Source organism: Podarcis vaucheri, assembly GCF_965113315.1.
Source record: "Podarcis vaucheri genome assembly, chromosome: 17".
In the NCBI taxonomy this organism is placed as follows: Eukaryota; Metazoa; Chordata; class Lepidosauria; order Squamata; family Lacertidae; genus Podarcis; species Podarcis vaucheri.
This window is the reverse complement of record NC_138755.1, coordinates 6,202,673-6,341,958: the sequence shown is the minus strand read 5'-3', so window position 1 is coordinate 6,341,958 and position 139,286 is coordinate 6,202,673. Positions and strand designations below refer to the sequence as shown.

Below are 139,286 nucleotides of genomic sequence, written 5' to 3'. Positions count from 1 at the left end.
AAAAGGACTTATGCCTTCTGATTAATTGTTCTTCACCTCTACTGCCGTCTGCCATCAGTGTCAATATGGAAGGAGTTGGTGAAAGGGTGTAGAGAGCTGTACAGACCTCCTCCAATGTAGCTTCATTGTTTTAAACTAAGCTACAGCTCCTTCTAGTGGACATTTCATTTAAAGAATGAGCTCATGCCTTTTAAAAAATATAGATAGGACTTGCAGTTCTGCATCCCACCCCCCAAATGAAGTACAGATGCCTCTGTGACACTACGTTATCTGAAGTCCCTTTTAATTAGCCCTGCTTTGATTCTCTCTTATTGACTTTGATGGTTCTCAGGTTGTTAAAATTCAACTAACTCCAACCAATCAAGAAAGGAAGCTGCTTAAGACCTCACTGCTGATGGCAAGCCTCCTTTGTGGCCCCTGCCAATTTCTGCTCTTGGTCTGCAGAGATTTAAAAGCCCATGTTAGTGCAAAGGCTGCTCTGGCTAGAAAAGATGTGATGGCCTGGGACACTTCACCTCATTCCCACCTTCCAGTATATCCTTCTTCTAAGCCAAAAATTTTCTAGTCTGGAGAAGGAATTTAACGTAGTATTATGGCAATCATTCAGTTTGTCGGACAGAATGACCCTTCTCTTCTACCTTCCTGCATGCTGTTCTGGGGATTCTCCTGACCCCTCAGAGCAAATTTAAGGGGGGGTGGAGGAGGGAATGGGAAGCCCTGTTGTGCAGGCAGATGTCCTTACGCAGGTTTCCACAGAACTAGTTAGTTGAAACCCACCCTGGGGATTTAAGCCACAGCTAGCTGTGAATTAAGGCAAGCAAATGAACACATGGAGGAATGGGGGGGGGCAGAACAGGGCACACTGTGGCACCCCCAACATTAAGAGAGAGGGGGGAGGGGGGAGTCTCAAAATAATTTGCCACTGAATCTAGGAATTGCACATCTAAAATGGAAACTGAACCCTAACACTGGAGTTAAAATGTTTCCAATGGCCTTTAGGGACATGGTTGAGCCCATTCTGCTCATCTGAAGCAGAGTGAGCCCACAACCATGTACCTTTTGGCCAGAAAAGTGGTGCTACTGACTGAACAGTATTCAGCACAGTCTACTTTTTGTACCATCTACGGTATCTCCCACCCAGTCTGCTCCAAGGCAGAAAGGTAGCAGCACAGCCTATTCAGGTATCAACTCTCAATAATCAAACAGTTTTAAGGCAGGGTCACAAGTGATTTGGTTTCCAGTTTAACCTAGAAACAGAAAGAATGGAGATTCAAGAATCAAAACACTTTTTCTCTATCAAGAGGCAAACACTACTACCATTTGCTACTATTTGACTTCAGATTAATGCATTAAGATTAGAAGCAGCTTGAGTTCTCTCTGTCTAACGATACAGAATCTGTTGCTACATGTTCCAGCGCAATCCTGCCCTGCAAGCTAAAGACGCATAGAGAAACAATTGTTAAGAATTTGGCAACCTGCGTTTAAATAAGAAAGCCAGTTAGAGAGACTGGAAACAAAACCCACCTGACCAGGCAATGGCTGTTTTTACAGCAAGCAAATCTTGGTCATCAGCTGAGGAGAACGCTAGTTAAGAGAAAGTGTGCGAGCCAGACACAAGGTATTACTTACCCAAGAGCAAGATCTATAAGGGCACTGTGGCATCAAGACTCCATTCAACTCTCCCAATCCACTCTTTTACTAGACTCTTGACTCCCCGTGAGTATTTAATTCACAAAAGACCACTGAGATGGCCCAATTTAAAAAAGGACAACCTGTTCGGATTAAAAATCGGCCAGTAAGGGCAATGGGGTGTTACAAGTCCACTTTTAAACACACCAAGCGTATTTTTTCAAGGCTGCGAGTTCAGTTCTTAAAAAGCGCTTTCAAGCTAAAACAAAAAGGCAATACTAGAGGAATGAACAAAATTATAGAGAAAATAAAGTGCTTTTAAAAAACCCAAATGGGCAAAAACATTTGAATAACTCAGCATAAAAGGCAAGTTTTTGCAGAGAGGCATATGTGCAGGGAAATTAAGGTCACATCAAGATTCAGCATTTAAAAATGCCTTTGGCAAACCTGCCCAGAACGGAAGAGACCAGGTTACAGAAGGGTCAGAAATCAATCTTGATTGCTTAGTGACCAACATTCTAAGGAGGACATTAGTAAGTGGGTAGATAAGAGAGGGAAATGCGTGTCAAGTATTGACTAGGAGGAGGGAAAGGGGCCAACAGAGTGTAAAACCTGGCTGCTCCAGGGTAGATCTTCCTAGGAAGATAATTAGCACTTTGAAGTGTAGGAGGCACAGGAGATAGATGGAACATCTCTGCCAAGATATTTGCACAAAGAGATAGATAAAAACAGAGTACATTTGACACAGAAGGTGTATTGAGTGGGACAATCCAACTTAGCCGCTCCAGGCCACCTCCCATGAAGATTACTGTAGAGCTGAGACCAAGCCGGATTACTCATTGTTCACCCTTCCACATCAGTGCTTGCACCATAATGGCAGCAGGGAACCAGTCCCCACATGTCAAGAGAAGAAAAGGGATGGGGTGTGGGGTCACAACGCGGCAGGAGATTCAGCCGCTGCCTCATCACCCTCTTCAGAGTCCCAGACTTCTGACTGCAGGTAGTTGGCAAAGAGGGCCTTGGCACGATGAAGGATCTTGTTCAGGTTGTGACGACGGACCAAGCGGTCAAAATGCATGGCCAGCTCATTGTAGTCCATGTTGTTCTTGATGATATGGTCTCGGTGCTCCAGGAGGATGGCGAGGCACAGGAAGAGCACAAAGGGGTTGCCTCTGCCAAACTCCTGCGGGGGTGGCAGGCTGACTGCAGCAACAGGAGAAGGAGCAGCAGTTCCCCGGGAGGGAGAGGAAGGGGTGTGAACCACGGAGTCCCCCTTCTCCTCATCCGACTGGCTTTCCTCATTGCCGTTGGTTGAGGAGGAGGCTGAGTCTCGAGAGGGTGGAGTCAAGGCCCGAAGGGATGGAGCAGAAAAGGACTTGGCCACGTTAGTTGTCTGGATCAATGGATCCTGCTCATTGCTATAGTCCTCGTCCTCTTCTACTGAGCGCTGAAATCTGGGCGATGGGTCATCCTCTGAGCTGTCCTCATTATGAGTGCTGTAATACTTGAACTCCCCAAAGCTAGACTGTTTCACTAGGGTCTTCTCATCAGAAACTGCCCCTTGGCAGGGTTGGTCCCCAGCTGCTTCAAAACTGCAAGCTGGGCGCAACATGTGTCTCCTTCGAACAGGCTGGCTGCTGTCTCCGGGCCTGGCCGGCGGGCCCACCAACTCCACTTCCTTCTCAGGAGGGTCAGGAGGAAATGAGCTCCAGGTGACCTCCAGCATGCGCAAGGCATCCTCAAAGGCAAACTCACGCTTGAGTTCCAGCAGCAGCCAGCGATAGCAGAAGAAGAGGTCATCGGCGCCCCGGGAGAGGAGGTAGGAGTAGAACTCTGGGTCTGAATGGCGGAGGAGAAGCTTGAGGTGGGAGAACTTCACCGACATGACTTCACCATCCACCTGGAAATTGCCCTCCAGGCGTTTCATGATGCCACAGAAGCAGATGAAGGCGTGAGCTTCGTTGTCCATGACAGCCAGAATGGGGGAGGCGATGTCACTCATGCCCTGGCAATAGGAGATTTGTGGGTGGGTGACGGCATAGGTGGTCAAGAGGTCGTGCAGGGCTGTCAGGTGGGGGTTGTCATCTGAGCCCGCGTAGTAGGGATGGGTGCGATCTGTTCGCAGAACGTCCTTCAGCACGTTGCTGCGAATGAAGTCCAGGTCCTCGGGGCTGGCGCGAGCTTCCCACTCCCCCTTCAGCTGCTCGTACTCCCGAGTCTTCCGCTTCATGTAATCCATGCGCTCCTGACCCGTCAAACCATCAGGGTAGACATTTAGCAAGTATCGCCAAACCACCTGTGGGAAACAGGGAGGGCAACTCAACACCGGAACAGCTTTTCCCATCAATGGCAACAAGTTGAACGATCAGTTACAGGAATACACCCGCCCTCAAAGCAGCGGACACGCACCCATGCCAAGGTCAAGACTAATGACCTCGGAGTGGGAGCAAAGGGAAAGAAGCCTTGCTCTGGCCCCCTTAACTACATGCCTGTCTCTAGAGGCAGAAAACTGACCTCCAGAATCCCCATCCCCACCTTGCGTAGAGAGGGCTCAACTCCACCATGGAAAATTCGGAGACGCAGCTCTGCAGGTCTTGTCAACTGTCCTTCATGGTTCAGGTACGTGTGGAACTCGGAGTCGCTCAGCGGGGGCTTGAAAGGTTTGACGTCCTCGCCATAGGACCAGCTGAGTGCTTGTTGGACCTTAGACAGTGTCCTGCCCACCTGCCAGTTGACAAAAGTAAAGCTGAGGTCAGAAGGTAACCTGTACACAACCATGCTCAAAAGAAAGAACTTGTAAGTTCTACAACATGAGCTCAGTAACTTAAAACACAAAGGTAAGAGAACGGGCAACCTGCCTCAGACATTGTATATATGTATGTAGTTACATCTTGGCTTTAGGGTCACCTCTGTAGCTTAGGAGAGGGAGTTAATCTTCTGAGCCAAAAAAGCTGGTATGGAGACAAACTGGATCTTTTGTGGTTCCAGCTAGGCTGGAAGATAATGGAAGTTAGAACTGCTTTCTCTCCTCTGCCTCTTTCCATCCAAGGAGTTAAGAAGTACCTCCTGGATATTTGTTTGTGGAACATCACATCGTGAAGTCTAAGTCAAAAGAATCATCCTCTTACGGCTTACCTGGGAGATGATGGACTGAGTGAAGGGCAGGGCGGCTGCTGCCAGAGACCGCTTCTCCACCAGCAGCAGGTCGGTACTGATCACATCCTTGGGGCTGATGATGTCCCAGTCTTCTAGCAGGGGGCCTAAGAGAATATGGCAATGACATGAGCCAACTCCCCAAGCCCAGTATCTGCCATTCCCTCACTACCACCCAGCATAATTTCACAGGATCAAATCTCACTGCATGTTGAGAAGTGCTACAGAAAGGACACAAACAAAATAATCATGCTGTGCATACCTCACTTTAAAAAGAAAAAAGAGCATAAAGCAAAGTAGAGTTCCATGATCTGTATAAATGATGAAAACAAAGTATTAACATTTACACATTCTTGCTTATTTTACATAATTCTGCTTCTGCCGTGAAGGGTCAATTCTTCTGCTGGATAATAATAAAGCATAATCACATGCTTGAAAACAATAATATGTATCAAAAAGCCCTAGAAATTTGCTTTGAAAAGAAGGATGGGTTACAGGAGACTGGATTCTACAGTCAGTACCAAATTCTGCACTCGCGTGTTGCAAACACAGAATCCACAAAGTCTGAAAAAAGGTTTGGGCTGCTTTGCATGCCACCCATAAACGGGGGTGATCAAACTGCACTCTATAAAAAGGCAACAGGGAGCTCTAAAGTAAACTGAGCAATATACAGTAGCCAGAGTTGGAAAGGTATGGGGGGGCATAGTCAATCCCCCCTCTTCAGCCTAAGATTTTTTCCCTCTTAGAGTCTCCAGTAAATTTGATGCTTCATTTTGTACCTAAATCAACATCAAGTGATTCAAATCATTCCTTTCTTTACAGCAGCAATCAGGTAACATTTCTACAAGAGTAAACAACACTAGCAGAGAAGACAAAAGAACTGAATTCCTTGGACATGTCCATAGCATAAGGAGCCAAGTGAGGACTTGAGATGGGACCAAGGGGTGCAAGGACTGGAACCAGGACTCCCAGCTCTCTTGTTCAGTGTGTGTGTGTGTGTGTGTGTGTGTGTGTGTGTGTGTTACTTACTATCCTCTGAGGGCTTGATGTCTATCTTGAGCTGCAAGTAAGGCTTGGAGGCTCCAGCAAAGGCCATGCCCAGATCCCAATCTGACATCAATGGCAAATATGATTCTTGGCCTTGCTTATCTCGGCCCAGATAGCTGATGGCAAAATTCTTCTTCCTAAGGTGAGTAAAGACAGACATGTTCATATTCTTTCCCCTCATTTAAAACAGGACACCTCTTTTGTTTAATGGAACCTACATGGCTGTTCTTATGATGTTGTTTAAAAAACAACAATACACAGTCACAGTTGCTGAATATGTTTAATTCACTGCTGGTAGACATGGTACATACATGCAGTGGAGCAAATATATGTGCCTTCATCATTCACAACTGTACAAGAAGCATGCATGCTGCGTCCCACACCAAAACAAGATCTATTACATGTGAAGTGGCTCTCAGGACAAAGTTTCCTACTGTCTGTGTAGCAGACAGGCTGTCCAGCTTTATATACATGTGATGAAATCAGGTCTGGCTTACTCAGGACGTAACAGCTAAATCCCATCCAGACTTAGCACCTTGTTGTGCTAACATCTGGGGGTTTTCTGCAAGGGAACCTCTCTCACTCTCTGCATGAGGTAATTGTTTAGTTCTCACAGGCAAAGAGGATGGTAGCAAAATGATTTGTTGGATATTACCATGTGCTTTTTAAATTATGATTTTACTGTAAATTTCAGTCACTACTGAAAACAGAAACTGTTAATAATAATGAAGGTAAAGATTGTTCATGTTTATTTGAAATGACAGAAGACTGGTGATCCAAAGTTTAACCGCTCTCCCTCTCCTTACTTATGAGGAGATCCCTTGGTATGAGAGGCTCTCCTTTGAACATGGGATCAAATCCGTAGCTTTCAGAAGATTTGATGTCAGAACCGGGAAAGGAATGCAAGACTTCCTGTTCTCAGGTCACTTTTACTCATGTCCCTTCAAACCTCATTCCCCTCCTAGATACGGAAACAGAAGCTCCATCTCTCAGCTCCACCTTCACTGACCCCATTTTCATTTAGTGGGAAAGCAGCAAGGGAGCTAAAAGTCGGGACTACCCAGTTCCATATTTTCTATCCTCTTCCCAGACTCACCCATTTAGGTCAAATGCCCTGATGAGGATGTGCTGCAATACATCCAGTGAGGTGATCTGTGGATCCACGGCGAAGGTACGGAACTCAGGTTGCAAGAAGCCTTCACATTTCTGAAAGGATTACAAAAAGTAAGCAGGAGCAAAGAACCAACCCTATAACTTGGAGGAAGCAGAGATCCAGTGAATGAGAGGTTGGGGAAAACAAGTTCAGAATGCCACCCGACTATAATCTCTTAATTTCCCTATTGACAAAAATAAAAAGTTTGTCTCCAAATCTCCACACCACCAGCAACACACTCTGCTTTTCTACCACAATGATACTAAGTTCTAAGGGGTCGTTCTACCCACAGTGAAAACAGCCCTTTAAATGCTATCTATATATACCAAACACATAAGCCTGATACTTTACAGACCAAAGAACAGATCCTTCCCCTAGGATAACCCTAACGAGAGAGGAACAACGAATGGTTCTAGTGTTAGTGTATTAATACACAAAGGGGATAGCTCACTGACCATGAACTGATGCAATTCCATTTACATCAATGGAGTTACACCAAGCTAAGTGCTTGGCGATCTCTCTCACAAAAGGAGGCCTTCTGAAGTATATTGGTCGGTGCAACTTGCTTCTTATCAACCTAGACTTTATCAAGGGGCAAATTCAGCTCTTTTACATCAGATTTACTACTGGAAAGATTACTAGTGGGAAAGGTAGATCTCATACGCAGGTGTGTTTCTCAATATTTTGTAACCAGGGATACTGGGAGCCAAACATGTGAGCTGAAACTTACAAAATATTTGAGCTATCACTCAGCTATTGCAGTATCTACATAGCTACAAGGCTGGCAATAATCCTTCAACATCGCACAAAAGAAAAAGGATCCAAAATGGCTTTTGGCTACTTCCATATACAATGTCATCTCTTCACACTAACAGAAACAATGGAGTGAGCAGATCTTAACACAGTCTGGAGTATGGTCCAGATTTTATCATTTACAGAAGGTTTACAGCCACAGAGACATAGTCCTACCTATGTCTGATGGGTGGTGTACAAATAATAAATTTATTATTATTATTATTATTATTATTATTAGCAAAGCAGTGGCTTCCAATTAAAAAACTAACTGCACAACCCTAAGTATATTACTTTGATAATCCCACTGAATCAATCAACATACTTCCAAGGTGAGTAAACAAGCTTTACCAGGAAACAAGCCAGTGAACTCAGTTGAACCTATCCCCAAGCATGCTTACAGCAGTCTGCCAAAATAACACTTTTGACTAGTATAAAACCAAATACAGCGATACTTCAGTTCCCAAATGAAATCTGTTCCAAAAGCCCATTCGTCTTAAGAGAGGCGCGGCTCCCCATTGGTTGCAAGAGTTTCTTGCACTCAGAAGCCGCGTCACACGTTCGGGTTCTGAAAAACGTTCAAAAACGGAAACATTTATTTCCGGGTTTTTGACGTTTGAGAACCAAAACATATGATGACGGAGGCGTTCGGGAACCGAGGTTCCACTGCACTAATTACATTACTAACAGAAAAATTTGAGAGGAGAAATATTTGCCCAAAATGTAATCTAAATATCTATATACTGTCAAAGTAACAGGTGCTAGAAACCCGACAAGAGAAGCAGGTGCAGCTACTGCAAACCAGACAATCCGAGTACAAAACATGTGTTTTATAGATCAGTGTGTTATAGATTATCTGTATCTGAAGAAGAGTGCATCACACTAAAGCTCATACCTAAAACTGCTCAGTGGTCTCTAAGGTGCTACATTATAATTTTTAAACCCTTTTGGAAGGATTCTTTTAAAGACTTTCTTAGATCATATAACTTTTTTGAAGACATGATTCTTTTAAGGGAGTTTTTAGGTTTTTAAGAAGAGTCTTAACTATCTTCTAAAAGAACTGTTTTAATTTATTTCAACTACGGCAGACCATCACGGCTGCCTACTTGAATACAGATTAGTACAACCATTAGGGACAAAGTCATAGAATTGTAGAGTCGGGAGAAACCCAAGAGTTATCAAGTTGTCCTTATTTTGGAAAGCGTGTAACTGAAGGCATTCTTCTTGTGAAGAAGAAATCATCTCCAAACCTGTAAGCAGTTGTGTATAGTGAATCAACAATTGTGAACTCATTCTCTTTCTTCTTCTACGAAATGAAATACAGTTCCTTTACAACATTATTTTACACTCATAGATTGTCTGCAGCTACTATTAAATTTAGTAAAGTTTCTTAGAGTAATAAAGCACTAAGAAGTGCAAATTCCCATTGCCCGCTGAGAGCAAGTTAATCTCTCTCTCCACATCTAAGTTCCTAAACTGTCACTAATAACTGTGTAAAAGAGTCAACACACTACTTGTTATTTGTATCCACCAAGGAGGCCACTCACAATTTGACAGCAATGAGCAGTACATCAAATTGAAAGAAAGCGACCCTTTGAGAATTAGAAGTATGGCTACTATAAACAACTGTTTGGTGTGATGTCTGCATTGAAACAACGACTTGTGCAAGACAGTAAGTTCAAAGGCTGAGCAGGAATTTGCCCCTGCTCCGCTCTAGCCCAGGAGTGGGAAACGTGTGGCCCTTTAGCAATGCCATGGTCCAGCATGGGCAGTGGCCATGGGTGATGGGGGTCGTAGTTCAGCAGCACACCTGAAAGACCGCTTTCTTCCCTTAGAGATCCTCCTAGGCATTAAGATCAGCAGAGGGAAGTCTTTGGGTAGTTCCACTGCATAGTTGTCAACCTTTCCTTTTTTGCAGGAAATTCCCTTATTCCAGCGCTGTTTCCCACTGCTATCCCGGATTGTTAGATATCCCGTAGACTGTCCCCGGGACAGGTGAGGCTGCTGATCCCTTACAGTGGTACCTCGGGTTACATACGCTTCAGGTTACAGACTCCTCTAACTCATAAATAATACCTTGGGTTAAGAACTTTGCTTAGGATGAGAACAGAAATCGTGTTCCGGCGGCGCGGCGGCAGCAGGAAGCCCCATTAGCTAAAGTGGTGCTTCAGGTTAAGAACAGTTTCAGGTTAAGAACGGACCTCCGGAACGAATTAAGTACTTAACCCGAGGTACTACTGTATTTTCAAATCTGAAAGTTGACAGCTATGTTCCACTGCCCTCAGAGGTTCAGCAGGTAGGTGGCCCAGGAGTTTTTTCTCTGCGGCAGCCCCGAAGTGGTGCAATTCCCTCCCCGCAGAGGTGCACCTGGCACCTTCATTTTGGAGCTTTTGTGAAGTGCTGAAGGCACACACATATGTTTAGGAACCTCATTATGCTCTGTCTTAGACTCTGCTTTTGCCATTCCATCTTTAATTCTCCGCAGCCCACCCTAGGACCAGGGGGCTGAAAGGGCGAGCGAGGAACCTAACTGTAAACCAAAACCCAGCCGTCGGAGGGCCGGAGGTTTCCCACGCTGCTCTAACCGCTCCGTGGCACTGCCTGCCGTATCCCTCCTGAAACAAAGGGCGGCTCCTCTCGGGTCTCCGTCCCACGACCCGCCTCAATACGAAACACGGTTCCCTCCGCCGCCCCGTGACGTCAGCCGCCCTCCCCCCCGCCCCCGAGTCCCCTCAGGCCGCTCACCTTGACCCGCACGCGAACCACCTCGTGCTCCTCCTCCTCTGGCGCCCCCGCCCCGCCCCCTCCCGGCGCCCCCGCCGCCGCCATCCCGGCGGCCCCTCCACCTTCTGGCGTGTGAGGGCGGGGGGAGGAGGCGCCTCGCGCCGGGGCCGTTGCAGCCCCCTCCCCCTCCACGTCACGCGCCCGGCGGGGGGGGAGGAGGGGGAAGAGCGCCCCGCGCCGTCAGCCGCCTCGCTCCGCCGGGACTCCCGCGTCAGGCAGGCGGGGGGCAGGCGGACGGAGAGGCGCCGCTTCCATCACGTGACCTTTCCCCCCCCCGCGCGCCGGCTACTTCCGCCCCGTCCGGCGCTGACGTCACCGCCCCGGCCTTAAAGGCGCAGAGCGCGAAGCTTGCTCAGGTGTTTTATTTAAGCGCGTGTCCGCGAGGAAGCAGGAGGAGGCGGCTGAACTCCTTCGCCTCTGCGGGTTTTTCTGCGCGGGTTTCCCGCTCTTTCTGTGCTTTAATCGCCTGAGGAACTGAAATGCGCAAGGTGGCGAGGGAAGGGTTAAGAGGAAGCGGCTCCCGCGAACAAAACAAAAGGGGGAGGAAGTGAGAGGACCAGCCAATCAGGAAAGGGGCCGTGAAGAGCAACATCCGGGTCAAACGGAAACTAGTGCACGGCCATAGCCTTGTGTAAAGGGCAACAACATCCGGGTCACCCCGGAGTCCACGTTCCATTGGATTCACCGGCTGCATCCGGGTCGAACAGGGACGCGCGTCCGATACAAAAAAAAGGAAAGAGGCGCCTACGTAGGGCCCTCACTCCGACTCCTGTGTTGCGGAAGCATCTTGCGCCACGGGGCTGGCCAAACACGTAGGGGGGGGCGTGCCGTTTGTTCATTGAAGCCAATGGGAAAGGGGGCCGTACCGGTGACGTCACAATAGCGCGCTTGGGATAACGGGCGGGCCTTTATTGTATCAGGATTGGTCTGTGATCATAGAATCTTAAAGAGTTGGAAGGGACCCAGAGGGTCATTTAGTCCAACCCCCTCCAAGGACTCTCAGCTAAAGCATCCATGACAGGTGGCCATCCACTCTCTGCTTAAAAACTTCCAAGGAAGGAGAGTCTACAACCTTCGGAGGATGTAACAACTCAATTGTTGATATATTTATTTAGGAAAATATGTATATACAGTGGTGCCTCGCAAGACGAAATTAATTCGTTCCGCAAGTCTCTTCGTCTTGCGGTTTTTTCGTCTTGCGATGCACGGTTTCCCATAGGAATGCATTGAAAATCAATTAATGCATTCCTAGGGAAACCGCCTTCAGACCAGGTCCGGGGACAGTCTGTCCCCGGACCTCTTCTGAAGGCTGGGGGGGGGGGACAAGGGCTTTTCTTCCCACCCCCAGCATTTTAAAAAACCCCGGGACAGCGGAGGACTTCTCCGCTGTCCGGGGCGATTTAAAAGCCCCTGGGAAGGCAGGCAGGGGGGACAAAGACTTTTCCCCCCCCCCCGCCCGCCTTCAGAAGGTGTTCCCGCCCCCCGCCCGGCTTCGGAGCAGCGTTCCGAAGCCGGTTGGCGGGGGCAGGTGTTCCCACCCCCCTGCCCGGCTTCGGAGCACCGGGAGAAGCGATCTCCCCGCAGCCCCTTGCTTCAAAAGAGGTCCGGGGGCAGCGGGAAGCGCTTCCCGCTGTCCCCGGACCTGGGGCTGCGGGGAGAAGATCGCTTCTCCCCGCCGCCCCTTGCTTCAAAAGAGAAGACCCGCTGTCCCCGGGGCAAGCTTCGTTTTGCGAAGCAAGCCCATAGGGAAATTTGTCTTGCGAGGCAACTCAAAAACGAAAAAACCTTTCGTTTTGCGAGTTTTTCGTCTCGCGAGGCGTTCGTCTTGCGGGGTACCACTGTACTACCGTATCCTAAAGATACATCGCATCGATTTACAACGACGTAAAAACAAGCAACGAATGAATAAAAAATTAGGATATATTAAAAGCAAGCCAGTAGGGTTGTGTGGGTTGTAATCTTAATTGCCTACAGAGGCCTGGCAGAACAAAGGTTTTTAGCAGGCGTTTAAATGGTGGCACAGAAAAATGTTTTTTACCCCACCTTTGGCGAGGGACGCAAGGCAGCTTACAACTAAAATAAGAGCATTAATAGAATTAAATCTCTCTCTATTCTAATCTGTTATGCAAGATAACATCATGACAAACAAGAGACCATGATTGCATCTGCTTTCCACTGGGAGACTTTCAGCAGCTGGGACACAGAGATGGCTCTTATCATGAACTACTGGGGCAGCTGCAGGTCACGTGCCAACACTCCTGAGCCTCGCAAAGGGAGTAGGCAGACAAATGATAAATGTTCTTGGCAAGCATAGCTACTATGTCACATGAAAACAAGTGATACTTCACTCTGTCTTTTTAATACCCCTACCAGGGTTCACCGGGACGCGGGTGGTGCTGTGGTCTCTAAACCACAGAGCCTAGGGCTTTCCGATTGGAAGGTCGGCAGTTCGAATCCCCATAACGGGGTGAGCTCCCGTTGCTCGGTCCTACTCCTGCCAACCTAGCAGTTCGAAAGCATGTCAAAGTGCAAGTAATTAAAAAGGTACCTCTCCGATAGGAAGGTATACGGTGTTTCTGTGCGCTGCTCTGGTTCGCCAGAAGCAGCTTAGTCATGTTGGCTATCTGTGGACAAACACCGGCTCCCTTGGCCTATGGAGCGAGATGAACGTGCAACCCCAGAGTCGTCTGCTACTGGACCTAACGGTCAGGGGTACCTTTACCAGGGTTCACCAAGGTTCACCTACTGCACAGGTGTGCACGTACTATTTACATCAGCCTATCTCCACCTCACGCCTTCCACAATGCCAATCTTCTTTCATCACTGGCCATGCTGGTTTTTAAAGCAGGGTGTGTTAGCATACTGACTACAGCAGGTTTGCTTTTTGAAAACTCAAAGTTTATTTTGCAAAAGATCTGGATGTACTTATTGTAGAAACGCTCCAACTCAAACCAGATTCATTAGCATTAATACTCTGGATAGGGAGTTAAGAGGGGAAGGAGGAACAGCATGTAAACACATGCACATACAGTGGTGCCTCGCAAGACGAAAAGAATCCGTTCTGTGATTCTCTTCGTCTAGCGGTTTTTATCTCTTTCGAAGCAAGCCCATTGACGGATTAGAGGATTAGCGCTATTAGCGGCTTTTAGTGGCTTATCAGATCAGCTGATAAGCGGCTTAGCGGCTTAGAAAAAGGGGGGAAAGGGGGGAAAAACCCGCAGGAACTCGCAAGACATCTTCGTCTTGCGAAGCAAGCCCATAGGAGATTTGTTTTGCGAAGCACCTCCAAAACGGAAAACTCTTTCGTCTAGCGAGTTTTCCGTCTTGCGAGGCATTCATCTTGCGGGGCACCACTGTACTAACTACTTATCAAAGGCATCCCAAAAGAGAAACAGAAAGAGTGTTGCCCCAGAGACTGTTATAAAATATAGATGGAACAAAGGCGGTAAAATGCAGCTCTAAGATATGCAGGTAACTGCCTCTCTGCCAAAACTATTTCACAAAGTTACTGTGAGGATAATATCAATTTATTACATTCCAATCGATAAGTCCCACGATTGGAATGTAATAATGGGGGGATACAATCTATTTCAGAGAAACAGACCAGACAAGAAAGGAGGAGGAGTGGCGTTATATGTCAGGGATGTGTATACCTGTGAAGAGATCCAAGATTTAGATCCTCAAAGCCAAAGTGAGAGCATTTGGGTCAAAATTAAGGGAGAGAAGAATAACAGAGACCTCATTGTGGGAGTTTACTATAGATCCCCAAGCCAAACGGAGGACATAGATGATGCCTTCCTGGAACAGATGGCCAAGCATGCAAAAGGAAGGGAGATAGTAGTAATGGGGGACTTCAATTACCCGGACATTTGTTGGACGTCAAACTCAGCCAAGAGCATAAGGTCAAACAGATTCCTCACTGGCCTTGCAGACAACTTCATTGTCCAGAAAGTGGGAGAAGCAACAAGAGGAACAGCCATTTTAGATCTGGTCCTAACCAATGTTGATGACCTGGTTAGTGGGGTAGAAGTGGAAGGATCATTAGGCGCGAGTGATCATGCTCTTCTGAAGTTTACTATACAGCGGAAAGGAGCAGCCAAGCATACTAGGACTCAATTTCTTGACTTTAAGAAAGCCGACTTCATAAAACTTAGGGAAGTGCTGGGTGAGATCCCATGGACAACAATACTAAAAGGAAAGGGAGTTCATGATGGCTGGGAGTTTGTTAAGAGGGAGATACTAAAAGCACAACGTCAGGCAATACCAATGAGACGGAAACATGGAAGGTGCCTAAAGAAGCCAGGGTGGCTATCTAAAGAACTTTTAACTGAATTAAGATTAAAAAAGGATGTGTACAAAAAATGGAAAAGGGGGGAAACCACCAAAGAGGAATTCAAACAAATAGCCAGCACGTGTAGACACAAAGTCAGAAAAGCTAAAGCACAGAATGAACTCAGGCTTGCTAGAGAGGTTAAAAGCAACAAAAAAGGCTTTTATGGGTATGTTCGTAGCAAAAGGAAGAACAAAGAAACAATGGGGTCACTCAGAGGAGAAGATGGTGAAATGCAAACAGGGGACACAGAAAGGGCTGAACTACTCAATGCCTTCTTTGCCTCAGTCTTCTCCGATAAAGAAAAAATGCCCGACCTGAAGAATTTGGAGCAAATGATTCAGCAAAGGAAACACAGCCCAGAATAACTAAGGAGATAGTACAAGAATATTTGGCTAGTTTAGATGTATTCAAGTCTCCAGGGCCAGATGAACTGCATCCAAGAGTATTAAAAGAACTGTCAGATGTGATCTCAGAACCACTGGCAGTCATCTTTGAGAATTCCTGGAGAACAGGCGAAGTCCCGGCAGACTGGAGGAGGGCAAATGTTGTCCCTATTTTCAAAAAGGGGAAAAGAGAGGACCCAAATAATTACCGCCCAGTCAGTCTGACATCAATAGCAGGGAAGATTCTGGAGCAGATCATTAAGCAAACAGTCTGTGAGCACCTAGAAAGGAATGCTGTGATCACCAATAGTCAGCATGGATTTCTGAAAAATAAGTCATGTCAGACTAACCTGATCTCGTTTTTTGACAGAATTACAAGCCTGGTAGATGAAGGGAACGCAGTGGATGTAGCCTACCTTGATTTCAGCAAGGCATTTGACAAGGTGCCCCATGATATTCTTGTAAAGAAGCTGGTAAAATGCGGTCTTGACTATGCTACCACTCAGTGGATTTGTAACTGGCTGACTGACCGAACCCAAAGGGTGCTCATCAATGGTTCCTCTTCATCCTGGAGAAGAGTGACTAGTGGGGTGCCACAGGGTTCTGTCTTGGGCCCGGTCTTATTCAACATCTTTATCAACGACTTGGATGATGGACTCAAGGGCATCCTGATCAAATTTGCAGATGACACCAAACTGGGAGGGGTGGCTAACACCCCAGAGGACAGGATCACACTTCAAAACGACCTTGACAGATTAGAGAACTGGGCAAAAATAAACAAGATGAATTTTAACAGGGAGAAATGTAAAGTATTGCACTTGGGCAAAAAAAATGAGAGGCACAAATACAAGATGGGTGACACCTGGCTTGAGAGCAGTACATGTGAAAAGGATCTAGGAGTCTTGGTTGACCACAAACTTGACATGAGCCAACAGTGTGACGCGGCAGCTAAAAAAGCCAATGAAATTCTGGGCTGCATCAATAGGAGTATAGCATCTAGATCAAGGGAAGTAATAGTGCCACTGTATTCTGCTCTGGTCAGACCACACCTGGAGTACTGTGTCCAGTTCTGGGCACCACAATTCAAGAAGGACACTGACAAACTGGAACGTGTCCAGAGGAGACCTGCACTCATAACTCTTCCTCTACCTTTAAAGTAAGTGGAGAAAAGTTACAAGTTAACCCTCAGATAGATCAAAGCAAGAATTTAAGTAACAGAACTAAAAAAAGCGCTTCATTACATTTTTCAGTTGGTTTCACCACCTAACCATTTAAGGCAGTGATGGCAAACCTTTTAGAGACCACGTGCCCAAACTGCAACCCAAAACCCACTTATTTATTGTTAAGTGCCAACACGACAATTTAACATGTAAATCTCATTTTTTCTATTTTCACATTTCCTCTTTATGACTGCTGTTGGAATAAATAATCCTTCATAAAAGTTATTGCATTACATTCTTCATTAAATTATCTTTCCACTGATATATAATCTTATGGTATAACTCAGTGTTTTTTCCGAAAAAAATGTTTAGGGGTACTTTCGTTTTGACTCAAGAAAATCACCGGGTGTGTGTGTGTGCGGAATAAATACAGTTCAAATTGGGAAAAAGAAATACAGTTCAAATTGGGGAACCTGAACACCTAAACCCGGAAATGAGTGTTCCGGTTTTGGAACTTTTTTCGGAAGCTGAAGAGGGCCTGGCTGCGTTCAGGTGGTGCAGGGAGTCTCAGAAGCAGCTCTGGGCTGCTTGCACCTTCCCCAACCCCAGCAACTATTCAGCCTGGCTGCCTTCACGGGGTTGGAGGGATCTGATTTGGAGGGGGGGGCTCCTTTAAACTTCTTCCTTGATGGGAGTGCAGCCGCGAACTCCTCAAGAGAAATTGTGACGGAGCCTGCACGTCCCCAGCTGAGCAGCCCTGATCCTGTTCCCGTGCAAGCAGCAACGCTGCCTAGCGGAGCAGCCCGATTCCACTCCTACTTGCCTGACCCTAACACTTACTCTAATCCTTACCCTAACCCTAACCCTAACCCAGCCCTCCTCTCCACCACACACTTCCTCTACTCCCGGCACAGAAGCTATTGCCCTGCTGGGGCGACAGCATGTGTGCCCTCAGAGAGGGCTCTGAGTGTCCTCTCTGGCATGTGTGCCATAGGTCCACCACCACTGGCCTAGACTGTAAGTCCAAGCACATTCTGGAAATGTCAGAAAACACAACTTCATTTTTTATATATGTGTTTGCATTTCCCACAAGAAATGCAGGCCTGTATATGTGCATTTCTCAGGAAATAAAATAAAAAGGAGGTACAGCAGCTAACATCTTGCACACAGGCCATGTTTCACATTCATTGCAACACAACGGCTACTGAAGAAAAAGTGTCCACAGTGCACCGTTCTCATAGCCTGGAGGGCTGAAATTCTTCTTCAAGGAGCTCCTCTACTGTCACATTCTCATAAGCCGGAGGAGGTGTGAGGGGTTCCAGGCGTTCCGCCCGCTCTTCAACACCTTTGACTTCATGGGTACCCGACACAAATCTGCAGTTTGGGCAGTATGAGCAACCTGAGGCGGAACCTGGACTGTAGATCTGCCTCTGAGGCAGCCGTGTGCCTGGTGCCACCGAAACACTGAACGCCTCAACCACAGTCTCTCCGTGGGCAGGAGGCTCAGTGACCACGCTGCACAGAGGGGACTCCGCTGGGGTTGTTCCTGGTCTGGATGTGATGGTCCAGGTGGTGGGTCCCAATAAGTAGCCGGTAGTCACCACCTCCTCATATGCTGGTACCTCATAGGCCTCCTTGTCTATGCTGGTAAAAGAGAGGGGAAGTAGTTAAAAACATTAATCCTCATAACAGGTCCATACTTCCACAAAGGAGGATTATCTGTGCTATCAAGAAACAAGGCAGGATGTCAGGGAACTGCCATCAGAGGCAAGAGGAGAGGTAAGATGCTCCAATGATGCAGGGGAGGGAACTAGCAAGGAGAGAGAGAGAGCTTCCGCTGGGGAAGGAAATCCAGGGGACACCAGGGAGAAAGGGGAGGCTGAGAGTACTGCGGAGGGGAGGCTCCGAGACTCTTCCAGTGAGATCAGCGGAGAGAGCACAGGACCTCCGCTTGGCACGCCTACGCTGCGCAGAAAGCTTCCGCGCAGAGAATCTAGGAGGAGACTTGGAGTCAAGGAATTTTTATGTTGGAAGAAGTTTAGGAAACGCCCACTGACGGATTCTGCCAGTGACTGAGACAGTTGCGTTGTAAGTGCTGTCAAACCAGGGAAAGGTTTAGCTATACAACCAGCTTGGAGCAGTTTGCAGTTTACGCACAAGCAACCCCAATTCCCATTACACATGATAACTACCATATTCAAGCAATGGGATCATCAGGTGCATTCTGCTATCTGGTCCCCACAATCGCAGGCCTCATCTGCACCATGCATTTAATACACTATGATACCAGATGTGTGTGGTGTAAATAATAAAATTTATATGACTATTAAACAGTGAGGGCTTGCCCCAAAAGATTTCTGGGAACTGTTGAGGCATCTGATCAAGGCCTGTATTTTAAAATGAGCTTAAATATATATTTGCAAATGTTTGTATGTTTCATGCCAGGCAGAAACCAGCTGGCTAAGTACTATGGCAGTTGTTTATCTTCCTGCTCTCCTGAACAAGGGCCCCCCTGATTTATAGCAGTAGCAAGAGACAAGTTTCTAAAAGTTGTAAAAGGGAATTACAGGCTGGGAGCAAAGGTTATACTGACCCTACATATCTTTTGAAGCTGTTTTTACTGAGTTCCTTTTTTACTTTGCAAAGGCCTTTTCTTCTAAAAAGCTATCTATGTTATGTATGAGATTTGTTGGCTTAATGTAATTATGCAAAGGATTTAGAAAGTAAGAAATGTTAGATTCTTATGTTAGATTCTTATTTAATTTATGGTGTGTGAGAATGTGAACCCAAGATCTCTGTTTAGATGGAATTTAATACCATGAGCCATTTGTTTTAGCCATTTGTTTTGGAAAGCAGGGGCAACAGGGGCAAAAGGTGATCTGGTAATTAAGGTGCCTTGTCAAGGCAAATGTAAGATATATGGCTACTTGTCTGCCATTTATGGATAGAAGGAAATATAGCTCTTTGTCTCCCATAAAAGGTAATAGGAAATGGGTGTATCTTTTATGATTGGTTCTAGCAAACAGCCAATAGGAATTTCAACCAGGCTGATTGGACAGAGGCAGCCAAAGGAGGAGCAAGGGGGCTGGGCTGAGGAAATATAAGTGCTGGCCATCAGGGCTGGGGGGGGCAGAGCTTTTGGTAACCATATACCACTGTGCCTATCATTTATTTGTCTGACAAATAAATTATTATTTTAATTTCTCTATTGCTGCGTTGAATATTTCATTCCAGCTAAGCGTTAACCACAAGCAGGGTGCTACTGTAACTTGCCAAAAGAGCTCGTAGGGGACTCCTACTCCTTTCACCAGAGCTACAGTTTCCAAAGTTCGCTGTGGAGAAGGAGTGACCATTAAACCTACTGTAGAATCTGAGAGACTTTAAGGGTGCTTCCAGATAGAATCCCACCCCAAAATATTGGAAAATTCAAGCTGCACAATTGTAGTCGATTGGTAGGTCTTGCGCAACAACCTTCTTCTCCAAAAGATTGGATTTTCAGCGATAAGTGAAGGGATGGTATAATGCAGTGCTTTTTTTCTTTAAAAATGTTTAGGGGTACTCTCATTTTGATTCAAGAAAATCACCATTTTATAGTTCAAATCAGGAAAAATAAATACAGTAAATTAACAAATTTACTGAGGACGAGATGGTTGGACAGTGTTCTCGAAGCCACAAACATGAGTCTGACCAAACTGCGGGAGGCAGTGGAAGACAGGAGTGCCTGGCGTGCTCTGGTCCATGGGGACACGAAGAGTCGGACACAACTAAACGACTAAACAACAAACAACAAATTAACAAAAGTACATTGATTCACAAAAGGTTAAGAGGTATGAATACCCCTGCGTCCCCCCAGAAAAAAAGCACCGGGATAATGCATTGGAAAATGTGGTACAAATGCCATCTAACCTCTCTGCAAATATTGTCAGTATCTTTTAACTCAGTTGATGGGGACTCCTTTGCTCTTCCCCCTGGCTTTCTTGAAGTTGGTTCAGATGCAATGCCAACCCATGGTTTACATTGCTTTTAACAACCAGCCACAAGCAGTTTTGTTAATGTGATCCTGCAGTTCTCCACTGGGAATATTTCACATAATGCATGATTTGATTCACTAACCCAGGAGGAGGTGGTAACTAAGTCAACGGAGAACGGATAAATTACAAGCTATTTGCCACTGCAGTGGTACCTCGGGTTAAGTACTTAATTCGTTCTGGAGGTCTGTTCTTAACCTGAAACTGTTCTTAACCTGAAGCACCACTTTAGCTAATGGGGCCTCCTGCAGCCGCCACGCCACCGGAGCACGATTTCTGTTCTCATTCTGAAGCAAAGTTCTTAACCTGAGGTAATATTTCTGGGTTAGCGGAGGCTGTAACCTGAAGCGTATGTAACCCGAGGTACCACTGTATAGTTAAATAGAATCTCCAGCCATTGTAGCTAAACAGCTAAGAGGTAACATGGTGTATACATATAAATAATTCTTATTATTATTGAATAGGATGTCCCTCTTTTCATCAGAGAAATCTTGGATGGTATATTCTTATGATAGTGTACACAATAAGAAGTGATCCTCTTTCAAACTGCTTCCAGCTCACCAAAAAAAAAAAAAGGCTTGTTATTTCTCTCTGATATTATGTCAGTGGTTATTTACACTTTTCGGAAATTCTTCAAAAACCACAAGATTGGAAGTGGGCAGATGTTGGAGCAATACTACTCAAACGATTGACCAGGACTGCTGTGAACATTTTTGGATATTGATTCAGAAGATTAAGAAGGCTAAAGGAATTAATATTATTATTATTTTTAAATCTGTGTATGGGGATTAATCTAATACATGCTGCCACTTTCAATGACAACTGGGTAGAAATTATTGGAGGAACAAGAACATCTTATTATAGGGAAAGGGAAGAGCATAGATCCCCCCCAAAACTGGCTATGGCAGGATCAGGAGAACCTCCAGAAAAGCACACTGTGGATGAGAGTTTCCTGGCTCCCACTCAATGAAGAATTCGAACTCAGGCTGCAGTGTCTACCAAAATCTTTAATGCTCAGATCAGTGTGATACATGGGCAAAATGCCGTTCAAAGGCACAGCAGGTGCTACACATAGCCAAGCAAGCAAAGACATCGATCCAGGAATGACACATACCCTGGCTTAGGAGCTAACTCTTCTTAAGGCCCCCCAAAAAAATATTTGAGGGGGCCAGGCACCCCCCCAAGTAGATTGGCATTGTCATTTAAATGCGGTGTGCTGTGTCATGTGACTATGTGGGGCAGGGCTTACTGCCCCCCCCATATTTTATTCAAGTTGGCCCCCCAGCAACCCTATTATTAGGAAGTGGGGCCAGCACTAATTTCTCCCCCATGCGCAATGATCCCATGATGAAAACAAACACATTTGTATCCACTGTATTACTGCGCCGAGGGACTTTTTTCTGTGTCCTTATGACTGACAGGTGGTGGAAGGAGCGAGCCAGAGTCTAGTGAGTGAGACTGTCCCTGGCTATAATACTGGTTTTAGCCCTCTCACTGGTCAGAGCTGAAGTTGTTATTTACAACTTTAAAAAGAGATACAACAAATGTTCACTTGTGATCTCCCTAGTTGGCAAGTTTAAATATTGCTTATAGATAGATAGATAGATAGATAGATAGATAGATAGATAGACAGATAGATAGAAATCTTAATTCAGTAACTCCCTAAAATTGTTAGGAGACGCAATACACTTTAAATTAAAGGGAAACTGAAAGTAAATAGAAGACCAACAACGAATTAATCCTAATAAAGCAGGGAGAGTAAATTGTGGACAGATGATGGACTTTGAGAAAGCCCCCAAAAGAAAGCTTAGCCAAGCAAAATTTAAACTGAAAACTCATAGAAATACCAAAATGAAGATTTTAAAGAGAATCAAGAAAAGCAGATACACCTGATGACTAGAAAAGACAAATGAAAGAATGTGAGGGGCGAAATCAAGTTTATTTCCCTTTCGACCAACTAGTCTTTGGATGTACAAAGGAGCAGAGGAAAGGGTGGGTGGATATGAAGTCTGCTTCAAGAAGAGTGAAGAATAATTGCAGAAAATAGAAGGCTTTTCTTTTAAAAGGCAACTGGAGAAGCCATTTCATAAAAAGAAGGCTGGTGTTTCTGTTGCCGAAGTTGTTATTATTATTATCATCATTATTTATTTATTTTATATAGCGCCCTATACCTGAAGGTCTGAGGGCAGTTCACATAAAATATCCAATACACAAAAACAACAACCCAATAACGGGTTCCCAGAGCATAGACAACAGGAGTCAGGCTATCCCTGGTCCAGATAGGGGCATAGCTGGGCCACCAGCCGAAGCTGATGGAAGGCTCTCCAGGTCACTTGTCTCTCGACAGAGGTACAGGGCGACCAAGGCAGTTTCAGTGCCAAAAGCAGGCCTAAACCCTGATGGAAGTGGACCCAGAAAATCAGCAGCTTCTTCCAAGAGCACCTGGATCTGGTCTGCAACCACTCGCTCCAGAACCTCGCTCCAGAAGTAAGAAAAACCAAGACTGGGAAGATTTTAACACAGGTAAGACTTAGAAGTGAGATGGGTAGGGGGATCCGGGGGCGAAAGAAAGCTGTGCATGTGAGAAAGAGCAAAGCAGAGGGGCAGAAGACAACATAGCTCCTTTTAATTTCATTTTAGCTCAGGTTGCCTTGTTGACAATAATGCATTGCATTGCATTTGTGATAGCTTCTTGGGGGCTATAGAAAAGTTCCTTCGCTAATGGGCAGAACTTCATTTATTCATAATGTGTCTTCCAAGGAGTAGAATAACAAACCCTCTTGAACACCTGGCTTAAAAGTGGTGGCATTTGGCATATAAAGCTAAGAAGAGGCATTATTATGATTTTGATTATGATTGTGATTGTGATTATTATTGTATTTTAATAATACCCCACCCTTCCTGATTGGAATCAAGGCAACAGAAAAACATTCAGGGAGCCACTTCAGAGTGGTGAATTTAAAAAAATAATGAAAGCGAAGTAGCTATTGATCAAGGAAAGGTATGGAAGCCATTAGGACCAAGAATTGTTTCTGGGAGGGGGAAAAGGGGGGAAATAACTGAGAAAGCCACAAGGAGAAGCATAGCTGTCAGCTTACAAGGAATCCTATTCGGAATAAGGGAATTTCCCTTTAAAAAAGGGAAACATTGACAGCTATGAGGTGAAGCAGTGAAAAGCAAGCAACCAAGGGTGAGAGTATTATACCTAATTGTAGTTACTGGGCAACTGCAAAAGAGGGTCACCAAAATATTGTTCAGTTTTTGTTCCTTCAGATGTGTATAAATCCATACTACTGTTCCTAATGTAGAATTTAGAACACCCATTTTAAGATCTTATGCATCAAACTGCTTCCTTTGTCTGTAACAGTTGCCTGGCTGTTTTAAGTGTGAAAAAGCAAATAAGGCATTTTGAGGGTGAATCTACTGGTGGGAATGGTAGAGACGGCCTGGTAGAGGCGTTGGAGTGAGTAGAGGTTTTGACCATTTGGTCGGCCATTTCTAAGCAAAGAAAGTCCAGCAAACGTTTAAGAACATCCATATCTAGCATCTAGATCAAGGGAAGTAATAGTGCCACTGTATTCTGCTCTGGTCAGACCTCACCTGGAGTACTGTGTCCAGTTCTGGGCACCACAGTTCAAGAAGGACACTGACAAACTGGAACGTGTCCAGAGGAGGGCAACCTAAATGGTCAAAGGCCTGGAAACGATGCCTTATGAGGAACGGCTAAGGGAGCTGGGCAGGTTTAGCCTGGAGAAGAGGAGGTTAAGGGGTGATATGATAGCCATGTTCAAATATATAAAAGGATGTCACATAGAGGAGGGAGAAAGGTTGTTTTCTGCTGCTCCAGAGAAGCGGACACGGAGCAATGGATCCAAACTACAAGAAAGAAGATTCCACCTAAACATTAGGAAGAACTTCCTGACAGTAAGAGCTGTTCGACAGTGGAATTTGCTGCCAAGGAGTGTGGTGGAGTCTCCTACTTTGGAGGTCTTTAAGCAGAGGCTTGACAACCATATGTCAGGAGTGCTCTGATGATGTTTCCTGCTTGGCAGGGGGTTGGACTCGATGGCCCTTGTGGTCTCTTCCAACTCTATGATTCTATGATTCTATATTACTAAACGAAAGGTTGAGCCTTGACCATTTTTTCCTGTACATAAAGGGCAGAAGATTTTGTCTGCTAATGGTAAGGCTGAAATGACTGAGAAAATATTGGAAATCTTATGAATCCTGACTCTCTGGCCATTTTGACTCATAGATAAGGGGGTGGCTGATTGTTCCACTAATGACCAGAGTGTGGCCACACAAAATCATAATAACAACCCACATTTGTGAAACATTTTCTAAGAGAGGTCTGTACCCCTCAATCCTGTAGATAAAGGAGGCATGTAGCTCCCCATTTTCTTTGCCTGGGGTACCGGTATTTCTCTTGAATGCAGGAAAGATGATCCATATATGCTGAGACTTGATTCAAAATTTAATTTCACCCAAATTCTATGACAGGCTTTTTGGTGAAAACCTGCTGGGTTTCCGACAAATACTAAAATTTGGGTCCTCACCAGTACTTCTGTTCCTAAGGTAATTTATTTAAAAACCTGGTGTAGGAAACTGCTTCCTTTGCCTGTAACCTCTCACTTGTTTACCTTCAACTACAATCCAACTTCTAGTAAAAAAACTTTTGAATTATCAGAGGTGGTGAGAGGCACTAATAACTAACAATTAATCTCTAAATGCTCTATCTAATTGTATCTAATTGCATCTAATTGTAGCAGCAGTACGGTTGTGTGTCTTCTGGCTAAAAGTCAAGTAGGTATCTTGTGCTTGGCTGAGGGGAAAATCTCTGTTGTGTTCTGCCTGCAACTCTTTGTACAAAGATTCTTTCAGGTCGCAGTGAGGGGGACCATTCAAGCACCCTGAGCCTGTTGGAGAAAAGGTAGGCTCTAAATGGAATCATACATCAAATATGCAAACTAAATATTCCAAAGAGCTTGTATTGAGCAATGTTGATTATTCAATCAGTTTTTCAGAAGAGCTGCGAACTCGAAAGCCGAATGCGGTTGCTCTCCGTGCTTCTACCTGGAGGGACTTCTCTTGTCGGGACACCACTGCAGGGGAGGCCCTTTCCTGTGCCATCACCACACAATAAGGTACATCTTTGGTGGGACAGCCAGCCTTGTTTTGTTCCAGCTCTTATTTTTACAGACCTCACAGAGCTACCTGTGCCAGAAGCAGATCTGCTCCATTGACAAAAGGCAGTGTCAGAGCTCTTGATGCATCAAGTGAACATCTGCAGTGCAGGATTGAGAGACACCTGCGTCTTGACTGCGCTGCTTTAGGTAACCGGCTGTTTTTGCTCCTGTGTCTGGAGGGGAGGGCTGCTGAAGACCCTAGTCTCTTCCAGGTGCATCTCAGTCACACAAGAAATAGAATTTTGCAAGCCTTCAGGGAACTTAACGGCAAGTGAACTTCACACTCCACAATTCAGTGATCTTTTTCAGTACAATCCTTTTGGGCTGGCTTCTCCATTTCCCCCCGCTTGATCTCTTCACAGTTCTGTTCAAGAGCCCACCACACTCAGGTGAAGCCAGCTCTTCCTGCAGAAGTCAGGTCAGTAAGAAGAGCTGTGTTCCAAAAACATTTCTCTGGAATTGGTGGGAAAGGGCCGGGGACAAAGTAAGGAGTCCAGATTGCTTTTCACAGACCAGCAGAAGGAACTTCCAGGCCCATGAATTCACACTTCAGAGGGACAGACAAAAAGGTGAGCATAAAGGCAGAGTTTGAAGACTGGAACCAGTCTCTCTGTTCTGCCCTGCAAATTAATGGCAGTCAACGTGGCACTCTGTGACGTAAACACATCTAGGTGAATATCGCTTGCTAATGGCAAGGGATAGAACCTTGATTGTGTTCTGTCTGCAACTTCATAATTCTTAAGGGTTTTCTTTTTTCCTGAGAGAACATTCTGTATTCAGAGTGTTCTCTCAGGTTTTGCTTTTCACCTTGTTGCATTGGCCAAAAAAAAGCAAAAGACGCTGGTGGTTGGCGCTCCTGGTTTCCAGGACGGGGTTCAAGCCCCTGCGGTGTCCCTGCTTACTTCCAATGCAACCTCTCTCTCTCTCTCTCTCTCTCTCTCTCTCTCTCTCTCTCTCTCTCCCTTAAGAACTAAATGAAGCAAGTTGCATTTCTAGAGCTGCTGCGAAATCAAGGTAGTGGGTTGCTAGGGTTTCACCAGCAAAGTATTATGGGCACTTTGTAGCTTTGTGAGGGGTAAGCTACAGTGCCCAGGATTCTTTGTGAGCAGTGAAATGGGGATAAGTTGCCCTTTAATGCTTTTTGACCACTAACGACTGCAAATATGACAGAATGGTGACGGAGTGGGGTGAAAGGAAAGAGGTAGGAAGGCCTTTAATGAAATCCACGTGCCCTGGGCCCCCTCCTGTTCTAGTTATATCTTCCCCTGCTTCCCTGATGCAAAACCCCTCTAAAAATAGAAGGAAAAGAGATCAGCACAAAAATGGCCCCCTCTGCCCTCCACCCTGCAATTTGAACATTGGTCTTGAGTTTCTCCATCCACAGTCATGGATAAGCAGGGATTCTAATCTGTGTCAGAGCTCCTCAGTCGAAAACCAGGGACTAGAAGGTCTCCCAGAAATATTAAACACAGAATACAAAGGTGACCTTGAATAGAGAGAGTGTCTCTTGTTGGAAAGGTAGGCAGTGTGCTCGTGTTTGTGTGTGTAATTTTCTTGTACATTTTATGCTCCTTATCGCTACCCCCAACATCTGTGAGCTGAGGATCCCTTTCCCATCATCATCATTGGCCCAGATTGCGCTGGGCTCCCTGGCCCCTGACCCTGAGCCCCGCAAAGAAGGAATCAGCAAGGAACTGGATGTGACGGAGGACATCTTGCATGTGTGAGTATTGGCCAGGCGCCCCCTACTCCAAGAGGCAAGATGTGGCAGCAGTTGGGGCAGATGGTGGGCCCTGAGTCCTGGGTGCAGCCTGCAGGAAGGTCTCCTGCACAAGCTGCAGGAGGATGAGAGACAAGGTGGCACTGTACTGGATGGCATGTTGGACTTGAACCAGGGTTTAAACAACAACAACAATTTTATTATTTGTACCTCCTCAACCTCTAGACGTCTTCTGTTCCCCGAAACATCTCTGCCTTTTCCTCCCTGGTGCCCCATATGCCTGGTACCCCCTCTCAGTGCATCCTCCTCGCTTATTTCCTTCAAGCCTTCCCGCTCACCTTCCCATGAAGCCCTTGGAGCAGGGACACCACAGCAGCCAGGCCTCTAACTAAACCAGAGCAGTTGTCAGTCAAATCATCGCCTCCTTCGCTGCCCCCACGTCCCTCTCCTTCCTCTGTTGTGCCAAATTTTAGCTGTAAGCCTGTCAGGGCAGAGATCTATTTTCTGTAAAGTGCTATACAAGCTGATGATACTATATAGAGGAGAATAATAATTCCTCCCTTCCTCTCTGTTGAGTCCTTTGCATTCAGGTGCTTCCATGATAAGAATAAATTGGAATAGAATGAGGATATTGGACTGTTAAGTGTAGTGCAAGTGTTGACTACAAGTTTCGGTCTACACAAAGTATATATATATATATATATATACTTTGTGTAGACCGAAATATATATATATATATATATATATATATATATATATATATATATATATATATTTGCTTAATTACTTGAGGGATATCTTGGGTGCCACTATAGTTTGGCTACTGGATGGAGTCTGTAATATGTCTGTGGAGAGGGTCTGGGTTTGGGTCTGGTGTGGTTGATAGGTGACGGCGTTCTGTGTGCCTCTGGTTCTGGTGTCGGTTTTTGTGGGGAGGGCTAATTTCCAGATGTCTGGCAGGCGGGACGTGTCGTCACGCTTGTTCATGTTGTGAGGGTGTTTCTCTATCTCGATGGCTTCCATGATTATTCTCTTGTGGTGATGTTCCATGTTAAAGAGCAATTTGGAATCTGCAAAATTAATTTCGTGTCCTGTTTCTTTCATGTGTTGGAAAAGAGAGGAAGTTTTTTCTTCTTTTTTGACGGCATTCTTGTGTTCTGCGATACGTGCATTTATTCGTCTGTTTGTTTGTCCAATGTACGTGGCTGGGCAGACTTTGCAGGGTATTTTATAGACCCCTTGGTTTTCCAGCTGGATTTTGTCTTTTGGGTTTCTGAGGATATTGGCTATTTTTTGGTTGGTGCAGAAGGCTGTTTTGATATTGTGTTTATGGAGGATTTTGCTGATTTTGTCTGTAGTGCCCTTGATATAAGGAAGGAGGGCCATGCCATTGTTTTCTTCTGTGTCTTGGTTTTTGGGGGGTGTTTCTTTTTGGATTAGCTTCGTAACCCTGTTTTTCTGGTATCCATTGGCGATTAACACATTTGAGAGATTCTGTAACTCAGTTGTCAAGTGGTCTTTGTCAGCCAGGCGTTTGGTTCTGGAGATGAGAGTCTTGGCTACGGAGTTTATTTGTGCAGGGTGGTGGTGTGATTGTGCATGTAAGTAGCGGTTGGTGTGTGTTTTTTTTCGGTAGATAGTGTGTCCTAGGGAGCCATCAGGTTTTTTGTAGATTAGGACATCAAGAAAGGGCAGTTGGTTGTTGTCTTCTATTTCCATAGTGAATTGTATTTTGGGGTGTAGGCTGTTGAGATGTGTGAGGAAGCTATCTAGTTTTTCTTTCCCGTGTGGCCAAATTACAAAGGTGTCGTCAACATATCTGAGCCAAAGTTTGGGTTTGTGTTCTGACTTGTCTAAAGCATTGGTTTCAAAGTGTTCCATGTACAAATTTGCGATGACCGGTGAGAGGGGTGATCCCATAGGTGCTCCTTCTATCTGTTTGTATCTTTGTCCATTGTGGATGAAGTACGTGTTGGTTAGGCAGTGGTTGGTCAGGTCCAGGATGTATTTGGGGGGGGTTGTATTTGTTTTGAATGGCTGTCAAGGCTTCATTAATGGGCACTTGAGTGAAGAGAGATACAACATCGAAGCTCACAAGTAGGTCATCGGGATGTAGGTATTGCTTCTTTATTGTTTCTATGAACTGGAAGGAGTTAGTAACGTGTGAAGCGATGGATTCTGCATAGGGCTGAAGTTGCTTAGCGAGAAATTTAGCGAGATTTTGTAGAGGTGAGCCTATGGAGCTGACTATTGGTCTGAGTGGTGTTCCTTCTTTGTGTATCTTGGGGAGACCGTAGAGTTTGGGGCATCTGGATGATTTTTCTCTGGGGATGATTCTTAGCTGGATTTCTTCACTGATAGGAGAGGCTTTTATTTTGGATTTGGTGGTTTTTTCCAGATAGGTGGTGGGATCTGTTTTATAGGTTGGTAGGTAGGGTCTTGGAGTAGATTTGATAGTTTTGCTTGGTAGTCCGATGTGTTCATCACAACAGTGGCGTTGCCTTTGTCTGCTGGGAGAATGATTATGTTGTTGTCTTTCCTCAGGTTGGTGAGTGCTTTCTGTTCTTCTTTGTGTAAATTGCTTCTGGGTGGTTTGCTGGAGCAGAGGATGTTGGTGACTTCAAGTCTGATTTTATTGGCTTCATCTGGGTCGATTTTGGTCAGGCTAGCTTCGACTCCGCATATGATGTTTTCCGTGGGGATGCGTCTCGGGGCGACTGCAAAGTTGAAACCTTTGGAGAGTACTTTGGTTTCAGTTGGGGTGAGGATCCTGTCTGATATGTTATGTACTGTTTGTTTCATGGGTTGTTGTGGAGGGTGGCTGGGCTTCTGGCGTTTCTCTAGTTTGTAGAGTTTGTTGGTGTGTCTGTCTGTCTTATGTGAGGTCTCAGTTTCAGCTCTCCAGACGGCTAGTTGTTTGCATTTGTCCCAGAGTGCAGGGTGGATTTTGTTACATAGTTTGAGGTGAAGGGTGAGCAGATCTTTGTTGGTTTGGTTTAGTAGGTATCTTTTCTTATGTATTTCGTTTCTGATTAGGGATAGTTCAGTTCGTTTCAGGATCCTTTCGGTAGCTGGGGTTTTAGAGTGGAATTTAAGTTGGAAGCATGTTGGAGTTAAGTTGTTGTCTCGGCAGTTGCGTAGGAACAGGAGATCACATAAGATGGTGGCTCTTCGGATTTCTAGTTTCTCGTAGGTTCTTGTCAGCTGGAAGGTTTCCTCCCCGTAGAGGTGAGATATTTGCTTTCGTAGATTTTCACGGGTACAGGAATGCAGGTTTTGGTGTCTTCGGGTGTCTTCCCGTGTAAGAGTCGGGGTGTCTGTGCGACGTTTCGACGAGGTCTCACTCGTCATCTTCAGGGTGGTGCTTTCGGCTTCTTGTTACTGGAACAGAAACAAGAAACAGAAACCTGCATATATATATATATATATAAACCTGCATATATATATATATATATATATATATATATATATATATATATATTGCAGTCGATGGAGAGCAGATGAAGAAGCCCGGATTCTGCGTGTGTCCATCAGCTCCTTCCTGGAGCATCTCTCCTTGGTGGTGGAAACGATGGACCTGTTTGGGCCTCCTGTGGCTTGATAGATGGGTGCAACAGGAAGCTTCCCCATTGTCTTGGCTGGACTCTGGACTTGCCCATGGGCTACTGATGTCAGAAGAGGCCCTGAACATGCCATCCTTAGAGCCAAGATGTTGCTTTGTGTTTTGGAGCCAGCGGGGAACTCTTGGCTTTTGGATACTCTTGGACACTGATAGATTTTGGGTGCTGAGAAAGCAGGCAAGCCTGGGACTGCCTTGATATAAGACAAAGTACATAGAATCTGGTGCTCTAATAAATTATCCAGTGTACTTTACTTTATAGTCTGCATGTGTTAACTGATTAAATATATTTGAGCTGGCTCTCCATATTGATTAATCAATTACAGTATACAGTGCATGGCCAAGGGTTAGGGCTAGTGGGAGTTGTAGTCCTTGCAGCATCGGGAGAGACCCAGGTTCCCCATCCCCATTGCTGCAGCTCTCTGTCTCTCTTGCCACCAGGGAGAAAGCAGCTGGTAGATGGCAGTGAGGAAGAGGAGGGGGCCAAGCGACAGAGGAGCCAAAACGGATGGCATGGCCTTGAAGTCCTATTCATATAGGAAAATTTGCCTTTTTTATTTCTTTCTGGCAGGGCTCCTACTTTTTTATTTATTTTATTTATTTAATTTAAATTCATCATTAATACACATATACAAGCATACAAACATACATTTCATACAATCCTTAAAAATGTTCAAACATACTTACACTCAATCCCACAAATAGTTCCTTTCCCCATCACCATCCACCAACCCTTCACCCCACCTTTGTGTTTGGCTTCCAATCTACTCAATTACAATTTCTTTCCACTTCTATTACTTTCTTTCACACACCTTTACCCTAATTTCATACTTCTTTTTCTATTACACATTGTTTTCCATCTTATTTGATATTTCAGTATTTGAAACGGAACTTGTTTATTCTAATAAGAGTTCTGATTTTTCGATATGATTTTGCAAGTATCTTTTAAACACCTTCCAGTCCCTATCTATCTTTTCTTTTGAAATCCTTCCAATTTCTTCCATTGTTTTGGATATATTGTAATACTCCAATAATTTGGCAAGCCACTCTGTTTTTGTCGGTATTATACCACTTTTCCAGTTTTTCGCAATCAATAGCCTTGCTGCTACTGTTGCGTATAAATATAAGGTCTTATCTTCTACCTTTAGGCTTCCTGGTACTATTCCCAATAGAAAACCTTCTGGTGTTTTCCTAAATGAGTATCTAAACATTTTCATTGTATATTATTTCCCAAAATTGTTTGATGTTTAAACAATTCCACCACATATGTATCATAGTACCTTTTCCCGTGTTGCATCGCCAGCAGATATCGCTACAGGGCTCCTACTTTTAAACAGCAAGCAAAACTTCCCCACCTCTGTTGCCACCTTGGCATTCTAGTGAAAGCTTCACCTGTTGAATTTCTGTTTGCCATTTGTCGTTAGTTATACTTGCAGCTCCCTCTTGAAGGCACGCATGCTGAAACCTGGATTTGTGCTTGTGTAAAAAGACCCAAGAGCGCTTCTCGCCAGCCATTGCTGTTCCTGAACTAGGATAGTCTTGCCCCTGTTATCCATGCTCTGGTAACCTCCAGAGTGGGATTACTGCCTTGCACTGTAAGTGGGGCAATGCTTGAAGAAATTACTAGTGCAGAAACAAGTATTTAGTTTTGTAGTTTGCTTTCAGGGCTGGTAGAGACCAAGTGCCCAAACTGCAACCCAAAACCCACTTATTTATTGTAAAGTGCCAACACGGCAATTTAACCTGTGTATCTCATTTTCTCTGTGTTTCATGTTTCTTCTTTATGACTGCTGTTGTAATAAATAATCCTTCATAAAGGTTATTGCATTGATATATAATTTTATGGTATAACTCAGTGCTTTTTTCCTAAAAAAAATGTTTATGGGTACTCTCATTGTGACACAAGAAAATCACCACCGGGGGAAAAATAAACACAGTTCAAATTGGGGAAAATAAATACAGTGGTACCTTAGTTTTTGAACAGCTTTGTTCTCAAACTACTTGGAACTGAACTCTTCAAACCTGGAAATGAGTGCTCCAGTTTTGGAACTTTTTTCGGAAGCTGAGGAGGACCTTCCCCAACCCCAGCAGCTATTCAGCCTGGCTGCCTTCACGGGGTTGGAGGGGATCTGATGTGGAGATGGGGGTTCCTTTAAATGTCTTCCTTGAGGGGAGTGCAGCCGCGAACCCCTCAACATAAAGTGTGAAGGAGCCTGCACCTCCCCAGCTGAGCAGCCCCGATCCAGCTCCTGTTCCCGTACAAGCAGGAACGCTGCCTAGCAGTGCAGCCCGATCCAACTCCTACTTGCTTGCAAGCAGGAGTGGAAGCAGGGATCTCTCAGAAGTGGAGCCCTGGGCCCAGCTTTCCCTCACTTAGTGCCGGGGCTGCAGGGCTGCATTCAAAGTAAAAATTGAAACTTTCCAGAAAACCACAAAGCCAACAAACTTGCAAGCTGTGAAAAAGCAGCAACACAACTAATTAAAAAAAGCAAACCAACCACAAATCAATCAAAAATCACAAGAAAACATAAAAGAACACTAACACTGACCCTGACCCCTAATTCTAATCCTTTAAGGTAAAGGTAAAGTAAAGGTGCCCCTGACTGTTAGGTCCAGTCACGGACGACTCTGGGGTTGAATACTCATCTCGCTCTATAGGCTGAGGGAGCCAGCGTTTGTCTGCAGACAAATTCCGAGTCATGTGGCCAGCATGACTAAGCCACTTCTGGCGAACCAGAGCAGCGCATGGAAACGCCGTTTACCTTCTCTCCAGAGCAGTACCTATTTATCTACTTGCACTTGACGTGTTTTTGAACTGCTAGGTGGGCAGGAACTGAGACCGAGCAACGGGAGCTCACCGCCGTTGTGGGGATTTGAACTGCTGACCTTCTGATCGGCAAGCCCTAAGCTCTGTAGTTTAGACCACAGCGCCACCCGCATCCCAATTCTAATCCTTACCCTTACCGTAACCCAGCCCTCCTCTCCTCCTCACTCCTTCCCTGCCCCCAGCATGGAAGCTATGGTACCAGGGCTGCAGGCTTTGGGTGCTTGTGCGCCTAGTATGGAAGCTGGGGCGACGGTGTGCATGGCCACAGAGAAGGATGTGAGTGCCCTCTCTGGCACGCGTGCCATAGGTTCGCCACCACTGATTTAAGGCAACTGTTAAACATAAGTAGAAGCACATCGCATAGAATTTTGCATGAAGATTTCCACCAAGCAGAGCTTCTTCTTGGCCTCCTTACATACTTCCCCACCTGCCATGCACACAGTTTCAACAGACAAGGAAACAGGTGGATCATCATTTATTTAAAAAACAATTGTATCTCATTTTACAAAACCAGTGAGTTCAGCAGCATATGCGAGGTACTAAAGGTGTTCCTTTGAAAATGTACTGAAATGCTTAGGAGCATAGTTTACAGAAAAGAAACTTGTTTCAAAAGCAGGAGAAAGGTCCCCTCTTAAGAAGAGATCTAGATGTGGAATCAGCGTAATATTATTAATGGTGGATTTTGTGCTACCTTCACAACTAGATACACAAGCATCCCAAACAGAAATTAAAACAACTGGATGCTTCTACTCTGCAGCCTCATTTAGCTTGAGATATAACCCTAACCCCAGGGTCTAGCAGTCACACAGAGCCCTATATGAAGTCTTCATAGCACTGCTCTGCTTAGTCTAATACAGAATTGCATGATGGAGGCTATCCATAATGGGACCTGCAACCCATTTGCTCAGAAGTAAAACCTACCAAATTCAATAGGGCTTCCCCTCAACACACTCTCCCTGCCTTGCCCCAGCTCTCAGTTCCAGGGGTCTTTGATAGAAGTCTCTTCTGGAAGGAGCTGCAGGACAGAGCATATTCTAGCAGCTGTAAAATAGATACAGAAGGCCATTCCACTTAATCCCGAGGAGGGGTAATTGGTGGATACTTGGAGAATGTCCCTAGTTGATGGGGGCAGTGGACGAAATAAACCTAGACAAGAAAGTAGCCAACCAATCCCTGAATTATTCCAGTGCTTCTCCAATGGCATATGTGTTCATGATGATCCACTATGCAAGAGGTCAGTGCTTCTTGAATTTGCCAGCATCCGTTATCTTCTGGCAAGCGCTGAGGTGCTTCCAAGCATCCAGGATGAGGATGGAAGGAATGATGATCCACAAAGCGTTCATGAAGACAAAATAAAACCAGAAGTATATCGGGTGCCCTATCTCACTGTGACTGAAGCCCTCGAGATACTCAGTAGAAAAGTACAGAACGTCTCCATAGAGTTGGCCTGCAGTGAATGGTAGAGACAAGACAACCAATTAGAGCAGGGGGTAAGGAACCCTTTTCAGCCCAAGGGGCCACATCCCTTCATGGGCAACCATCTGGGGGCCACTTACCAGCGATGGGTGTGGCTAGAGTGGAGGAACAACTTCAACTCCTAATTTTATCCCATAGGCTACATTCAAGTCATGAACACTTCAGAGGTTTTCACACACATCTCTCCAGCCAGGTAAGTGAAAAGCATGACCACAGTTCCAGAGACACAAAAGCACACAAGGAAGCGAGTTGAGCAGGGCCAGTGAAGGGTCTGGCACAGGAGTGGGCAGGGCCTGGGAGAGAACCCTGAGGGCCAGACGCAAGAGATCTGGACAGCCACATTTGGCCGCTGGGCCCAGGGTTCCCCACGTCTGGATTAGAACCAGACAAAAAGAGATACACAGCCCGAATTTCCTAGTTCCATGAGTTTCCTAGTTTTCCAGTGGTTGCAATTGTGTGTGTGAGAGATACCGTATTTTTCGTCCCATAGGAAACACCTAGTTTTTTGGGGGGAAATAAAGGAATTCCCCCCCCTTTATTTCCCCCCCCAAAAGCAGGTCGGGGAAACCGAACAAGGTCGAGGAACAGCGGGATGGCGGCGCTGCGCCTCCCTGCTGTCCCCCAAGCTTGTGGGGCTGGCCGATGTCTGGCCCACGCGAGGGGCGCTCTGCTTCAGGGCGCCCCGCCCGCCGGGCGGCAGGCTGCTATCCGCAGCGTGGGGAGCCCTGCGGAGAACTCCTGCAGGGCTCCCCACGCAGCGGATGTGTTCCCGAAGTGCCGGGTGCTCTGCTTTCAGGGCACCTGGTGCTCCGGGAAGCAGGCTGCTATCCGCAGCCTAGACATCCCTGTGGGACCTCCCGCAGGGCTGCCTAGGCTGCGGATGTCTTCCTGAAGCCTGGAGAGCGAGAGGGGTCAGTGCGCACTGACCCCTCTCGCTCTCCAAGCTTCAGCGAAAGCCTGCATTCGCCCCATGGGATGCACCCAGATTTCCCCTTTATTTTTGGAGGGGGAAAAGTGCGTCCTATAGGGCGAAAAATACGGTAAATGGGATTTTTTAAAATTGTTTGGGGTGGGGAGAGGGAGAAGACAAGGGTGAGGGGTTATGGATGCCAGGAACACAAGGAGCATGCAGCAACCTTTTCAGGCATTCTTCCAGTGCAGAACATGTGGTGAAAAGGAACAGGGGACTGGGATGCAGTTGAGCTCGGCCGTCATTATATTTAGAGATCTGTCCTTGTGCGTGCCTCATATACCTACCCAGCGACACAATCAGTTGCAGCACAAACCGATGGGGCTGGTCTGAGAGAAATGCTAACACAGTCCAGATGGAGAGGGGCCCCCAGGCGAAGGCTGTGATGGTCTCCACACAAACTGTGAAATTGTCTGATCTGTAGGGACAAAAGTGAAATAGAAATCACTTGGGGGTCAAGAAGTATCCAAACTGTTTTTTGCACTGCATTTCTCTATGGTCTCACTCTTCACATTTCCACCTCCCCAGCTCCAATATCAGATGCATTGAAGCATTATTAAGAAACAGACTTGAGTCCACAAATGCTTATGCTGGGGGGGGGGAGCTTTTTCGGCCCAAGGGTTGCACTACCCTGTAGAAAGCTTTCTGGGGGCAACATTCCACTGGTGGGCAGGGCCAGAAAGAAAAGCAAGCAGAGCTTTTCTGGATGTGACTTTGTACAGCAGGCTGCATTGCAACTGCACAGAAGTCAGAGATTCCCCTTCATCTAGGCACGCAAGAGTCCAGGGACACATTCCACCCAGGCAGAACAACTCAAGGGGTGTGTTCTGGGGAGCAGAGGGGTTGCCTGGGGAAGAGTCCTGAGAACCAGGCAGAGGCGCCTCGAGGGCTGCATTTGATACCCCAGCCCCAAGTTTCTCCAAGCCTAGCTCAGGCTACAACAAATGTCTTCTTCTTTAAGGCACAAGGAGGCAAATTTTCTTGTTTTTTGCTGCAACGGATTAACATGGCTACCCCAGAAGCTTTTAGCACACGCCCAACAGTTGCTAACTAACAACTAGCCTTCACCCTGCAGGCGGTAAGCAAAATGTTAACCATCTAATGCCAACAACAGTGGCTTCTCAGGTAAAGTATTATTCGCCCCAAATGCAAGCTCTGCTGAGGAAACGCAAGAGAAATGACTCAGGGTAATCCCATGCAAGGCTGTCCCACTTTACCTCCTTATGGGCCGCCATGTTATAAGATGTAGCTTAAAATATGCATATATAGCCTTTTAAAGCTGTTAGTGCTCCCCCACACCAATCTTTCTGTTTCTAATGATTCAGTGCTGGATCTTTGCATGACTGAATCCTTTTCCTCCATTACGATATAGACAAACAGCTATCCCACCACCTCAAAGCAGACACTCACATGACGTATCTGCTGTCACCTTTGGCGTATTCCTTCCCTATAGCATAGTGAGGAGAGAAAATAAGGCACAACATTGGTTATAATATATAAATTTTGAAGCACAAAATTTCACATGAATTGAAAAGCTTGTGTATTTCACTAACTAGCAATTAGGTAAAGAGAACTGTTCAGACTTTCGAATTCAGCACCAATTTCCAAGTGGAAACAAAGCCAATTTAAGCATATTACATCTCTGCAAAAAATAATAATAATGCTACTTTGTTCTATTTGCTGTTTTGGGGAGAAAGGGTGGGATAGATACTGAATAAATAAAATGAAATGTTAATGATACAGTGGTGCCCCGCAAGACGAATGCCTCGCAAGACGGAAAACTCGGTAGACGAAAGAGTTTTCCGTTTTGGAGGTGCTTCGCAAAACGAATTTCCTATGGGCTTGCTTCGCAAGACGACAATGTCTTGCGAGTTCCTGCTGGTTTTTATTCCCTTCCCCCCTTTTTCTAAGCCGCTAAGCCGCTTATCAGCTGATCCGATCAGCAGATAAGCCGCTAAAAGCCGTTAAAAGCCGCTAATAGCGCTAATCCGCTAATCCGTCAATGGGCTTGCTTCGCAAGACGAAAAAACCGCTAGACGAAGAGAATCACAGAACGGATTCTTTTCGTCTTGCGAGGCACAACTGTAGAGTCTATATAATGCTCCCCTTATTTAACTGCTACGACATACTTTCCCCAGAACTGGGAGAAGAACTCTGGTGTTTTGCATACATGCCCTTCCTCCCCCCACCATCAAGTCAGTCTTACAGAGCTGTGAAAGAAAAGACTGGTCCCCTGCGATTTCCTTGTGGTACAGGCTGAACCAGCCTTCAATGACACCATGAATAAAGCCACAGACAGCAAACCAGCAGATAGCCAAGGAGCGCCATGTTCCAAACGGTGCAGCTGTCCTGTTCTGCCATCTTGCTATGAGCCAAGTTACTATCAGCAGGAGCCCAGAGACAGAGAAGAGGAAAGTCAATATCTGCCACATGGGGCGGTCATTGGGGACGTAGTGCTGGAGCTCCAAGTTTCGAGGCCAGTAAGGGTGGGGAACAGCAAGGTGCTTCGCTTCTAACCCCATGGCGCTTGAGGAGAACTAAACCAAGTTGCTGAAACCGGCGAATGCTCTTTCGCTCTGCAATAAAGAAACAGAGTTGGTAATGTTAATTCACTAGAAAGCACATGTGAAATGAATATGGATTCTGGGCTAATGAGTTACCATTGTCACAACTATGGGAAATGTTTGAACTATTACTTAGAAGTACACAGAACAATGTAATTTGAGGTCATGGGGTGTCCAGAAAACTAGAACTGTAGCCCATATCAAAAGGGGTGGAAAGACTACATATACAAATAAATCAATGTGTTATCTAGCCAACAGATTTACATATAGGTCCCCATTGTTTAGTAATCCATAATATATTTCCTTTAAGAATCTTTTGTTTCCAAACCTCCATTAGATAAGGTGACTCCAGAAGTAGTAGATAGAGGAAGCAGGAAACCACCTCCAGATGAAGATTTCTCTATGCTGTCTTCCTAACACGCAGCAGCCTGGTCATCACAATATTTTTACACCTTCCACATAAAACTATGTAGAGCATGGATGGGGAACCTCTGGTCAAACTGGGCCCACCAGAGGCCCCAACTGGGCCCATGAGACTGTTTTCCCCAAACTACACTGCACCTGCTGTGCAGCAGGTACTTCTTTCTTCTTTGGCGATCACTTGTAGTCAAGTTAGATTGTCTTCCATGAATATGGTCTTAACAGTGTGTCCATAAGTGACTGTGGAGGTCAACTCTGGATCCGTGCATCCTTCCACAGTGGGTACATAGGTTTCTGGGCGAAAGTTGATCACAGTGAAGATCTTCCAAAACATACCTTTCTCTTAGCTTATTTCTCCTTTTCTCCCTGAGTTTGAGCTTTTTCAAAGTCCATGACACCTTTGGTCATGTTGTTCAGATGCCTGATTATCATCTTCCAAAGCAACTACTCTATTCCAAACTTAAAAATGGAAAGCGTAATGCTGGTGGTCAACAAATGAAGTTCAAAAACTTTCTCAAGGCAAATCTAAAAAAATTTAGTATAAACACCGACAACTGGGAATCTGGTCTGCGAGCGCTCCAGTTGGAGAACAGCCTTTACCAAAGGTGTCATGGGCTTTGAAGATGCTCGAACTCAGGTGTGCAAGGGAGAAATGTGCTAAGAGGAAGGCACGCTTGGCAAACCCTCATTGTGATCAACACCCTCCCAGAAACCTGTGTCCCCCACTGTGGAAGGACACGTGGATCCAGAACTGGCCTCCACAGTCACTTACAGTCTCACTGTTAAAACCGTGTTTATGGAAGACAATCTTACTCCGCTAAGAGTGATCGCCAAAAAATGAATACAGTTCTCCCGATTCGCATTCATCAGAGACGAACTCGCATTGCCCCTGGGCATGCACAGAGTGCTTTCCCCACCACCACCCACAGCCCGAGGTTAGGAAGAGAGATGAGAATGCATTGCACCGCTGCACGCCTTCCCCACCAACAGCAATATAGGCACTTCCGAGCCATTACTTACCAGCGCTGCCCTCCGTCCACGAAGGCGCCTGCAGAATAAATGAACCTGCAGCTCAGCAGCTGTTTCCCTCGCCGATATCGCCCTATTACCTCCACAGCCAATAGGGTTTCCCTTCGGTGTTGATTGGCGAGCACTTCACCCAATCATCCTGCAGCGAGTCGGAGGCGGGCGACCACCTAGGCTTCCAACGGGAGCGTAAATATCGACGTCACGGGCAGCTCAGAGTAATGATTGGTTGCGGAGCGGCTGAGGCGATGTGAGTTCATGTTGTAGATCTGTCGGTTGTTCCTTTCGTAGACCTAGTTTGCCTACCTGAGACCCGGGGATTTTGCCTGGCCCTCGGCTCTTGCGCCACTTTCGCCGCTTCGCTTCCAAGGTGGCTGGGAATGCTGAATAGGAGAGTGCTGAAAAGTAGACCCCTGCCCTCTGCCCCCTTAATTTGCCCAGAGGCACTCTGGCAAATTAAAAGTGCAGGTGGATAGCAGATTTTCAGCCACTCTGGGCAACTTCCAGCACTTCAACTTTTATAAATTTTTATTAGATTTTCCTTTTCTTTTTTTTATATAAGATATTTATTAAAGTTTCACAAATTATACAAACAAACACAACAATACAAACAAACACAAACCAAAAAAAACCAAAGTATAATTTCAAACCCTTATTTTCATATAACTTACTTCTCCGACCTCCTCATACCTCCCCTTTCTGCATTCCAATTTCATACTTTAATTCAGCAAATCCTCACCCTTAATTTTCTCTAATTTTAACTTTTCTTTTCTTTTAACTTACAGATTTTCCACAATGATAACAAAAACCACAAAGCAGAATGATACACAAAAACAGAAAAAAGGGAACAATAAACAGATGGTATAATAGCAACAAACTTAATTCTTCACAAATCCAACCTTTTAAACATCTTGGTTGACTTCCTCAAGTCCCTCCCTTCTGAGTTTCCTTGTAGTTAAAAGTAACAGCTTTCCAATATCATTATTAAACTAAAACAATTTCCAATCATCTTATTCACTTTTCTTACCATTCTAAATCCCATTTATTTAATTGTAACTTAGTTTAATCCTAGGCCTATTTGTTTCTTTCAAGTAATTTCTAATTTTTTATATTGCTCCCAGCACTTCATAGTATTGTTGTGAGGAGGATAAAATGGGCACAGGAGGACATATAAATGCTGCCCTGAACTCCTTGAGCAGGGGCAGGCAACCTAAAGCCCGGGGGCCGGATCCAGCCCAATCACCTTCTCAATCCGGCCCGCGGACAGTCCAGGAATCAGCGTGTTTTTACATGAGTAGAATGTGTCCTTTGATTTAAAATGCATCTCTGGGTTATTTGTGGGGCATAGGAACTTTTTCATAATTATTTTCCCCCAAAATATATTCTGGCCCACCACAAGGTCTGAGGGACGGTGGACCGTCCCACGGCTGAAAAAGGTTGCTGACCCCTGTCCTTGAGGAATAGGCTGGATGAAAATGGCAGTGTGCACACATTTAAGTTTAAGGGTGCTTGGAATTGTAGTTTTTTTAAGAGGTAAACTACAGTTCCCAAGGGGACGCGGGTGGCGCTGTGGGTTAAACCACAGAGCCTAGGGCTTCCCCATCAGAAGGTCAGCGGTTCGAATCCCCTCGATGGGATGAGCTCCCATTGCTCAGTCCCTTCTTCTACCCACCTAGCAGTTCAAAAACACATCAAGTGCAAGTAGATAAATAGGTACCACTCCGGCGGGAAGGTAAACGGCGTTTCCGAATGCTGCTCTGGTTCGCCAGAAGCGGCTTAGTCATGCTGGCCACATGACCTGGAAGCCGTACGCCTGCTCCCTCGGCCAATAAAGCAAGATGAGCACCACAACCCCAGAGTCGGCCACGACTGGACCTAATGGTCAGGGGTCCCTTTACCTTTACAGTTCCCAAGATTCTTGGTGTGTGTATGTGCTTAAAATGTGTTTTAAATATATGATATGCAGGTATATGGGAAGTATACAAGCATTTTCCTGTTACTGGTATTGACTACACAGAGAAGTCCGTGTTACATCCTGTGTACATGCTACTGGCTTAAAATACAGCAAGGTCATTCTTTTTCTCAATTCAGATTGAAGCTGTTTGGTGGGGGAGCACATCAAAATACATTATTTAATAAGAAACAACAGGATAGAGATGGACTGTATCTAAAATTGGCAGATGTTTTCTGGGAAGTCTAATTTCTTGATGCTATAATGTATATCATGTGCTTGGAGATTTCTTGGAATATACAGTTTAGAAATAAAATAAAATCAATAAATCAATAAACTGTGCTTGGTTTATCTGCACTGCACACAGCATATTTTCCTGCTTTCCAGTTGTGGCACAGATTATGCTGTTCTGATGTGGTGGGATTCACCTAATGAACTCTTGTCAGCAAAAGCCCTGCCGTAAGTGTTTTGTCTACAGTAGAGATTGCCACGTCACACCTGCAAGGAGCTTGATTGACAAAAGATTACGAGAGGATTCTATAAAACTCACTCCCCTAGGAAACACAGAGTTGAAGATAAATTGCAAAAGGAACACTGATGCTTTATAAAATTAATAGTTGTACTAATTAGCCCAAATAGCTTCAGGTTTCTCTTGTCCTTTTATTGTTCTTGTTGGAGGAGTTAAATTTCCATACATTGTGTGCTTAATATCCAGGTCCTGTGAAATATTTTCCATGTCGTAAGTACTTGGAAACGGTTGAGGCAGTTGGCTGCGTTTAGAGGAGACCAAGGAGATATGATAGCCATCTTCCCATATTAAAAGGGCTGTTGCATGGAAGAGGGAGCAAGCTTGTTTTATCCTACTCCGGAGGCTAGGACTGGAACCAATGGATTCAAGTTACAAGAATAGAGATTCCGACTAAATATCAGGAATAACTTTCTGGCAGTCAAAGCAGTTTGTCAATGTAAAGGTCCCCCTCAAAAGGTGATGGACTGGAAATTTTTAGGCAGAGGTTGGATGGCCATCTGGCATGGACGCTTTAGTTGAGATTCCTGCCTTGCAGGGGGTTGGGCTAGATGACCCCGTGGGGTCCCTTCCAACTCTACAATTCTATGATTCCATCATTCTACTCCAAATGTTACCATCTAGTTCCCCCCAGGCTCCTCCTATTCACTCCTGTCCATATCTGCACCGCAAACTTCCATAAATTCTGTGCTGGTTGTAACTGCCAAGGCTTCCCTAAAATATTCACGGGTGTGTAGCTTGGTGAGAATGCTGCCGGGCAGTTTTGCCCCCTGTCCCACCGAGTGCGTGTGGACGCAGATGCGCGTTCGCACCGTGGATTCCTCCCCAATCGCTTGAAGGATTCGCAGGAGCGCAAACACGAGTCGAACCCGGGAACACGAAGCTATTTTATTGTATTTTTTATTTTAGTTTCCCTGCACCTCTTCCGCATTGGCTGCCCACCTGCACCCTCCCCCATCCCTTCCCTCGGATTGGCCACTCCGGAGATCCAACTGTTCCTTTCCGGCATTCCCATTGGCCTCCCGACTCGATCCGCCTCCAATTTTAAAAGGGATTATTGCTCCTCTTTCCCAGCGCCGACCTCCCCTTCCTTTCCCGGTTTCCAGCTGGGGGGGTGGGGGTGGGGGTAAGGGAGAAAACCCGACGCGCATCGTCCCCGGAGAGCTGGAAAAGGAGGGTGGTGGAAGGAGGTGCCTCGGTGAGTTCTGCCTCTTGAAGAAGCGCAGCTGGAGCTGCAGGGAACATCTGGCCGGAAAGGAGAGAGCGGGCGCACGCTGGGGGAGGGGGGCCAGGGCCTCTTCCCGGGTCTCCCGCATTGCAGCTAGGGAAAGGGCATCTGAATCCGCCTAGGATTTGCCCCCTCCCAGATGTGAATCCCTCGAGGGCCCGTCGAGATCCACGGAGTCAGGGCATCTTTTAAGGGGATTCCCCCCCCCCCTTCCTAGATAGAATCTGTCTCCCCCAGGGAAACGGGCCGGTGTGTCCTGGGGAGAGCGGGGAAGGGGAAAGGGCTTCCCCCAGAGTTGCATGCCGGAAGGGGGAAAGGACAGCGGTTTCCGCGCAGGAGGATCCCGATCTGATTTTCTCTCGAATCCCGACGACCAGTTTTCCTTTGTCTATGGGCCATGCGTTTCCCCAGGCAGCGTTTCCTTCCTGCACCTAGGAAATCCCCGGCCTGCAAAACCGCTCCCTGGATCTTCCAGCCGGCGGGCTACCGAATAGGCCGCAGCCGCCCTTTATGTACCCCTGATCCCTCCATATGCAACTTTTCAGCCGTTCAACTCATTTATTCATCCATCCATCACATATTTCTCATCGGCCATCTCTTCTGCACCATAGATTACTATTCCTCTGGCTATTCCCTTCCTTCTTTTTTCCCTTTCTTGTCCATCATCCGTGTTCCTTGGTCCATATTTTGGTGGAGCTGGAGATGCTGTTCAGTAAAGAGCTTCCTAGGACGCAGTTGGCACCATGGTCTAAACCACAGGGCCTAGGGCTTACCGATCGGAAGGTTGGCAGTTTGAATCCTGGCAACAGGGTGAGCTCCTGTTGCTCGGTCCCTGCTCCTGCCAACCTAGCAGTTCAAAAGCACATCAAAGTGCAAGTAGATAAATAGGTACCGCTCTGGCGGGAAGGTAAACGGCGTTTCCGTGCGCTGTTCTGGTTCTCCATAAGCGGCTTAGTCATGCTGGCCACATGAACCGGAAGCTGTACGCTGGCTCCCTCGGCCAATAAAGCGAGATGAGCACCACAACCCCAGAGTCGGTCACGACTGGACCTAATGGTCAGGGGTCCCTTTACCTTAAAGAGCTTCCTGCCTACCTTTCCCTGCCCTTAAAGGAAGCTTTTTGGAGCTTTGGGAATAACATATGCTGGCAGTCTTACTCTTACTCTGCCCTGTGACCCGTGAAGAATTGCTTCCAGGTGATCAAGCAGAGGAAGCTTAATCTTAAATCACAAGCAACCTTAGTAGCTTTTGTATTTGCCCTTTTCAAGCAAGTAACAGGTTTTAGTGAAACTTACCACCATTGCAAGCATGTTAAGGGCTGCTACCAAGAGAATGCCTAAACAGGGAGCTTCCCCTGCTCCTTTAATGCTAATGCACAACAGAGGACTTGCAAAAAATGTAGTACAGTGTGGCTTTGTTGGTGGGTTGTTCACCATTGCTACATGTGCAATGTGCCCATCACTGCTGTGCCTGTTGCTCACCATGATGAGATGATTCCAGGATCTAGGCAGATTCAGCACGCCTACCTGAGCTTTTGTGGAAGTAAGCATGTGCTGAAACTAATCCTTAGCTTGCTCTGTGTTCAGGGGATGTGGTGGAGGCTTAAAGTAAAATGCAGATGTGCATGTTCTGTAACTCTGTACAACCTGAGTACCAAAATCAGCGCATGGTGGCATGGATCTCAGCAGCCTGGAAAATCGCACCTGGCCATGTGCTAGAGCTTGCACACTAGCTATGGGGAGGGGATTTCTCAGCTACCTGTCTTGACATCCCTTTGTCTCCTGCTTCTTCCAGGCTGCGGCCATGGCCACATTCACCCGGGAAGAGTTCTACCAGCAGCTCCTGAGCGGCTGCGTGTTGCCTACTGCTCAGCAAGGCTTTGAGCAGGTCTGGACACTCCTGCTCTTGTGCCTCGTGTGCCGTCTCCTCTGGAGATTGGGTAAGTGCAGACAATCTTAGGCACACAGTCCTCCAGGGCATTCCTCAGACCCATAAGGAACTCTGCGTTACAACCCCATACTGGTTTCACTCATGATCTGCATCTAAACCCACAGCTCTCTTGCTTTGCGCAGTTGTATCACAGCTGCGGCCCAGTGGAATGAAAGACTGTTCAGAAGTAATGCCAAACCATGGTTTGGTGTTATGAGAATGAGTCTTGGGATTCCATATGGCCCCCCCACTAGATTTGACAGTAATTGGGGGACATGTGGCCCTGCAGATGCTGTTGGACTACAACTCCCATCGTTCCTGGCCATGCTAGCTGAGGCTGATGGGATTTGGGGAGATCCTAGTTCCTTACTCCTGTTCGCAGCCAAAGCATTCTTACACTAAAATGCTCAGGACAAAGTGCTCCATCATTTAAGATATTGTTATGATGAACTAAGAAATGCTGTTGTTACCATTTAATTTTGGTTGAACCATACATGCCTAAACCAGGGATGACCAAGGTCATGCTTTCCAGACTTCAGTTCCCATCAATCCCAATTGCCTAGGACCCTCGTACTTACGGGATCGCCTCTCCCGGTATGCCCCACGGAGGACCTTAAGGTCCATAAACAGCAACACCCTAGAGGTCCCGGGCCCTAAGGAAGTCAGATTAGCCTCAACCAGAGCCAGGGCCTTTTCAGCACTGGCTCCGGCCTGGTGGAACGCTCTGTCTCATGAGACCAGGGCCCTGCAGGATTGGATTTCTTTCCGCAGGGCCTGTAAGACAGAGTTGTTCCGCCTGGCCTTTGGCTTGGAATCAACTTGATTCCCTCCCCCTCTTTCCTTTCTCCTGTGATGGAACTCCTATTTGGGGACTTCCCTGGCTTTTTTCTGGCCCACGTAGGACCAGTCTGGATAGTTGGCCTTGGTGAAGATTTGATGTTTTCATCCCCAAAAAGTTTTTTATTTGAGTTTCTACTGAAATGAGGCTGCATTTTAATGTTGTACTTACCGTATTTTTCGCCCTATAGGACGCACCGTCCCATAAGGCGCACCTAGTTTTTTTGGGGGGAAATAAAGGGGAAAAAATTTATTCCCCCCCCCCAGGCACAGGGCTGGGGCAGAGCTTCCCCTGCCCCCAGCCCCCAGAACAGGCAACTGTCTGCAAGCAGCGGGAGCCCAGCGCCGGGCTCCCGCGCCTTGCGGAGAGGTGCGCGAAGCCTGGAGAGCGAGAGGGGTCGGTGTGCACTGACCCCCTCGCTCTCCAGGCTTCAGCGAAAGCCTGCATTTGCCCCATAGGATGCACACACATTTCCCCTTCATTTTTGGAGGGGAAAAGGTGCGTCCTATGGGGCGAAAAATACAGTAATCTTGTTTTTAAATTGTATTTTAATCAATTGTCTTTACCTGGTGTTAGCTGCCCTGAGCCCGGTCTTGGCTGGGGAGGGCGGGGTATAAATAAATTTTATTATTATTATTATTATTAATGGCAACAGTCAAGGGTGTTAGGACCTGTAGCCCAAAACATCTGGAGGGCACCCCATTGGTCACCCCCTGGGGGAAAAGGCACACACACGGTGCCTGATTTTCCTCCTGCTGCAACAACCACAGCTCTCTCTCAGTCTGAATGCCATTACTGAGCTACATCCCTGGACGGAAAGCAACGCCAGAGATGAGATGGAGGGCAGAGTTCCAGGCAGACTGGAGCGATGCTCAGGGAGTGGAGGAGCCACAGCATCATTCCCTCCACTCAAAGCTCAAGCGTTTCCCTTTATTTGTAGTGGACCTGCTGTTTTCAGTGTCCCCCTTTCAAAGTGGCTTTTGCTTACCAGGTCCTAATGCAAGCCCCAGCTTTCTTTCACCTTCCAGTTACAGCTCCTACCCTTCTTACAACTGTAGCATAAAATGACCCAGGAGGGGACTCTTGAGTGTCTTCTTTCTCTTCCAAGGTAAATACACAGCTGGGGAGTCTGGAGGAGGGATCTTGAGGGAGAGGGCGTAGCTCAGTGATGGAGCACCTGGTTTGCACACAGAAGGTTCCAAGTTCAAATCCCTGCAGGGAGCAGGTGATGTGGAAGGCCTGAGACTGGAGAGCTGTTGTAGACAAAACAGTCCGTGCCCCTTCCAAACCACCCGTTTCAAACCACTTTAAACAGTCATGGCTTCCCTCAAAGCATCCTGAGAGCAGTAGTTTGTTAAGGGTGCTGAGTGTTTTTAGGAGGTGCCTGTTCCCCTCATGGAGCTACAATTCCCAGCGTTCCCAGGGAATAGCGATTGACTGTTGAGACCACTCTGGAATTCATTATATATCATTTCCCAGTAGGCTTTTACCTTTTTATAATGAATTGAAGAAAACGTTGAAAATAACTTTTGTGGGGAAAAAACCCCAGAAGCTTTCTTACTAGGTATTTTAGGCCAAGACATACCGAAATAAAAGAGGACTTTATTTATGGATGCCACTACAGCAGCAAGAATGTTGATTGCACAAAATTGGAAGACTGGAGAAATACCAACTAAAGAACAATGGCAAGAGAAGTTGGTGCACTATGCAGAACTGGCAAAAATGACAGACAGACTAAGAGAAAAAGACAACAGCGACTTTGAAAAAGAATGGGAACCATTTATATCATACTTGCAGAAACAAAGAAAGTCGATAGACTTAATGGCAGGATTTAAATAAACATTCATACTATTAATATTAGAAAATGTCTATAGAAATATTATGGTGTATTTACTTTTATTTTTAGGTTTGACGTTATGTTGTTAATAACATTTTCTGTTAGGAGGTAGCAAAGTGGGTGAAAAGAGAAACAAACCAGAAGCGGAAGTTGAGTGAAGCCTAGGAGGGGAGGGAGGAAGGAAGGAATACATAGTAACTGTTAAGCCTTTGAGATGTATGTAATGAATGAAAAAGAACAATGAATAAAATTTTTATATATAGAGAGAGAGACCACTCTGCAAATTGTAGCTCTAGGAGGGTAATTGGGGTCTCCTGACAACATTCTGCACCTCGTAACAAGCTGCATTTCCCACAATGCTTTGGGGGAAGCCATGACTGTTGAAGTGCTATGATACTGCTTTAAATGTATAGTGCAGATGGGGCCATGGGCAGCTTCCTATGTTCCCTGACCTTCTCTCCACCTGACCTCCATTTTCTTCTCTGGCCTTCTCCTCGCAGCTCTGCCATCCTACGTCAAGCACCTGAGCACAGTCGCCAGCGGCTTCTATGCCCTCTACCACTTCTTCCAGCTGCAGATGGTCTGGGTCGTCCTCCTCAGCCTCCTGTGCTACCTGGTGCTGTTCCTGTGTCGCCACTCAACCCAGCGCGGCGTCCTCCTCTCCATCACCATCCTCATCTACTTGCTCATGGGGTGAGTGCGGGCGAGGAGCAGGGAGGGAGGGCTGCTCACAGGTTGCTATAGTCATAAGCGGTTGGCTGGATGAAGAGAGTAGTTAATGGGAAGCGAAGTGCAACAGGAGTTAAGAAGATCTGGACAACTGTGGAGCAAAGGTGGCAGCTTGGCGATAGGAGAAACCACTACTTAATATATATATTGAAAGAATTGGAAGAGACGCCTCAGGGTCATCTAGTCCATGGGTAGGCAAACTAAGGCCCGGGGGCCGGATCCAGCCCAATCGCCTTCTAAATCCAGCCTGCAGACGGTCCGGGAATCAGCGTGTTTTTACACGAGTAGAATCTCTCCTTTTGTTTAAAATGCATATCTGGGTTATTTGTGGGGCCTGCCTGGTGTTTTTACATGAGTAGAATGTGTGCTTTTATTTAAAATGCATCTCTGGGTTATTTGTGGGGCATAGGAATTGGTTCATATTTTTTTTCCAAAATATAGTCCGCCCCCCCCCAAAGTCTGAGGGACAGTGGACCGGCCCCCTGCTGAAAACGTTTGCTGACCACTGATCTAGCCCAACCCCCTAAAATGCAGGAATCCAGCCCACAGCCGTCCCTGGGTGGGCTCGAACCACCAACCTTCTGGTTCACAGCCAGACATACTGACCCATACTGACTCCACCTGAGGGATCATAACCATTTCCCATCTTTGACCTTCTCCCCTTCTTCCCCCGCCCTTCCTTTTTGCAGGGAGATGCACATGGTGGACACTGTGAGCTGGCATAAGATGAGAGGTGAGTGTTTTGTGGATCTTCTCTTCCTAGGCCCTGATCAAGCCTTGGGGGATCGTGGGATAAGATGTTGGAGCTTGCTAGGGCTAGTCAGTTTGTGTGTGTGTGTGTGTGTGTGTGTGTGTGTGTGTGTGTGTGGAATGTGCTTCCTTTCCAAAAACTTAAAGATTGCTCAAAGTGCAGCGTTCATACTTATCACTCTGCAAAGAACAGATAATAGGGAGCTCTGAGCAAGGAGGACTCCCAGATTCTGTGCCTGGTTTTGGGAAGTGCGAATGGAACCGATGGGACTGTGAGGCAGCCAGGGCTTCTGGGATTTGGCCCTGACTGGGTCTCAAAGGGAAGCCGGTTCTTTTTCGGAGGTTAGATGGGGGCGGGACAAGCCAGGTGTTTCCTCCAGGCAGAGCAGTTGGTCCCTTACCTTTCTCGCCCTGATCTGGCCACAATGATCCACACGACGGTCACCTCCAGGCTTGATTATTGTAACTCGCTCTACGCGGGGCTGCCCTTGAAGCTGACCCAGAAACTCCAGCAGGTGCAGAATGCCACTGCGAGGCTCCTTACGGGGTCCTTGCTGCGGGATCACATTCATCCAGTGCTTTACCAACTGCACTGGCTCCTGGTGGAGTACAGGGTCAGGTTTAAGGTGCTGGTTTTGACCTTTAAAGCACTATGTGGCCTAGGACCCATGTACCTACGGGACCGCCTCTCCTGGTATGCCGTGCAGAGGACCCTAAGGTCCACAAATGACAACATTTTGGAGGTCCCAGGTCGCAAGGTGGTTAGATTGGTCTCAACTAGGCCCAGGGCCTTTTCAGTACTGGCCCCGACTTGGTGGAACGCTCTGTCACAAGAGACTAGGGCCCTGTGGGACTTGACATCTTTCCGCAGAGCCTGCAAGACAGAGCTGTTCCGCCTGGCCTTTGGTTTGGACTCAGTCTGACCCTTATGTTTCCCTCACCTTACGGATTTGATCTATGGGCTACTTTTAAATGAGGCTGCATTTTAAATTGCATTTTAACCTGTATTTTAAATTGGTCCCCCCCCCATTATGTTTTTACTGTAATTTTACTGGTGTTAGCTGCCCTGAGCCCGGCTTTGGCCAGGGAGGGCGGGGTATAAATAAAATTTATCATCATCATCATCATCATGTCATCTCCCCATGTGTTCCATTTATCTTTTCTACATTCTGTGGCTAACACAACATGCTTGGTTCTCATTGGGTTCGGTTTTTGTTTTTTTGCAGGAAGGGGGGTTCTCTTTCAGGTTTTGAAATATATAGTACTTCTTCGACTCTTGAGTTTGGCTGCCAATAGCTCCTCCTTGTTTCTCAGTGGCTCTGTTTTGTCCTCTTGGCACTCAGCAGTTGAGTTTTCCATTAAAAGGAATTACATTCCCCTCTATTTGGCGGTCCCATTCAGCCACCATGGACTATTACCTTTTCTCGATTTGCCTGATACTTTTTCAAAAGTCATGTCACATCTTGGGCAGTGAGGTCCATAGGTTACCGGCAAGCACTGAAGCATGACTCTCTATTGCGTGTCTGTCTGCTCCCTCCCACCAGGTGCCCAGATGATTGTGGCAATGAAGGCCGTGTCGCTGGGCTTTGATCTGGACCGGGGTGAGGTGCCAGCCATCCCCTCCCCAGTAGAGTTCATGGGATATATCTACTTCATTGGGACTGTCATCTTTGGACCCTGGTTCCGCTTCCGCACCTACCAGCAGGCCGTGGAAAGCAGGAGAATGGTGAGCTCCCTATCGTGTGTTTACTCCTGGCACAGTATGGGGAACAGGGCCTGGTTAGTTGGGGGTTCAGTAAAAGGGCGGCATCTTTGAATATTGGAAACCCACATCCATCCTACCCAAGCGTTTTATTACGTTATTATTCCATTATTATTATTATTATTATTATTATTATTATTATTATTATTATTATTCCCTGCCCATCTGACTGGGTTGCCCCAGCCGCTCTAGGTGGCTTCCAACATAAATAAAAACATTAAAAAGACTTCCCTATACATTGGACGCTCGGGTTGCGAATTTGATCCGTGCAGGAGGCACGTTTGCAACCCGCAGTGTTCACAACCCGCAGCGCCGCATCTGTGCATCCACGGGTCGTGATTTGGCACTTCTGTGCATGCGCAAAGCATGATTTAGCGCTGAAACCTGGAAGTAATCCATTCTGGTACGTCAGCGTGGTGCGCAACCCGAAAATGTGCAACCTGAAGTGTCTGTAACCCGAGGTATGACTGTACAGGGCTGCCTTCAGATGGCTCGGGGGTTGGATAACTCCATACCCTCCAACATTTCTCTGGTGAAAATAAGGATGTACTAAAGAAAATCAGGATATTCTGGAATCAAATCAGAACCTGGGATGCCTTTTGTAAATCTGAGACTGTTCCTGGAAAATAGGGACACTTGGAGGGTCTGTATCCCTTGTTCAAACACATTTTGATTTTGTTCTGTGACCGCCTTGAGTTCCCTGGGTATAGGGCAGTATATCAACAACCACCACTACCACCACCACAACAACACCAGCCTTATAACAACCACAACAACCACAACCACAACAACACCAGCCTTATATCTGATGAGTTGACATGAAAAGCGTCTCTCATTTCTATTCATACTAAGATAATGACCTAAAAACAGTGTGAAAGACACAGGCCTGTGATGGTATTTTCTTTGTCTTTGTGTCTCTTTCCTCTCCTGCAGAGCTTCTCCTGGCTCCAGAAGGTCTGCCTGAGCTTCTTCCTCTGCCTTGTGTGCCTCATCATGTCCACTTGTGTAGCCCCCTATCTCTTCTCTTACTTGATACCCCTCTACAGCTACAAGCTACTCAGGAAGTAAGTTGGTTGCTCCAAAGAGATGCTCTGACCTCGGCCCCAGGCTCCCTACAGCTGGCCCATTGGGTTTGTTAGGGAATCCAGCCAGTAAGCTAATGGAGATTTTGGTCTCCCCACAGGCCAGATTAACGCTGATGGGAAGTGTGCTGTAGAGCAGGGCTCCCATAAAATGGTGGGCCCTAGTATATTTTTAATTCCTGGATGTTTTCAAAGGCAAGTGCACTTTATTGCCTGAGTTCCTCTCTTCCTCTATGCCTCTGAATCATTCAGAGAGCTGTATTCCACTTACCATATTTTTTGCTCTATAATACGCACCAGACCATAACACACACGTAGTTTTTAGATGAGGAAAGCAAAAAAAAAATTCTAAACGAAATAGTGGATATATGATTTTTGTGGTTCATGCTGTGGCCACAGACATGTGATCTGAGAGTGAGTTTGGAGTAGCCCAATGCAAAAATCCTGAGGATCCATGTGGATCCATGCTTTGTAACCACGGAGGAGGGAAGGAAGGGGAACCATGGATCCTCAGCTCACGACTGCAGCAGATCCCCCCTGCCACCCGCAGGCATTCGCTCCATAACACGCACAGACATTTCCCCTTACTTTCTAGGAGGAAAAAAGTGAGTGTTGTGGTGCAAAAAATACGGTACTTTAAGCTCTTACAAAAACCAAAAAGCTCTCTTGCGAATACTGGAGGGGGGAGGAGGAAGGTGAAATAGGGTATATGGGATATGGTCCTTGACCATATATATCAGGTCATTTAATGCAGGTTAGCTGCCCCTTGACTGGAATCAGAGTGGCTAAACATAAGGAACAGGCTGAATGTTCTCCACCTTTCTGTGAGTGTTTGTGGGTGAAGCTATTCCAGATTCATTGACCCAGGGTTAGGTTAATTAACATGGGGACTAATTAATATGTTTCCTGCTGTGGAAGCTTCTGAAAATACAATTCTGGGCAAAGTTCTCATGATGTAACAGTATTGCATCCCCTGTTCTAAAACTTCAGCTTCTAGCTCAGGCCTGCCCAACGTTATGATCTTTGGGCCTGGTGGGCAAAAATATGGCATTTGTCTTCCATCTGTGATGGGGACAGAGGGGATATGTTTTGTACAGGGTGAGCTACTCTAAACTCTGACCAGCAGCCATTCTGCTGCTGGCTATACAGTTCAGAAGGGCTTCCAGCCTCCTCCTTTAAGGCCCTGAGAGAATTGCTTTCACATCCACAAGCCATTTGGCAACTAGGACAGAAGTAATGAACCTGTGGCCCTCCAGTTGAGAGCTTTCCAAACTGTGAGTCGCGACACATTAGTGTGTCGGCTGAAGTGTGTAGGTGTGTCACACAAACACTCCCCACGCTCCTCCCAGGGCTGGAAAATGGTTAGTTTAACCTCCGGTTTGCTAGTAAAACCAAATGACTGTGTCGCAAAATGATGCATGTCTCAAAAGTGTGTCACCAACATGAAAAGTTTGGGAAGCTCTGGTCTAGTTGTTGGCTGGCATCAGCTCCCAGGAGGCCAGTGGTTGAGGATGATAGGAGCTGTGTTTCACAACCTCTGGAGAGCCACACAGATTCCCCATGCTGGGGCTCTGATGAGTGCCTGGTATCTTCACCTTAGGATAGTTATTGGGCCTTGGAATAACCGTAACAGATAAGGGTGCTGTGGCCCTTGGCTGTGGGTGTGAGAAACCTGTGGCCCTCCCGATGTTGCTGCAGGATCCCGTTTTAAGACTGACTCTGCAGAAACAGTACCGTACTTTTCCGAGTATAAGACTATGTTTTTTCTCTTTTAAAATCATGCTAAAAAGTGGGGGGTCATCATAGGGTGGATGTTTGATTGGTTGCTGCTGCAGCTGTCAGCAGCTGTTGTGCATGTTATTGGTTGCTGTGTCAATGGGTGGTGTTGATTGGCTGATGCTCTGGCAGTTGGGTGAGCGATTGGCAGCTTCTGCCAGTGATGGGACAGACGGGAGGCAGATTTGGCGACGTGTGCGGGTGAGCGATTTTCGGCAATCCCCGCTTAAAAAGCTCAACAACCCTGGGTAATCCTTTGCAAAAAAAAACCCTCAACAACTCTGTACCATCTCCCCTCATTTTCTTAAATCTGAGTCCCTCAAAATAGGGGGCGTCTTATAACGGAAAAGTACGGTACTTCTTCACACAAGGCACAATCAACTATGGAGTTTCTCTGCCATGGAATGTGATGAGCCAAAAGTGGTTTGAACAAATCTGTGAAGGAAGAGCCTATCAAAAGTGGCTGCCAGTTAGTTACTGGGCTACGTGGTTGGTTTTTGGTGTGTGGGGTTTTTGTCAGTGAAGCTCTGTTGTTCAGCCTCTCGTCCCAGTTGCCCCTTCCAGTTCTTCTGTGTTAAAATTTTGCATTGGTACTGTAATGGGAATTGGGGTTGCTTGTGCGTAAACTGCAAACTGCTCCAAGCTAGCCGTGTAGCTAAAACTTTCCCCGGCTGACAGCCCTTGAAACGCGACTGTCTTAGTCACTGGCAGAATCCGTCAGTGGGCGGGACCTAAATTTGCGCCAACATAGGAGTTGTTTGACTCCAAGTCTCCGCCTAGATTCCCTGCGTGGAAGCCTTCTGCGCAGCGTGGGCGTGCCAAGCGGAGGTCCTGTGCTCTCTCCGCTGATTTCACTGGAAGAGTCTCTGAGCCTCCCCTCCGCCTTGCTCTCGGCTTCCCCTTTCTCCCTGGTGTCCCCTGGATTTCTTTCCCCCATGGGAACCCTCTCTCTCTCCTTGCTAGTTCCCTCCCCTGCATCACTGGAGCGACTTTCCTCTCCTCTTCCCTCTGATGGCAGTTCCCTGACAGGTACAGTGAACGAAGAGAGGATCCCAGGAATATTGAGGCATTTAACAGTTGCACTTCCTTGAATTCAGTGGGTGCTAGGCCAGGGAGAAGAATTTCAGCAGTTGTGGCCTTTTCCATCCCTACTGGGAGAAGCAGACCTTTAGCAAACCTTTTCCTGCCACATAGTTAAATCGTGTAAGAGCATTCAAGGGCAGGTATTTTAAATATTATTTGGAATGTCCTAAAGCCTGATGAGCTCATTTTCTTTCTCTTTCTCTTCTGCGTTCTTTTGCTTCGTTTCCTCTGCCCCTCTCCCTCCCGGTTCTCTCTCTGTTGGGATCGTGCTACTTGCCACAGGAAGCGCAGAAGCAGGTAACACCCCCCCAGCGCATCTCTCTGGCTGTCGGGCTGCATCATCTCACTCATTGCACAGCTGCATTCTTAACCTTCACGTGTCTTTTGTGGCTTCCATCAGTGGCAGCCCATTTGTTCTGTCTCTTGACGGGAGACACTGTGGGGTCATGGCTCCCTCAGTCTGTTCGCCATGTTCCAGACACGGTTTGTTTTTTCTCTGTGAGGCCCAGCAACCGATGTATCCTCATTGACTCGCTTTCATTGTGCTCACTGTGTCTTGGCCTGTGTCCGGTGTGTCTGCTGTCCTTGTCTAGTCAGTGCCACTTGTGGCTGCTTTGCTTGACATTTCTGTGGTCTTCACCAATTCGCTCTGCTTAGGTCTGTGTCACCTGGTGGTTTTGAAGTAAGGCTTGGCTTTCTTTCCCCGAGTCTTGTGTCGTGTGACTTATTCCATGCCTTGAGCACTCCACTTCTTTCTGTGCAGTGAGGCCTAGTCTGCACTCGTGCCAGAACCTTAATCACAATCTACAAAGGCACTTAGCTCAATGGAAGACCCTCCGTCTGTAAAGGCATCTGCCTTTAATGTACCAAATGCTGGCATCAAACAACAGCGTGTGGCCACCAGATTTATGCAGCAGCGTTGTGTGACTTCATGGTGCCCGGGGCAGGCATGAACCCAGTGCCCCCCATGCCAGTGCCCCCAGTGAGGCCCAGCCCAATGCTCCTCTCCCTGAGGGTTGGTTCCTCCACCACCGAGAGAAGAGCGCCCCGCTGCACTGGGGGTACCTGCTTCCCGTGCCCCCCAAAATCCACGCCCAGGGCTATAGTCCCTCTGGCACACCCCTGCCTTTATGCTGTTCTTTGTGAGCTCCTAAGAAGTGTCTAGGAGGCCACAATGAGAAATAGGAAGCTTATTCTGATCCAGTGAGGCAAGTACAGTGGTACCTCTGGTTGTGTACTTAATTCGTTCCGGAGGTCCGTTCTTAACCTGAAACTGTTCTTAACCTGAAGCACCACGTTAGCTAATGGGGTCTCCCGCTGCTGCCGCCACACCGCTGTGCGATTTCTGTTCTCATCCTGAAGCAATGTTCTTAACCCGAGGTACTATTTCTGGGTTAGCGGAATCTGTAACCTGAAGCGTATGTAACCCGAGGTACCACTGTATTATGTTTTCAAGCTAGGGCTCCTGCCTTTTCCTGGCACAGAGGAAGAAAGCACCTTCTGTTTGACAAGTTTGTCATGCAGATCTTAATGAAAGAGCTGTTATTGAAATTTCTGCACTTGCACACTATCATACAATACCCACAGGCCTGGCTTTGTTCAATGCACACCAAAGCTGTCCAAATTACAACTGAAATCTTCAGCATATTGGCACTGCCAGCCATGGCTCTCTTTGGCTTTTTTATAGTTCTGTGGTTCAGTCTATATGGAACACCTTAATGCCCCAATATCTACTGATATCTTTATTCTTTCCTCTCTGTTTCTCGCTCCTGCCATGTTCTTCCCCTCCTTGCTTCTGCCAGGAGCACCATGGTGAGGTGAGTCTTCATGGGAGCATCTGTTTCTTCTCTGACCCATCGTGTGGGTTTTGCAGAGGTTCACTGGCCTCTAAGGCAAGCAAGCAGAATAATCAAGGGGTTGGAGCAGCTCCTGTAGGGAAGGGAGGTTACAACATTTGGGGTTATTTTGTTTAGAGAAAAGGCGAGTAAGTCAGCAGGACAGTGTGGAGGTGGAGAACTTCAGGCACAGTGGGGAGAAAGTGGACCGGGAGAAGTTTTGCTTCCTCTCCCATAATATGGGAGCTCCGAGCCAGAGAAGCTGAATGTTGGAAGATTCAGGATTGATGTGGCGTGGCTTCATACCAAGCAAGACGGTTGTCTAGCTATTTTATGCTCTGCCCCTGAGAGCTCCTTTAACGCATCAAGTAGCAGTTATTCCAAACTACCGTATTTTTTGCTCTATAAGACTCACTTTTTCCCTCCTAAAAAGTAACGGGAAATGTGTGTGCGTCTTATGAAGCGAATGCAGGCTGCGCAGCTATCCTGGAAGCCAGAACAGCAAGAGGGATCGCTGCTTTCATTGCGCAGCGATCCCTCTTGTTGTTCTGGCTTCTGGGATTCAGATTTTTTTTTCTTGTTTTCCTCCTCCAAAAACTAGGTGCGTCTTATGGTCTGGTGCGTCTTATAGAGCGAAAAATACGGTAGTATTATTCCAGGATGGTTGGCTCATAGAGGGAATGCAATTGGCATTTAGCCGACAAAGGCTTCAAATCCCCATTTTTAGAGTTAACGCCGTCGGAGGGATCAGAACTGTGATGCTAAGAGTTATCTGCTGACCTGCATGTAGCTCTTGTCTCTACTAACCAGAAATTCTCTGTGAATCAAGAATGATTGTTTGGGATTACTAAAACTGCTAGGGAGATTTTTGGCATGAACACCTGTCACCTAAGAAAAATGGAGAAACAAAAAATTTTGACTTGAGATTTGCAGTTACGTCTGGAGGAGCAGTAGTACATAGGGTGCAGATCCCAGGATCAGATCCCAGAATCTTCTCGGGGGCAGGGGTGGACCTGTGTCTTTGGCTCACTGACTTGAAATTACCAGTCGAAGTGACTTCTCTAGACATTGAACAGGTTTATCAGGCTGGGGGGCTCACAGGGCAGCCAAACACAGGACTTAGTGCTATGATTCTAAAGTTAAAGGAGCGGTACTTGAAGGTGTGCATAAATGTTCACATGATGAAATATGGGGAGAGCACAATTCTGATTTTTCAAGATTAAAGTTAAGGGGGTAACCGGGTTTTAGACCCATTACTGCTGCAAAAGGGGGTGAGTATTAAGTGGGAGGGGGCTTCCCTTTCAAGCTGGCTTTCTGGCATAAATATAAGTTCTATACCGCACCTACTCTAACAGATGCAGGTGTGCTACTATCCAAAGTACGCCTGGAAGTCTCAGAAGGGCTGCAAGGATCTGATCCCAGCTGACAACAGCTGGGATAAAGAACACGATAAAACATTATGTTTGTGCATGTCTGTTTTCCTTGCCCTGGGAACAGCAGAAGGAGCGCTCTAAAAGCAAGAACCTTTGGACTGCAACAGCCCGCCCCCCAGGAGCTAAGAAAGAGAGCAGAGCCACCGAGTGATATCCATCAAGGCCCTCTCTTTATATTCTTGTAATGTCCTGGTTTATGTTTACGCTGGTGGGGGTTTTTCGTTTTCGTTTCGTATATAGTTTAACTGTCCCCATTTTTTACTGCCACCTCACACTGCATTATTGCCCTTTATTATGAAACATTCCTTATGATCTGGCCCTGAGGGGGGCATCTATACCGCCAATCTTATGTCAACAACCCCCATTGCTCACCCTCGATTATATGAGTGGATATACACCTGATCTTCAAAGGTGGCATAGCTGATTCCTCAGCTCCCTTTCTGAAGCTCACCCTGGAGAGGCTGCAGCTGATAGAAAATCCATTTTACAGAACAACACTCAAAATCTGTAGGGGCTCCATCAAAGTCTTGGCTCCAACACTCTCTCTTTTTACTCCATTTGGAGAACACCCTCGTTTTCAACGAGTGGTCACTTTGGTCATTGGGCAGTCAAGAGTTTCTTCTATGTTTTGGATCGGTTAGAGGGCAACGAATGGGCAGCCTTGCCTGAAGCTCATTGGCACTCTGGTGAGCGGTTTTCAAATGGTGCAAATTCAATCTTTTAGTGCACTTGTCCTTAGAACGCAAGGCCTGCTCAGAATGCTCACCTTTTATGAGCACATTTGTATGGGCTTGTCTGGAAACTTGGAAGGGGCGGTTTCTATTGGTAAAACCTATTGGTGTTTCGCAACTTTCAGACTAGTGGCAGGACCTTAGCCAGACCTAGCAGAGTACACGCAGAATCCACGGAAGCAATTGGCAACTTGGCTGCAGACAGGATAGACGAAGCAGGAACCAGGAACTTGTAGTTAGGTATTTATTATATACAGTGGACTATTTACAGGAACAGAACACGGATCTTTTGCTAGCTCTCTCTGACACGACTCACAACTCCTACACTGACACAGAACTCTGAACACTGAACTCCTGAACACATTCCAGTTAGCAGGCCATTAATTATCACTCCCTTGAGAGAGCTTGACCAATCAGGGAGCTACCTCCTTGTCTCTGTTATCACCAGGCAGACTTACTCCTTCACATGACCTTTTGGCTGTCTGCCAAACCTGAATTTACTCTCTGTGAGTAGCTGTACGTACACAGATTCCCAACAGTTTCTTTATTGTAAAGTACAAAGGATTTCTGTCGGAAGAGGGAGGGACAGCATCTAGTCTGAGAGAGGGAGGCTGATCTGGGCAGAAATATTGATGAAGGAAAGTTGAGGGTCCAATGAGGCAAACTCTGCTCAGTTTCAGCCAGAGTTAAAGAACTGGTGCATCAGGTGGGTCTCTGATGATACAGTGCACCTGTTACAATGGGAAGAGTAAACCGAAATCTGCCCATGCAATGCTAGTGGGGTTGCTGCATATTGGGCATGGACTACCACAGATGGTAGTTGTGCATTGTAGTGGCAGCTTTTCGGACCTGCGTTTTTCAGGAAATCTTGGTATTGTTTCTGCAGCTTATTATCTCAGACCCAGCTCTGCCTCTGTTGTCTGCCTTTTCATCAAGTATGAAACAGGTGATCTATGAAGAACTTAGCCTTTTTTCTTTTTTAAAGTGGCTATTAAGCTAGAAATCCTTGGAGTTCTCATTCTCCCTTTGCTTTGGAGGGTTGCTGAGCAAAGTGTGTCAGATTTGCTGGTGTAAGGGTCTTGCTAAGGCTTCCTGAGTCAAAGGTACCTGGTGGCCTCTTCTGGGGTTTATTGGTTGTGTGGATAAGTCGGACCTCCGCTCTCAAAACCCAGCTTTGAGAGGCATTTTATTTGGGACTGTGACCACCTACAAAGACAAGTACAGTCAAACCTTGGTTGTTGAATGGAATCCGTTCCAGAAGCCTGGTCAGCTTCCGAAATGTTCGACAAGCGAGGCACGGCTTCCAGTTGGTTGCAAGAGCTTCCTGCACTCAGCGGAAGCCACATCAGACATTCAGCTTCCAAAAAACTTTTGAAACTGGAGCATTTACTTCCACGTTTTCAGCGTTTGGGAGCCAAAACGTTCCAAAACAGAGCCGTTCGGGAATTGAGGTTTGACTGTATATCCTATACATACTGTATTTATCGCTCCATAAGACACACTTTTTTCCTCCTAAAAAGTAAGGGGAAATGTCTGTGCGTCTTATGGAGCGAATGTGTGGTCGATCACTGGCTCCCTTTCCAGCCCCACTACCTTGCCCAGGCCTCCATTGTTGAATGTTCTGCAGACGGAGGCCGTTTGTTTCCCCAGCGACATGTGACTGGCTGATTAGATTATCTGTCTGGAAACTGTAGAAATGGCTCCCTTTCTTTTCCTAAAGAAGCTGCAGAACTGTGAGTTGAACCCCATAAAAACAGGATTTTTTCCCCTTTGCAAAGTAAGCTCAACAACTTTGAGCTGATCCTCAAAAAACCGGGGCTTTTCCCCTTTGCAAAAGAAGCTGCACAACTTTGAGCTGATCCTCAAAAAACCGGGGCTTTCCCCCTTTCCTCCTCTAAAAACTAGGTGAGTCTTATGGAGCGAAAAATACGGTGATGTGTTCTTTGCAGCCCTGCAGTGCTGTTCCATAGTATCCAGGATACTAATTGTAGTTCCAATGTGGGTTGTTTTTTTTCATTTCTTGTATTATTACCTGATTTTTACTTCCTGGCGTTTTAATTGTTTCCCCTATCTAAATAAAATAAAGAGAGCACTTCATACGGCACCATGGAATTAGATGGCTTTAGAAAAGGATTAAACCAATTCATGGTCGGGAATAAGGCTGTGTTCCGCTGTCAGAGGCAGTATTCCCGTGAACACCTGTTTCTGGGAATCACCTGCTTGGAGGCTTCTCACAGGCCTCTGGTTGGCCACTGTGAGGACAGAGAGGCCTTTGTCCTGATCCAACGGGACTGTTCTTACATCCTTGTGTCTTGCTGTTGCAACGCAGCTGGCTTCGGGCTTACGAGAGCGCTAGCTCCTTCCACTTCAGCAACTATTTTGTGGGCTTCCTGTCCGAAACAACGGCCACGTTGGCAGGGTCTGGCTTCACGGAGGAGAAAGACAACCTGAAATGGTGAGTGTTGTTGCAAGGGGGGGGGGAGAGGTGGGTGGGTGCCTAGGATACTGTACTAAAAATGTAACCTCCTTAAATCCCACAAATAGGTAAATCAGAAAACAGGTCTTAAAGTAACTTTTTATGCATAGCTCGGTCTGCTGGAATAGTTTTTGCAAATGTGTTAAATGTGGGCAGGTTCCCCCCTCCCTGGTTTGTTTTTTGGTGGGTAGTTATTAATAATAATGGCTTCGATTCAGACTCAGTTGAATTTAGTCTGTAATCTGAACTGTACTTACCTGGGAGTTAAGCTCCATTGAATTCAGTGGGACTTACTGCTCGCTAGACATGATTCGGATTATCAGCTTGTGTTGCCAAGTCAGTGGAGACTTTTGATGAGTCCAAAGATTCCCCCCTTCCTGATTTCTTTTTTTATAAAAACATTTTTATTTTTTTTTAGATTTTAAAATATAACTTTATTGAATAATACAATCAAATTTCCAAACACATTGTTTCTTTCTTCTTACCTTTATTTTTTTGCGGTTTTCGTTTGGCAAGTATGTAAATAATTGTGTTTTTGCAGATGTGTTTATTTTTTAAAAGTTTTATTGAACAATTTCAACATAACAAATTATCAATCCATTTAATCAATTAATTCCCCCCCATCCCTCCCTCTCCCTCCCACCAAATACTTCCCTCAGCTCCCCTCTCTGTTTTCTTTGCACATATCGCTCTCTGCATATTATAAAATTGTACATACCTTTATTTTGTCTATCATATGTTCACCTAATAAATTTGCAGATGTTTATTCAAAACCTGCCAAGGAGTCCAGTTCATTTTGTTGTCTTTTTTAGATAATTTGTGAAAAGCTCCCATTCTTCCTTAAAGTCAGTTGTCGTTGTCCCACAATTTGTATGTCAATTTAGCCAGCTCTGCATAGTTCATCAGTTTTTCTTGCCAGTTTTTCTTCTTTCGTTGGGATTTCCTCATTCTTCCATCCTTGTGCAATCAAGACTCTTGCCACTGTTGTAGCATACATAAATAAATTCCTTGTTTTTCTTGGCAAATCCCTATCAAAAAATGCTTCCTGATTTGTGGCCTTCATAATGATTTTATTCCCTCCTCCTTCCAGGGATCTGACAGTGTCTCGCCCATTGAATGTGGAGCTGCCCCGTTCCATGGTGGAGGTTGTCACCAGCTGGAACCTGCCCATGTCCCGTTGGCTGAACTCCTGTAAGGATGTGTACACCTGCTGTGTTAGTTATGTGGAGCCTTAGAAACAGGCTGCATGAGGACCCTCAGCCGTGGGCATCTGTGTCTGACTCGCCCCTGACAATGGCTCCCTGAGGAAGGGAGGTCAGTGACCCCTTACGGCAGGGATGGGGAACCTGTGCCCCCCCCCAGAAGATGCTTCCCAGCATAGTTAGGTTCTTGGGTCTCCCATTGTCTTCATCCCCCTCTTACTACTGGGAAGGGGGATGTAGAATACCCAGAACTCCTCTCTCTATTGCTCTAAGTATTTACAAATCCTGGGGGTAGACTTGAGATAATATAGTAGGGTTGATCCACACGTGCAGATTGGGGAGTGGGGAAAATATTTCAGATCTGTGAGCCCTGAAATGGACTAAGTTATCTTCTCATCCAATGCTGGGCATTTCGACAGATCCAAATCTCTTTGCCTCTCACTAGTCAAGAGGTAAAGGAGCCCCTTTTAAGTGGGTTCTGGGCTGGCAAAAAAGGAAGTACGTCTTCACACAAGGTGTGATTAACCTGCGGAGTTTCTCTACCATGAAATGTGATGGATTTAAAATAGTCTGAAACGATTTGTGGAGGATGAGCCCGTCCAAAGCTGCTTGGCAGGATGGCTAAATGGAGCTTCCATGTTAGGAGGCAGTCTACCTATGATTTCCATATGATATGGTTAAATGTAAAAGGGAAGGCTACTGTAAGTTTCCCAAAAGTGTCCAGGTGGCCAGTATTGGGAACAGAATGCTGAACAAGATACATAGCGAACGTGTGACTCTCCAGATATTGTTGGACTCCAAATCCCATCAGCCTCCGCCAGCATGACTAGTGATCAGGGGTGATAGGAGTTGTAGTCCAGCAAGATCGGGAAGAGCCACATTTTCCTTTCCCTCAAAATTAATCTCAAACAGCAAGGCTGTTCAGATTCTTAAGTCTGTGGAAGCGTCATGCCCTAGAACTGGCCAGGTGTGAGAGATTCCCACCAATCCAGTGCTATGTGGGAAGAAGAGGAGTGACAGCTTCCAGAAAATACTTTGAAACTCAGTGGCCGAGTGCCTGGGACAGATAAATGTAGTACAGTGGTGCCTCGCAAGACGAAATTAATTCGTTCCGCAAGTTTTTTCTTCTTGCGAGTTTTTCGTCTTGCGAAGCACGGTTTCCCATAGGAATGCATTGAAAATCAATTAATGCGTTCCTAGGGAAACCGCTTGCCAGGCTGGCGGTGCGGAGAAGGGCTTTTCTCCCCACCGCAAGCCTTCAGGACAGGTACGGGAACAGAGGGGAAGGGGCGCGGCGCTTCTCCTCTGTTCCCGGGGCTTGCGGTGGGAGGAGGGTTTTTCCTCCCCACCGCCAACATTCAGAACAGCATTCTGAATGTTGGCGGTGGGAAGGAAAACCCTCCTCCCACCGCAAGTCTTCAGGACACCCATCCAAAGGCTGGCGCGGGGAGAAGGGCTTTCCGCCCCACCGCCAGCCTTCGGAGGAGCCTTCCGAAGGCTGGTGCGGGGAGAAGGGCTTCTCTCCCCACCGCCAGCCTTCGGAGGAGCCTTCCGAAGGCTGGCGCAGGGAGAAGGGCTTTCCGCCCCACCGCCAGCCTTCGGAGGAGGTCCGAGGACAGTGGGGAAGACGCGCTGCGCTTCCCCACTGTCCTGGAGATTTCCCTATGGGCTTTCGTCTTGCGAAGGAAGCCCATAGGGAAATTCGTTTTGCGAAGCGCCTCCAAAACGGAAAACCCTTTCGTCTAGCGGGTTTTCCGTCTTGCGAGGCGTTCGTCTTGCGGGGCACCACTGTAGCTTGAAGTAAATGCCTTCTACTGCATCTCAGTTGAGGTGGGGAAAAGCTGGCCAGGGCATCCAGTAGGAAGCAGAACGTTCTGTCCCATCACTAACTTTCTCCGCCTGTTTCCAGATGTCTTCAAGAACTCCCTGAAACTGGGCACCTTTTCAGCAATCATTGTAACCTATGCAGCTAGTGCCCTCCTACATGTGAGTATCCCTTTACAGAAGCCGCTATTTCCCGTTCCTTGGTCGCACCCTGTCATGATGAAACATGTACTGATTTGTTTATCTCAAACATTTGTGCCCCATCTTTCTACCTGTAAGAGGCGCCAAGGCAGCTCACAATCACATAGACTAGTCCCCAGGCATTTTGGCAGTATTTCACTCCGCCTCTGGGTGCTGCCTAAAGTAGGTTGCTTTGCCCTGCTGCAAGGCAGGACTGGCCTGACCATCCCTCCCTTTCACTAATGGTTGCTCAGGACAAACCTGTTGACCTTCATCAGTTTCCTTCCCAATATGCACCAAATGGCTGCCAGGCAGAGGTGGAAATGGCAGGCAGGTGACAGCTCCAGGGTGCTCTAAGTGCTATATATGCGGTCTTGACTATGCTACCACTCAGTGGATTTGTAACTGGCTGACTGCCCGAACCCAAAGGGTGCTCATCAATGGTTCCTCTTCATCCTGGAGAAGAGTGACTAGTGGGGTGCTACAGGGTTCTGTCTTGGGCCCGGTCTTATTCAACATCTTTATCAACGACTTGGATGATGGACTCAAGGGCATCCTGATCAAATTTGCAGATGACACGATACTGGGAGGGGTGGCTAACACCCCAGAGGACAGGATCACACTTCAAAACGACCTTGACAGATTAGAGAACTGGGCCAAAACAAACAAGATGAATTTTAACAGGGAGAAATGTAAAGTATTGCACTTGGGCAAAAAAAATGAGAGGCACAAATACAAGATGGGGGACACCTGGCTTGAGAGCAGTACATGTGAAAAGGATCTAGGAGTCTTGGTTGACCACAAACTTGACATGAGCCAACAGTGTGACGTGGCAGCTAAAAAAGCCAATGCAATTCTGGGCTGCATCAATAGGAGTATAGCATCTAGATCAAGGGAAGTAATAGTGCCACTGTTTTCTGCTCTGGTCAGACCTCACCTGGAGTACTGTGTCCAGTTCTGGGCACCACAGTTCAAGAAAGACACTGACAAACTGGAACGTGTCCAGAGAAGGGCAACCAAAATGGTCAAAGGCCTGGAAACGATGCCTTATGAGGAACAGCTAAGGGAGCTGGGCATGTTTAGCCTGGAGAAGAGGAGGTTAAGGGGTGATATGATAGCCATGTTCAAATATATAAAAGGATGTCACATAGAGGAGGGAGAAAGGTTGTTTTCTGCTGCTCCAGAGAAGCGGACACGGAGCAATGGCTCCAAACTACAAGAAAGAAGATTCCACCTAAACATTAGGAAGAACTTCCTGACAGTAAGAGCTGTTTGACAGTGGAATTTGCTGCCAAGGAGTGTGGTGGAGTCTCCTACTTTGGAGGTCTTTAAGCAGAGGCTTGACAACCATATGTCAGGAGTGCTCTGATGGTGTTTCCTGCTTGGCAGGGGGTTGGACTCGATGGCCCTTGTGGTCTCTTCCAACTCTATGATTCTATGATTCTATATGGAAAAGAGGCACTGTGATCCCCTGCCAAGCCCGGAGGAAGAGGCAGATGTCTATGAGATACAGGCTGATCCACTCAGAGAGGAACCTGTAAGGACAGGGCCTGTTTACCTTCCTTGATCTCAGAGGATGAATCCCCGGTCATCTCCAGCCCCATGTAGAAGCCAGCGGTTGTAGAAGCAGAAAAAGTCATTTTCTAGAGCTCAGACAGCTCCTTCGAGAAGTCAAGGCTAACTGCAGTACAGTGGTACCTCAGGTTAAGAACTTAATTCGTTTCGGAGGTCCGTTCTTAACCTGAAACTGTTCCTAACCTGAAGCACCACTTTAGCTAATGGGGCCTCCTGCTGCCGCCGCGCGATTTCTGTTCTCATCCTGAAGCAAAGTTCTCAACCCGAGGTACTATTTCTGGGTTAGCGGAGTCTGTAACCTGAAGCGTCTGTAACCCGAGGTACCACTGTATAGGTCTTGCCAGCTGCCTTAAGACTTCAGCTCTTTGCTGAAGCAACATCACTCTGTAGCTGCAACAGGAGAGAGAGCTGCAGATGGGAGGGCCCACTGGGAGCTGCCCATGGTCCTGAATTCCATGATCTCTGCTGAAAGAGACTCCGCATGACTTTGCCAGCCCAGAAGAGATTCTGCTCTTCCCTTGTAAAGGTAAAGGTAAAGGTTAGCCGAAATGACTGGCAGAATCCGAGACCAGGGAGAAGAGTCGGTGAAAGAAGACTGGAATAAATTTAAAGGCTATTTAAAGAAATATTGTAAAATTAATGAATGTTAGAAGGATGTTGGATAGAAACTAAGTGGTTTCCAGCTGTAATGATTTAGGAGATATGAAAAAAAAGATTCACAAATGGGTAAAGTTTAATGGTAAGGATTTGCTGAACAAACAAACTAAATTGGAATACAGGGAGGGGAGGTGTGAGGAGGTCTGAGGAAATAAGTGTACGGAAGTTATGTTATTGAAAATTAATGTGTGTTTTTAATTGTTTTTTATTTTGTATGTTTATTTTTCATTTTTTGTTATATCTTAAAAACTTTCAATAAATATCTTGTAAAAAAATAAAAAATAAAGGTAAAGGTAAAGGTAAAGGAACACCTGACCATTAGGTCTAGTCGTGGCCGACTCTGGGGTTGTGGTGCTCATCTCGCTTTATTGGCTGAGGGAGCCAGCGTACAGCTTCCAGGTCATGTGGCCAGCATGACTAAGCTGCTTCTGGCAAACCAGAGCAGTGCACGGAAACACCATTTACCTTCCCTCTGGAGCGGTACCTATTTATCTACTTGCATTTTTGGAGTGCTTTTGAACTGGTAGGTGGGCAGGAGCAGGGACCGAACAGTGGGAGTTCACCCCGTCGCAGGGATTCGAACTGCCGAGCTTCTGATCAGCAAGTCCTAGGCTCTGTGGTTTAACCCACAGCGCCACCTGCGTCCCATCCTCCCTTCTGAGACCCCTCAAAAAGAGCTTCTTGCAATCAGCAAGACTTCAGGGGAGTGGGCCCTATTGCATCGGGGTCCAGAACTGCCATTTGTCTTTGCTTCCTTAAGCCTCTTCTTGGGAGGGGAACACCCTTAAAAAGCAGTTAGTTTTCTTCAAGAATGAAAGCAAGACGCACCCCCTGTCCTGAGATTGCTGCTCCAACTGAGGAACTGTCTCTCTTCCTCTTCCTTCCCAGGGCCTGAGCTTCCACCTGGCGGCTGTGCTGCTCTCCCTGGGGTTTATCACTTACATTGAACACGGTGAGTTCCCTCTTTCCTTTGGTTGGGGACCAAATCCGGGTGGTTCTTTACCTCCATCTAGCCTTGGCCCAGAAATTGGCCCAGTTCAGACATAAAGACAGGTCATGGTTTGTTACATGCATGCCCCCTCCTCCCCTTGCTCCCTCCTTTGCACTCGCGGGGATGGCATTCAAAGCTTTCTTTTTCCGTATGTAACAAACCACAGTGATCGGTTTAATCCAAATACAGGAAACTGTGCTTTGAATAAACCACAATCAGTTAACAAGCCATGATCCTAAAACCAGTATTTAGGCTTTAAGCAGCAAATACCGCTCTTGAGCACAGCCTCTCACATGCAACCACTTCTTTTCTTTCTTTCTTTCAATAATTTTTATTGGTTTTACAAAATAAATCACGATTAACATTTTTCAATAAAATCTAAAATAAAGCAAGATTCTTCCAAATCTTAGGAGTTCCCTCCTCGCCTCCGTGGGTCCTTTAAGTATCTTAATCAACTGCATATTATAGTTCATCCGAATTACAGTTCTCCAATATATCCAAAGTTGATGTAACATTGCAAGAGTCATTCAAAGCCTGCCAAAGAGTTCAAGTGTTTATACTGTTCTTTTAAGTACAATCTATATTTGTCCTATTCTCTATTGAAGTTTTGATCTTCCTGATTTCTGATTTTCCCTGTCAGTCTTGCCATCTCTGCATAGTCAAGTAATTTCATCTGCCACTCCTACTTTGTCAGTATCTTGTCTTCTTTCCATCGCTGGGCAAGCAACATCCTTGCAGCTGTAGTCGCGTACATGAACAGTCTTCTGAAATTCTGCACCTAAAATTCCTGGTCTTTCAAAAAAAGTTATTTTTTAAACATTTTAAAAATTCATTATATATCATTACCCAGAATTCCTTTGTCTTTTTACAATTTCACCATGTATGGTAGAAGGTGCCCTCTTTTTCCTTACATTTCCAACGGAGATTTGAGTTAGTTCTATACATTTTTGCTAACTTACTGGGACCACCGCTTTCTTTCTGCCTAGTTCTCCGGAAGAGACTCGCTGTCATCTTTGATGCCTGCATACTTTCCAAGAGGTGCCCTCCAGGGTGTTCACATCGCCACAACACGGTGAGATGGGCCTTGGGTTCTGAGGATCTACAGGCACCCCTTTATGCCGCCACACCAATGGACTGGCAGCTCAATATATACAGTGGATGCTCGGGTTGCGAACGTGATCCGTGCGAGAAGCATGTTTGCAACCCGCAGCACCACATCTGTGCATGCGTGGGTCACCTTAAACCCTTTAGTCTTCCTCACAGGAATACTACCACTTCCAGGAGAGTGGTGCCATAAAACTACTCACGGTAAGGCAGCCAGTTCAAGCCTCTTCCTTCCCCTCTTCCTTAATCCTAGGATTTTGAAACAGCCCGGTTCCAGCAGTCGGGCAAACTTCACTTCGCAATATGCAGTATGCAAAAACTAAAAGGAAAGAGCTGGTCGACAAGGCAGAGGATTTATGCCCAGGGGAGCCTTTCACTTATCTCTCCCAGTTAGGGAGGCGGCGGCAGCCGTGGCGGCGAGTCTGGGGGGTCGGAACAACCCAGATAAAACAAAAATAACACAAGTGGAGAGATAATTAAAAGACAGCCAGCACAGCCAGCAGATCATTAAAACTCTCGGATAAAAACAAAGGAGAATAAAACCGCTTAAAACCACTTAAAAACTTGGATAAGGGTAAACGAAATTACTTGGTAACTGCCTTCGTCGCCATATTGGATCCACACCCCTCTGGGTCACGATTCGGTGCTTACGCGCAAAGCACGATTTAGCGCTTCTGCGCATGCGCAAGCGTCAAAACCCGGAAGTAACCTGTTCTGGTACTTCCGGGTTCGGCGCAGTGCGCAACCCAAAATTGCGCAACCCAAAGCATCTGTAACCCGAGGTATGACTTCACGGTCTTCCTGGTGTCTCAGGCAGATGTCTTTTCCGGCTCTGCCTCCTGCGTTCCTTTTTAGGATGGGGGTGGGTGCAGCTGAACATGCCAAGTGTGCTCCTTACTCCTCGCTTGGTTCCATCCCTGCCGGTTATAGCAGAGTGATTCCTGGTTGGGTGCACCTGGACTGAGCCTCCACTACTTCTTCTTCTCCTGCAGAGTCTTTGGGTTTACCTCCTCAACCTGCTCTTTGGAGCGCTCGCCATTTTCCACTTGTCCTACCTCGGCTCGTTATTTGACATGGATGCAGACGACTCCGTGGAAGAGCAGGTAAAAGGGGCAAAGCCCAGACTCAGTGGGCAGTTGTGGTGGCCGTACTTTAGGACAACAACAACAAACCTATGGTTACGTGAAACATACTCAATAAACACACAAGACGTAACCGGCTGTACTTTTGAATAAATAAGGGATTCTATTCATTATATCAAATTGTAGATTCCAACGGAAGTCTCATAAAGTTCAACGAAAAATGCAGAAGACCCGGTGGGTCAGTTCATTCTCTAGTCAGTTCATGAACTTTACGAGACTTCTATTGGAATCTACAATTGGATATAATGAATAGTATACCTTACTTATTCAAAAGTACAGCCGGTTACGTCTTGTGTGTCTATTGAGCATACTTTAGGACAGGCACATCCAGCTCCCAAGAGACAGCGGTCTACTCACAGTATAAAAAGACCGGCTGTGATCTACCCATTATCATTGCCAGGAGCTGTTGAGCTTTTTTAGGAGAAGATAGACCAAAGTTGTTGAGCTTTTTTAAAGGAAAAGGTGGACCAAGACAAGTCAAAGTTCCACGCCGCCCTATGCAAGCTCAAAATCCAGAGCCCTATGCCTTTTGCCATCTGTTCTACTCAATTTACTTTATTATATTTGCGGCACCCTGTAGCGCCCCCTAGGCTCAGCGCTCAGCATGGCAAAACTGTTTGCGCTGCACTAAAGCCCAGAAGAGTTTTTTTTCTGGGAAGGAGGGATTACTTACAAATTATGCTATTTTTTGAAAAAGAAATTAAATGCCGTTCTGTGGCATAGGCTGGGCCCACTGATTGCTGCAGAAAGATTGTGATGCATTGGGGGGGCAGCTAAACTTGCCTGCCTGGAGTCTCCCTCCCTTTCAGCACCTCCTTCTTTGTCTGTGTTAAGCTTACATTTGTAAGAACTTTCTCTCCTTACCCTACAGGGCTATGGGATGTCCTACACCATGCACAAATGGTCTGAGCTGAGCTGGGCCAGCCACTGGGCAACCTTCGCCTCCTGGGTCTTCTACCGCCTCATCAGCTGAGCTGCGACCTCGGTGCCGACGTGAGGAGACGGGGCAGAAGTCCAGGAAGGAGAGGCGGAACCAGCAGACCTCGTCTCCTTCAAGGAAGTCGGATGCCGTCCCGGGCTTGTGCACCCCTGGACACACTGGCTGGCCCCTTTCCCCCCCTCTCGGGACACTTACGGAGGGAAGGGGCCTCTGGGCAGGCCATACTGTGTTCTGCCATGCGCTGGCAGGCCCTGACCCAATGCCCTCACAAAAGGAAGAAAATCAGGTCCCATGTGGAAAGGGGCTGCTGAGAAAGGTGGCCCAGACACACAGAGCTGGTCTTGCTTTTGGTTTTAGACTTCCTTCCCCCTTCTGCCCCCATTTCATGATGGTTTGGGGACACAACATCCCCCGCCCCCCTGGGAAATTGTCTGCCCATCTTGGAGCTCCCTTTAATGACCAGTTGTGGAAGTTGCAGCACCGTTTCCCCTCCATGTATGATTTGAAATGTGATTGTTTTATGTTAGAGCTGTTGCCCCACATTCTCCTCATGCATGCTCTCTTATTAGCTCCTTTTGCTCCCTTGCGGCTGACTGTCAGAACTGCACCGGCTGCTGTCATGGCATCCCTGGTTTCTGTTGGGATTATGGGCTCTTTCTTCAGTAAAGTCTGATGATTGGTTGATTGTAATCACCGTCTCTTTTAAACTGTATGTGGGTTTCTGTCGTCTCCCCTTCCCTGTCTCTGAGGGAAGGGCAGGGGATGCAGATTAAGGAGGTTATGGTACCTGCGTTTCCAAGTAGGGCCGGCCCACCCATGAGGCAAGGTGAGGCGGTTGCCTCAGGTGGCAGGATCCACAGGGACAACAGAACCAACCTCCAAGGAATACAGTCATACCTCATGTTACGTTTGCTTCGGTTGAGCATCTTCAGGTTGCGTCCCGCAGAGACCTGGAAGTACTAGAAAGGGTTACTTTTGGGTTTCACCACTTGCGCATGAGCAGATGTGCAAAATGACGTCGCGTGCATGCACAGATGTGGTGAATTGCGACCCGCAGACGCGTGTTGTGTTCTGCTCATGTTGCAAACGGGCCTCCGGAACGGATCCTGTTCGCAACCAGAGGTACCACTGTACATCGCCTGCTGTTGCTGCCACTGCACTCCCTCCTTGTTCCCAAAGTGGATCTTGAATCCTTCCTTGTTCCTGATGTAGGTCTTCACTCGCCTGTTCTTCCCTGGCAGGTGGGGGACACACAATTTTGTGGTTTGTGTCAGGTGGCAAAATGTCTTGGGCTGGCCCTGTTTCCAAGACCTCGCTTTTCAAAGACTTAGGGATTTTTGCAGAAAGAATAAAAGGGCAGGGAGAGGAGGGCTGGATGGCTGAGGGGCAGGAAACTATAGACATGCAGAGTGATCAATGGGAGCCGTGCAATGAACTGGAGCTTTGCCTATTCAAGACCAGTGGAATTCCTGTTTATTCCAGTTCTCTTCCTCTGCAATTATACGGACTACAAGCTTCTTCCATTGCCTCACCCCCGAAAACTCAGATGTTCAAGTTACTAACTCCATGCCAGATTATATGTAGATGCTCAGAATACATACCATAAAAGTTATATTTCAGAATTTTATAAAATGGAATAATTATACTCCCGGGTCCCACGCATGTTACTGTTGGTTAGAGTCACGGCTACACCTAAAAATTTGCATTAAAGGCAAGGGGAGAGAAGGAACATTGCACCTTCCCTTGATTGTGAATAGATCAAAAGGCCCCTTGAGTAGGTTAAGGGTAAAGGGACCCCTGACAGTTAAGTCCAGTCACGGATGACTCTGGGGTTGCGGCGCTCATCTCGCTTTATTGGCCAAGTACAAAATACCACAGTATTGAGCAGCCTGACCTTTTAAGTGGGGGAGCAAATCACATATGCAACTCAAAGCCCTGAAGTCTGAAGTGGGGTGACGCCTGGTCTACCACCTCAGCGTTCTGCTACATCTGTGAAGGCAGACCTACAAAGCAGTATAGGAAAGCTAGTGGTCGAAAGAGTTCTCTTGTGCTTTACCTATTTTGGACTATTTGGAGCATGGGGGCTATAGGCGGAGCACAGGAGCTGCAGGCTGAAAAAGGCCCAACTCCATTTGCCTGGGAGTAAACCCCACTGAATTCTTTTTTTCTTTTTGAGTTGAAATTGAAATTTATTGAACAATCAACGTCAACCTACATGACAATACATAATACAATATTTACAAACAAGATACACAACTTACACGTATTTTACAGAAAAGAAAAGGAAAAGAAAGAAAAAAGATGAAGTATATAAAAGAAACTTCCGATTATTTTCATTGTACTGTTTCTTATTTTGTCATTTTACCCACAATGCCTTCTTGTTATTTTTGTTTTCCTATAACTTTTCATACTATTCTATTAGCCAGTATGTTACAAGAATCATTCAAGGTCTGCCAGGAGAATTTTGTTATCACAGTAATTTTTCGAATACTCTTTAAATAAATATCCATTCTTTATTCACCTTCTGCATCAAATATACTCGTAACTCTAACTCTGGCAGGGAGAGTTAGAGTTAAAAGCCAGTGAATTCAGTTGGCATCACCTCTGAGTAGACAGGGTTAGAATTAATTGCACTGTAAGCAGCGAAACACTTTCTACATGAGGCCTTGCAGAGCACCCGCCAGCCAGTATGGAAGGACTGGGCGAGTTAGTTTTGATTCATTGGCCTGGCTTGCATGTAACATTAAGCCATTATTTGTTTAGCCAAAGTCTGGTTGAACACATGAACCTAGCCTCCTAAGCCATGGCTTGTTTTCTGGTAACAAAACACCAAGTGAAACTATGGTTTGATATCTGTAAGATTATTAACTCTGTCATATCATAACTCATCATCATCATCATCATAAACTTTATTGCACTAGCCAAAGGCCATGGCATCATTCACAAAGGAAACAAAAGGGGGAAAAAACAATAACCATAAACACCATAAATACATCAGGCACTGCAAATACAATAAACCACAGTCTCATCTTCTAGAAATTATTTGCTGCATATGATAGAATAGCAGGAAGTTCTCAGATAGGATGTGCCAGCTTAAATGTCCGAATCACCTTTGCAACTGACCGCTATTTTATCTAGTTCTTTTTCCTGATCTTCTTAGCTGCCAACGCATATAGTGCTACTTTATAAGTTATGAAGTCATCAGTATCACTCAGCAGCCATTTCACCCTTTCCGCCCTGTTCAAGTGGCGGAACCCATTCGTAAGCAGGGGTTTTATAAATCGGTCTCTTGGTTCTATATATAGCAGGCATTGCAATAAATAGGGGTAGAGGTCCTCTACGCAAGGTTGACCACACAAAGTCTCTCCTTGTGCTGTACTTTGCCGTACCAACCATCCACCACCGCCAAGGGCATCAATTGGAATTGTAATTCTGTAAAAATGATTGTTAGTACTGCAAGTGGGAGCTTTGTCAGACAACTAGCTCAGATGTGCTCCGTTTTGATAAGTGGGAACCATGGTGAACTTTTGGTAGAGGCAATCATGGTTAAATCCCTTTCTGCATCGGACCTGAAGAGACAATCTCTTAAGTGCCTCTTCTCCATCTTCATGATCACCTGAAGATCTTGTAATTGATATTGGGTCAAGGGGTTGTCAGGTCCGCTTCCACGCAGAGGAGCAGCTGGGGTCCCATTGGGGAGCAAGAGCACTTTCCTGAGGAATTTGTTCTGCACTATTTCTAGGGCTTTGTTAGCATTTGGATACATGCCCCATATCACTACTCCATAGGGCAGTGTTTCCCAACCACTGTTCCGCGGCACACTAGTGTGCCGCGAGATGTTGCCTGGTGTGCCGCGGGAAAAATTAAAAAATTCGAAAGATATTTTTTTTAAGTCAAATTTTCGATTGGGGCGCCGTCACTAGATGACCCCTGGGGTTCCCTCCCTCCCTCCCGCTCTGCGCCTCCCTCCTCCTCCTCCGGGGAGGCCCTTCCTGGCTCTCGGCCAAGGCTTGGCGGCTGCCACTCACTCACTCGCCCGCCCACCCGTCCCTCCATCCCTGCACCCGGCCTCTCCCCCTCCGTCCCCGGCGCGGGGGCTGCCGGAATCCGTAGTCCCCTCGCCCTTGGGCTCCGCGCCCGCGCAGGGTGCGCGAACTACGTTTCCCAGCGTGGCCTGGCGGGCCGGGCGTTTTGTTTGAAGTGCTCTTCTCCCGGCCATGGAATGAGCGCGGCGGCGGCCGGGCGGGCAGGGGCTCTTCCGCGCAGACCCCGCGCAGCCTGCCTGCGCCCCCGCGGAGATCGGGCGGCAGGATGGAGCCCGGGGATCCCCGCGGAGGCGGAGGCTGCCCCCCAGGTAGGGCTGCGTCAGGGGGGTGTTATTTTTGCAATGCTGCATCCGCGCTGGAGGGGACGCATCGGACCGCGGGGAGACCCCTTGGCGTGCGTGCAAGGCAATGCATGCGTGCAGGCGTTGCATGGAGTGCAGTGCAATGCAATGGCAACGCGGCGCCCTGCATGCATGCATGCAACTTCCACCAGCGCTCCGGACTTGGCAGGTGAGGGGGGTCCCCAGTGGGCGGCAGAGAGAGTCGGGAGGGCAAAGGGGAGCCGGGGGGGAGCAGTGCTGCTCCCCGAGCCGAGCCCAGGGGGAAACTTCGGCGTCGTTGCGCCGGGTGTTGGAAGCGGAGGCTGGCGGGGGCCCCTCACCTGCAAAACCTGGTCGCCTCTCATATATTTCGTGCATTGCATTCATCGCCCGCTTTCTCCTCCAAGGAGCTCCCAGGGGCGTGCGTGGTTCTCCCCGTGTTATCCTCGCAACAACAGCCCTGCGAGGTGGGTCAGGCGAGTGGCCCAAGGGAGCACCCAGGGACTGTCCTGGCCAGGTGGGGTGATTTGAACCCTGCTCTCTGCCCGGTCTTCGTCCTCATTTAGCCCCCACATGTGCATGACTGTGCATGACTGAGGTTTTCCCCCCTCGTCTTGGCTATGGTGTGAGTCTGTGCTGTTAATTAATGGGGTTCTGCCTTCGGAGAAGATGAGCCAGCCCTCAAGGAGGTGATTATGTAATTTGCTAGCAATTCATGTCCCTCCCGGCGTGACGCTGCGCGCTGACGTCACGGGGCTGTAATGGTGGTGTGCCTCGAGATTTTTTTCATGAAACAAGTGTGCCTTTGCCCAAAAAAGGTTGGGAAACACTGCCATAGAGCATCTGGGAGACCACTTTACTGGCAAAGATTTTCAACACAGGTTCTAGTAACTGGCCACCCACCGTAAAATAGAATTGAATTAATGCCCCACAAGCTTTCTGCACTTTGAGTTTCATAACTGATTTGGCATTATGTCTGAAAACCCAACAGCCTTGCTTAACCATGGTTTGTTCAGCCAACCCATTTCAGTTGCTGAGGCGTGAGGCTAGAGCAGCTGGAAAACAATCCAAATTTAGGAGCAACGAGGTGGGTTTGTTCATCTGTGAGATGACACATGTTTTGTTGAGCAAACCACGGTTAAAACAAACAATGGCTTGGGGCTATGTGTGAATACAGCTATAATAAGGCAGTTTCTTAAATTAATATGCTCCCTGAGTACCAAAAATGATAAGCAGGTTAAGTGGGGGAGAATTCTGGAAATCTGGCTTCTGGCTCTGCCCTGCCTTAATGGAGGCAGCCCCCACGGCAGCAGAAGATAATTGGTGAAGGAAAAACAAGGATGATTGAGGTCTAAAGCCTATAGCCTCTTGGGCTTGCTGATCAGGAGGTTGGTGGTTCAAATCTCCACAACGGGGTGAGCTCCTGTTGCTTGGTCCCAGCTGCTGCCAACCTAGCAGTTCGAAAGCATGTCAAAGTGCAAGTAGATAAATAGGTACCGCTCTGGCAGGAAGGTAAATGGCGTTTCCGTGTGCTGCTCTGGTTTCGGTGTTCCATTACGCCAGAAGCGACTTAGTCATGCTAGCCACATGACCCAGAAAAACTGTGGACAGACGCTGGCTCCCTCGGCCTGTAAAGCGAGATGAGCGCCGCAACCCCAGAGTCGTTCGCGACTGGAGTTAATTGTTAGGGGTCCTTTACCTTTTTATTATTGAACTGTAATTTAAAACTAATAAAAAATTATGATAAAAAAGAGAATTTTGGAAATCTGACAACACACGCATCACTTCTGTTTATATTACAATAGTTTTTTTTCCTTCACTCTGCGTGATGTCTGGAACTGGTGGCAATGAGGAACAAAAGTGAAGCCACAGGTATACCTCCCCCGCTGCCCCAATATGCACCAGATGTGGAAGTGAAGGGAACCTTTCAAAGTGGGGATTCTGGTTGACAATGTGGCTGTGAAGGCGCCTGAAAAGCAGCACTCACTGGGCTTCACTTTTCTCTGCTGCTATTAAAGACACAGGAACTCTGTGCCATTTTGCATCTGGTCACCCCTCTGAGTCCTATGAAATGGGGAGAACAAAGCACAATTCCTTACTTCTCAGTGGGCCAAAATATGTTTATGTTAATCTGGTGTTTCCTGCTGCTCCAGTAAAACAATGAGGTTCAGAAAAAGGATGAGAGGTAGGAATGCTATTTTGCTTTTTTCAGTTGCATTTGATTTGCTACCTGTAAAATAAACATTAGGGGGGAAATACTGCAGTGCTTTACTGCTTACTGTTTAATACAATACCCACATTTAAAAGGGAAGAAGGTTTGTACACGTGTGGACTGTTAATAGAATGGTGATTGGAAGTCCAGTGAAATTGACTTCCATAGTTATAAACAGCATACAGTCATTGGGGTTCTGTGGGCAAAGCCCACTGGGCAGCAAGGCAGCAAGATTTCAGGGAATAGAACCCTCCCTGTGTTCAGAGCAGCACTGGATAAGAGACAGTAAAAAATAACAGGAGTCTTGCGGCACATTAAAAGAGTAACCAATTTATTATGGTGTTAAGGTTGCTGGGAAGGGAGGCAGGTGGCGTTGTGGGTTAAACCACAGAGCCTAGGACTTGCCGATCAAAAGGACGGCGGTTCGAATCCCTGTGACGGGGTGAGGTCCCTGCTCCTGCCAACCTAGCAGTTCCAAAGCACGTCAAAGTGCAAGTAGATAAATAGGTACCGCTCCGGTGGGAAGGTAAACAGCGTTTCTGTGCGCTGCTCTGGTTCGCCAGAAGCAGCTTCGTCATGCTGGCCACATGACCCGGAAGCTGTACGCCGGCTCCCTCGGCCAATAAAGTGGGATGAGCACCGCAACCCCAGAGTCGTCTGCAACTGAACCTAATGGTCAGGGGTCCCTTTACCTTTAAGGTTGCTGGAAATGAGCTCCATGAAGGGAAAAATACAGTTCCCGCGATTCTTTGGGCGAAGTCATGAGCTTCAAATGTGTGTTGAATGTGCTTTAAATATCTAGCGTGGGTCTGCCCTCATGGCACACTACTGCCCTGGTTCAGGATTCCCTGGCAGGTGAAGAGAGGTGGACTTGGCCCGGTTGTCAAGACACCTGTGCCTGGCTTGTGTCAATGATTAATGTGGTGACTAATGATGGGAAAGGAAGCGATTATTGATTGGGGGTGGGGAGAACCTGGAGGCACCTGTCCAGGAGAGAGGAAAATGGCGCGCGCCTCAAATTGTTCTCTCTCTGGGGGTCAGTTCCCTTTGTCATCGGAGATCTTTCAAGGTGAGTTTGGGGAAGCTGTTGTGGGGTGGAGAATCATGACCAGGATGGGGCTGTGGTTGGAAGCAAGGAGGGCCGGCCAGAGGAAAGGCAGAGGAAAGGGCTTCAGAACTGACTCTGTTTTTGACTCAGCCATGGGACATGGTGCAGTAAGAACAGAGTGCCTTTGACCATGTGCAGAGTGCCTTCTCCTCACACATGAAAAAGACCAGCCAGCCCTTGTATATCTGGGGTCAGGAAGAAAGGCTTCCGGGTCGGATAAGGTGCACTGTAGTATTCCTGCTTGAGGGATCTCTGCGCTTTTATTCCCTGACTCGCCACTGTCCCTTTCGCACAGTCATCAAGGCTCAGATCTGGATCTTCTTAGTCCCCGTTTTCCTGGGCCTGGTGCAAGTCGGCCTCTTCCTGGAGCAGATGGGCTTCTTCCTGCGCCATGGCAACAGCTCCCGCCGAACCAGCCTCTCGCTCTGGATCCTGGGGGTCTATCCGGTAAGAATGGGCAAAGGAGGCAGGCAGCCTTCTCTTGCGTCTCAGCCTCTTAAGACTGCAACCCTGTGTTCACTTCCTAGGAAATCCAGCTGAGAAACCACAGTGAAGCTGATTTAGGATCCTGGCTAACACTTGGGTCCATTCATTTCAATAGGTTTACCCTGAGTAAAAGTTAGCTGCCTGCAACCCACTGTTCCCATGCTTGCAGCTCTCCCTGTGTACTAGTCACACATAACTGCGTCACACAAATGTGTAATTAGCTGGCTTGGTCTGCAGCCTCATGTTGAGATAGCAGCTAGTGGTTTAAACGGAAGGCTGCATACACACAACAATTCAGAGTATCTTCTGCCACCCGCCCCACAAAGAATTCTGAGCACAGTAGTTTGTGAAAGGCTACTGAGAACCGTAACTCAGTGAGGGGTGAACTATAGCACCCCAAAGTCTTTGTGGGGGGAAATGTGCGCTGAATGTGCTTTGCATAAAATGGATTGTGTAAAGGAATGTGCTGCTTAGGGACAAATTGCAATCCAAACCAGGTGCAAATCTTTTAATATCATATCCCATCTCCTTATCCAACAGGTGTTCAGTCTCACTTCCCTCATCGGTTTGTTCATCCCTCGCACTTCCTTCGTCTGTAACTTTGTGGCCTCCATGTGAGTTTCTTTTGACGGGAGTGGGAACAGGCAGTGGAAGGAGCAGGATTAAATGTAATTTATCCTAAGGGACGCGGGTGGCACTGTGGGTTAAACCACAGAGTTTAGGACTTGCCAATCAGAAGGTTGGCGGTTCGAATCCCGGGGTGAGCTCCTGTTGCTCGGTCCCTGCTCCTGCCAACCTAGGAGCTCAAAAGTACGCCAAAGTGCAAGTAGATAAATAGGTACCACTCTGGCGGAAAGGTAAACGGTGTTTCCGTGCGCTGCGCAGTTTCGCCAGAAGCGGCTTAGTCATGCTGGCCACATGACCTGGAAGCTGTACGCCGGCTTCCTCGGCCAATAAAGCGAGATGAGCGCCGCAACCCCAGAGTCGGCCACGACTGGGCCTAATGGCCAGGGGTCCCTTTACCTTTATCCTGAGGGAATTACTGCCAAGAAGACCTGAAGTTATCTACTTCAGGATTGTTTTTCCTCGAAAAATCTACAGCAAGGCTGGGGAACCTTTGGCACTACAGATGTTGCGGAATCACAACTCCCATCATCCCTGGCCATTGGCCATGTTTGCTGGGGCTTATGGGAGATGTAGTTTAGCATCTTTTAGAGGGCCCCAGGTACCCCACAGCTGGTCTACAGGATGCAACTAAAGTTGCCACTGTGTTTGCTTTTTTTGACAAACGACTCTGTGGTGAATGAAGTTTGCCATCACCTTAGGGAAGGAGTCTGTGAACCTTTAATGACTGCATGGCAGTCTCCTTCATGAAGACGGTGGGCAAACTCAAGTTGCAACAGATTCTCCTCCAGAATCCCAATGCCACATTATGGAACGTTTACTGCAGGTAAGGCTCTAGATTCCCTCAACGCACTTACTCCATTTACTGGCTGGCTGGTCCACTGGATCATTTCCCACCACCCAAATGTAGCTGCATTTGGACCCAGGTCTATTAAACTGATAACTACTAGAGCCCAAGGACCACTTCACTGGGACCATAGAATAGCGTCATACTGGCTGTTCATCCCACCTTCCATTTCCCCATGTCCACCTTCACAACAAATATTATGCAGAAACACCTCTCCTCCTTCAAAATGGATGTGGCCTTGTAGCCTTGTGTCCTGAACATGTGCAACACATTTCAGCCTGAGAACCCAAGGAAGGATATTGTGTATATCATACAAACAAAAGGTGACTTAAGCCTAAGGTCTGAACTTGCTCCACCAACTAGTCCTTTCCAGCTCCACAAAATTGCCTGTTTGATCCAGCAGATGCATAGTCTGTAACTCTCCTGTTCCTGCAGCTACCACTCCATCACCCTCTGGAAATTCCTTGCATTGATCAGAGATTTCTTTGGCGGATCAGACCAAATGCTCCAGCAACTGGAGAGCCAGCGCGTTTCTCCAAACCCTTTCCCCTGTTGCTGCTGTTGCTGCCTTCCTGAAATTGCTGCCAACAGGTAAGCAGAGCCTGCCTTTGTGCCGTGTCAGAGTTGGTCCTGCACATTATAGCTTCCTTATTGTACCCTATAATCTGCAACTGATCCAGAACAGCTAAGCTAAATGCATTCCGCCCCCTTCTTACATCAGGCTCTGCAAAATTTCCTCATTCCCCACATCTCCTTCTTCCTTTTGCCTACATTTTTAGATTATGAAAAGCGCAGGCAAGGACTTGTGGTTTTGTTTTTATTTCTCAGTGGTGCCTAGCACATGACAGATGGTGATAAGCCTTTTCCTTAAGGTCCTACAATGACACAAACACACACATTCATGTTGTACAACAACTTGAAGCTTCCAGACCTTCACATAAGAGCTGTCCTCCTAATATGCCTTTTACCGTATTTATTCTCCTATCTCCATGGCTGCGCAAACCCTGTGCTTTTAAATACATATAAAATGTTGAGCAAGGCTGAATTATTTGACCTCTAAAAATTCTGCAAATCACATTTCCTTGTTCTGGTTTTCCCGTTCAATGTCTCATTTTCTTAGTTCTTGTTTTATGCTGCTTTTAGTTTTAGATTTTTAATGTACAGTGGTGCCCCGCAAGACGAAAAACTCGCTAGATGAAAGGGTTTTGCGGTTTTTGAGCTGCTTCGCAAGACGAATTTCCCTATGGGCTTGCTTCACTAGATGAAAAAACTCGCGGAACGAATTAATTTCGTCTTGCTAGGCACCACTGTATCTAATTTATGTGTAAGGGTGTAAGGGTGGCACTGTGGTCTAAACCACATAGCCTAGGGCTTGCCGATCATAAGGTCAGCGGTTCGAATCCCCGCAACAGGGTGAGCTCCCGTTGCTGCTCTGGTTTCACCAGAAGCGGCTTAGTCATGCTGGCCACATGACCCAGAAAAACTGTCTGCGGACAAATGCTGGCTCCCTCGGCCAGTAAAGCGAGATGAGCGCTGCAACCCCAGAGTCATCCATGACTGGACCTAACGGTCAGGGGTCCCTTTACCTTTACCTTTAATTTATGTGTGGCCAGAACCAGAGGCACCATTCACCTGGGGAGCTTATAGTCAGGGCTGCTGCAACAAATAGCTGTGCCAGCCTTTGGGAGGCAGAGACATGAGAGGGCATCAGAGCAGGAAGGGAAGGAAAGAGGCACAGAGGCCAGTGTTTCCTGCAGCACCCCTGACCATCATTCAAGGCACCCCAGGGTACCATGGTGCACTGGTTGTATATAGGAAGTGCAGTGTAAGCGGTGGAAGTTAGCCAATGACATTTTATTATTGAGATATTTGTAGAATAAATTTGGAAGAAATTCTTCCAACTTTTCTTCTCCTTCTCTTTATTTTTTATTTTCTTTCTTTTATCTCTTTTGTTCTTTTTTATATATGTGTGCTTATCTGAAATATATATGTATGTATGTATGTATTTGCAATATTTTGCTTATATTTTGTAATAATTATGTTAAATATTTTAAAAAAAAGAAAAGAAAGAAAACCACTGGCTGCTTCTTCTTCTACAGAACAAACTTGCGATGTATGACGCTGGCTGTGTATCAGCTCTCTGTCATCAGGACCATCCTCTTTTTCGTCACCCTTATCCTCTGGACGGATGAGAAATATGACTATGGCGATGTAAGTAATTCTGGCTGTGAAATTCATGGCTAACAGGCAGAGAGGAAGGGAATTAAGTCACACCTTGGGCATGTCTATTAAGCACAGAATGATTACTTGGTATTCCCAGTGATGCTGCAGGTTGGATATTTTCCTGAGGAAAGTGACAGGTGCCCATTCTTTGGTCTGTTGATAGATGCTTCCATTGGACTGAGCTGACTTGAATCTGGGCATTCTTATGAGTAACGAAGCTGGTCTTAATTATAGCCAAAGCATATCAAATTGATGTGGCAAGGCAGCTCAAATTCTGTATGCATAATGATAGGAAGCTTTGGCTGAACCTTAGCAGTAGTTTCTTTGGATGACAACCATAGAACAAGGTTGGTATCGCCGCTGGATCTTACCATGAAAATGCTGTTACGTTCCTGAGCACCAGGCTGGGACCACCCAGGGCAAACCTAGCAATTAGGGAATGGGGCAACTGTTGATTGGTATCAATTAAAAGTTGCTCATCAGGATTTTAAAAGCACAGTAAAATTCCACAGCCCTGGGAATGGAAGCTCGCAAGCAGCCTCCAGTTCAAGTAAGTGCAGGACATAAATTGAAAGGTGGGAAGGAAATGAATGTGAGAAGCAAGTTCAAAGAATTGTGTTGCCTTGGTTAACAGGCAAAGAGGGAACAGCAAGGGCCACTCCTGGGTGATATAAGCAGAACCACCACCAGTTCTGGCCCCCAGACCACCTCCGGATTTCCATAGATGGAACTATATTATGTTAGAGATGTATATGAAGTGGTCCCCTTCAGGTCTTCCGCTGGCGCCCACAAAATATTTATCTCAACACACACACACCCATCACCCCACCATGAAACATGGAGGGTGGTTAAGGTAACATTTTCTCCCTTGAAATGTCCATAGACCTGAAAGGGGAAGTTAGAAAAGCAATGTTCTTTCCCACTTCCTCTTTTAGCTCTATGGGCTTTTCAAGGCTCAGATTGTTTTGGATCCAGCTTTTACCCAGATCCCTTGGAAATGGTGTGTGAGTTCTCTCTCTCTGTGAGATACTTGCTCAGGTGTGGAGCCCACAGCACTCATTCAAAAATTCAGATCTTCCTATGTGCCTTAAAAAACATTGATGATCCCTGCTGACAAAGAGCGCAACAGCACTTCCCATCTTCTCTGTTAATTTAAAGCCAGATAAATTGAACCAGTGATTTCATGATTAGGCTATGGCAGTGTTTCCCAACCTTTTTTGGGCAAAGGCACACTTGTTTCATGAAAAAAATCTCGAGGCACACCACCATGCCAGATGGGGAAAGGTCACTTTTTACTTATGTAAAAAAAAATAAAAAAATAGTAACAGCATAGAAGGTAATGGTTAGGCTAGCATCCCTCTTCCAAATATGCTAGGTTTTTATTTGCAGGGAAAGCATGGGGAAAGCATTCAGCACTGTCATTCTCCCATCTGCCATCTGAATTGGTACTATTCTGGGTCAACTTACTCTGCTGCATGTGTAGATGAAAATGGCACCAAGTGTGGGGGAGGGGGCAGAACAGGTTTCAGATACAGGATATTAAGCATACACGTACTTCAGATTGAACTGGTTGCTTGCTTTGCAAGTTTTCATTTCCCAAATGACTGCCTTGGCAAGCGCAATACCTACCAGGCTCAACGCCGGTCTCGCGCTGCCGCTTCCCGCGCTCTCAAAGACCCGGGAGGAGGAAGGTGTGAAGGGAATCCCGAAGGCGCGAAAACCTCGCGCATGCGCAGGCCTTCCGCCTGCGACAGCCCAGTAGGCCGGCCGAAGCGAGCGGCGATGAGATGTGGGAGGGAGCTCGCTCGCCGCCCTGCGTCTGCCTATGTGGGGCACGTTACAGCCCCGTGACGTCAGCGCCACGCAGGCAGCCAGGCAGGCAGACGGCGAGAGCCCCGTGCTGGGCGGCCTCTCCTCGCCGCCGCCCTGCCTCTCGCCGCCCGACTCGCCCGCCTCCCTCCCACGGCACACCAGGCAACGTCTCGCGGCACACTAGTGTGCCGCGGAACACCAGTTGGGAAACACTGGGCTATGGAACAGGATGGGATTAGCTACAGTAGAAATTTGAGCTTTTCTATAGTTATTGTATCCTGCTATTTATATGCAGTTTGGCAAGCTGTTCACATTTCTGATTATACCAAAGTACTAGTGCTGAAGCTTAGCCTTTTCCATGATTTATTTTCATACATTTTTATACCCCTGCTTAATATTTCAAAAAACACTGTGGTATTAATTTGTAGGAAGAAACTTAAGAAAGGTGTCCTAAAAACAGCAACTACCTAAATATACTCTCGAGAGCTAATGTTTCAGGACCTTGAAGTGTGTTTTTTGTTTTCTCAAATGTGCTGATCTTCACTGCACCATTCAGCAGTGGAGTTAGGGAATTTTAGATTCTGCGCTTAACAGTCTTGCTGCGTCCATGGGCAAGTGTCTGTGGCTCTTTAGGAGCTAATGTGCATTACTCAAAATGGCATAAGCCACTTTCTCCTGCTGCTGAGGGGGGCCCTGGACTTCTACTCAAAAGTCTTGCTCTGAAAGTGCCATTCGTGACAGATAATTTTGCCCAGATACGTGTTGCTGGGGAGAGTCAAAGCATCTGACATCTCATTTGCCCATCCCTCTCTCCCAGGTGAGCTACACCAACCCCAACTCTTACATCTACACACACCATCATTCCCATCTCCACATTCCTTTTTTAATATATTTTTAATTTATATTTAACATACTATTTCCAACAATCATTGAACATAATTTCATACCTTATACAATTCTTTGACTTCCATCAATCACATCTGAAAAGTTTCCAATCTTTTTCACTTAATTTACATTTCTTAATTTCACTATTACTTTTAATTTTCTTAACTAATAGCTCTCTTCATAACCTTCCTTGCAATATTTCATATGTTCCTCCTTACAAAGCTTCTTGCAATCCTACTAGCATAATCTGTTGATTACAATTGCTTTTCAAATAGTTCACATATTTATTCCAGTCCTCTGAGAATCTCTGGTCCTGCAGGTTTCAAATCCTACCTGTCATCTTACCTAATTTTGCATAGTCCATTAATTTCGTCTGCCATTCTTCTTCCGTTGGTAATTCTCGTTTCCATTTCTGGGCCCAAACACATGTTGCTGGGGGGAGTCCCAGAATCTGACATCTCACCTTTGCCCATCCCTCTCTCCCAGGTGGGCTACACCAACCCCAACTCTTACATCTACGCCATCATTGCCATCTCCACATTCCTATCCTTCTATGGCTACTTGCTCTTCTACAAAGCCACAAAGCCAGCGCTCAACGGCTACAGCTTGCGCTCCAAGTTCGTCTGCATCATCTTGGTTCTCGTCCTCTGCGGCCTGCAGAGTGGGATCCTGGAGACCATGGGGGCAGTGGGGGCCATCCCTTGCAGCCCACCTCTCTCCCCGGTGACACGCTCCCAAGGTAAGTTGCTTCATGTAGGCCAGGAGCCTGCAGCAGGTGCCACTGAGGGTGGCTGGCTGACGGGCAAGTCAACCTCACTCTCTGACTTGCCACCTCAGGGCAATTGCCTTCCTTGCTGTCTCACGCCAGAGAGGTTCCCTGCCCCCTTGCGGGGTCTCTCGGGGCAGAGGAGGGCGCAGGGAAAATAGTTCCTTCAAAAAGCTGGCTCTTGGGCAAGGGGCAGGGCGTCATCTGGGCTAGCCTTCACTAACCTAGTGCACCCCAAGAGTTGTATTCACAGCAGATCTAAGGAGATTGTTCCATCAGCGTAAACATTTCTGCATGCTTGACAGTGCCCCTCTCCCGCCCATGCAGTTCTCAGGGTTCCCTCAACCCCCTGGAGCAGATTTGGGGAGGCTGTGGAGGTGTGCAGGGGGAAGTCCAATTCAAAATGTTGGTGCTGACCTTTAACACCCTAAATGACCTCGGTCCAGTATACCTGAAGGAGCGTCTCCACTCCCATCGTTCTGCCCAGACACTGAGGTCCAGCGCCAAGGGCCTTCTAGTAGTTCCCTCGCTGAGAGAAACCAAGTTACAGGGAACCAGGCAGAGGGCCTTCTCGGTAGTGGCGCCCTCCATGTGGAACGCCCTCCCACTAGATGTCAAAGAGAAAAACAACTACCAGACTTTTAGAAGACATCTGAAGGCAGCCCTGTTTAGGGAAGCTTTTAATGCTTAATAGACAATTGTACAGTGGTACCTTGGGTTACATACGCTTCAGGTTACAGACTCTGCTTACCCAGAAATAGGACCTTGGGTTAAGAACTTTGCTTCAGGATGAGAACCGAAACATGCTCCGGTGGCACGGCAGCAGCAGGAGGCCCCCATTAGCTAAAGTGGAGCTTCAGGTTAAGAACAGTTTCAGGTTAAGAACGGACCTCCGGAACGAATTAAGTACTTAACACAAGGTACCACTGTATTTTAATATTTTGTTGGAAGCCACCCAGAGTGGCTGGGGAAACCCAGCCAGATGGGCAGGGTATAAATAATTTATTATTATTATTATTATTATTATTATTATTATTATTATTATTATTATTATTATTATTATTCTACTTGGAATCATTGTGCTGGCTTCCGCTAGTGCAACTACGGCACCTGCCAAGCTAGCTGGGGCTGATGGAAGTTGTAGTCCAAAACCTACAAAGGTCACCAGGTTGGCGAAGGCTGGTCTGGCCCAAGCATCAAAGGTGCCAGGCACGCTTCCTCAAACTCGGCCCTCCAGATGTTTTGAGACTACAGTTCCCATCATCCCTGACCACTGGTCCTGCTAGCTAGGGATCATGGGAGTTGTAGGCCAAAAACATATGGAGGGCCGAGTTTGAGGAAGCCTGGTGTAAGGAAACTGCTTTCCCTTGCCGATGCACAACTGGGAGAGCACTGGTAGTCAAGTCTCTTTCTACCCACCTGACACCTGAAATTGCATACGATGTTGGATGTGGGGAGAGTGGGCAAGGTCTGGGGGAAAGCAACCTCCTGGGCCAAACCTGAATCCCTAACAGGCCGTAAGTTCCCCACCTCTGCTGCGGAGCGTAAAGGGTAAAGGTAAAGGTACCCCTGCCCGAACGGGCCAGTCTTGCCAGACTCTGGGGTTTGTGCGCCCATCTCACATCTATTGGCCGGGGGCCAGCGCTGTCCGGAGACACTTCCGGGTCACGTGGCCAGCGTGACAACGCTGCTCTGGCGAGCCAGAGCCGCACACGGAACGCCGTTTACCTTCCCGCTGGTAAGCGGTACCTATTTATCTACTTGCCCCCGGGGGTGCTTTCGAACTGCTAGGTTGGCAGGCGCTGGGACCGAGCAGCGGGAGCGCACCCCGCCGCGGGGATTCGAACCGCCGACCTTTCGATCGGCAAGCCCTAGGCGCTGAGGCTTTAGCCCACAGCGCCACCCGCGTCCCTGCTGCGGAGCGTACCATATTCTTAATTCTCTCTTCACCCCTCCAGTGATCTACTACTATTCCCTGGCTGTCGAGATGTTCTTCATCGGCATATTTGCCCATTACTCTTTCCGAAGAGCCGAGCCGCAGCTGGACACTCAGCAGGTCACCCGCCATCGAGCCTCCCAGACCGAGGGTCCCCGGTCTGGACGCTGCAGCCCAGGAGACGACGCGTCCATGGAGGGAGCCAACCCGGGCTACCTGGGTGAGGAGTCTCTGTGTACCATAGAGCACACTCCGCTGGACCGGTTTGATTTCATTGTGGGGGGGCCTGTGGATGGCTGGGGGCCAGGCATCCTGAGAACAGGGCCTCCACGGGCTGAGGGCCTGAAAGCCAGCTCCTCGCGCCAAAGTACTGGCGCAGAATCACCGCCAGCTGGAATCCAAATCCATGCCCAGGTGGCCAAACTGAATGGTGAAGGGGTCACTGTTGTGTAGCCCTCAATCTCCAAAGAACGGTCCTCCCTTTGTGGCAACACCTGGATTCTGAGGAAACAAGGACTGACCTGAGGAAAACAGGATGATGGAGGAGGATGACAGCAACAACCATGAACTCCATGCTTTGGCAAGGAGTGGAGCAGGGGGAGAAAGGACGAGTTTACCATGAGGAATAAATAGCATTGTGAGGGAATTTCAGTCCATCTACTCCTGACTGTCAGATTAAAGAAGATAAAGTAATAAGCAGTATGCCTAAGGCCAGAATAATAAAAAAGCTGGAAGGACATGCGGTACTGGGAAACAATATGCCTTTGTTAAATTATTATCAACAATTTCTGCAGCACTCAGAACACAGTCTGACTTTGAGGGAAGGGAGACCAAGAGAATCCTGTCTTTAGCCCACAGCTGCCCTGGATGGATGAACAGGAATTTGAACCTCTCTCTGTGTGTCTTCCCAATAAAGCATTCCAGCTACTTATCACAGCAAAAGAAAAGCTCTGAGCGAGTGACAAAGCTTTATTAAAATCAACACGGTTTTGGTTGGTCAGGCAGAAAGGGACTTTGTATTGATAAAACAGGAAATTCTGTAAAATAGTGGTTCCCAATTGGTGGTCTGTGGACGTCAGCGGGTCTGTGTAACCCACCCAGGGGGGTCTGCATTTTTAATGTTTGAGGTTTTACTGTGTTTTTAATATTTTGTTGGCAGCCGCCCAGAGTGGCTGGGACAACCCAGTCAGATGGGCAGACTGTAAATATTATTGTCGTTCTTATTCACCTAACAAAAACTACCATAGAGATATCAAAATTTTCAAAAGTAAGGGGTCCATGGCCTGGCTTTTGAAAAACAGGGGGTCTGCAGTACTTAGCTAATGGGGAACCACTGCTGTAAAAGGTAAACCAAGAAGGATGAAAAGTCTTTCGAACCAGCAGGGGGCGGTATGCATCTCTTGCCCCCCATTTCTGTGATAATGTCACGTTGACAGTTTTCCCAGGGCGTCTGTGACTTCGGCCTCTAGGGGCTCTTGCTGCTCCTGGAGTGCATTTCCCTGTTGAGGCTGGGGCACTTGCTCCTTGGTCAGCAGATTGTGTTTCTTCAAGAAGCAGGCCTCTTCGTAGGGAGGGCAGATGGGAGGCTGAGTCGGGGGTACGTAAGTGTATTTCTTCTCGGGATCCAGCTGATCAAATGGGAAAGAGAGCAAGGGAGCCTTAAAGCAGGTGGTCCAAGACCCTTTCCGGAGCCTAAGCACCATCAACCAGAATTATCCTTTTTGTGAATCTCCAATGCTAATCAATGGGCACCTCCGTTCTCTACGTCAATGCTCTACTAGCCAATGCTAGTTCTGCTTAAGACTTGTAGGCACCCGTCTGTCTTGAGAGACAATGGAGTGCCACTCCAGGGGTGGAGTCACACCACTTTAGTAGCAGCGCCAGAGAGACCTTCCCAGGTCGCAAGCCTGGCCATGTGTCTGGAGATCCTGGGCTGCCCAGATGACAAGACCCCCCTCTCGGCTTTGCTGAAGTAGCACAAAGGAAAGCAGAGCAATGCGCTCGGCACCGGCATGGCTGCAGGAGTTGCTGGAAGGAGGCGTACAAGGCACCATCTAACCATCTTAGGGACTCCACTCAGGATTTGTGTAGCCTTTTCTTCTCCCAAAGATGTCCCACAAGGCAGCACAGGTTTTCCTTCACCTCGATAAGTGATGGCCCTCCAGCTGTTTTGGGACTACAAATCCCATCATCCCTAGCTAACAGAACCAGTGGTCAGAGATGATGGGAACTGAAGTCTCAAAACAGCTGGAGGGCCAAGTTTGGCCATCCCTGACCTAGATGGACCCCCTTCCCTGGTGGATGAGCCCCATCTGCCCCTCACTTCCTTCTACAGCACATGCAGAAACCGCCTTCTTGACCGTTGGACCCGTTATTGGTCTCATCCAGAGTAGACTCATTGAAATTAATAGCTGGGACTGAGGTCTAATAATTTCATTGAGGCTGCTCCAGGTAGGACTAAGATTGGATGCAACGCTGCCTGTTTCAGGTTCTCCTGCTGATAACTGCAAGGCACCAGGGACTTTGGACTGGGAATCCCTAATAGAGGGACCCATGTACTTCAATCTTTGCACTGAAGACAGTATGCCTCTGAAATACCAGTTGATGGAAATTGCAGATGGGGAGGGAGACTCCTATTGCCCTCAGGTCCTGCTGGTGGGCTTCCCACTGGCATCTGGTAGGCCACTAAGGATGCTGGGCTAAGATTGGGCCTTTGGTCTGATCCAGCAGGCCTCTTCTGTTCTTAGCGCCACCACTGCCAATGACCAGAGGGTGGTTTTGCAGCTACCGATTCAGGAAGGACCACGTGACGGAAGAGGGCCCATAGGACTCCCCCTGGTTCTAAAAAGCCTGCTTCCTCAATCGGAGCAAAGACAGATGGAGCCACGCTTCAATCGCCCATTCCCACTGGCCTCCAGGCACACCACCCAAGACCAGCCTTACCTGCAGAGGGTATGTCCGGTCGGAATCATAAGCACTCAGGTCTCCACAAGCCAGGAAGGGGACAATCACCCGATTGGGGCCCTCCAGCTGGTTAAAATCCACATCTGTATTGGGAGAGGTTTGGTAAGTGCTGCTTGCAAACAGGTGGACCCTTCAGGGTTGAACACAGCCTGCCCCGCCCCACTATTCACCTTTCTAATTCTTTACAATTCCTAAACCTATTCCCCTCATTTGCAAATATCCTTACAACATCTTTTTTAAAAATTCTCTTTGGCTAAGAAGCTTTCAGACTCCTCAGTCCTCCTGGGGAACATATTTTTAAAGGAAACCTGGCTTAGGGCAGAGGTGCCTTTTCCTCCTGCTAAAACGCTGCTTCAGCAAAAAGGGCTTCCATTACTTGGGCTGATCACAGTGATAATGATGGTAACAGCAGCAAGGGAGTCTTTATTAGGCGCTATAACTAGGCACCATGCAGAAGGTAATAGAATATAACACAACTGCTGCCCAGAAACGTAAGACTCCAATAAGATTTAAAAGCAGAGAGAGAAAAAAATACCAGAAATTGGACAAGGAGAAATACGGGGGAATCTTTTTGGTGCAGCGAACCGTATCTTCATCTTCCCATACCATACAGGGCCAACTTGTGACAGCCACCTGTCAATCATCTGATATCATGATGACAGGTAGCCTATCCCAGCCCCCTCTTGAAGTTGCCCCCGGGGGGGGGAGATAACAAGCAAGCAGGATCGAGATCCCTCCCAATCAGCTGGTGGGCAGAGAGCTCAATCCTACTTTCTGCAGGGATTAGCTGAGCGATCCAGTCAATGGGGCAGGTTGGTCTTGTTTGGGGAAAACAGTCTGGTGGCCCTGAAGACCCCAGGTTCTCCATCCCTGCTTTAGAAAATACCACATTCATCTAGGTTTTCTGTCTCACTGCAGATGTTAACATATTAAAGCTACTGTGATTTATGTTATCACCAACAGTGTCAGTTGTGAATGTTCACAGTCAAAATAAAAAAATTCCTTCCAGTAGCACCTTAAAGACCAACTAAGTTAGTTCTTGGTATGAGCTTTCGTGTGCATGCACACTTCTTCAGATACACTGAAACAGAAGTTGCCAGATCCTTCTATATAGTGAGAAGGTGGGGAGGGGTATTATACCTTCTCACTATATAGAAGGATCTGGCAACTTCTGTTTCAGTGTATCTGAAGAAGTGTGCATGCACACGAAAGCTCATACCAAGAACTAACTTAGTTGGTCTTTAAGGTGCTACTGGAAGGAATTTTTTTATTTTGACTATGGCAGACCAACACGGCTACCTATCTGTAACTGGAACCATGGAATGTTCACAGTGTTTATTTTCTATGCAGCTAAGCTTCAGCTGAATTTGAATTGGCTTTACTTTTTGTGTAGTCTTGTCGCTGGCCTGGAGGCTTTACATTTTTTGCCCTCTGCATCCACCTGGCTATCTGATGGCATGGAGTCCAGTCCAGGAAAGTTTACACCACAACCAATTTGCTAATCTGCAAGTTGCCACAAGGCACTTTTGTTATATTTCCTTTGTCAACCTGATTTCCTTATGATCAAACTGCACTCACTGCACACTGGATTAAAACTGATATTTTCCCTAGGCAAATTCATTCTTTTCATATCCAGAACTTATGGAAAACTTTGATTTCATTGCGTATATACTATGGGGCCTGCCTGGCTTCTCAAGACATTGACTCTATGGACAGGAAACATATGACAGCTTCAGCCTCCAGAGTCCCTGCTCAATACTGCCCAAAAACAGAAAGAGAAGCAATCCGACAATGGATCACTTCCTGGGACCAATCACAATCCCCCTGTAGTCAATTTGCACCTGCCCTCTTCCATCCAAACTTTCTTGCCTCTGCCCTCAAACCTCCCACTTTCCCTTCAGTTTCCCTGCCCTGCGTCCCCCAACACAACAGGAACCCGCAGAAACATCTCTTCCCCCTTCAAGGTTCCTTACCGTAACAGTGATCTAGCAAAGGATTGGACATGTTTGGCACATAGCCTTCAGGGGGGCTGTAGTTTCGGCAAACAACGAAGGCCTCTGGAAGGATGAAAAGGCAGTTAAAAGCTTTGGTGACCACCGCTCTGGCATTCCAATAAGATACGATAATTTTTATTGTCATTGTCCCATACAGAACAACGAAATTGAAAAAAAATTAAAATCTACATAAGACATTCAAAACCAACAAGCCTGGTATCCCAGCTATCCCAGTCTGGTTAGCCCCCTAAAAACTCTGATACCCCATTTTTAAAATACAGTGCACTCCCATAGAGTCTCCTTTCACTGCATTTAAAACCAAAATCGCATTTGGATAGAAACTGTTTCTTAGTCTTTATAACCCTGTACCTTCTTCCAGAAGGCAGAAGCTGAAAGAGATTTTTTCCAGGGTGTGCACTAAATTATACACTAAATTATACACAAACACACACACACAACCCCCTGCTGTTCCCCCAATACAGTTGGTTATCAAGCCCCGTGAGGAGTATGCTGTGCCTAACCTCAACCTGCATTGGGAAAAGGCATGTTCTGCACTAAAACCATCAGACTGGAGGTGGGGGGGACACACAGCAAAGAGGACAGAGCATCTGCTTTGTAAACAGAAGGTTCCAGGTTCGATCCCTGGGATCTCCTGGCAGGGCTAGGAGATACCTTTGCCTGCAGCCCCTGAGGCCCACTGCCAGTCAGGGCTGACAACTCCAAGCTAGATGGATCCAGTAGCCTCACTGATGTAATCCAGCTTCCTATCTTCTGATAAACGGGCCGTTTCCAAGCTTCCATCAAATACGAGCATGACCAAGAACCAGCGTGGAGCTATTCAGACACAGACTCTGTTCTAAATTGTTTCCACTGAGTTCTATGTGACAGAATAAAACAGTCTGACTCCTGGGATGCAGAAGATGAGGGACGCATGACTCATGCAATAGACAGGAGGCTCTTCAATGGCAAGAGCCCATTTGCCAGCAGTGCCCTTGAGAGAATGACCTGCAAAGATGAATGGCTGTCGCTTACATCTATAGGAAGCGAGGAAACACAGCCTTTGGGGATTAGCTTTGCAGCAGGAGCAAACAACTGCCCACTACCTCCAACACTGGGTAGACCGAGCCTTCAACAATAGTACAGTGGTACCTCAGGTTACATATGCTTCAGGTTACAGACTCCCTTAACCCAGAAATATTACCTCGGGTTAAGAACTTTGCTTCAGGATGAGAACAGAAATCGTGCTCTGGTGGCACGGCAGCAGTAGGAGGCCATATTAGCTAAAGTGGTGCTTCAGGTTAAGAACAGTTTCAGGTTAAGAACAGACCTCCAGAACGAATTACGTTCTTAACCTGAGGTACCACTGTACACAGAAGATGTGTTGTACACATGTCCTAATTTTGCAAATGCATGGCAACCAATTGAACGCAATGTAATGGGATTCTTGTCCCTAGCTGAACTAGGAGACTAAGGAAACGTGTTTGCATAAATTTAAAAAGTTAGCCTAAACTGCAAGTGCAGCTGCTGCAACACAAACATGACTTTTGTTTTTTAAAAATGGCACTGAAGCAGAAAAGGCCTCCACCAAAGATATCAAAGCAAATCAAAAGCCCTAAGAGAGGATTACGCCACAGCACGTGCAGATTCTGTTGTGCGCTTCTCTGACCTGCGTTCACTTTTGTCTTTTTGGAGAACTGCTCATTTGCTTTCTTTTAATTGTAAGAGGTTGCTGCAAGGAGCAGGGTGGAGGTAGGAGGAAACAGTTGGCAAAGCAATGGGTGATAGGGCGATGAGAAAGACGCTGGAAGTCACGAGGGGACGTGGATATCACGCAGGGCGCAAAAGCACCATCTTTCCCCCTCTGCCTGCATGCTTCCAGACATTCACCTGCAACAATGACAACTAGAAACATGGGACCAGCAGATACAACTAAAGAGCTGCGCTAGCAAGAGCCAGAACAAGTCCCGCCAGCACAACATGGCTTCCCCTTGCCTCTCCTCCCCTTCCATGCCCCCCAGATAGGCTCTGGGGGTGTCGGGAGGGGCCCCAGAACAGCCTACAGGGGAAGAAGAGGGGGAAGGTTGTTTCATTGGGCAAGCAGAAATACTCGCGCAGACAGAGCAATCTCCTTAGTGCCACTTAGAATTCCACTCATTATTATAATTTTTTGAGATTCCAGTGATTCTGAACAAGCTGTCAGATCCTGTAATGCTTTGTAGAGTTTCCCCCATGAGTGGCAAAGCTGCAAGTTAACCAAGCTTGCAAGAAGCTGTTTGGTCGCTCACCGATGCTGGAGTTGCGGCTACTTCGGGGTTTGGCGCACGTCACATCAGGAAAGAAAATTCGCAGCTGGGAATAGAGGAGGGTGATGTCCTTCCCTCGGAATATCTAAGGTAGGGAAGCAAAATGCCATCATCTCGCCTGGATAAACTGCATTCTTACACCACATTACCCAGGCTGGGGATGGCGACACAGATGAAGAGGAATCCTCCGCCAATGAGAGATGGGGAAGGAGCGTAATTCAGATGTCCTGGAGACACTGAGCTCAGCGGCATCAGGTGCCAAGAGGGAACAAGTCCAGGGTGCTCCCGAAACAGACTCAACATGCAGCCAGCACCCAAGTGCAGTGACTCTTGATAACACTGGAAATGAACCCAAGTTCCCTGCTCTGGGTTTTCATGAAGTCACAAGATCCTGCCTCAGCATGTCAGCAGAAAGCACATCAGGAGGATTCCCAATGCCACTGACGGCCACCTTTGCCTTAAGGCAGGCATGGCCAAACTTGGCCCTCCAGATGTTTTGGGACTACAACTCCCATCATCCCTAGCTAACAGGACCAGTGGTCAGGGATGATGGGAATTGTAGTCCCAAAACATCTGGAGAGCCAAGTTTGGCCATGCCTGCCTTAAGGTTTCAAGTCAAGCTCTCATGAATTTGGGTCCTTGCATTCACAATTCCTGGGAAGCGTAACGGGCTGTTTTGCTTTGTTTGAAAGTATCAGGTTGTTATCCTCTGGGTCTTGCAATATTCTTGTTTGAAGGTGAAGAGTTATTAAGAATTCCAAATAGCGGCTTATTTCACCAGAGGTGTTTAAACACCGTTGTTATCATTTTCATATAAAATACATTTTTGCCGTGTGGCTGAAAAACACGTCACCTTTGGTCTGTCTTCTACTATACCTTACTTTGTGAGTTAATTTTTCAGCACTAGCTATGGGCCAGATTTGACTCTGCCATAATTTGTACCCCTTTTTGGCAAATTTAATTTTAACTCCTACTCAGTTGTGTTTTTCTTTTTCTGTTTCCTTATACCTTACACATTACTGAATTATATTTTAAAATAAACAAATAAAAAGAAATAAAAGTTGAGCTTACAAATTTTCAGTATTCCTGCTCAAGTTACCTTGTTCCTCTTTTGAAAAACCTCCAGGCTGACGCTAAGGGCTGATGAAGTGGACAGTGCCACCTAGTCCCCAGCCTATTTGCTGTGGTGCCTTAGGTGAGCTCAGGTGAACAGCAATAAGCAGGTGCTGAAACATCACTGCAGGGTGATGACTTTGGTGCGGTGCCCACAGCAGCCCTGTTTGGCTATACCTGTTTTGTCACACCTAAAGCAGAAGTGCAGTGCCTATTGACTCTTCCCTGATCACCTGCAGGGCTCACCTTTGCTACAAATGTGCCTCCCTTCTTTAGCACGTGCGTAGTGATGTTCAGAGCCTGGAAGAAACAGAAGGAAACAATCAGCACCAAAAGAGAAAAGCCTTTTTGGGCACAAAGATGCAGCAGGTGAGGAACAAAGCCACCAGCATCCCATGACAGTTTGGGCCGGAAAAGAAACCTAGATAAAAGGTGAAAGGGTTTGCTATGGTCCTGCTCTTTTCCTCGCTGTTAGCAAAGGCCCAGTACTTGTAAGACAGGGTGGGAAAGTGGACTGGATCCTGGGCTTTTCCACCTTCAGTGGCTCATTGTGACACATGAGCAGGGTCCACCTTGAAGTCAGCATTGATCAGCTGATGAGTGGGAACTGAACGTCTCCCCGGCCAATGCACCATCCGGAACAGTCTTTACAGCTCCCGACTGTGAACTGGCAGCCATGTCAACCCTTCCTTGGGTTTCTGAGAATTCACAAGAAGTTGTGACTGTTAATCTGTTTTTACAGCTGTAGCATGCCTTTTTTAAAAAGCCAAGATTCAGAGCCAAATGCTAAATACTGTACTGAAAATCTATTTTTGAAATGGCATATTGAGATTGTGGGGCAGCCCTAACCACAGAAGACTCCACTTAGGAGCAATCTATAGATCTTCCAGGTCTGGGGATTATCATGACACCAGATAGGTCCTTTGGAGGGCATCCCATTAACCTGTTTGATATCAGGCCTTATGTCAGGACCCAGAACAGTGTGGCATTTTCTGGGGCCTGTGGATCCCAGGAAGACTCACAGGGGCTGATGTCATACCCATCACTTGCTGGCACTGCTCCTATCGAGCTTCCTGATCTGCTGCATTCAGTCAGCCTGGGCTACTTTCTGCTGAAGGATGCCAACCGGCTCTTCCATCAGTGCAAAGCCCCCACAGCACCCATTGTGGTTGAGTTTGCTCATTACACATAGCAGCAAACACCAGGAGATACTCACAGCGAGCAACAGCTGGGCCTGAATGTACTCATCTATGTCATGGAGTCCGGTCACTGCAGAGTAAAGGATTTACATATCAGAGCTAATACAGGCAGCTTTTCAATCTAAAGCCCAGCAGAGTTCCCTGATTCCCCTGACAAGGCTGGGAGCCTGGTTGTCACCTACCATCAGGGGCTCCATCGCACACCACCAGGTCAGCGGGCTGCCCTTCAAAATGGCAAATGATCTCCTGAGCTGTAGAGACCTGGAAACAGAGAGTTAGGTGGGTATGTGAGCAAAGAGACTGTTCTCTGGGTAGGCCTCTTTTTCTTCTGCTGCTTAGATGGGGTAGAGGCCAAGCTCAAGGCTGACATCACCCCAAGATGCACTAGGTAGCACCTACCTTGGTAATGTCCCCCTGAATTTGGATGACACCTGGCAACGGAGCCATGGCTTGCAAATCTACAGCTACTATCTTGACATCAGAGTTTTTCATGTCTTCTCCTCTGTGGGGTGGAATATAAGTAGATGCCATGAGTCTAGCCCATCTCTAAGGGGACGGAACCCACTAGATATATTTGAACTGAATCATTTGCTTACTTGATCTTTCGGCTTAAAACCTGGCTCCAGCTCCCAGGAGCTGCGCAGAGGTCCACAGCTCTAGAGACACCTAGGAAGGACAAGAGAAGATCAGTTAGCACCTCTGCAAAGGGGCTGAAAAAAAGACTAGGAAGCAGAAATCCTGAGATGATTCTCTGGGGGAATACATGACTGTTTAAAGTGGTAAGATGGGGCTTTTGTTGCAGTGTTATCTCCCCAAAAACAGGACTCTGGTCATCCAAATAAAGCTATCTGCTAGAAGGAGGTACCAAAGCAAAAGTATTAATATTCCACTTCACAGGTTCTGGGTCTAAGCCCTGGCATTAAAAATAGGTTTGAGTGTTCAACACTTGTTCATGCCCTTCAGTGATGCAAGAAAAAGTGGTAATATAATGGGGATTCATGTTTTTTGGCCCACCTTGAAACAAATGGTATTCCTCATCCAGTTGCAGAAGTTTGAACGCACTACGGGCTCGCCACCCCTCTTCTTTGGCCAGGCGGTAGTAAATGTCACGCTTGTCTTTGGAGGAACGTCCCATCCTCACTTATCTGACAGGTACTAGAATGCGAAAGAAGAACGTGTCTGTTACCTGCTTTGCCACTGTGTGGGGAAGAACCTCAACTGTGGGTCAAAGCAGTAGCACTGGCTTGCTATAATGAATGAACTGGAGGCATAACAGGCCAGCCCTAGAGGAAGTAGGTAGCTATTAGCTAATCCAGTATCAATATCAAAATGGCTGCAACAGAGAACCTCAGAGAGTACTTTTTAAAGCCCTGGAGAGTTGATACATCTGAAACGCCTTTTTCTGAAAAGTAAAAGAAACTCTTGGGAGGTTGTTCCAAAGCTGCAGCCCCACCACTGAAAGAGCTCTTGTAGATTTTACCTTTTAAGTGGATGTTATTCAGGGCAGAGCTCAGTCAGATGGGTGGGGTACAAATTATATATTTTCGGTAGTGGCACCCGCCCTGTGGACACCCTCCCACCAGATGTCAAAGAGAAAAATAACTAACTTTTAAAAGACATCTAAAGGCAGCCCTGTTTAGGGAAGCTTTTAATGTTTAATAAGTTATTGTATTTTAGTGTTTTGTTGGAAGCCGCTCAGAGTGGCTGGGGAAACCCAGCCAGATGGGCGGGGTATAAATAAATTATTATTATTATTATTATTATTATTATTATTACTACTACTACTATTTATAATTCCCTGAGGTACTATGAGTTCAGACCGTTTAGGGGGTTAGTAGAGAATAAGCATCACCTTGAAATTTATCTCTCAAAACTGGATAGCTAAGTTGTTCCAAGTGTGGTGTAGATAATACCAAGGTTGCTGGTTTGATCCCCATACAAACAGCCGCTTAAATTCCTACATCTGACTAGATGATCCTCAGGATGCCTTCCAACTTTACAATTCTATGAAAATCCGTTCTGCACTTTTTTAATGCACTTGTGAAACCCTGGAGAGCTGCTGCCATTCAGAGTAGAGTCATACCTTGGGATAAATATGCTTCACGATAAGTATTTTTGGGTTGCGCTCCACAGCAACCCGGAAGTAATGGAGCATGTTACTTCCGGGTTTCGCCGCTCGCACATGCGCAGATGGTCAAAATGATGTCACGCGCATGTGCGGAAGTGGTGAAACGCGACCCACGCACGCACAGTTGCGTCTTACATTCTATTCAGGATGCGAACAGGGCTCCGGAACGGATCCCGTTCGCATCCCGAGGCACCACTGTAAGGTCTGACTCAATACGTGGCAGCTTTCTAAGCCCCTGTTATTATTTCCTAATTCTTCTTGTATTCCAGGATTGGTTGCTAGCACTGATGAAAGGGTTCTCGGGTAAAGACTTAGCTTAACCTCAGCTTCTTGTTGCCAAGTGACCACAAACGGAAAATGAAGCTGTTTTGAATCCGCAGCACGTCAGAATGAAAGGTGGAGACAGGCTTGTGAATGATTTGCTACTCCATACCAAAATAATTAAATCTTTCTAGGGGGAAAAAAAATCCCCTTGGAAAGAGAAACGTGGTGCGGTGCGTCAAGGTGTGTAAGACTCCATCCCAGTGTTCTCCTTGACATTCCACATTTTTGTGTGCAGGGTGAGCCCATCATGCGAGTCCCCACATGCAGCGTGGAAATGGTGCAATCCAGAAACAAGGCCCCACTCCACCCTACCCAGCTTCCTATAAATCTTAGATCCGAGAGACGCTGTTGGTATGGAAAGCCAACCACCAGGCAGACAGGCAGGATTCATATTAACGTAACCGCCCTGGGACCTAAATCAAATAAACAAATAAACAAGCTCTCTGCAGATGCTTAGCGTCGTAACAGGGAGAAACCAGCAGGTGAAGAAGGCGCGTCCCTCTACAGAAATGCAACCGATGGAACAGAGCTTCATCTGTTGAATGTCTGCCTGCCCCACCAACTTGTTCAGAGAGCACAGAGTCCCAAAGGAGGCCTAGACTGGCTACCCCAAAACGCGCCGTCCTTTCCCCATGGAGATATAAATCCCATATATACCGGAAGCGTCGCCCGCTGAAAACGGCCCGCGGTGGTTGTTTTTCACATGCCGAAAATGGATGGCCAATGCAAGGATCTGTAACTATGCCCCGCACCACGCATGCGCAAATGGTATTACAGCAAACGAGGCGCCGCTTGCTCTTCTGCGTCGGTGTGGCGCATGCGCAGTTTGAAGGCCGTGCGCTCCTCCCGGATCACTGCGCTTGCGCCGGCTGTCGCAAGGAAGCACGGGAGTTGTAGTGTTTTGCTTTATTCTTGCGCAGATTTGAGGGTGTCGAGAAGCCCTCTGCCGCGCTGCACCATGGGAGTTTTAGTTATTCCTCCCCCCGTCCCGCTTGCTCTCCCACGGAGACGGGAGGGGCCCAGGAACTCCGTCTCCCATGATGCCCAGCGGGCGACGCAAGTGACGCCAAAGGCACGCGAGGGAGGGAAGGAGCGACGAGGAAGCGAAGGGAAGATGGCGGACGGGGCCGAGAAGCCAGCGGGGGCGCAAGCTGCCCCGGTGTCGTTCGGCTTCACGCGGACAACCGGGCGGAGGCGGTTTCTTTTCGTGACGGGGCAGGATGGCGGCGGCGAAGCGAAGCAGGAGCCTGATTTCCTCTCCGCCATTGAGGGGCGCGAGTTGCAAAGGTAGTTGGAGGCGGAGGCGGCGGGCAGCGGGGGTCGTCTGCGCGGCGCCTCAGTCGCTCGCTTGAGCGGCTGGTTTGGGCTGCGCCTGGCCAAGCCGAGCCTGTCCCTGGCGAACTCGGTGGTGCCGCTTCTGGCGTGGCTGAGGAGAGAGGGAGACGGGGAGGGGGAGATATCCCCGCATGCAGAAAGCTAGCGTGCCAGGCTCTGCCTTCGCCTTCTCTCTGAGATGGCAGAGGGGATGTCACAGGGCTTTGGATTATTTATTTATTTTAGAGTGTTGGTTCGCAGGTTCCGCCCCCCCCCCCCGGTCACACTTTCAGATGAAAAATTTGCTTGCAGCACACCGATTTTTTTATTGATAATACACTGGCAAACAAAAAAACAACAACATCTCCAGTCCTGGATCAGGGGTGAGAAATCTGCCTGTCTCTTCCCTGTCCATACTCATGTTACTTAACCATCCCTGATCCTTGGCCATGATGGCTGAGGCCGACAAGTTGCCAATCTGGAGAGCCACAAGTTGCCAATCTGTTGCAGTTGCTGCACAAAACACTTGCATCCCAATGTGTGATCTGGACTTTCCACCGCAATACAAATACAGAGATGGGTTCTCCTAATGAACTTAAATTCTTCACCTTGGCAGTGGAGGAAAGGGAGAGGAAGGGTGACATGGGGTTGTGAAAGGTATACAGTATTTTTGTCGTAAGACACAAGTATTTCTTAGCAAAGGACGACCATTAATCTTCAACAATGTAGTGTTAGTTGCTGGTCATATCAGCAAGTGACAGTAGATGCAATTCTTACCTGTATTACTGTTTTTGTCAGTCATTTGCAGGCTCAGTAACCTTTATTCCCCCCCCCCCTTAAGTTCCTCTGCAGTGCATGTGAAGGCATTTGTAAAAGTTTGTGTCCTTCTGCAGTTGTTGTTGTGGTCCAAAATTGCTGTGTGTGTGTGTGTGTTTGTAACACAACAAATTACCGTATTTTTTGCACCATAACACTCACTTTTTTCCTCCTAGAAAGTAAGGGGAAATGTCTGTGCGTGTTATGGAGGAAATGCCTACGGGTGGCATGCCTACGGATTTTCCTCTTAAAACTACGTGCGTGTTATGGTCGGGTGCGTGTTATAGAGCGAAAAATACGGTACCTGAATGTGTTGGTCAGTGGTGGGGGAACCTCTGGCTTGTGGGCCTTATTAAGTCCACCAGAGCTCCCCGTTTGCCCTGAAAGGTTGTTTTGGCCAGGCCATGCTCATCTGTCAGTCATCTGATAGCACAGGACAGTTAGAGCCACTACTGCAAACAGTGGCAGATTCAAAAGAAAGAATCAGGAGTTCACTCTAAATCATATCATGCCAGGTGATTGACAGGTGACCCCTTTTGACCTGTCAAAGTGTCCTGCAGTGGGTTGGCCATATCCTGCTCCCCACCCCAAGGGAAACTACCAATCAGTAGTCCTGGCTCTACCAATATGTTTTGTTCAAAGCAGTTTCTGTTTCTCCCACCAAGTTTGAGGGTACCAGTTGGGTGATGGAATGAAACTTGTCAGAATTTCACCCCATTGTACTTTGCTATCCCTCTGTGGTCTTAATTGGTGTATGCTCCTCTGCAGTGTTCGGCCAGCCCCACAACCGAAAGAGCTTGTCATTCCCCTGATCCAGAAGAACAAATGGAAGAAGCCAGAGGACCCTGCACCACCCCAGGAACAGGATGGGAACAGCTGCGTAGAGGCTCAAGCAGTCAGGGAGCTCATTGAAGGTGAGCACTCCTTACTCCACCTTCTTAGAATTGCAGCCTTCTCCCATCCTTGAGAACTGGAGCAGAAAACATCAGGTTGGAGTTTTTTACCCCATTGGTCATCACAGTAACCAGGCTAGTCACCTCACTCTTAGGCTGTGGAGGCATAAGTGACTCTGAATTGGTAGAAAATGGTCCTTGTCAGTGGAGTTGACAAAAAGCGTTTCTGGTCACTATTGCAACATCAAGGTTCAGGAGGCACTCCCAAGGCTGTGAAGCTGAGGTCAGGATTGTTGATCACCATCAGGCTTGCTTACTCCACCTTAGGTGACTGTTGACACTCCTTAAAAATGAAGATTGTAGTACAAATATCCAGATCTTTTGGTTTTTGCAAACATCTGTACTCTATGCTGGACCTTTGTCCTCTCCCACCCCATACCTGGCCTAGGAAGGACTGCTTGACTGAGGTTTCTTGCCTTAGCTCTGCAGTATGTTGCTTATGCTTCAGCTAATTGTTTCGCCATGCCCAGTAAGGACATTAAATCATGAAATAGAACCTAATTGTTTTTATCATGGTTTGATGATTATCAGTTTGTGGTAACACAGACATTTTCCATTTTTGTTGGAGGCACCAGTGTTGTGGAATGCCCTCCCTGCTGAAATATGCAAGGCTGCTTGGTTTTGTCATTCTGCTAGCTCTTCAAGACGTACCTGTTTAGACAATCATTCCCCTGAACATGAACCTGTTGATATAACTGTTTTAATTGATCCTTTTAACTGCTCTAATTGTTAAGCTTTTAAACCTGCTTGTTGTATTTTATTTTTTGATAGAATTGTTTTGTGGCACGTTTTTATTACGTGTGGATAGTTCATAATGGGCTTTCAACTTGTAAAATGTTTAGAAGCCATTTTGGTGTGTGAGCAGTATATAAATTAATAAATAATAACAACTTGATCTCTTTGCATTCAGAATCTAGGAAGTCGCGGGAGCAATGGGAGAGTGGCACCAAGATAGACCCTACACTTTCCATTCCCCTCCTCATGCAGAATCGTGTCCCTGATGGCTACGAAGATGGAGATAAAGTGGATGTCAGCCTCCGACCAGAATCGGTAATAGTGGTGGTGGGTCTCTGTGGACAACCTTCTGAGCTCCTATTCAGGAGAGTTTAATACGTGTCCTCTTTTTCTTTTCCTCCCCTCACATTGTTAGTCAACTGAGGCAGATTATGAAGAGGTACCAGTAGAAGCCTATGGTCTTGCCATGCTGAAGGGCATGGGCTGGAAAGCAGGCGAGGGCATTGGGAACACCTTCAAGCAGTGAGTCCTTGCTGAGCTATTTGGGGAGTTCCCTCCCTTAAGTCCCCCCTTTTTGGTTTTTTTGTTTGTTACTGTGTTATTTACTTTCATCTTTTTATATTGTAAACAACCCTGTGATCCTTGGATGAAGGGTGGTATAGAAATTTAATTAATAATAAATAAACAGAAAAATCTCAAGGAGCTAATGGTCCATATTCTGGCAGTTCACAAATAACTGATGGGAAGGGAGAGGAAGGGTACTGGATGTGCTGAGGTTCAGATAATAATTTAATCTACTCTAGATTTGGACTCCATCCTATTTCTGCATGCTTGTGTGGGCTGCACTGCTGGGACAGTGATAACTGAACATGGTGGACTCCACAAGGACATAAAGCAGGGTGTTTGGAGTGGCCTGCTTTGCAACTGTGAAACTCTCTTCACTTTGCTGGAATGCTCCACAGCATTAATCCTTGCTGAAGCTACTTTTATAATGGCCACAATTAAGCAGGTGGGGAGTAATTTTTAACCCATTTCTAGTATTTTAATAAAAGTTCTACGCATAGGTTGTATTGAACTAGGGGTTTAGTATGATCTTTAGCATTAAGCCTCTGGTGTGGGCCAGCAACAGCTTGAACAAGGGTGTAGCCGAAAGATTATAGTTGAAAATACAGATATGTAAGGGAGCATGCCTTATCTCAGTCCAAGGTCAGTTACCAATATATATTCTAAGCAAGTTATGAGCTAATAGTTCCGGTTCTGCACCAAAAAAAGTCCCAGGGCTTGAGGTTAGGGAATGTGTTCCTATGGGAGGCCTGTCACATGTCACAGACATCATAAAGCAGTTTTTTTTTAGAAAAAAGCTTCTGCAGGTTAAAGTAACTCAGAGCCGAAGTGAATTTAGCTGCAGTCCTAGGAAGGTTGTTGGAGAGAGGCAGTCAGAAGGGAAGAAAAGGTGGAGCTGGAGCAGTGTTGCTAGAGAAAGAGAGAGAGAGAGAGAGAGTGTACCCCAGGAATGGGGAACCTTTGGTCCTCCAGATGTTGTTGGACCTCAACTCCCATTTATCCTTGACCATTGGCCAAGCTGGTTGAGGCTGATGGGAGTTGGGAGTCCCTAAAGACTGGGAGGGTCATGGGTTCTCCACCCTCCTGTAGCCAATCGCTTGGTAGAATTGGCATCGTTCTGAATGCAAAAGTAAAGAATGGTTTTCCCGGCTTAGTGGGTGATGGGCTGTGGTAAACCCTTTATAAATGCCTCTGGCTTGGCATGCCTAGCCCTCACTGGTAGATGCGGCTCTGTAGCATTGCAAGCTTTGTTCCCATGGATGCTGAAATCTCTCCTTTGAGACACCCCAAATTTGCTTGGCGGAAACTTTCCCCGGTGAGTTGTGGCTGTGCCAAGATTCAAGTCCACTGCTTCCATGCCCACTTCTGTCCATTATGCAACAGTACAGGGTTGTCTTCTTGTGGGTAGAAACGCTGCCCCAAATTGGACGGGGTCAGTGTTGTGTTTCTTTCTCATCCCATCCTGCTCCTCTTCTTGCTCACCTTAAGAGACGTGAAGCCTCCGGAGCACCGTCTTCGACCCAAGGGTCTGGGCCTTGGAGCAGACCGCTCAGCAGCCCAGGATTTGCAATCCTCAGCACCCCGGCGACCCCCCAAACCTGGCGAGGAGCCTTCCAAGAGCACGGATGAGCCATTGGGATTGGTTCCAGGAGGTGCCGTCTACATTGAGGCTGGACCTCACAAGGAGCTCTATGGGAAGGTGAGCTGTTTCTTTCTGCGAACTCCTGCTATTTGTCACTTTGTGCTCAGGTCTGTGTTGACCTGGGGTTTAGTATTCTTTGAGCAAGCAGGAGGGGCTCCTGAGAGAGGCATAAACATTCACTAGGAAAGGCATATAGCCTCTACCCTGACTCTTTCCACCCAACTTAATGCTTATACAGCTCAGAAACAGGATACTTGAAAGAGTGTCTCTTTATATTCCCAGTCAATCTTACCCACTCTGCACAATATAAGAATTGGGCTATTAGTGCTGTGGCACCCATCCTTTGGGAAATTATCCCCTGTTAAATATTAGCCAAGCACCATCTGTATTTTTTTTTTTCAATTACTGAAGACATTTCTTTTCCAGCAAGACTTTTAGGTAGAGATCTTTCCTAGTCTGCTTCTATGTTGGAATTGTTTTTAAAATGTTGTAAATAGGGTGGGGGTTTTTTGCTTGTTGTATGCCACTCTGTGCTGCTTTGGGAGGAAGGGTGGAATATAAATAAAATAAATATGTGCATCATAATTGAATCAGAAGGTGGAGAATGGACCCACCCACAGGGCACCTGTGACATAAGACTGACTGGATCCTGCCACCTTTTTCATCAGGGCTGTGGGCTGATACAGCTGGTTTTCCAGGTTTTAATTGCTTCCTTGGGATGTCTTTCTTGGTACCTATTTGTAGGTGGTTGTGGTGGGGACTTCTCGGCTGCCTCAAAGTCTTTGTACTAGTTTGGTGGCGTCAGCCTATTTTGGGTCTTTGAGTTGAGGTTTGCTTTGTAAGTTTTGCAGAAAGTATAGGTTCTATTCTTTGTTCCTGCTCTACAGGCTACTCAGTGGAAAGAGATAGATAGATAGATAGATAGATAGATAGATAGATAGATAGATAGATAGCTGAGCTTGGTCCAATATATGAGCAAGGATCATAACAAAACTATGCTCTGTTTTCCATATTTGCCTGTCTTTTCCCTACTTTGGGAAGAGAGTACTATTTGTGGGTTGAATCCAACTCCCTCTGTGCATGAGCAGAAAGGACTTCCACTTGCACAACACAACTGCCCCTTTATTTCTCTCCACCCACCTCCGCAGCCCTCTGTGTGCCCCCCAGATCTGTTCCAGATGATCTGCCAATCCTCCAGAGCAGATTTTGAGGGTCATGTAGGGGAGGGAGGAGCGGAAGGGGGAAACCTGTTATGTAAGTAGAAGTCAACTTTAGCACCCACCCTGTAAATTCTGCATTTTTGTTACACCCAAGGCATTCTGGGCATTGTAGTTTTCTGAATGACCTTTTGCTTCCCTCTTCCTCTTCCATAGATTGAAGGCGTAGATGGAGATAATGCTCGTGTCATGGTGAAATTGGCCATTGGTGGGAAAACAGTAACTGTGAGCCAGCATGGAGTCCGACCTGTGACCCAGAAGGAATACGATAAACTGGCCAAAGACCTGAGTAAGTTTTGGCTCCCTTCCCTAATGAGGTCACCTAATGTTGCCTTCAGTTCTTCCTTTGTGATCTATTCTGGGGTTTCTGGTACAGATTTGTGACATTTGCCTGTGTCTTGCTTTGGGGGCTTGGGTTGCAAATGAGCAGACAGCTTATGCAGCCTCCCCCTTTCAGTCTGAGCATCCCCTCAAGTTTGCTGTTTTTGCCCCTCCCACTGCAGGCCGCCTCAGTAAGGCCCACAAAGAGAAGGAGGCAGAAGAGAGGAATGGGACCAAGTATGAAACAGAACACAGAACTTCAGAGGACAAAAAGGAGGAGAAGGAGAGGAAGAGGAAGCACCCACCTGGGGCCGAGAGGTAATGGCATCAGTAGAGGGTGGGGCAACTGTGCTGCCAGTTCTGGAGAAGCAACTGTACTAGCAGCCTCTTTGCTGGCGGCTTAGTCAAGGCTAGATTCTCACAGAATGTCTCTAGCCATCAAGAGGAGTCTCTTCCAGAACCACTGTGCATCTTTTGACTTTGCTGCAAAGACCCCTCAGCTGTTGAAGCTGACAGTGGACTAGTTTGCAAGTTATGCTAAGGCACAGTAAGAATAAACGCTGGTTTAACCATGAACAAGCTGCATGCTGGCACTTGTGGAGGAACAAACTGTAAATCTTGACTTAGTGTTACGTGTGAACCAGACCGTGTGAGAGAGTTCACCCAGCACCTGGTGAGCTTCTTTAGGTAGTGGAAATTATTCCTTTATTCCAACCCCCGGGCTGTGTTTTACTTGATAACAAAACTTTTCATCTCAATACAACCTGGTAGTTTAAACCATGGATCTGGAACCTGAGGCTCTCCAGATATTGTTGGACTCCAAAACTCATCTGTGTGGGTCAGAGTGGTCAGAGGTGATCGGAGCTATCGTTCTAACAGCTTCTAGAACAGGCATCCCCAACCTGCGCCCCTACAGATGTTTTGGCCTACAACTCCCTGTTGGAAAAACGCCCGGGAAGGCCGCCACCTTCCCAAGACACTGAGGGCTGTAAATCTTCCTCCGTCCAGAGAGACCGGTAATAAGCGACCCCTCCCTCCTGAGCGGAGCACACTCGTCTTCTGGCATCTCATTGCAGAAGAAAGAGACAATCAGTAGCTATAAACTACTTTATTCATCAGTCTATATACAGAGAATCCACCAGCCTGTCTGCTCTCTCTGGGCAGCAGTACAGAAGAGCACACTTCACGCAGAAGCGAAAGTAACTTTTTACAGTACTGAGACTGTGCTGAGACTTCCCGTCTCACGCTCTCAGACACTCACATGATATAAACAACCATTGTGCTGCTTCTGAGCAGCTGGTGAGATAAAAATCCTAACACTCCCATGATCTCTAGCTAACAGGACCAGTGGTCAGGAATGATGGGAATTGTAGTCCAAAACATCTGGAGGGCTGAAGGTTGGGGATACCTGTTCTAGAATATAAGGAAAGCCCTTCAGGATCAGACAGGTGGCCCATCTAGTGTATCCTGTTCTCACAGTGGCCAGCCAGGTGCCCCAAAGGAAATGCGCAATTTGCGCCCCCTAACCCATGGATTTGCGCCCCATAACCCGTGGATTTGCGCCCCCTAACCCTAACTCACAGATGTTGCGCCAGGTGCGGCCGGGCCCCCCCCCCCACACCCCCCACGCTACGCCACTGGCAGGACCTAAGCCCAAGAGCACTCTCCCCAGCTGCAGTTTTCAGTGACTGATCTTCAGAAACATACTGAGCCTGGAGGCAGAACATATCCATCGTGGCCAGCAGCCACTGATCTGGAGGGCCACAGGTTACTTGCCCCTGGTTTTAGCTGCGATCCCTCATGAGTGGCATTAATACTTGACTGCTTCTGTGCCTTTTGCTCATAGAGATGACCGTGCTGTGAAGCAGAATAAGGGTGGCGGTGGCAGCAGCAGCAATAGCAATTCCTCTTCCAGATCTTCTCACTGGCTGCGACGAGACCTGCGAGTCCGCTTTGTGGATAAGCTCTTCAAGGGAGGCAAATACTACAATACCAAGGTATTTCATGGAAGTTCCCTTTTTAACATGGGCCAGTTTTATAGGAGGCCTCACTCAGCCCCCCCCCCCGCTGTCCCTTGAAGCAGATGCCAGTGCTGCAGCAGAGCATGTGTGCCAAGTCTGCACCCATGCCATCTCTCATTTGGGCCATAGGATGGATTTCCAAAGTTAATTGTCTTGAGGGGGTGGGGACCCTTCATCCAATGTTGGGCTACAACGGGGCTGTTGTTTTGGAGAGTTGCTTATTTGAAAACAGCTCCTATATAAAAATGCAGCAATTGCATCAAACCCTCTTCACCAAGGAAGGGTGGAGACCATGCCTTAAAGGAACTCCCCCGTTAAAAACTGTGGTGATGCAGTCCTGAGAGATGCCTGTGCCACTTCAGAATGTGTACGCTTTCTACTGTATTGAGGTTAAACTCCCTTTTGATCAGAGTTCCCCACGCACCCAAGACCAAGCCTGTACCTGAGCTCTAATCTTACGAGGCAAAATGGCATGAAATCTTCTGCTGGCTTCTCCCCCCACCCTACCCCCCTCCCCCCCAGATGGTAATCGAAGATGTCCTCAAGCCAGACTCGTGTGTCTGCCGAACAGAAGAGGGTCGCGTTCTGGATGGTGAGTGTGTTCCTATCCCTGGCCTTCCCTTGGAACCTGAGGCTGTCTTTGTGTAGTTAAACTGCCCTCGTATACCGTAGTTAAGGTAGAAGAACATTTTCCTATTCTTAAGCAGTAAATAGTAAGGAGCAGAGTGCTTAAAAGGCTGGGTTCTTCACCCCTCACCATTAGAACCCCAGTTTGTTTTTGGAGCCCCTCCCAAGTGGATCCAGATTGTCATCTGCAACTTTGAGGGGGAAGGGTAGAAAATACAGTTGGACCCTGCTGCAAAGGGGCCTTCCTATAGGAAAGCGAGAGATCTCTCTCTATGGCAGCCAAAGCCCTAGCTTCAGCCAAGGGTAGAAGGAGGGTCTTAGAATTTGACTTGTAATTAGATGGAGAAACTGTGGATGACCAGGCTAGTGGCCCACCAAATTGCTGCTACTTCATCTGACCTCTTCAATGACTGAAGTAGTAGCCTCTGGAATAGCTCAGTTGGTAGAGCATGAGACTCTTAATCTCAGAGTCACAAGTTCCAGTCTCACGTTGGGCAAAAGGATTCCTGCATTGCAAGGGGTTTGACTAGATGGCCCTGTGGTCCCTTCCTTCCAACTCTCTGATTCCTCCTTCCACAGGAATTCACGAGTCCATGCTGGAGACAGTTATCCCTCGAAGTGATTCGGACTTGGTCATGGTGGTGCTGGGGGAACAGGCTGGCCGGGTGAGTCACAGATCACGATGGGTGGGGCCTGAGACGGGTTGGGCCTCTCGTGAAATGAGCCTGGTATTGATGGCAGAGGAGCAACAGCGGAGCACTTCTTCCGGGTGCAAGAGAATCCTGAGAGTTGCTGGGGAGGTCTCTGAGCTTCTCTTTATATAGGAATATGAGCTGCGCAATTCTACTCTAAAAAAAAACCACACATGCAAATTATGCAAATGAAGTGAGAGAGATTCAAGAAAACACTGGACAGAGAATGACTCCGGTGGAGGGTGGGGCTTCTTTGTTGTCCTGGCTTAAGAAACATGTAGCCTACATTCCTGATTCAGCTTCGTGGGTGTAGCTTTTAAGCTAAGGCTTTGCTCAAATGGTCTTTAGTGTCAAGACTCGGCCCACAAATTCCTAACAATAATGTTCCAATGTTAGTCCTACTTGGAGTGGACTCACTGAAATTAATGGACATGACTAACAGATCCTGCCATTTCAGTGAATCTGCTCTAAGTATGATGGTTGAATACAACCCAGTGTCTCTGAGCATGTGTAGTGTGCTTTTTCCTCTCTTACCGCAGCCACCTCTTGCATGTAAAAATATCATTCCCCTCTCACTCTATATCCCATGGGTTCAGAGTGGCAAGCAATACTTTAAATTTATTTATTTAAAATGATGTGGGCTTATGTCTTACAGTTATTGCAATAAAGATAATGAATCAGCTACATAAGTGGGTGCTAGATGTGATTGTTGGAAAGCAATAGCAGTATTTTGAATTTTATCTGCAGACATCTTGGAGAACAGTTGAATGCTTAGGGTTTGTTCATTTTTAATCTAGGGTGGGGAATAGAGGAGGGTGAATTTTCTTCTTTCCTTCCCCACACATTATCCCATAAGATAGCTAACATTTGTGTCAGTATGCCTTTAAAATATTTATAAAGCTCTGATATTAAAAACAAAACATTCAGAGTGGTTCCAAACAAGAAAACCTAATCCTCAATAAAACTAATACAGTAATTCATAAACTTGGATTAAAAATGCAGTACACACAGCAGATGGTATGTGCCAGGCCAATATTACTGAGTAGGGAAGGTCTGGGTGATCAGAAGAGGTAATTTATAGTCATATTTTCATTAAAATCAATCCCAGAATGGGGTGCAATATACAAGTATATGATACATGATAAAATAAAACAATATGAAACAATATGAAAAACCAAACAGCAATGATAAACCAAATTGGCATCTGAACACTGTAAGAGTGACAATATTTGTGAATTAACCAAATCCCTGTGTAAATAAAAATATGCCTACAAAATGCCTACAGCCCATCAGGGTTAGTGTCAGCCAAATCAGCAAAGGCAGGGTTGCCACTATAGAAAATTCCTTCTCACACGTTACCACACCTTGCGCAGTCAGCAGGTGTGACCCTGGTAAGAATGTGTCTGTAAGCTCTCCAAAGACTGGCCTGGTGCATAGGGCTTTATGTCCACATAGGCACCTTGAATGTGGCTTGGTACCTAATTTGAAAAGGATATATCAAGAACTCTGGCCAAAAGTTTCAATATAAGGAATAATTCCTACTCAAGAGTTGAAATGAAAAATGTGTATATTCTGCTAAGAATAACAGTTTGAAGCTAGTAGTAAATTTAAACACAATGTGTAAGTACGATAGTTTTAAAGTAATGGTAAGTTTGGATACAACGTTTAAGTACAGAAATAATGTAGTTTCAAATATACAGTGATACAGTACAAAGGTACATGAAATACCAGTGCACAACAATTGTTTTATACAAGTCTCAATAGCAGTCAAAAAGAGTCCACATTATATAAAATCAGAATAAAGGATCAAATAGGGCCAAAAAGGAGTATCCGGAGTGTGAATCAGATGTACGACTCAGTAGTGGTGACCAGGACAGGGCCCTGTTTCGGAGGTAGCTAATTGGCAGCCAGTGCAGCTCCTGTACACCTGGTGTTGCATGTTCACAGTTAACCACTGTTCTCTCCAACCTTGCTGCCATGTTGCTGCTTCTGAACCAAGTCTAAAAGCAGCCCTGCACTGCAGCAATCCAGTTGCACAGATGCAAATGCATTCACTGCTGTGGCTAAGCTATCACTGTCCAAGTGACTCCCATAACCAGAGCTGCAAACAGCAAGCAATGTTTGCTGATAAAGCTCATGCCAATGTTGAAATCTTAACTTGAAAAGTCAAGGGCAGAAGGGAAAATGGAGCTAAGAACACATAGACGCATGGTGTGTGATGATATGCAGTGTGCATGGAGAGAGCAGTGCATGCTTGCATCTGTTAAAAAACACCAAAACCCTCTGCAGTCTCAGGCAATGAGTTATTCTCTGCTCTCTCTCCACCTAGGTGGGCCGCATTCTTCGTCGAGACAAGGCGCAGAGCCGCGCACTGGTGCAGCTGCAGCGGGAAGATGAGAAGGTCTTGACGCTAGAGTATGATGCTGTCTGTCACTATGTTGGTGGATCAGAGGACGACTGAGCTCCCTCCAGAATACATAACATCTGCAGGACAGAGGAACTCCTAGACTGAAGGGGCAGCCTTGTTTCTTCAGGGCGGGGAGTGGAATGTTGAGCACATTAGAGGACAATGAACAAGACTGCCTCCATGTTTGAGGCAGGTGCTCAAATCACCCCCACAATTTTCTAGAGTGTTTTTTTTAATATATATATATGTGAGCTCTAGGTGTGAGGCTGCTTGCAATGTGCACAGACTTGTATCTAAACCAATGACAGCACTCTAGAATCTGAGTGTCAAAGATTGCCAAAGGCAAGAACATCCACAGAGAATGAAATCTAGAGCACAGCCAAATAAGTTGCGGGTCAACTCTTGTTCTAGAGCAACAAGCAATTAGGATCAAAGCAGTCTAGATCTGTCTGATACAGATCCAGGATTCTCGGCGGCTCCTTAATCAGTAATACCTTTCGGTATCTCTTTTTGAACTCTAGGCTGTGCTCTAGAGATGGACTACTGCAATTTGTATGATCTACATAGGAGGGAGACTGGTATTGTGTGTGTCTGTAGGTGAGACAGCTTGCTCTTAATCTAAAAATGCTTTGAGCATTCAGGGATGGAATCTAAAATTATGTGTGTCTGTCCTGGGTTTTCCAGAATGGTGCCTATTGTTGCTGATTGACCTATGCTTACAGTGTCTGTGGGAAAATATCTTCAAGCAATTCATGGGCAGAAGAGAATATACATTGTACTAAACTGATGGTCTTTCATGAGGACAAGAGATGAGGCATTTACCAGGGTATGCCCAAAAGAAGGAAGTACACTTATCTTAAGGTCATTCTATAGCAATAGCTTCAGAATGCTGACCTGTACAAACTTGGTCATCTTAACTGGGTGTCTGTGCATTCTAAAGAGTTGTGTAAGTGGTTACCTAAAAGTGGCATGTGGAAAATACATGTCTTCCTAACTTGCTTTCATCTGCTGTGGAAATGAACATGGGAGGACCCAGCTTTCAAATAAACCAACTTCCATGAATTGAGTTACTTTCTTTTTAGTTAAATTGTGCTGTAAGCTGTAAATAAACCTCATATTTTTCCTTCTCTTTGTGTGGTTGGTAATATGATTCTGAGGACAGGTGCAACTGTCTCTCTGCCATTGTGACCCTTGGTTCCTTAGGCAGATTGCCTTGATGTTGTTGTTGTTGTTTAGTCATTTAGTCGTGTCTGACTCTTCATGACTCCATGGGTCAGAGCACGCCAGGCACTCCTGTCTTCCACTGCCTCCCACAGTTTGGTCAAACTCATGTTGGTAGCTTCAAGAACACTGTCCAGCCATCTCGTCCTCTGTCGTCCCCTTCTCCTTGTATCCTCAATCTTTCCCAACATCAGGGTCTTTTCCAGGAAGTCTTCCCTTCTCATGAGGTGGCCAAAGCAAAAGCATCAATTCTTCGGCGACCAGCCTTCTTTATGGTCCAGCTCTCACTTCCATACATCACAACTGGGAAAACCATAGCTTTAACTATACGGACCTTTGTTAGCAAGGTGATGTTTCTGCTTTTTAAGATGCTGTGTAGGTTTGTCATTGCTTTTTTCCCAAGGAGCAGGCATCTTTTAATTTCGTGACTGCTGTCACCATCTGCAGTAATCATGGAGCCCAAGAAAGTAAAATCTCTCACTGCCTCCATTTCTTCCCCTTCTACAGTGGTGCCCCGCAAGACGAATGCCTCGCAAGACGAAAAACTCGCTAAACGAAAGGGTTTTCCGTTTTTGCGTTGCTTAGCTAGACGAATTTCCCTATGGGCTTGCTTCGCAAGACGAAAACGTCTTGCGCTTTTTTTTTTAAGCCGCTTGAAGAGGCGCAGTTGCGACGGACCGTGCTTCGCAAGACGAAAAACATCGCAAGACGAAAAGACTCGCGGAACGAATTCTTTTCGTCTTGCGAGGCACCACTATTTGCCGGGAGGTGATTGCCTTGAAAGCACCCTGTAATTTGACAGTAGGTTTTAGCCCTCTTGGGCTTTTCCAGACCAGATTTTAATCTGTGGTATCTCTTTACTAGATAATCAGTGTGGTGCTGAGAGAGAACGGGGCCACCACAATGCCCTTAAAGCCTTCATCAGTGCTACGCCATGTCTGTGGGGAAAAAATATCTCGCCTGCAGGCGCAATTCCTCCCCACCCCTTCCTCTGCCAGGTTTAATTCTACATGAAGCTAGCTGGGATCATAACCACTCCACTGCACAGTGCAATGGGGCTTTCTCCTCATTACATTGTCCTGGGATAGCTCAAGTCAAGTACAGCATGAGAAGCTTAATCTCGGGGTCGTGGGTTCGAGCCCCACATTGGGCATTGCAGGGGGTTGGATCAGATGACCCTCGTGGGACCTTCCAACCCTATGATTCTAAAATACTGTGTCTACTTTAGGAAACATCCAGCTGCTAGCAGACTACGTACCCGCTGCCAGAGCAGCAGTGCTGAAAGGGAGGTTATGCATCTCCTCTCTTGCCTCTTAAGCTTCAAACCCGAGGCCGAAACCGGCCGGCAACGCCGAAAAGCTCGGAGTTGCCAGTTTTAAAAATGGCCGCTCCGAAGTCTCCCCGCTCCCGCTCGCCTTCCTTCCAGTTTCAAAAATGGCCGCCCTATGGCGTTACGGCTCCGAAGGTTCCCTCCCTCCCCGCGGCCTTCCTTCCAGTTACCAATATGACTGCTGAGGCTTCAGAGTCCCCTCTGCGTCACGTGATACAGAGCCGCTCTGCGCCTCCTCTCGGTGGCCTGGGCAAAGCTAGCCTGGCTGGTGTTGACGGCACGGGGAGCGCGACGTCCATGTAAACAAGGCAGGGGAAGAAGAAGGGGCGCCTCAGGTGAGGAGGGGGCGCCCGGAGGGAAGGAGGGCAGGACACTCCGGGCACCTTTGGGCTCAGGAAGAGGGCGAAGGGACGTGCCTGGATCCGAACTGAGACCCCAGGGGTTGCGTGATAGGATTTGGGGAGGCAGGAAAAGAGGTTGGGGGCCCCGGCTGTGCCCCGTAAGGTGGGGCGGGGGGCGGGAAGAGAAGGCACTTTATTATTACCAATTATATATATAAGTGTGTGTGTGTGTGTGTGTGTGTGTGTGTATACACCCCCACACCCCTATACTGTATATTTTCCCTGACAGGGACTCAAGGCGGCTTACAGATAAAATAAGAACAGCTAAAAACATGGGGGGGTGGTGGACATCATTAAAGACAATTAAATATATAATTGTCTAGATATTCCATTTTCAATGTATATTCATTTATTTATTTAGAGCATTTGTACCTTGACTCATCAGCCAAAACAGCTCCCAGAGCAGCTTACATGAAATCAAAGCAAGACTACCCACAGGCTTACATTGTAATTAAGAAATAAAGATGCCACACACAAGGGAAAAGGGACAAGGAGGGAAGAGGAAAAGGGAAAACTCAAAACTCAGGCATCAATTTCTAGACCATTGTTTTTCTGTTGAGCAACTGACACAGTTCAGAGGCAGGAGGAAGCCTGCTTTCCATATCTCTTCCTCTCCCTCTGAGGCAGCTTGACGAAATGGGAGGAGGCCTGAAGAAGCTGGGCTCTTGCAGCAGGGAAAAACTTACAGATTATTACAATAAAAATTGCATGGCACCAGCCCTGGTGTTCAAAAGTTGGAGGGTATTCCAAACTCTGGGAGCAGCTACCATCGTGAAGGCCCTCTCCTGGGCCTCAGTTGCAGGGGCATTTACAGAGAATTACCTCCCAAGTGGGGAAACGGATTGGAGGAAGCCACAGGTGCAGGTTATGGTACAATAAGACTTGGGGAAAGTGGAAGAATCTGGTAAGGATCTCGTTTCAGAGCTGGTTAGCTGGGGGCGGTGAGAGGCAGTATTGGGGATCTGGGGCCACGGGAGGGTGTCATGGAGGTTTTTATGGGCGGTAGAGAGAATCTGAACAGGAAGAGAAAAACATATTATTTAAGAAGGGACAAGACTGGCAGTAACCAGAATCAGATATTGGGGTGTCCCAGGATAATAATAATAATGATAATAATGATGATCATCATCATCCCATCTGGCTGGGTTTCTTCAGCCACTCTGGGCGGCTTCCAACAAAAGATTAAAAATACATTAAAACAGCAGTCATTAAAAACTTCCCTAAACAGGGCTGCCTTCAGATGTCTTCTAAACGTCAGATAGTTGTTTATTTCTTTGACGTCTTGATGACAAGATTTGTAAGCTGGAGGAGCAGGGAAACAATGAGAATAACAAATGTAACAGGGAAGTATTGGAGCTGCTTTTTGTGTCCTTGACACTGCTCCTCTGTGTTGATTTCTGTTTCTGACTTCCTCTTCTCCCTGTCATGGCAACCATCATGTTGGAAAACAGCGTGTGGGAGCAGGCACCCCCTTTATTCCTGACCCCATTGAAGGGTGTGCCCACAGGTTCATCATGGCACAGCAACGTGGGGTCAACAGCCTCCGCTTCAACCAAGATCAGAGTAAGTGATCTCCTACTGGATCTCCAGCTTGGATCCTCCACTGCACTTTTACTAGGAGTCATGAGCTCCCCCAAAACTGAGCCTTTCTTTTTGGAAAACTGAAGGATCTTGGGCCCTGAGGAGACACTGTCAGCCTAACATCTGAGGGCAGCGTGTGCCTCTGTCTAAAGCTTTCCCTTGTGGTTAACTTCTAAATTGTGAGGTGCTGGGGCTCATGCCTACCTCAAAGCTCTTCCCACAATCCCAAGTGATTGGAAAGTATGCAGTGGTTTTTATGGGTGGAAGAAAAGCCCTTTGTTGCTGCTTGGAGGCTTATAGCTTCATTTGTTTTAGGGCCGGGCCCTAGCATTGACTGCAGGGCTTCATCCTGACTCAGACTAAACTTTCAAGTGCTACATTTTCAGTGTGTGTTTATTTCCTTTCGTTTATTTTATATGCTGCTCCTTCCTCCATCCCCTGCAAAATCATAAATTAAAAAACCCTAAAAGTGGTTTGTGACAATTAAAAATATACATACGAAATAGCCAGGCATGTTTGATCCTTCTTCCACTGTAGGCTGCTTCTGCTGTGCTATGGAGACTGGGGTTCGGATCTATAATGTGGAGCCTCTCATGGAGAAAGGCCACCTTGGTAAGAAATGGAGGGGCCTGAAAATGGAATTGTGGGGCACCTGTTTCTTCTACACGCAGGTGTGTGCGCTAAAAGTACCCCTCTCTCTTTTTCCTTCTGCCAGATCATGAACAGGTGGGCAGCGTGGGATTGGTTGAAATGTTACACCGATCCAATCTCCTTGCTATTGTCGGTGGAGGTGGCAACCCCAAATTCTCTGAGATCTCAGGTATATATCAAGGGAAAGAAGGGAGGGAGGCTGTCAGAACATACCGTATTTTTCACTCTGTAAGACACACTTTTCCCCTCCTAAAAAGTAAGAGGAAATGTGTGTGCGTCTTATGGAGTGAATGCAGGCTGCGCAGCTATCCCAGAAGCCAGAACAGCGAGAGGGAGTGCTCCCTCTTGCTGTTCTAGCTTCTGGCTTAGCTGTGCGCAGCCTCTTGAGGGCAGCGGGGAGCCTTGTTCCCACTGCCCTGAAGAGGCTGCACAGCTATCCCAGAAGCCAGCTATCCCTGCGCACTGATCCTTCTTGCTCTTCTGGCTTTGGGAATAGCCACGCAAAGCCTCTTGAGTGCAGTGGGAGCGCTCCTGCCTCTTCACTCAAGAGGCTTTGTGTTGCTTTCTTGTATCTTGTTTTCCTCCGCTAAAAACTAGGTGCGTCTTATGGTTGGGTGCGTCTTATGGAGCGAAAAATACATTAGCAATCTGGCATAGTTGTGATTTCTGGATATATATAATTGCTTCACTTCCATCACTGAATACTTAATAACCTCCAAAGCGGGGGGACGTTATCTCCTTGTTGGTTTTCTATGATTTTCTCCTCTCACACCTCCAATGTTTCCTTTGCAGTCTTGATCTGGGATGATGCCCGTGAAGGGAAGGAGGGCAAAGAGAAGCTGGTGCTAGAATTCACCTTCACCAAGCCTGCCCTGGCTGTTCGCATGAGGCATGACAAGTATGTTGAAGAATCATCCTGTTTCACCAGGTTCTGGAGCTGAAGTGGGGTGGGGTATATGGAGTCGTGTTCACAGCAGAGGAAAAATTAGGATATAAATGAAGACACACTGTCGTCATTTCTAGTACTCTTGTGTATGGCATTTCCAAATCCAGGAATGTGCTTAAAACCCAGCTGTCCATATTAACACAACACAACTAATCGAGTACCGATTGACTGTTGCTTGAAGTGAGTGGACGTAACAATTTAACAGCCTTGATGACGATGACAATAAAACAAAAGCATCAGCAAAAAAACAGAAGGATCCAACATAAGTCTTGCAATAAAAAACCAGGACTACAGTAGAATGAACACATGAATGTGTACAGGTTTTTTTAATGCTGTAAATGTGGCAATGAGAGGATGGTGTCTGTACAGCCATGCACTATCTGTGCCTCATATTTTCACCACCACCAGGTCTTGGCAACTTTATATGTTTGTGTATTTTTTTCCCAATGGACCTTTTTCTGCCTGTGTTAGGAACAGAAGCATATTTTATTCTGCATGTGCCAAATCTGAGAAAGGGAGAGAGGCATTTAGATTTTTTTGAATGTATATCTACTGGAATGTAAGCTTGGATCATGGGTTCTCATCTGAGTCCTCCCTGGTGATAAAGAACTGAAATTTTCCTTTTTCAAAAATGTGCTCTATAGCCAGTGGAGCAGCTCTGCCATTAATTCAACATTCTTCAAAGTCAGCCACATCCTTTGCAGAACATTTCTCAGCTGTACATGCATGTATAGATGCACATGTGCAGAGAGAGAGTTTAAATTACAATCCATTTAGTTCTGTACTTTTATTTTGCTCTTCCCACTTCCAGGATCATCATTGTGTTGCGGAATCGAATCTACGTCTACTCCTTCCCAGATAACCCCACCAAGCTCTTTGAGTTTGACACTCGGGAAAACCCCAAAGGTATGAGCCCCATACCTCTTTCTCTCTCTCTCTCTCTCTCTCTCTCTCTCTCTCTCCTGCTAACTTCACCTGAACAGCCCCTTCTTATGTCAGCAGACTCCATCGCAGTCCTATTCATGTATGAGAATCTAGCCCAGCTCTGATTATTGTCTGCTTTTCCCTTCCACCTCAGGACTCTGTGATCTCTGCCCCAGCTTGGAGAAGCAGCTTCTGGTTTTCCCTGGGCATAAATGTGGCAGTTTGCAGCTAGTGGTAAGTGGAGAGGGCAGGAAAGTTAGGCATAGGAGAACCTTCAACAAACCCATCCTTAGTCAGTGCTAGCTTATTATCACTGTCATTTAACAATTTGGAACTGCTGCTGTTGAGCAGGACCAAGGATCTTTCTAATCACAAAAAACCCCAACCTTGGTCATCCAGAACCAAAGGCGCTTTATCCCATACCCATGTAGTACAGGAAAGGTCAAGGGCATTATCATTACTCATCAAGGATTGTATCCAAAGCTGCCAGTGTAATTCTTCTGGTGCAGTACCCTGCATGTGCCCCAAAATCTGCCCAGGGGACCCCCCAACCCTCTGGTGCTGGTTTTGAGGGGTTTCAGGGGGTTGGAGAGAGCAGGAGAGGAAGAGCACATGGAAGTCCCTTGCCGCTGCAGAGACATGTTGTAGGATGTAAGCTGGCAGGTGGAACTGCAGTTTCCTGGCTCAGTTATTGGGTGTTTTTGCTCATTTGCAGATTCTAGTTTTTTTATTGATAGATTGTTTATTTTGCTTGGTTAAGCAGCCATGTTCACAGATGGATTATCAAGCAGTCACAGGCAGGATGTGAACACATCCCTAGTATTGAAACAATTCAGAATTCTGTGTCCTGCATCATAAAAAGTGGTGGGTGGGTGGGTCAAGGTAAACAGTTTGCATATGTATTATATGGGATGAATTGAACAGTTTCAACACATGCCACAGAACTTCTACTGCACTTTAAAAAAAAAAGGTAAAGGACCCCTGGATGGTTAAGTCCAGTCAAAGGCAACTATGGGGTGTAGTGCTCATCTTGCTTTCAGGCTAAGGGAGCCGGCTTTTGTTTGTAGTCAGCTTTCTGGGTCATGCGGGCAGCATGACTAAACCGCTTCTGGAGCAACGGAATACCGTGACAGAAGCCAGAGCGCACAGAAAAGCCGTTTACCTTCCCACCACAGCAGTACCTATTTATCTACTTGCGCTGGTGTGCTCTCAAACTGCTAAGTCGGTAGAAGCTGGGACAGAGCAATGGGAGCTCACTCCATCACTGGGATTCAAACCACCGACCTTCAGATCAGCAGGCCCAAGAGGCTCAGTGGTTTAGACCACAGCACCACCTGCTCCCCTACTGCTCCCCTCTACCTTACTGCACTAGCAGAAGTTGCATAGTGGCTTCCATTGTATTCAGCTTTATTTTACGGGGATGAGTAAGATCTATGCAGGGCACTGATTGCCTCACTCCCTGGTCAAGGGGGAAAGGGAGAGTGCAAGCATGATGTGGCACATGATCAGTCCTTACAAACCATAGGGTTTAGGAGGGGTGTTCTGTCAGGACCAGCCTCCCATGTCTGTGGCTGTGCTGAAACTTGATATTCCCAGTCAAGTGCTAGCACAGTGGTGCCCCGCAAGACGAATGCCTCGCAAGACGGAAAACTCGCTAGACAAAAGAGTTTTCCGTTTTGGAGGTGCTTCGCAAAATGAATGTCGTATGGGTTTGCTTCGCAAGACGAAAATGTCTTGCAAGTTCCTGCGGGTTTTTTCCCCTTCCCTCCCCCTTTTTCTAAGCCGCTTATCCGCTAAGTCGATAAGCCGCTAATAGCGATAATCCGCTAATCCGTCAATGGGCTTGCTTCGCAAGACGAAAAAACCGCTAGACGAAGAGACTCACAGAACGGATTCTTTTCGTCTTGCGAGGCACCACTGTATGTGAATCACTAGTTCATTTAGAATCCCACCTTCCGGCTGCTCAGTCACGTGACATGGAGCAAGCAAGGCTGCTGCATATTGGATCATGCTTCTTCTTTTGACCAAAAACTATTTTGTCCCCAACTTAGGATCTTTCCACCACCAAGCCTGGGACCTCCTCTGCCCCCTTCACGATCAACGCCCACCAGAGCGAGATTGCCTGCATCTCTCTCAACCAGCAGGGAACTGTGGTGGCCTCTGCCTCTAAGAAAGGGACCCTCATCCGCCTCTTTGACACCCAGACCAAGGAGAAGCTGGTGGAGCTCAGGAGGGGAACAGATCCAGCTACCTTGTACTGGTGAGAAACAACACACTCCCAGCCACGCATGTTAGGAATACATTCTTCACGAAATAGGTTAATAGTTCCTCGAAACTTTAAAAAAGCGTTCCAGAAGTTTCTTCAATGTGTAGGAGTGGCACTCCAAGATTAATTGATGTCAGCTGGAGAGGCAATTAAAAGGAGGAAGTTGAGTTTGCAATGTGAGGCACGAGGAGAGCACACATACACTGTTAGTACGCTTGCTTACAGCTATCTGAAGAAGTGTGCATGCACACGAAAGCTCATACCAAGAACAAACTTAGTTGGTCTCTAAGGTGCTACTGGAAGGAATTTTTTTATTTTGCTTCGACTACGGCAGACCAACACGGCTACCTACCTGCTTACAGCTAGTTTGGATATATGGTGAAGTGTGCTGCTGATACTCTGAGTTTGCGGTATCAGGACTGTTTATTACTAGACTGAAAGTATAGCGTGCCAAAGAGAGGAAGAAGGACTGTAAATAGTTTGTAGATGGTAGTAACTAAAAATTCTTGTATAACCAAATAATAACAATAACAATAATAATAATAATAATTTATTATTTATACCCCGCCCATCTGGCTGAGTTTCCCCAGCCACTCTGGGCGGCTCCCAATCAAGTGTTAAAAACAGTACAGCGTTAAATATTAAAAACTTCCCTGAACAGGGCTGCCTTCAGATGTCTTTTAAAGATGGGATAGCTGCTTATTTCCTTCATATCTGAAGGGAGGGCGTTCCACAGGGCGGGTGCCACTACCGAGAAGGTGCTCTGCCTGGTTGCCTGTAACCTCACTTCTTGCAATGAGGGAACCGCCAGAAGGCCCTCGGCGCTGGATCTCATTATTAGTGGCCAGGTGGCCATGGCAGTCCAGCGACATCGAGGAGCATTGGGCAGATAGTTTTGTGGGGCTTTGGGGAGACGCTCTGCAGTGGTGACTCTACTTTTACCTCTCCTGCTCTTTTCGCAGGGAATTTGTCATTGCATGGGTGCAGTGGTGGGGAAGAGATTTTTAATCAGGGATCCTCCCTGATCACTTTAACCTTCTCTTCTCTCCACAGCATTAACTTCAGCCACGACTCTTCATTTCTCTGTGCCTCCAGTGACAAAGGGACCGTCCACATCTTTGCCCTGAAGGATACCCGCCTAAATCGGCGCTCAGCGTAGGTAGTTGGATGACGCGCTTGAGGGAAAGCGTTGCCGCCTGTACTGTTCTGACCCTCTTCCTTCCCCCCTCTTTCAGGTTGGCCCGTGTGGGAAAGGTCGGGCCCATGATAGGCCAGTACGTGGATTCTCAGTGGAGTCTGGCCAGCTTCACGGTGCCAGCGGAGTCTGCCTGCATCTGCGCCTTTGGCAGGAATACCTCCAAAAACGTCAACTCGGTCATTGGTGAGTGGCACTGATGGGTGGCTGTGGGTGACTCTGTTGCCCTGTATCGGCTGCTTGACAGCTCGCTGCAGAACAGCTGTGGCTGTGCCCCATGGCCGGCCCTAACGTTAGACATGAGGACACAGCCTGCCTCGGGTGGTGGTTTGGCTGCCACTGAACAGCAACAAATTGCCCGTTGTGAAGTTTATTGTTATAATCCCTTCCCACACTCCCACAGCTCGGCCACAGACATAGGTAAGGTAAAGGTAAAGGGACCCCTGACCACTAGGTCCAGTCAAGGACGACTCTGTTTCCTGCTTGGCAGGGGGTTGGACTCGATGGCCCTTGTGGTCTCTTCCAACTCTATGATTCTATGATTCTATGATTCTGGGGTTGCGGCGCTCATCTTGCTTTATTGGCCGAGGGAGCTGGCGTACAGCTTCCGGGTCATGTGGCCAGCATGACTAAGCCGCTTCTGGCGAACCAGAGCAGCGCACGGAAGCGCCGTTTACCTTCTCACCAGAGCGGTACCTATTTATCTACTTGTACTTTGACGTGCTTTTGAACTGCTAGGTCAGCAGGAGCAGGGACCGAGCAACGGGAGCTCACCCCGTTGTGGGGATTCGAACCGCTGCCCTTCTGATTGGCAAGTCCTAGGCTCTGTGGTTTAACCCACAGCGCTACCCGCATCCCACGGACATAGGAGGGAGGCCCAATTTTGAACTTCCTTCCTCGTAAGCTCTCTTTGGATTAATCGTTCCTGCTGTGTCCAGAGTGTCTCAGTTCTGTTTCTCCTCTTACAGCTATTTGCGTCGATGGCACTTTCCACAAATATGTCTTTACCCCGGACGGCAATTGCAACCGCGAGGCCTTTGACGTCTACCTGGATATATGTGACGATGATGACTTTTGAGCCCAGCTGAGCCCCTGCCATGGGCAGGCAGAAGAAGCTTGCTGGGCAACTGGGGGAGCATTTGCTTTGGGGCATGTTAAGGACCCAGGCTGGGAAAGAACAAGGTTCTGGTGGGAATCCCACTGGACTCTAGATCCTCAGAGAAGTCTCCTCTCGATGCTGTCGCCTCGGGTATCCTGTTCCTACGCTCCCTTTGCCTGGCTACCCATCCCATGTGGGACCAGTGAGAAGGCTCAGTGGGGTGGAGTGTTTGGAAAGAGAACTTTTCAGAGTCTGCTCAGCCTGGATTTTGGAAGCTGGGGAGGCAGGTTCCCAGCTCTTGGCAGACATTTGGAGGGGGCAGGGTGGAGAAGGGGTAGAACTATCATTAAAGTTCAAGTGCAAATGCTTCTCATTTGCTTTATTGTCATTCTGTAAGGGGTGGAAGACAGAGGCTGAAGAATCCAGACCTAGCCTAGGACTAATAGTCCTCTTGGGGGTCATTCATTTGCATCATTCGGGAGGGAATGAATAATCACTTTGTGTGGAAGAATGGCAGGGATGAGGGGGAAGTATTGTTTGAAAAATGGTAGGCCACATATCATGAACCAATGCTATTAGGTGCACCTCCCTGCCCCCTCAACACCCTTTTTCTTCACATGGATTTCTGTTTTGTGCATTTTGGCTCCAGTAAGTGCAATTTAGCAAGCTCCCACAATGCATCTGATGCAACAGTAAAAGTTCAGAGGAACTTGCTTTATATTCTCTCTCATTCATAGCCAGAAGGCTGGTTAGATCCCTTATCAACAAACTACTACTGCATGGGCAGGGAGTTCTTGCTTAAATGTTTGCATCAATGATCACCTCTTGTACTTCTGAAATGGTACAATCCAAACACATATCCAGTCATTATGTTGCTCTTCACACTCTCTACTGGTTATTTTTGGTACAGTTTTGCATCCAGCTGTTCAAATCCACACAACGGGGTGAGCTCCTGTTGCTCTGTCCTAGTTCCTGCCAACCTAGCAGTTTGAAAGTATACCAGTGCAAGTAGATAAATAAGTACCACTGTGGCGGGAAAGTAAATGGCATTTCCATGTGCTCCGGCTTCTGTCATGGTGTTTGTGCACCAGAAGCGATTTAGTCATGCTGGCCACATGACCTGGAAAGTTATCTGCGGACAAATGCCGGCTCCCTCGACCTGAAAGCGGAGATGAGTGCCACACCCCATAGTCACCTTTGACTGGACTCAACCATCCAGACATCCTTTACCTTTACCTATCATACAGATAATTTGCCATGGCTTCAAGTGATCTTGCAAAGCAGTTTAAAAAACCCAAAAACAAATACCTGATTTTTGGAAAATGTAAATATTTTCTGCTGATCATTTTCAGTGGACTTCCTTTGGTTTTTTGGAAGCAAGTCCTATTGTTTTCAGTGGGACCTGTTTCTAAGGAAGTGTGCAGGCCTGATCCTATGCATGCATACTCCAAAGTATGTCCCACTGTGTTCAATGGGGCTTACTCTAAATTAATGCACAGAACCGCAGCTTCCACAAACATATCCTCTTGCATCTGGTTGGACTGCAACTCCCATCACCCCTGACCACTGGGTCTGGCAGTTAGGGATGATGGGAGGAGTTGTCCAATAACAAGCATGAGAATGGCTGATAGGCTGTTGAGGAGGACGGGAAATGGAGGGCCTGGAGAAGTCCTGTATCCACAGAAGGGCATCACCCAGTGGTATTTTGGCAGTCTATTTGAAATATTTTAATAAACGAAAGAAGATAATTGATATTCAGCCAACAATAATTATATATTACACACCCAGACTGAGGTGGAGCCACTTGGGAAAACATGGGATAAAGGGAATAAAATGAATGCAAACTGTAAACATCAACAGTGTAGAAAAATAAAGGGAAATTTCCACATAGGAATCGCAACATTACAGAACAGAGGAATCTTGTATTTTGAGAAAGAACCCAAAATATAAAATTCATGGAAGGCAATTAAAGAGTGGCCATAGAGCTGGATGTCCGGTTTGATTGATGGGTACTGGAATCCCATTATATGTATGGTAAAGCTGCAGTCTATGCACTTCGTCAGAGGAAGCTGGGGTGATCTCAGTGGCACATGCTGTGCAAAGCGCCCTGATCACAGTGGGCTGCTTATTATTCCCACCCAAAACTGCAGCCGCTTTTGCACTGATCTTAAAATAAAGCTTTAAAATAATAAGAATCTAAACTTGTGCATGTTTTAAAATATGGTTGGGTTTTTCTTGATGTTATTGTAGGGTTGCTATAGTTAAGTTTCATAGCTTTGTTGAGCTGCTTTTTTTTTTTTTTTTTTGAAAATTGCCCCCAAAGCCACTGCCAACCTAGGTTCCCATATGTCCAGATTGTCACAGACACATAAGTGTTTGGCACTGTTTTTGACTACCATGTTCGACTACCATGTTCCGGCTATGTCCGGACGTATGGCAACCCTATTTATTGTTTTATCTTTTTGTAAACTGGCTTTGAGGATGGTAGGGGGGGTTGTGGGGTTTGTTTTTTTTTTGGTGTTTTCCTTTTAAAAACCAAGCTGTGTATTACAAATCTTACGAAACGAACAAACTGCCTGGAAGCCAAGCGATGTGAGCAGGGCTGGATTTAGGTTTGATGAGGCCCTGAGCTACTGAGGGTAATGGGGCCCTTGATATGTCCAGCTGTCCTTTGTCAACAAGAAATTGTCCCTGTTTTTTGCGTTGAATATATGCTATGTGGTAATTTATGGACCTAATAGGTATCTAGAGCCATTTGCCACTGTTGCTGTATGTAGCTTTTACTTTATTTGCTTTTTATCTTATATTTTGGAAATGTACATCCAGGTGTGTTTTTCCCTCTTTATTTTTTTTGGTGGGGGGGCCAAGAGAGTGGGTCCCTCAGCTATAGCTTGTTCCCCTTATACGTAAACGCGTCCCTGGATGCCAGCCCCGTTCCCACCGCCGGGACTACAATTCCCATCTCTCCCCGCGGCGAGGCCCGTGCTCGCCGCGGTGCATCCTGGGGCTGGTAGTCCCGTCCCCGCCGCCCGCCCGCCCGCGAAGATGTCCGAGGTGCGGCTGCCGCCGGTGCGGGCGCTGGAGGATTTCTTGCTGGGCTCCAGCCGGCTGTCTCCGCCGGACGTGCGAGACCTGCAGCGCTGGCACAACCGCGTCGTCAACAACCTGCTGTACTACCAGAGCAACTACCTGCTGGCGCTGGGCGCGGGGCTGCTGCTCGGAGGGTCAGTCCGGCGCCGGGGCCGCGCGAGATGCATCCTCGGGGGCCGGACGGGTGGGTGGGGGGGTGGTCAAAGGAGGAGCGGGGTGGAAGCGGGTTAAATCCGGGGTGGAGCCCCAAATGCCCTGAGTCGGGGGCCGGATTGAGGTTGGATGAGGCCCTAAGCTGCTGAAGGCAGTGGGGCCCTTGATAGGTTCGGCTGTCCTTTGTCAACAACAAATTGTGCCTTTTTTGTGTGTTGATTTATATGGTAATTTTAAAGCGAGATGAGCGCCAAAACCCCAGAGTCGGTCGTGACTGGACCTGATGGTCAGGGGTCCCCTTTACCCTTTATATGGTAATTTATGGACCTAATAGGTATCTAAAGCCATTTGCACATAACAAAATATGTATTTTATGCGGGCCGGATTTCGGTTTGATGAGGCCCAAAGCTACTGAAGGTAATGGGGCCCTTGATATGTCCAGCCGTTCTTTGTTAAAAACAAATTGTCGCTGTTTTTTGTGTTGAATATGTACGCTATATGGTAATTTATGGACCTAAAGCCATTTGCACATAACAAAATATGTATTTGTTGAGCTGAAATACAATTAAGAAGAACTATATTAATAGTAAAATACAGTTAAGAAGTAGTATATATTTTGGGGGGGTGGCCAAGAGAGTGGGGCCCTAAACTATAGTTTTAATTTATACGTAAATCCTGGCACTGGATTTAATGCATGTTATAGCTTTGTCCATGGGCGTAGCTGGGATTTTTGTTGTGGGGGGAGCAGTCCTTTTGTTGGAGCAGAACCTCAGTTTGCTATGCATTTTTATTGATTGGGGGGATAGCTGCCCCTCCCTGCCCCCCCCATGGGTTTGGCTCTCCTTTGTGTACCCACGCCCAGTGGCTTACACGGGTTGCAGATGCTGTAAATTGGTGATGCAGGAGTCCCCGTGGCTGGATGCTGTTGAACTGCAACTCCCATCAGGAACAGCCAGCGTGGCCGGAGATGAAGGGAACTGTATTCTAGCGTGACAGGGCAGGGCTGCAGGCTGCTTCTCTATTAAAGAAATCCCTATGGGTAGGAGGGGGAAAGAGATGTGCAAGGTGGAATCGCCTCTTTCCTAACCTCCCCTCCTCACTTCCTTTCATTTTATTGCTCTTGCGGTGCCTGTAGCGGTAAGATGACAGATTGCAAGCTGAAGCTTTTGGCCACAACTCCTCTCCAACCTGGGAAAAGGGTTGCATGTATAGGGGACTCTGGTTAAATGCATAGGGGTGGCCAAGCAGTAGGACTTCTCTTAAACTGAGCCCAGAGCTCGATCATAGAATTGTAGAATTGGGAGGGTCACATTTAGTCCAACCCCAGGAAGCTGTTGTCAGTGCAAGAGCCTAAGATCCTGTGTTTCTTAGCAGTCAAATTGTTGGGGGGGGAGGGCTGTTCAGGATTCCAAACATGCTCCCCCACCCCCAATCCTTTATTCCCTCTCCTATACACAGTTACATGAGAGTAGGTCTCGTGGAATTTATTGGAGCTTACTTCCCACTAGGGATGCGGGTGGCGCTGTGGGTTAAACCACTGAGCCTAGGACTTGCTGATCAGAAAGTTGGCGGTTTGAATCCCCGTGACGGGATGAGCTCCCGTTGCTCCGTCCCTGCTCCTGCCAACGTAGCAGTTCTAAAGCATGTCAAAGTGCAAGCAGATAAATAGGTACTGCTCTGGTGGGAAGGTGCATTTCCGTGCGCTGCTCTGGTTTGCCAGCTTAGGCATGCTGGCCACATGACATGGAAGCTGTACGCCGGCTCCCTTGGCCATTAAAGCGAGATGAGCGCCGCAACCCCAGAGTCGTCCTTGACTGGACCTAATGGTCAGGGGTCCCTTTATCTTTACCTTTTTACTTCCCAGTAGACATACATAGTGTTTTACGAAAAACTGCTCCCTTTCCCTTATGGGGTACTCCGGAGCCCATATAGAGTCCTTAAGTGGGTTCCCTATCGGTAGGAGAAAACAACAGAGGCCATCCAGAGTATTTTGAGAAGCTAAGTGGCCTGATCTTTATTCAAGGAACTGTTTCAACAGGGTCCCCACTCACCGCACGCAGGAGGGAGGGGAACCCGGAACAATGGTGCGCAAGCCCTTATACAGTGGTACCTCAGGTTACATACGCTTCAGGTTACAGACTCCGCTAACCCAGAAATAGTGCTTCAGGTTAAGAACTTTGCTTCAGGATGAGAACAGAAATCGTGCTCTGGCGGCGCGGTGGCAGCGGGAGGCCCCATTAGCTAAAGTGGTGCTTCAGGTTAAGAACAGTTTCAGGTTAAGTACGGAGCTCCGGAACGAATTAAGTACTTAACCTGTGGTACCACTGTATAGACTTTTTAAATTGCCCACACTGTAGCCCAAGACCCGCCTCCCCCCCCAAAAAAAACCCCCTCCACCATAGATGCAACACAGAAGGAGGCGGTCTCCAGCAGAAATTCTGTTTGCCAGGATACCTGATGATGGTCACTGATTGCATTACCTGGGCAGTCTGGCCATTTTTTTCCTGATGGTTAAGACTTTAGTTCCTGGATCCAGGTCACAGGCTCACCCTAAAGGTAAAGGTAAAGGTACCCCTGCCCAAACGGGCCAGTCTTGACAGACTCTGGGGTTTGTGCGCCCATCTCACTCAAGAGGCCGGGGGCCAGCGCTGTCCGGAGACACTTCCGGGTCACGTGGCCAGCGTGACAAAGCTGCATCTGGCGAGCCAGCGCAGCACACGGAACGCCGTTTACCTTCCCGCTGGTAAGCGGTACCTATTTATCTACTTGCCCCCGGGGGTGCTTTCGAACTGCTAGGTTGGCAGGCGCTGGGACCGAGCAGCGGGAGCGCACCCCGCCGCGGGGATTCGAACCGCCGACCTTTTGATCGGCAAGCCCTAGGCGCTGAGGCTTTAACCCACAGCGCCACCCGCGTCCTCACCCTAGGCTCACCCTATTCACTAACAAATACGCCCTTAAGACAGGATTTGTAAGCAAAAAGACAATGGGAAGGCTTTCCCCATTTGCCTCCCTTACTGCAGAGGACTATCTGAGGTCATTGGGAGAGTCAAAATGGCTTCAGGATTGCTCTCCCATACTTTTTCAGACACATGGTTCATATATTTAGATATGTGCGCATTTATGATTATTTATTCTATATTTGCTGCGGCTGGTCTGTGACCGTATTAATAAATTCATTCATTCTATATTTGAGACCTTAAAATTCTTATAACAATGGTATTGGCCTGGAAACATGGCTTCTGAGAAGAAGAATTTTCTTCCAGGATTGAGGTTCATCTAGGTCATCCCTTCCAAGTGAATGGTGAGGTTGTGGGTGATACCAAATTGTTCAGGATGGTGAAATGCAGAATGGATTATTACAAGGACCGAAAGGATGTTCTTGCAGGATAGGTGAATGGCAGGCACTCCGACAGAACAGAGATTAGATTAGGGTTGCCATATTTCAAAAAGTGAAAATCTGGACACAGAAGTTGTTGAGCTCCCCCCCCCCTTTTTTCCCCTTTTTGCCCAAAGTTGTTGAACTTGTTTTGGAACTATTTTTTAATGAAATTTGCTAAAATCTACACCACCGACATTGACTGCCATACAGCCGGATTTTCCCAGACATTTCAGCAATTTCCACCCGGAAATCTGTTTACAAGAACTGAACACCGGCTATGTCCAGCAAATTCTGGACGTATGGCAACCCTAGATTAGATGCGACTGTAAAGCTACATATACCAGCAATGAAACTGCAATGTTCCATTTAGCCCTGAGAGGAGCGAGAAATAGCAGAATCAGTGTTGCAAAATCATTTCTGCCAAGGTTCTCTGATATCTGCATTATTTTTAGCAGGACTCATAGTGATCTATTGTAAACAAAGCTTATTGATCTGTCTTCTATGCATTTGTTCATCATCCTGTGCAAAAAGGGTTTTAAGGCAAATTACGGCAAAAAATAAAGTGCACATAACAAAATACAAAATCCCATAAAAATAAGCAGCAATAAACAACCATTATAAGTGATCAAACACTAAATCCCAGCAATTAAAACTCTCCAACCATCCAATAATATCAGCACAATCATCGGAAAATGACAAACGAACAGTCAGTGATCAGGAAAGAGTCTGGGAGAAAAGAAAAATATTGAAGTGGTGCCGGAAATATGTTAAAGTCAGTGGCAGACAGGCTTCTTTAGAGGGAATATTCCACAGGGTGATAGGGGGTGGGGATGAGAGCAAGAAAGGCCCTTGCTCATTTTACCACCATTCAGAGTCCCGCCCCATGACAAGTTCTCTGGCCAAATAATAAAGGCCGCTACTTAAAATGGGTGTTAAAAGTAAGACCAGCCCACAAGACCACCTCATGCTAACAGGATATACAGTCATACCGCAGGTTACAGACACTTCAGGTTGCATTTTTTGGGGTTACGGACCGCCGAAACCCGGAAGTACCGGAACAGGTTACTTCTGGGTTTCGGCGGTCGCGCATGCACAGAAGTGCTAAATAACGTTTTGAGCATGCACAGAAGTGCCAAATTGCAACCTATGCGTGCACAGAAGCCCCGCTGCGGGTTGCGGACGCTACAGGTTGCGAACTTGCATCCTGCACGGATCACGTTCACAACCTGAGCGTCCACTGTATTGTCTTTAAATGGAATCATAGGAGCCAACTCCTAGAGGCCTGTGGCGGCTTCGGCCCCCACAATAAAATATTTGAGGAGGCTGCCCCGCCCCCAAGTTGATGGGCATTGCCATTCAAATGGAGTTTGTGCACTGTATCATGTGATCGGTGGTGCGAGGTGGGGCTGACCTGGGCCCCTATAATATTTTATTCAAGTGGGCACCCCTGAATGGAATTGACATTGCATTCCTAGTTCCCAGCCTGCCCATTTCCTTGCAGGTACTTTCGCCCCTTGTTGACTCTGCTGAGCGCTGCTCTCGTGACGCTGATCTTTGTGGGCTTCATCTGGGCAGCTGAAAACAAGGCTCCCGTGCGACGCTTCCGGCGGAATTACCCCGGCACCTGCCTCCTTACCATCCTCGGCTCAGCGTACTTTCTGGTGTCTCTTCTCGATGGCTCTGCCACCTTCTTGTTTTTCATCGCTCTGCCCATAACGTGTAAGTCCCCAAAGGGAAATGGGGTAGACATCCAGGTGAATGTGATTGTTGTGTCTCGTTGCTGAGATCTTGCAAATCTAGTGCGCTGTTAACGTTTGCATGGAACTTTAGCTTCAATATAGAATAATTCAGTCGTGCAATAAGCAGAACAATTTCCAATCTCCGACCATTCCTGAGTAGAATCTATTCTGGCATGGAAACCACAGTATTTATTTATTTTTTGAATAATTTTTTTATTATTAAAACAATTCAACATTAATACATACATGTTACGAATATACAAAGATACATTTCATACAATCCTTAAAAGTATTCATACATACCCACACATACCTCAATCTGTGGGATTGAATGTGGGTATGTAGGAAACCACAATATCTTAGCTTTCTCTTAAAATAAAAAAAAACCTCTAGTACTCATAGAGGTTCAGATGAATCTGAAAACACACAGCCTCTGCAAAAAGCCCCGGTGCTCAGGGGTCTACCTCCCAAATGTGCTGGACCCCACATTCTGCACAAACCTCCACGTAGGTAGATTGAAGACAAACCTTCCTACATGCAACTGGGTAAGTTGCCTGAACATCAAAACAAGTTGCATCACTGCATGGCTATTAAATTTGTTCATTGAACAGCTGTCATGGTTGATTGAAGGCTGGGGGTTAATCTGTGTTCCAGTCTGACTTTTGTTAGTTCTACAAAGACCAAGTCTAAGTTGATGCTCAGACGCTTCCTTCTGTAATATGTGTGTAAGACAAAATGTCCTATATTTACACACTGATCAGTTCTCCCCTGCGGTGTTTCCATGATACAGTTAGGGCTCAGTGCATGCTGCAATGCTGCTGGAGCCCAGAAAACCTACATCGTGTTGTATTAAGTCCAGAGTCTCTCAGCTTTCACTTTTTTAAAAAAGTAAGGTTCTAGTGCTGGTGGTTGAGAAGTTAAGCTCAGAAGTGTTTGGCGCAACAGCTGAAATCTTTTGATGAGTAGGAGCCAGTCGTGGGGCTTCTGTGATCCGCAGGGCTCCTTCCTTTATCCAGAATAAAGTATGCACAATAATTAAAAATGCAGAAAGAGCCATCCGATTTAAGAGAAATCATGCGAATTTGCTCTTTTCACCTAGTTTATTTTGGTTTCAGCATTTTATTTTACAGTATTTTTTATTAGGCAAGGGTACCGACAGCCCAGGGATGCGGGTGGCGCTGTGGGTTACCTCGGCCAATAAAGCGAGATGAGCGCCGCAACCCCAGAGTCGGTCACGACTGGACCTAATGGTCAGGGGTCCCTTTACCTTTACCGACAGCCCAGGCTGTGTTTGCCTGTCTTTCTCCTTCTCACGCTCATTGAGTTGAATGATGGGAAATCTCCCTACAGCTCCTAGGAAAGCTTGTGGTAGAGAGGAAAGGGCTACTCCAGCCTTGCCCTTTTTGCCCTGGATGAATGAACTTACTTTCTTCTTTGGCGATCCCTCGTAGCCGAGTAAGATTGTCTTCCATAAACACGGTTTTAACAATGAGTCCGTAAGTGACTGTGGAGGCCAATTCTGGACCCACACGTCCTTCAGACATGTGGCCTATATATCTATGTACGTGTTTGCCTGGTACATTTATGAACCTCTATTATATACGTAAGACCTTAATTTATTTATTTCACCCTTCTGCCTCCCCCAACCCTTTCTCCACTGCAGTGACCCTCATCCATGCCTCCCTGCGTCTTCGAAACCTCAAGAACAAGATTGAGAACAAGATAGAGAGCATCGGACTCAAGCGCACTCCCATGGGTCTGCTCCTGGAAGCCCTAGGACAGGAACAGGAAGCCGGATCCTAGACGATTCCCTTTTAATTCTCCCTTTTCCCTTTGGAAATATGCTACCTTCCTTCCATTGACTGTTCACTTTCCCCCTCTCTGATCCCTAGCCTGTGTGCTATCTGTTCTCTTAACCCAACCTAGTGGCCCAGCTATGAGCTCATGCAAAAGGCGGCCTGTGTCCTGTGGAGCAGAGCAGATGGCCATTGGGACTCCCTGTCCCCAGTGAATGAGGCTTGATAGCAGAGTAGAAGGGGAACAGCAAATAGAGTGGAAATCAAGGTAGTATTTCTTACTGGCCGTTCAGTATTAAGTACTGGGACTCTTTACCTGTTTAAGTTTAAAAGGGTTCCAGTGCATGAGAAAGGGAGAAGAAGCTGAAAATAAGATGTATGGAAGGCAAGGCTATATTATCTTTTTTATAAAAAAAACAACAACTGGTGTAAAATGTTAGACTGTAGTATGCCTAGACACATTAAAAAAAACAAACGACCCAAGGATCAGGACTTGATCCTAGAGCAAAGAACAGTAGCCAGCCAACCAATTAAAAGGGAGCTTCGTTCTAATTATTCCAAGCACGGGCAAACTTTAGTATTTACTAGGATAGCATTACTTAGCATTTATATAGCAGCTCCAAACACTCCCAAGTGCTCCACCTACAGCATGTAATCCTTTCAACAGCCATGTTGTGCAGCTCAGTATTTGATCCCCACATTGCAGCTAGAGGGAGGTGGGGCCAGCAGAAAGCTGCTTGCCTTAGCCTATAATGGCGGAGGTGGTCTTCTGTAGAACCCCCGGCCTCTTGTTTTCAGAAAAGGGAGATTAGGCAAGAGTTCGGATTGGGTGGAGGAAAGGGGGAAAGTAATTTTGAAGAAGCTCTAGCTAAGTCAGAAATGGGGAGCCTTTTCTGGAACTACAGCTCACAGGTCTCTGGCCATTGGGCTAGTAATTCATTAACCCCGTGGGCTTCCCTTATCTTATGCATTGTGTGGAAAGGACACTCCGAAGTTCAGAAGCTGTGTAGCAACCTATACATTCCTCTCCGCAGAGGGAACCCCCAGGCAAAGGGTGAGAGGTTCTTAAGAGGAGCAGCAGAGGCTTGTCTAGCCATTTCCAGAGACCAGTCAGGCAGAGTTTGACTCCTTGTCTTTTGCGGAGTCCCTACAGTATTCAAAACTTCAGAGAATGGACCAAACCCTGGTATAGTGTGTCTTTAAGAGAGCTAGCTGAAGGGTAGGATGTTTTAATAAAATGAAGGAGCTTGGAGATTCTACAAGCATTGCCAAAAATAACAACTGTCCCAAGGGGTTCAGATATTGTACCTCTCCGTTTCTTCTGTATGCAGTTTGCATTTATTGGGTAATGGGAGGAAATCAGTTTCAAAACCCTCTGTATGGCACTTTTTTTTGCAAAAAAAAATGTTTTTTTTTTTTTTATAATAATTTTTTTATTACATTTTTTACAGAAATAACAGAACAGTCAAAGAGTAAAAAGAAAAGATAAAAAGAAGGGAAATAAAAAAGAAAAGAAACACAACCACTTCAATGACTTATTTCAAATTTCCATTGGACTTCCCCCGTCCCCCACACAATGCATTCTTAACAATAAATTTATCAGCAAATTATACCCTTATTTCGTGTATTTCTTTATATTTTCAATTGCAGTTTAGATTTAAATCTCTTGATCACCATATACTCTAAAAATATACCATACTATCGTTTTTACCCATTTAAATCTTGGTTCTTTCATAAATCTTATCAAATTTCATAAATATTCAAGTTTCGTTACTGGAGCTAAATTCCCAATCATACGACATCTTATGTTTCATATAACTTATAATACTTTTGCAAATAGTCTTTGAATTTTTTCCAGTCCTCCTCCATTGCTTCTTCTCCCAAGTCCCGGATCCTTGCAGTCATCTCGGCTAGTTCCATGTAGTTCATCAATTGCGAGTGCCAGTCCTCCAGTGTGGGCAAATCTTGGGTCTTCCAATACTTGGCGATAAGAATTCTTGCTGCAGTTGTAGCATACATAAAAAAGGTTCTATCCTTTTTAAACACCTTCTGGTCGACAATGCCCAGAAGGAAGGCCTCTGGTTTCTTGGGAAAGGTGTACTTAAACACCTTTTTTAACTCATTGTAGATCGTTTCCCAGAAGGCCTTCAGTCTTGGGCAAGTCCACCAGAGGTGAAAGAATGTCCCCTCAGCTTCCTTACATTTCCAACATTTGTTATCGGACAAATGGTAAATCTTAGCTAACTTAACCGGGGTCATGTACCACCTGTATACCATCTTCATAATGTTTTCTTTCAAAGCATTACATGCAGTAAATTTCATACCGGTGGTCCATAACCTTTCCCAGTCTTCAGACATAATATTATAACCAATGTCCTGGGCCCATTTTATCATTGCTGATTTAACTGTCTCATCCTGAGTGTTCCATTTAAGCAGCAAGTTATACATTCTCGATAATAACTTGGTCTTTGGTTCAAGCAATTCTGTCTCAAGTTTCGATTTTTCCACCTGGAAACCTGTTTTTTTGTCTAACTTAAAAACCTCATTAATTTGGGCATAATGCAGCCAATTTTGCACCTTATCCTTTAGTTTTTCAAAGCTCTGCAGTCTCCAATTGCCTCCAATGTTTTCTATTATTTCCCAATATTTCGGCCAGTATGCCTCCATATTGGTTGTTTTCCGAGCTTTGGCCTCTATTGGTGAAATCCACCTCGGAGTTTTACTCTCCAATAAGTCTTTATATTTTTTCCAGACCATATATATTGCTTTTCTGACAATATGGTTTTTAAACATTCCATATGATTTACCCTTGTCATACCACAAATACGCATGCCAACCTAACGAATTGTTAAAGCCTTCCAGATCTAGGACATCAGTGTTTTCTAGTAAAATCCAATCTTTCATCCAGCAGAAGGCCGCCGCTTCATAATATAACCTTAAGTCCGGCAGGGCAAACCCCCCTCTCTCTTTTGCATCAGTTAATATTTTAAACTTTATTCGGGGCTTTTTGCCCTGCCAGACAAACCTAGAGATATCCTTCTGCCACTTTCCAAAGCATTCCACTC

General features: G+C 46.8%; 8 protein-coding genes and 1 long non-coding RNA gene across 12 annotated transcripts in view; 5 read left to right on the top strand and 4 right to left on the bottom strand.

Moving 5' to 3' along the window:
- TBC1D25 (TBC1 domain family member 25) overlaps positions 1-10,656 on the bottom strand; it is a 12,936-nt gene extending 2,280 nt beyond the window's left edge. The window contains exons 1-6 of the mRNA XM_082205470.1: positions 10,520-10,656; positions 6,926-7,035; positions 5,812-5,966; positions 4,765-4,889; positions 4,165-4,353; positions 1-3,925 (exon numbers count right to left, since the gene is read on the bottom strand). The exon at positions 1-3,925 is cut by the window's left edge and continues 2,280 nt beyond it. Coding sequence (XP_082061596.1) covers positions 2,561-3,925; positions 4,165-4,353; positions 4,765-4,889; positions 5,812-5,966; positions 6,926-7,035; positions 10,520-10,603 — 2,028 coding nt within the window. The 5' untranslated portion in view covers positions 10,604-10,656 and the 3' untranslated portion in view covers positions 1-2,560. The remainder of the gene's footprint in view (positions 3,926-4,164; positions 4,354-4,764; positions 4,890-5,811; positions 5,967-6,925; positions 7,036-10,519) is intronic.
- Positions 10,657-17,592: 6,936 nt separating this feature from the next.
- LOC309522358 lies at positions 17,593-22,676 on the bottom strand. The gene is made up of 2 exons (XR_014215068.1): positions 21,577-22,676; positions 17,593-18,078 (listed from the first exon to the last, which is right to left on the bottom strand). It is a non-coding gene; the product is annotated as an uncharacterized lncRNA (long non-coding RNA).
- Positions 22,677-34,274: 11,598 nt separating this feature from the next.
- EBP (EBP cholestenol delta-isomerase) lies at positions 34,275-40,386 on the bottom strand. The gene is made up of 5 exons (XM_082205564.1): positions 40,265-40,386; positions 38,467-38,836; positions 37,671-37,707; positions 36,548-36,678; positions 34,275-35,261 (listed from the first exon to the last, which is right to left on the bottom strand). Exons 2-5 carry the CDS (start codon positions 38,780-38,782, stop codon positions 35,050-35,052), a joined length of 696 nt encoding a protein of 231 aa, XP_082061690.1. The 5' UTR covers positions 38,783-38,836; positions 40,265-40,386; the 3' UTR covers positions 34,275-35,049.
- Positions 40,387-43,803: 3,417 nt separating this feature from the next.
- PORCN (porcupine O-acyltransferase) lies at positions 43,804-72,541 on the top strand. Of its 2 annotated transcripts, XM_082205491.1 has the most exons (15): positions 43,804-43,945; positions 45,770-45,914; positions 49,080-49,272; positions 49,998-50,041; positions 51,603-51,784; positions 52,754-52,884; positions 56,044-56,058; positions 57,564-57,578; positions 62,090-62,215; positions 63,327-63,427; positions 65,348-65,424; positions 68,563-68,626; positions 69,652-69,737; positions 70,762-70,872; positions 71,783-72,541. In XM_082205491.1, exons 2-15 carry the CDS (start codon positions 45,779-45,781, stop codon positions 71,882-71,884), a joined length of 1,383 nt encoding a protein of 460 aa, XP_082061617.1. In that variant the 5' UTR covers positions 43,804-43,945; positions 45,770-45,778; the 3' UTR covers positions 71,885-72,541. The 2 variants fall into 2 exon arrangements, with proteins under 2 accessions (XP_082061617.1, XP_082061618.1); XM_082205492.1 differs by lacking the exons at positions 56,044-56,058; positions 57,564-57,578.
- Positions 72,542-78,902: 6,361 nt separating this feature from the next.
- On the top strand, positions 78,903-90,161 carry LOC309522271 (organic solute transporter subunit alpha-like). 2 transcript variants are annotated; one of them, XR_014214999.1, is made up of 7 exons: positions 78,903-79,498; positions 79,833-79,984; positions 80,564-80,637; positions 81,930-82,085; positions 83,594-83,705; positions 86,901-88,724; positions 89,103-89,281. XR_014214999.1 is itself a non-coding variant. In XM_082205496.1 (7 exons), exons 1-7 carry the CDS (start codon positions 79,360-79,362, stop codon positions 89,567-89,569), a joined length of 1,317 nt encoding a protein of 438 aa, XP_082061622.1. In that variant the 5' UTR covers positions 79,345-79,359; the 3' UTR covers positions 89,570-90,161. The 2 variants fall into 2 exon arrangements, 1 of the variants encoding a protein (XP_082061622.1); XM_082205496.1 differs by having other exon boundaries at positions 79,345-79,498; positions 86,901-87,153; positions 89,139-90,161.
- On the bottom strand, positions 90,071-101,931 carry FTSJ1 (FtsJ RNA 2'-O-methyltransferase 1). Of its 2 annotated transcripts, none has more exons than XM_082205530.1 (11): positions 101,799-101,931; positions 99,704-99,844; positions 99,286-99,355; positions 99,089-99,191; positions 98,872-98,950; positions 98,707-98,759; positions 97,737-97,790; positions 96,360-96,462; positions 94,054-94,137; positions 92,060-92,163; positions 90,071-90,744 (listed from the first exon to the last, which is right to left on the bottom strand). In XM_082205530.1, the coding sequence occupies exons 2-11, from the start codon at positions 99,822-99,824 to the stop codon at positions 90,541-90,543; spliced, it is 975 nt and encodes a 324-aa protein (XP_082061656.1). In that variant the 5' UTR covers positions 99,825-99,844; positions 101,799-101,931; the 3' UTR covers positions 90,071-90,540. The 2 variants fall into 2 exon arrangements, with proteins under 2 accessions (XP_082061656.1, XP_082061657.1); XM_082205531.1 differs by having other exon boundaries at positions 99,704-99,886; positions 101,799-101,895.
- Positions 101,932-102,084: 153 nt separating this feature from the next.
- Positions 102,085-115,577, top strand: GPKOW (G-patch domain and KOW motifs). Its single transcript, XM_082205468.1, has 11 exons — positions 102,085-102,428; positions 104,040-104,185; positions 105,135-105,274; positions 105,375-105,481; positions 107,012-107,222; positions 108,539-108,671; positions 108,886-109,021; positions 110,550-110,700; positions 111,247-111,316; positions 111,931-112,016; positions 114,373-115,577. The coding sequence occupies exons 1-11, from the start codon at positions 102,100-102,102 to the stop codon at positions 114,502-114,504; spliced, it is 1,641 nt and encodes a 546-aa protein (XP_082061594.1). The 5' UTR covers positions 102,085-102,099; the 3' UTR covers positions 114,505-115,577.
- A 1,627-nt stretch (positions 115,578-117,204) lies between these two features.
- Positions 117,205-126,433, top strand: WDR45 (WD repeat domain 45). Its single transcript, XM_082205513.1, has 11 exons — positions 117,205-117,336; positions 118,854-118,965; positions 119,521-119,595; positions 119,699-119,803; positions 120,427-120,532; positions 121,392-121,486; positions 121,659-121,738; positions 123,556-123,764; positions 124,824-124,925; positions 125,006-125,151; positions 125,934-126,433. Exons 2-11 carry the CDS (start codon positions 118,917-118,919, stop codon positions 126,041-126,043), a joined length of 1,077 nt encoding a protein of 358 aa, XP_082061639.1. The 5' UTR covers positions 117,205-117,336; positions 118,854-118,916; the 3' UTR covers positions 126,044-126,433.
- Positions 126,434-129,077: 2,644 nt separating this feature from the next.
- PRAF2 (PRA1 domain family member 2) lies at positions 129,078-137,652 on the top strand. Its single transcript, XM_082205567.1, has 3 exons — positions 129,078-129,288; positions 134,188-134,405; positions 136,089-137,652. Exons 1-3 carry the CDS (start codon positions 129,110-129,112, stop codon positions 136,226-136,228), a joined length of 537 nt encoding a protein of 178 aa, XP_082061693.1. The 5' UTR covers positions 129,078-129,109; the 3' UTR covers positions 136,229-137,652.
- The last annotated feature ends 1,634 nt before the right edge of the window (positions 137,653-139,286 follow it).

Coding starts and splice junctions, on each gene's coding strand:
- EBP (XM_082205564.1), bottom strand. CDS start 38,782: ATGGGGTTAGAAGCGAAGCACCTTGCTGTTCCCCACCCTTACTGGCCT. Junction 37,708..38,466: donor GTCTTTTCTTTCACAGCTCT/GTAAGACTGACT, acceptor ACTATGCTATAG/GGAAGGAATACGCCAAAGGT. Junction 36,679..37,670: donor GGTGACAGCAGATACGTCAT/GTGAGTGTCTGC, acceptor TTGTCCCTACAG/ATCAGACAATTTCACAGTTT.
- PORCN (XM_082205491.1), top strand. CDS start 45,779: ATGGCCACATTCACCCGGGAAGAGTTCTACCAGCAGCTCCTGAGCGGC. Junction 49,273..49,997: donor CTCATCTACTTGCTCATGGG/GTGAGTGCGGGC, acceptor TCCTTTTTGCAG/GGAGATGCACATGGTGGACA. Junction 70,873..71,782: donor ACGACTCCGTGGAAGAGCAG/GTAAAAGGGGCA, acceptor CTTACCCTACAG/GGCTATGGGATGTCCTACAC.
- LOC309522271 (XM_082205496.1), top strand. CDS start 79,360: ATGATGGGAAAGGAAGCGATTATTGATTGGGGGTGGGGAGAACCTGGA. Junction 79,985..80,563: donor GGATCCTGGGGGTCTATCCG/GTAAGAATGGGC, acceptor CTTATCCAACAG/GTGTTCAGTCTCACTTCCCT. Junction 87,154..89,138: donor CCCGGTGACACGCTCCCAAG/GTAAGTTGCTTC, acceptor TCACCCCTCCAG/TGATCTACTACTATTCCCTG.
- FTSJ1 (XM_082205530.1), bottom strand. CDS start 99,824: ATGGGACGTTCCTCCAAAGACAAGCGTGACATTTACTACCGCCTGGCC. Junction 98,760..98,871: donor GTGCGATGGAGCCCCTGATG/GTAGGTGACAAC, acceptor TTTACTCTGCAG/TGACCGGACTCCATGACATA. Junction 94,138..96,359: donor TAGCCGCAACTCCAGCATCG/GTGAGCGACCAA, acceptor TCATCCTTCCAG/AGGCCTTCGTTGTTTGCCGA.
- GPKOW (XM_082205468.1), top strand. CDS start 102,100: ATGGGAGTTTTAGTTATTCCTCCCCCCGTCCCGCTTGCTCTCCCACGG. Junction 102,429..104,039: donor GAGGGGCGCGAGTTGCAAAG/GTAGTTGGAGGC, acceptor GCTCCTCTGCAG/TGTTCGGCCAGCCCCACAAC. Junction 111,317..111,930: donor AGAGGGTCGCGTTCTGGATG/GTGAGTGTGTTC, acceptor CTCCTTCCACAG/GAATTCACGAGTCCATGCTG.
- WDR45 (XM_082205513.1), top strand. CDS start 118,917: ATGGCACAGCAACGTGGGGTCAACAGCCTCCGCTTCAACCAAGATCAG. Junction 121,739..123,555: donor GTGGCAGTTTGCAGCTAGTG/GTAAGTGGAGAG, acceptor TCCCCAACTTAG/GATCTTTCCACCACCAAGCC. Junction 124,926..125,005: donor CGCCTAAATCGGCGCTCAGC/GTAGGTAGTTGG, acceptor CCCCTCTTTCAG/GTTGGCCCGTGTGGGAAAGG.
- PRAF2 (XM_082205567.1), top strand. CDS start 129,110: ATGTCCGAGGTGCGGCTGCCGCCGGTGCGGGCGCTGGAGGATTTCTTG. Junction 129,289..134,187: donor GCGGGGCTGCTGCTCGGAGG/GTCAGTCCGGCG, acceptor ATTTCCTTGCAG/GTACTTTCGCCCCTTGTTGA. Junction 134,406..136,088: donor CATCGCTCTGCCCATAACGT/GTAAGTCCCCAA, acceptor TCTCCACTGCAG/TGACCCTCATCCATGCCTCC.